This window comes from Leiobunum rupestre, chromosome 6, assembly GCF_980474605.1.
Source record: "Leiobunum rupestre chromosome 6, qqLeiRupe1.1.hap1, whole genome shotgun sequence".
Lineage (NCBI taxonomy): Eukaryota > Metazoa > Arthropoda > Arachnida > Opiliones > Sclerosomatidae > Leiobunum > Leiobunum rupestre.
The window spans coordinates 34,135,624-34,279,802 of NC_143389.1; the positions used below are offsets into that span (position 1 = coordinate 34,135,624).

Consider the following 144,179-nt stretch of genomic DNA (forward strand, 5'->3'; position numbering starts at 1 on the left):
TATTTTATTTATTTATTTATTTATTGAACAACAACTGCGAAGCCAAAGGCTGGCTTATGTGCAGAAAGACAAATAATCAATGTAACCAAATAATATAGATAAAAAAAGAATACAATAAAGAACATATTTTAAAAATCGACGTTTTAAAAGAGGGACAATTTTGAGCGGAATTTGAGATAATTTTTTTCGGTTACAATATCATTGGGGAGCGAATTCCAATCATTAATAACACTGTTTGAGTGACTACCCCGCTCGGACTACCCCCTCGTAACTTACACACTTATGGAATATTATTATAAACTTATGGTTGAGCCATAGACTGTCATAAAAATGAGTCCTCCCAATGTAGCGCCACACACGAAGGAGATAAAATGTTGCAAACATGGAAATAAGTCATTTTGGAACCAGTAGAGGAAGCTGTGAATCGGCCGGAAATTAGACGACCCATTTCGGTTTCCTACCTATTTTCCCGCCAAATTTATCGTAAGGAGCGTTACGTTGAAGGAGCGACTGGTTATCTGTTCTTAATGCAAACTATTATTTGTCTATGGTTGGAATCAGCGCCGATTTTATATTAAGCACGGGCTTACCCATTGAGTACTTCTAGAGCGAAAATTTGTATTTGATGGCTGGGGGGCTCTTTCTTGAAATCACGTACGAACCGAAACATATATCATTAGCCGGTGGCGTCTTGGATGAATAGCAAAGCTACGCTACCTGGATATGACACTCATCGGAAAACGCAGTCGTCAAAACGCGCCAAAAAAATCACGAGTCGCGCTACCAAACGTGAACTTTGCGTTGGTGGTACAAAAATAATAATTATACGTCTATGAAAACATATTTTGATTACGTCATACTCCGTATTCGAGGCAAATGCGCAATACATTTGTACCACCTTTTTTTCTTGCTTAGGAGCCTTTTAACGGGAAAAAGCAAAGACTATATATACGCTTCGCTAAATAGACTGGCGTGTTCAATGGCTAAACTTGCATACGATAGCAGAAGCTGGTCAAAATTTCCCCCGTGCTTCAGCAGTGCTACTAGTGGCGCCTCTAACGGCTGGTCAAAGGCTTCTCCCGTGTTTCGAAAGTGTTAACAGGTTTTTTGTATGGAGACGCCTGTCTAGTAAGCGAAGCGTATATATCTAGTAAGCGAAGCGTATATATAGTATTTGGGCAAAAAGCATAGCGTTGGGGAAGGTACAAGTGACATATCCAGGAAGTGTAGCTTCGTTATTCATCCAAGGTGGCGTCATCTACCGCAAGCTAGCGGTGATAATAATTTAAGCTAGTGGTGCTATCTACCACTAGGGTGAACAGAGTATAAGCAGACGATATTTAAAAATATATATTTTCTTTGAAAGATAGGTGACGCCACCGACTAATGATAGGTGTGAGCGTCGATACATGATTTCAAGAAAGTGTTTCTCGAGACCCCAGCCACAGCAGATAAAAGTTGTGGCTCTATAAGTACTATATGGGCTTACCTCATTTGGCATTTGGTCCTTTTGAACAATCTAAATGCCTATATTTACGCGTGAGGAGAGTTTAAACTCTCCAAGAACTTCATTCGGTATACGAATGACTAGGGTTTTCTTAAATCGCTTTTTCTGATAAGTTTATTTTCCAAGTGAGCGTCGCCCATTTTTTCTAAGGCGGCAGCGGCTCCTAAGCGAATATTGATCCGCACGTGCCACATTTTTGCAAAAAACATTGTTGGTCGACACGAGTCGAAAACCCGAGTTGCTTCGCTACGTTTTGGCACCACAAACACTTTTGTTGACCAAATTTTGAAGAACCGCCGGTTTTCTTGACCGAGGCTTACAGCGCGTAACTTCCACTGGCTGATCTCGGGCGCTCCGAGATCACTCGATTTTGGATTTTAAATTCCATTGGGAAATCGAGAGCAGGTCTCGCCGAGATTCGTGTGTTTCACGGGCGATCTCACGATCTAGCAGGGAGCGCTCGAAGTTGATCTGAAAATTTTGGTAGATCAACAAATTGGCAATTGCGAGCATTTATTATGCGCGAAATGTCGGCTGCTAGAGACAGAAATTCTCAATTTCGGCTAGCTTACATGTTATGGGAGTCATCTTCTGTCAGCTCTCATGAAGAATTGGAAGCTATAGCATTAGAATATTATGCATCGAACATAACTAGACCCAAAATTATTAATTATGTAAATGATGTGGTTATGAATTATGATGATAACGAGGAAGTATAGTTAAGCCTTGTCTTTGTACTTCCGCCGTTTTAACTTCGCAGAAAGGTTGATTAAAATTTCCACGCGTGTTGCCCTGTTCCACTCGAAAATATGTCAGTGGCGCTCCAACAAAATCGGAGGCAGATCAATGACGCCAGTTACCAATTTTAGAGCGCTCTGAGGTCTTAACAGTGGAACGCGCTATTATATAATATATAATTTTCGTACATATGCCTTTAATTACGCAAAACTAAATCATTATATTAATAATAAATAATGTAAATGGACATATTTAGAAGTATTTTTTCTTTCAATTTACAAATAATTTTATGGGAAGTACCATTCGTCGTCTTGTTGCGAATCTCGCTTGCTCACACATTATGCCAACCCTTGGACCCCTTCTTAGTCCAACGCAGTTGGGTTTCGGCACACGCGGTGGGGCAGAAGCCGCAGCTCACGCTGCTCGCCTTTATCTCACCCATCCCCATCAAGATCTCAAGGTCATGCTCAAAATAGATTTCCTTAATGCCTTTAACATGATCCGGCGCGACCGTCTCCTTGAATACGTTTACAAGGAACTTCCTGATCTGTACCTGTTCTTGCGACAATGCTAGAAGGAGCCGTCTCATCTCGTCTATGGGGAATCCCTTATATCCTCTGAGCGCGGCGTTCAACAGGGGGACCCATTAGGCCCAGCTCTCTTCTGTCTCATTGTTCAAAAGGTGGCATCCCGGACGGTTTCAGAGCTCAATATTTGGTATTTGGACGATTCGTCGCTGGGCGACAAGCCTGAGGTTGTCCTTCAAGATCTACTCCTCTTGCAGGAACTCTCCGCAGACATCGGCTTAGAACTCAATCCAGCAAAGTGCGAGCTCCTCATTCTAAATCCGGGAGATTTCGATGACAGCTATTTCAAATCTATGTTCGACGTGGCAGCCCCTGGGATCAAAATTGTTGAAAGATCTAACTACGTCCTTCTGGGCGCACCTCTCTCAGACGAAGCTATATCTGACTGCCTAACTAGTAAAATCAAAGCTCTTAAGATCATGTCAAGTTTCTGCGCATCATGGCTTTTTCCTATTGAAAAATTCCTTGGCTATTCCGAAGCTCTCTTACCTTCTACGTAGCGGCCCGGTATGGCGTGACGAAGAGGGTCTTACCTCATTCGATGATACTCTACGTGGGGCGCTTCAAGATGTAACCAACACGCTAATGGACGAGGGTCCATGGGTACAATCATCACTTCCCGTGGCCAAGGGTGGTCTCGGAATCCGCCATGCCTCCAAACTGGCTCTTCCGGCTTTTCTATCGTCGGTTTCTAGCGTAGCTAGCCTGGTCGGCGATATTCTACCCGTCTCCGAAGATCCGGTATTTCGAGAAGCCTCACATCAATGGGAACTTCGCACGGAGGCGCCCCTACCGTCCCCGGACCATTGGAAACATCAGCACACGTGGGACGCCCCGATCATTGACAAATCTCTATCGCTTTTGTCAGAAGGCGCTTCCACCGATCGTGAAAAAGCCCGGCTTATATCGGTAATTACCAAAGAGTCTGGTGCATGGCTAAACGCCCTTCCATCGCCGTCCTTGGGCACCCATTTAGACGATGACTCTTTTCGTATTGCCATCGGCCTTCGGTTAGGCGCCCGCATCTGTGTTCCGCACTCTTGCAACTGCGGAATCATGGTTGATTCCTGAGTTGCAAGAAAAGCTCCGGCCGGCTCTCCCGACACGGTGCCGTCAACGACATCCTGCGACGCGCCTTAGTATCTGCAGGTGTACCGTCTGTTCTCGAGCCACCTGGGTTGTCCCGCGATTACGGAAAACGCCCAGACGGAATGTCCCTTGTTCCATGGTGTGGGATTTCACCTGCACAGACCCTCTAGCGCCTTCGTATTTGTCCTCATCTTCATCAGCCCCTCTCTGGGCCGCTACCCAGGCTGAAAGGAAGAAGCGCGAAAAGTACTCGGGCCTAGAGAATCGTTTCGTGTTTAAGGCTGTGGCTATTGAGACTCTCGGGTCGTTCGGGCGCGAAGGTTTGTCCTTGGTCCATGCCATAGGCCGAAGGATTCGGGAAGTAACGGGAGAACCGCGTTCGCCAGAATATCTGCTGCAACGCATCGCGATCGCGGTCCAACGAGGGAATGCAGCTTCGGTGCTGAACACTTTTCCGCCAGGTTCTTCCTTAGAGGAATGCCTATTCTTCTTATAAATAGTTGTAAATATTTGTTCATAGTTAATAAAGAGAAGATAATCTCATTAAAATAATTTTATTTCCCGGTTAACTGGTGAAATCTCTACAACATTTCATCATGAAGGGAAGATAGAGGGTGTGAACGGAAACGCAACTCATTTTACCAACTCAGTTTTCATTGGTCAGACGCTTTAGCGCCCGCTGCCATCCGAAGGGGAAAATTCGGAAATTGTCTTCCCCCTTTCGTTCAGCTTAAAGGTTCGCCGAATTAAATTTGTACACAACACGGCGTTAGCGTGTTTAAAGGCTAGCTGCGTTCTCCTTGCGTTGGAATTTACATTCGACGTAGGTTAAGTCTCGCCCGTTTCTCCCGGTGTATCGCGGCAAATATGGCAAAGGGATCTTCGACATTCCGGAAAATAATTTTCTCTATTTAAGCAAAAACTTGAAAAGGAAATTATATAACAAAGTCAGTCAAGTTGTACTCGAGATAGTTTTCGCTAAAAAGGTAAACTGGGATTGGAATTTTAAAGGAAGTTTTAAATTATGTTCCCCTAGAAAAATGGCTCTGGCGTTAATATTTATAACAAACCAAAAGGGAGATAGAAATTTCAATTTCATGATTTCATAATTCTTATAATCGTTGTTATACGAGGCGGTTTTCACAATTAAGCCATAGGCGGTCTTTTAATTGAGGTCAGATGGGATAGATTTCAATTTCTCTGGGGGGAATTTTTCGCTGTTTATACGCATCCAGTTTCTCTAAGCCTCCGTTTGTGCCTAACCGATATTAATGAGGGATTTCGCTCAGCATCTCTGGGCTCTCCCGGAGTAGCTACAAATATATTCTTTTAATTAATGGCGGGAATTAGTGGATTTAAATCCGTAAGGCGTGAGCCCCCCAATGCGCAATTTGAGAGATAATAAACGTTAACAAAGGTGTATGCGGAATAATATCACGAATAACGTAATAGGAGTAAGTTAGACTAGGAAATTATACGTGTATACACTTGGAATGTTTTATACTCCATGGCCACTGTGCCGCGAATGCACCTGGACAAACGGGAGACGTTACGTGAAATTTCAAGCAGTGGCGTAGAGAAATTAGAAAAAACTTTTTTATACGTTTTGACTAGTAAGTCGCGCCGGATGCCACCCATGCTAGCTACGTCACTGATTTCAAATTCATTGGCTAGGGCACGTTAAAATTCTAAGAATTCTTCCCTTGATAGTGAGAATTCTCACTTCTCAAAATTTGGACGGTCCTTCTCGCAGGAAGTGACGTCATCTCTTCTCGCGAGTTCTCTTGAGAAGAGTGAGAATGCGAGAATGCCTCCGAGCATTCTCACTTTTTCAAAAAAAGAGGGATATTATAAATAAAAATGGCAGCTAATATTCTAATCAGTTTAGATAATGAAGAAAATAAACATTATGATATTTTTGTGGACGAAAATGAATTTCAGAGAAAACCGAATGTTATGTTAATTTATAATGAAATATTTCCTTTTAAATTATAAATAAAATGTTTTCTTCCTTCATATATTGTCGTGAAATCGTGTAAAAATAATATTTATTGTCAAAGGCTTAGTTTACAACGTTCGTGGCATTCTCGTAAGCCGCCATCTTTAGAAGAATCTTTTTACATTTGACGCTTTTTAGCGAGTTCTCACGGGGAGAAAAATTCTCACGAAGAACTCTTCTCAAAAGAAGAATTCCTTCTTAGAATTTTGACGCGACCCTGGCCGCCGTCACGAAAAAAAAAACATGGAAGATGATCATTCTGAAAATAAAATTATCATAAAATAATTTAAGAAACCCGATTAATCTACACACTGCAGCTCTTGAGGAATTTATGATGATCTTCACAAAACTGGCCAAGAAACGCGTGAATAGACTATTTCTATGGTAAAAAAAAGACCGTAGAAAATAAGTTAGCTTCTATTTGAGACAAGGCGTAATGTGGAATCAGACGCTGACTTTAGTCTAGTGAGTGAAAGACTGAGTTGTAAACCACGCTCATTTTGATGGGAATCGTCATTTGCACGCCAGTCGTCTTTAGACATTCCTAGTGCATACAGATATAATTTCCCGCTTACAATGAACGTCAATGTCCCGCCTAACTGCAGAAGCATACACCGCATCACGACTCAAAATGTAGCACGTGTAAGGATTATATTTCCTTTTCTATATAAAAAATTCCCCTATATTAATTTTATAAAAACACTATATGACAAAAAATAAATGTATTTCTACTTATTGGGACGATATTTAGCTAAGCTGCTGACGATCCGCCTCATACTAGAAGAATAATCTCCTTCCAGCCTAAGAAAAATCAAACCATCCCGGTATCTCATTGGTTCCCTAAAACTGACCCGATTGAAGGGGACTCTCCCCCCCCTCTCGTGACGGGAAAAATTCGATCGTGATAAATAAATACCTTCTTGATATGAGATATCAAATATTTCGGAAATGTATTTTGAAAATAAAATCGCATGACATTCGCGATTTTTCTCGCAAGAAGAGATTTATTACATACTTCCGCTTTTCATATTATGTTACTTATGGCAATATTAGAAAGATCCATTAACACAGAGCTTATATACCATCTAGACGAAATATTGAGATTAAAACGCAATCCGCTGTCGTTTAATAAACTAACCGTAATGATCTCAAGAAACAATAGATCGTAGTACCTGTATTTAGAAGATTTATACCCCGAACAAAAGATACATCCAAAAATTATACAATCGTATCATAATATTAACAAAATTAAAAAGAAAACAAAAGAAACTACGCGAAAATCACCAAAAAAATAGTTAGGTCTATTTGTGATCTACCGACGCCTGTAGAAGTGTTCCAACCGTTTCGCACCGACGTGGTACGGGAACGCTCCCCTGATTTTTAACAGGGGTCAATACAAACATTTTTTATTGTTGGTGGGGAAGAATGTTTTGAAAATAAAGACTATAAAATTAGAACAACTTTTCTTTTGGTTTTCGTCCCACGTTGATGGTAGCGGTAGGTGCGACTCTGAAAGGAATAAAACTCGCCTTGGCCGCGCGTCAATACAAGAACGGAACTCGACGGTTGCCATTTGTAGACCCATTCTTAGATTAAAGGATGAGTCTTTTTCGGCTTACAACGAACGCGAGAAACTAGGTCCAGCGCGTTGAAACGCCGAAAAATCGAGCGACCCGATTCCGATTATCGATTTAAAAGAGAGCAAGCGCGGAGGGGGAGGGGAGGGGGGGCTAGAAGACACTCGGAACGAGGGGGGAGGGCGAGTCCGAGAGAGAGAGAGAGAGAGATGGGGGTCGGCAAATAGAAACGGGGGGGAGGAGGTTTAATCTTTGGAGAAAGCGCGCTTTCGTCCAGCGCAGCAAAGCCGCCGGTAGTGGAGAGCGCGCGGCGTCATAGCGTTTAGTAGCGGAGCTAAAGTTGGAGAAACTGGGAGGCAATTCGGAAGAGCGAGCGGAGAGAGGCAGAGAACTAGAGCAAAAAATTACGAGAGAGCCCACCGCGTCGTCCCGTCGCGTAAATGAAGCCGCGTAAGAATTGTCAAATTTGGAAGTCCTTCGTGAACTCTCCGATACATCGGCCGCCGTATCGCGCCACATGACGTAGCTATAGCAAAATCCGACTACGGCCATGTCTAAATCCCGAGTCTAAAATCTTCATTATTTCGCTTCTAATTCCTAAAATATTCCCGCGGATACCCGTCGCGTGATCACTTTTTGCCTCCAAGTTAATTTTCAACGTTTAAATATATAGCTAGCGGTCGTCGTTAGTCGAAACTGTAGTAACGCTTGTTTGGTAATATCTGAAATCCCTTTCTGTCGAGAATCGTACGGAAATAATCAACGCTGTATTAAAAGAAAGAAGAAAAAACTGCGGAAGGTAAGTGTGGAACGTTGAAGAGGAAGATAAAGAACAACAGAACGCCGCGAAATGAAGACATTTCCGTGACACTAACCGAGTCTCGTAATAACGGCGCGTTCGAGCGAATTTTCTCCAACGAGAGCCTCGCCTCCCGTTCTCTCGAGTTTTTTTTGGGTCGACGCTTTCGCGAAAAATCGCGCTACGAAAGAAAATATAAAAGTGAGAGGATTTTTGTTAACGTTCTTCCTACCTCGTTTGGAACGGATATAGGAAACGGGTCGCTTACGAGAGTAGTAACTAGTAATAATAAACAAGCACCGCGGAACACGAACTAAGAAAAAAGGATTCTTTATCATCAACCTTTTGAAAAAGTCGACCCGAGAAAAGTGAGTACTTGGCTTCCAAATTATAAAAACCAATATAAGCCTAAATTCAATTGGCGAGTCACGATTGCCCTACTCTTACATTTCCTCGAATAAACGGATTGAAACAGCGTCATCGATCGGGTCGTAATTATGACCAAATGTAAAACACGCGTTTGCCCCGATGAAGAGGCGATTTTATAAGCTTTTGATCATCTCTTCCGAAAACAACGCGAAGTCAATATTTTGGTAAGAAACCTCGCTTACGTTCGAAAGGCAATAGAGGAAGTAGGGGGTGACGATTGGGATTAGAGATAAGTTTTTCGAAATAAATTAGGCGTAAACTGGCTTCTAATAAAACGCAACGGACGGACGCGAATCAATAGGAAACACCGCGAAAGAACTAAAAATAAAAAATCTTTATCTCGAAAGAAAAAATGAATTAACGAAGGAAATTCCAATTGTATAATTTGGGTTTTTATTTCTGAATTTTCGCGTCGAACGAGAGAGAATGACGGGGGCATTTTCTCCCTTTATTCCTCTCGCTCTGAAAAAATATTCGAAAAACCCAGAGATCGGGGGAGGGAGGGAAGCTACATCGAAATAGATCGATCGGACGCCTTACTAGCCGCCCCCCTCCCGCCCAACCAAGGCCCGTCTCTCCCTCTCGACATAGTCGCCAAAGAAGGCCAAGTAGAAAAGGCCGGCCCGCACGCGGCGGAACCCGAAGAGAAGCTTTCGGAGAAGGCGTAGCGAGTCTTTGCACTGCAGGCTGGCCCGGTGGGGGGTGGCGGGCCGAGGGAGCGCGCGCAGAAAGGCTCGAAAAGGAATCGTTTAGCGTAGAACTGGGTTGCGTATAACCGTTAGTGGGCACGCGAAACTCGGGCGTGGACTCGAGCCTCTCGTACCATTTATCCCTGTACATTCTCCTCTCGCTCTTGACTTGTAGCGAGAAGGGAGAATCTCCGGCGTACGCGTACGGTCTAAGAGCGGGCTAAAAAGGGACTTCTCTCCCGCATCTCCCGAAGATAAACTTTTAGGCCCGCGGGGCTAAATAATCATCTCAAAATGTAGCACGTGTAAGGATTATATTTCCTTTTCTATATAAAAAATTCCCCTATATTAATTTTATAAAAACACTATATGACAAAAAATAAATGTATTTCTACTTATTGGGACGATATTTAGCTAAGCTGCTGACGATCCGCCTCATACTAGAAGAATAATCTCCTTCCAGCCTAAGAAAAATCAAACCATCCCGGTATCTCATTGGTTCCCTAAAACTGACCCGATTGAAGGGGACTCTCCCCCCCCTCTCGTGACGGGAAAAATTCGATCGTGATAAATAAATACCTTCTTGATATGAGATATCAAATATTTCGGAAATGTATTTTGAAAATAAAATCGCATGACATTCGCGATTTTTCTCGCAAGAAGAGATTTATTACATACTTCCGCTTTTCATATTATGTTACTTATGGCAATATTAGAAAGATCCATTAACACAGAGCTTATATACCATCTAGACGAAATATTGAGATTAAAACGCAATCCGCTGTCGTTTAATAAACTAACCGTAATGATCTCAAGAAACAATAGATCGTAGTACCTGTATTTAGAAGATTTATACCCCGAACAAAAGATACATCCAAAAATTATACAATCGTATCATAATATTAACAAAATTAAAAAGAAAACAAAAGAAACTACGCGAAAATCACCAAAAAAATAGTTAGGTCTATTTGTGATCTACCGACGCCTGTAGAAGTGTTCCAACCGTTTCGCACCGACGTGGTACGGGAACGCTCCCCTGATTTTTAACAGGGGTCAATACAAACATTTTTTATTGTTGGTGGGGAAGAATGTTTTGAAAATAAAGACTATAAAATTAGAACAACTTTTCTTTTGGTTTTCGTCCCACGTTGATGGTAGCGGTAGGTGCGACTCTGAAAGGAATAAAACTCGCCTTGGCCGCGCGTCAATACAAGAACGGAACTCGACGGTTGCCATTTGTAGACCCATTCTTAGATTAAAGGATGAGTCTTTTTCGGCTTACAACGAACGCGAGAAACTAGGTCCAGCGCGTTGAAACGCCGAAAAATCGAGCGACCCGATTCCGATTATCGATTTAAAAGAGAGCAAGCGCGGAGGGGGAGGGGAGGGGGGGCTAGAAGACACTCGGAACGAGGGGGGAGGGCGAGTCCGAGAGAGAGAGAGAGAGAGATGGGGGTCGGCAAATAGAAACGGGGGGGAGGAGGTTTAATCTTTGGAGAAAGCGCGCTTTCGTCCAGCGCAGCAAAGCCGCCGGTAGTGGAGAGCGCGCGGCGTCATAGCGTTTAGTAGCGGAGCTAAAGTTGGAGAAACTGGGAGGCAATTCGGAAGAGCGAGCGGAGAGAGGCAGAGAACTAGAGCAAAAAATTACGAGAGAGCCCACCGCGTCGTCCCGTCGCGTAAATGAAGCCGCGTAAGAATTGTCAAATTTGGAAGTCCTTCGTGAACTCTCCGATACATCGGCCGCCGTATCGCGCCACATGACGTAGCTATAGCAAAATCCGACTACGGCCATGTCTAAATCCCGAGTCTAAAATCTTCATTATTTCGCTTCTAATTCCTAAAATATTCCCGCGGATACCCGTCGCGTGATCACTTTTTGCCTCCAAGTTAATTTTCAACGTTTAAATATATAGCTAGCGGTCGTCGTTAGTCGAAACTGTAGTAACGCTTGTTTGGTAATATCTGAAATCCCTTTCTGTCGAGAATCGTACGGAAATAATCAACGCTGTATTAAAAGAAAGAAGAAAAAACTGCGGAAGGTAAGTGTGGAACGTTGAAGAGGAAGATAAAGAACAACAGAACGCCGCGAAATGAAGACATTTCCGTGACACTAACCGAGTCTCGTAATAACGGCGCGTTCGAGCGAATTTTCTCCAACGAGAGCCTCGCCTCCCGTTCTCTCGAGTTTTTTTTGGGTCGACGCTTTCGCGAAAAATCGCGCTACGAAAGAAAATATAAAAGTGAGAGGATTTTTGTTAACGTTCTTCCTACCTCGTTTGGAACGGATATAGGAAACGGGTCGCTTACGAGAGTAGTAACTAGTAATAATAAACAAGCACCGCGGAACACGAACTAAGAAAAAAGGATTCTTTATCATCAACCTTTTGAAAAAGTCGACCCGAGAAAAGTGAGTACTTGGCTTCCAAATTATAAAAACCAATATAAGCCTAAATTCAATTGGCGAGTCACGATTGCCCTACTCTTACATTTCCTCGAATAAACGGATTGAAACAGCGTCATCGATCGGGTCGTAATTATGACCAAATGTAAAACACGCGTTTGCCCCGATGAAGAGGCGATTTTATAAGCTTTTGATCATCTCTTCCGAAAACAACGCGAAGTCAATATTTTGGTAAGAAACCTCGCTTACGTTCGAAAGGCAATAGAGGAAGTAGGGGGTGACGATTGGGATTAGAGATAAGTTTTTCGAAATAAATTAGGCGTAAACTGGCTTCTAATAAAACGCAACGGACGGACGCGAATCAATAGGAAACACCGCGAAAGAACTAAAAATAAAAAATCTTTATCTCGAAAGAAAAAATGAATTAACGAAGGAAATTCCAATTGTATAATTTGGGTTTTTATTTCTGAATTTTCGCGTCGAACGAGAGAGAATGACGGGGGCATTTTCTCCCTTTATTCCTCTCGCTCTGAAAAAATATTCGAAAAACCCAGAGATCGGGGGAGGGAGGGAAGCTACATCGAAATAGATCGATCGGACGCCTTACTAGCCGCCCCCCTCCCGCCCAACCAAGGCCCGTCTCTCCCTCTCGACATAGTCGCCAAAGAAGGCCAAGTAGAAAAGGCCGGCCCGCACGCGGCGGAACCCGAAGAGAAGCTTTCGGAGAAGGCGTAGCGAGTCTTTGCACTGCAGGCTGGCCCGGTGGGGGGTGGCGGGCCGAGGGAGCGCGCGCAGAAAGGCTCGAAAAGGAATCGTTTAGCGTAGAACTGGGTTGCGTATAACCGTTAGTGGGCACGCGAAACTCGGGCGTGGACTCGAGCCTCTCGTACCATTTATCCCTGTACATTCTCCTCTCGCTCTTGACTTGTAGCGAGAAGGGAGAATCTCCGGCGTACGCGTACGGTCTAAGAGCGGGCTAAAAAGGGACTTCTCTCCCGCATCTCCCGAAGATAAACTTTTAGGCCCGCGGGGCTAAATAATCATCTTTTAGAGAGACTCTCAATCTAGTCGCCGAGTATTCATTCGTAGAGACTCGCCGCAGAGTCTCTCTCTCTCTTCCGTTTGCCGCGCTTATTAGATTTCCTATCCCCCGCCCCCTTTCCAATTTTTGTCTCTTTTTCAACGTCCATTATCTCAATAAAAGATCGTTTTCACCAGGTTATTAAATTGCGAGCATCTCCTTCTTCGTTTATTCTCTTTTTCATCTCTCTTTACATCTTAAATACAAAATTTATATTTCGCGGGGAGCGGGGGGATTGGTAAGGCTTACCAAACGTGGAGCGGTTCAAATATATCGCGATAGAAATAAGCGGTTCCCCCCGAGGGAAGATTGTTTTCTCAAAATGAGTCGTCGTTCTTGTTATTCACTCTTAATTTAGAATTTTCTAGGTCTATGATGGTTATTAAAATTTCTGTTATTCTGTTTATAACTTACCATAACTAGTGCAAGTTTATAATTATGTTTCACAGAAGCGTATCAGTTTACTATTTTTAAAATTTTTACCCCGAATGTTATTTCTATAGAACGACTGGTAGACTTCAGACTAAGTGGCTCATACCTGATCTTTGTCTCGTAATAAATGGTATATTCTATCGACGCTATTTTTTTCGTGATAGTCTGTTTCACCAATAAATCATAACTTGGCTAAGGACTGACAACTTTTCGCGAGTTGGTAAGAGTCTTTAGAACTGCCAGGTAACGATGTTCGAGAAATTGGAAAACGCTTTCAACAGCAAAACAACGTTTGATTTGGCAAAATATTGATGCATTTTTGAGTAGAAACATAAAATTTACTTTTATAAATATATCAATGGTTTCCAAATTTTGTTATTTTCGAATTTGAGACCTACACGCATTTTAACTCGTATTTATCGCCAACTGGTTTTCACTAGGGTAAAAACGCCACGTGAAAGCGAACCAATTTGTTAAAGGGAATATAGCCATCAGTATTTCTGTCACCCCCAAAAGGTTCCAATATTGGAGGTCATATTGGCTTTAAAGGTAGTGTGAAATTTCTTATTTATGATGGTTCAACGAATTTGACTTTTTCTCCACTAGGTTCAACAGACGCTAGGAGTGATTGATTGCTTGCTACGTGAAAAACCACTACAAACGCGTGTTAGCAGACAATTTTTCGATTTAGTTTATACTCCCTTTAAGGCTAATTTGTAGTCGAGTCGAGCAAAAACGCCAAACAATGTATTAAGCCTCCCTTAAAACCTATGTGCATAGCGAAGTTGAGTAAAGCGCCATGACGTGCTAGTGTAAAGCTTTAGCCCTGGTCTGCACTAGCGCGCGTAACGCCGCGTCACTCACGTGCGCAAAGAATAATACATATTGACGCTATTGTAAAGTATTTTTTACCGAGAGTTTTACGTCGACGCAAAAATTCGCTCTCCGCCGCGGCGTTTTTGCCCAAGTGAAAACCAGCCTTTAGGTCTAAAACAATTTTGTTCTCGCGTCGATGCTCACCGTCTCAGCTATTTTGCCTAGTGAAAACAAGCCCTAAGGATTAACATATATTTTAAAGCAAGTGTCGGCTCGACGTTAAGTGGCTCTTTTTTTTAACCCAAAATGCGGGACATCAAAGTACCCCTCGCGTTAATTATCTCGTTTGTAAATTTGACCATAACTATTTTTTAACAATATATTTTACGTGGGATATATAATTTAGGTTAAAAACCATTAAGTAGAGTATAAGTTGTCTAATTATAATACGCAACAATGGCTTTCTGACGACGTTATTGTTCGCTATTTTGAAGTTTAACTTCCTTTGCCATTAATAGATGGCACCATGTTCTCCGGTAGAGTCGTTTTTGCGAAGAACCAGATAGATTCATTGCCATCTCTAATAAAAAGGGCCTTATCATATTGCGTGTGGCAATGATGGAGCCGACAATTGCTTTAAAAGTCGAATATCAACCGTCGCGTCTTTTTTGTCCGAGTGAAAAGCAGTCTTAAAGCAAGAGGCGGTATAGGCCTAGGTGGCACGTTAGATTTGTTCCTGATCAAGCCATAAAAGCGGATGATTGGGTTCAACGAATCGTCAACCGAACGGACAATATTTGCCATCAGCGGAAGAATGGGGAAGGCGCTCTTTGGGAGTGCCACAATAGCGCAAACAACTCCTTCTCCCCTCCCTTTCGTGAAATAGAGAGAGTACTAAGTCGGAAAATAAGCACGCGATAAAAGTGTGCTACCGTACAGTACTATTCGCTTGTTTGTTTTCGGTTTGTTAGACCTTTTAGATTGTAAGCTGCTGGGTGGGGACTCGGCTCCAAATCCTATTAAATACGCGCGCGTGTGTGGGAAGTGATAGAGACAGAGATGCTTGGAATTACGGGGAATATACGTACATCATCCATTCAATGGAGTTTGTACGAGGGTTTCTAGCTGTCTGTTTCCCCTTCATGCCCGCCGATATAGTGACGGATATTCTTAGTCATTCTGTAAATCTCTCTCCTAATAGACCTTTTTGCTACTTATAAGTAGTAAGATTTTACTAGAATCAGGGAGGCTCGGTAACAAAGGGATCAATTATCTCACTTATCTGGCAGACCTGAAAACCTATTTGCTCGGTTTAATACGTTAGTGCGCAACCTTGCTTATTTATCGGTAGCAATTTTATACGGTGAAATAACGATATCCTATTGATTGGGTAAATATTACATTTCTAATATTTCGACGAATACACGAAGGTCACCTTAGCTATATACCAAAAATCGACCTCATACCTAGTTCACTAGAACATGTCAAGCAAAAAAAGAATATTCACAATGAAGTAGCGCTACATAGTCTTAGTAATCTAGGTTATTAACCTATTTGGTTAGGAAATTATATTAGTATCTATTGCTAATTTATTTTTTATAAGTTATAACCAAAGACTATAGCTTATATGTATAGTCTTAGTTATAACTTTAGCAGAATAGGAAATCTAGGCCAAAAAGGGCCGGATCATTTACAAATAGTTATCTTCACGAAACTCGGGATTTCTATTCGCAAACAAAAGTTTCAGTAGTACCACCAAGCGGAATTTTTCGAAACTAAAATCGCGGGGAAACAAACCGGGGGTGCAATAGAGAAAAACGTCAACAGCTGACACTTCAAGGCCGTTTTTTAGCGTTCGAGAAGGAAATGTTGTTAGACTTAGCAAAATGTAACTTATTATCTTGAATTTTTTAGGTTTTTGGTAGTTCTCAGACAATCGGGAGTGGTTAACAACGGAGATTTTCCCTCGCTACGTGTTAAGCTAAGCTCGGCTCCCAGTTGACTTTAAGCCTCGTCTCGAATAGAAGCTCACTAACCACCTAAACCATATAAATACGTCATTTTACGCGGAACTAGATCAGTTTCGTGGAAAATTCTACAAGATATTCAGTGTGAGAACTAATCCGGCTTTCTTAAATTCATATTCTGTTCAGTCTTCATAGCGACGACAGCCAGCCAATGAATTTCAAAACACGACTGCGTCTTATATTTTAAGCCCTTCCAGTTTCTCGAGCCGCTTAGCCCATTTTCGCAAGGCAAAGGCTCCTTAGACCAAAGATAATTTAAACTCGTACCCTAGATTCAAAATCACTCTCTCGCACGTTGCCGATAGCGTTTACCCACTTCCCGCTTCAACTCAGAAAAAATTCGCTCCATGGTTTGCCCCTTACCGCAACCGATGGAGCCCGATTTTTCTGAGGTCACGTGCCGGAAAAGAGTAAACGCTTCGTAACAAAACCGTCAATGGGAAAGCGCTCAGTATTCGAATCTAGGGTATTAGCCTAGCTGATAATTATTATTATTATCTTTGCTTAGACATACTAACAGAATGTTAAAAACGAAAAATGAGAAATAACTGTAAAACGTATGTTTTTTTTAAATTTCAAATTTCTATGGAACATTCCTTGTGCCCCCCTGCACAAGGAATGTTCCATAGAAATTTACTAGTGCAAAATTGAATGACCTTGGACCATGTCTTCAAGGTTATTCGAAAACTATCTCGAGAACCGTTGGGTTTAAAGAATTAGTTCCAATTAAAAAGTTGTTGCTCGCCATATTATTAGTTCAAATAACTTTGATTTGACCAAATTTGATCAATCAGAAGCCGAGAAATTGAAGGTTAATGAATTCAGTGTTTGATAATAAAATAATCTGATTAGTTTTAATGTGGCTGAATAAATACTGAATAGATTATAACGGTTCAATTATGCCACCGTCGGTTATACGATACATGCTCGAGCTCGTTTAACGATGGAATTCATAGTGTTGTTTAACATTTCAATTGAAATGTCACGGAAGGCATTAATTATTCTATCTGGCAAAACTTCAATTTCTCGGCTTCTGATGGTCAAATTTGGTCAATGTTATTTGAGCTAACAATATGGTGAGCAACAACTTTCTAGTTTGAATCAAATCCGTAACCCCAACGGTTCTCGAGATAGGTTTTGAATGACCTTGAAGACATGGTTCAAGGTTATTCAATTTTACACTAGTAAATGTACCCCTGCTTGAGAAATGCTCCATAGAAATTTGAAATTAAAAAGAAATGTTTTTCAGTTATTTATAATTTTTCGTTTTTTAGTGAAAATGGAAAATAAAGTAGAAAACTGGTTAACCCATAAAATATGTTGGCTCAATTTGATAGGTTTTTAGTTTAATACCAAAATATATTATCACGGCTAGAATGTTCACAGTTGGGGCTTTTTTCCCGATACCAAGAAATGTCCGCATTATTTTCGGTTTAAAATTCAGAACTGTTAGTTTTTAATATGAAAAAGCAAGTTAGCGTGACATGAGTCTAATGGGTGTTAAATATTAAATTTGGGCAAAGGCTTAAAACGGTTTTTTAAATCGTTCAATTTTAATATTGAATTTAGCGAGCCCCCCTTAAACGTAAATAAAAGTTATTTTTTGGTGCCCTTTTCCAATTTGTACCCCTGTATCCCCACCGTTCCTACGCCACTGGACACGTTAAATGCTACGTTGAAACAACGATAATAAAGTGCCATGGATTTGTCACAACCAATTTTTCCTAAAAATAGAGTACAACATAATTTAAAGATAAGTCCATTAGTATTTGGTCTACTTCTAGGGTTTGAAGATTCTAAGATTCATGAGACTCGATAATTCGAAACATATTTTGAGATCTTCCGCAAATAGTCAAAAACTGTTGGGACGTGATATTCTGCGGTGTATCTTTTATGTATAGAACAAAACACCGCTATAAGGAAGATACGCGTATCAAGTATCCCCATCGCGAAACACGTTGAGATCAACATCGAAGGTAATGTTGTAACATGGACATTATTATTGACAACAAAAGTGATTTCGTGTTTAGCTAATAGACGCTTTACCGCGTATAGGAACCTCTATAAACGAAGTAGCAGTTTCGTTAGTATGTGGTGTTTTTAGCCTCGCACTATTTTTTTCTTGCGAAACGTATCAGCCTTAACATTAGCAGGAAAGGGTGAAAGATACTTCTCACCTAAAAATTATAATATATACTTCTAATTATACGCTAACACGATAAAACCTTTGTCTTTAACTATGACTACTTTTATTCTCCCAACTTTTATTTATTTAAAGACAGTTTGTTGTTACTAATTTTGGGAAATGCCAGGTAACGATGCCCGAGAAATGCCCACCTATTAGATGGATCAGTGACGTAGCCAGGATTTTGGTACGTACGTCTATACGTTTCGGGAGAGGGCGTATGGGGCACGGGCCCCATAGATACACCACTGAGAAGGATTAACCAAGGCGGATTTTAAATTGCAAAATGAAAGTAAAGCTTACTTTAGCAAAATAATTAAAACATTGACTCTTATAAACGCTCGCTTCGTTTCTGCAGGGTTTAATTTTTGAATTTGAAACTTGTATTTATCGCTATCAAACTAACCTGGAAGTAACTTTGTCAATGGAAAGTGTAGGCTGAGTTTCCTCTTTCGAAACTCCCCATTTCACAATCGCTCCGCGACAGACTATCATCAATCAAAATCGTCCAGTGTCACACTTTTGTTTATTATGTTACTTATGGTATAATGTCATATAACTGAGAAATATAAATAATTATATCGGCCTTACTGTTAAAATTTAAAATAAAACGTGGGAAATAAATGCTACTTCTAGTAACATGTATAGAGAGAAAAACAAATTAATTTTCCAAGCTGCGAACGTTACAAAAAAATAATACCTGAAGTATACAATATTTATCTTAAGAGATAGGTATTTATCTTAAGAGATAGGTATCCATCTAGACCCTAAAAATGAAACAAGTACATTCGCTGACACAATTCATTATTTCAATAGGAGCGATTTTCTCATCATGAATGCATTACTCCTCCTGTCGATGTAAAATGTAAAAATTCACTGTTTAGGAATACTTGCTTAATATTTTTAGAAATATTACTTATCTCGTAAGAGTACGTAATACCCTTCTGATAATACGAATGTCCTACTTTATAAATGACATATTAATGAAACTAGCCTGAGTTACGCGATTAAATGATAAAGTTTGTGATATGATTTGCAAAGGGTCACCAGGGTCAGTCCGCAGCAGCGACCATCACAGGGTCACGCGCATTCGTTGGCCCAGAATACGAAATAAAGCCGCAGTCCGCGTAAAGTATCTTTTCTCTTTTTCAGCGGGACACGGTCAGAATGGGGGACATAAAAAAGGCGTCAACGAGATAGAATAGCGAAAACGAGACAATATTTTTGCGTTTCCCCGCTCCTAGGTGTCGCCCTTATACCGTCCCCAGGTAGTGTAACGCACTCTGGTGGCCGGTAACGAAAACTCTGGCGCAATAAAAACGTCTCGATGGATAAATTGAAGCGCGTCTCTGCGATAAAAATTCTACTTTTATACCCCCCCCCCCACGCGGTTATTTTTAACCTTTTTTGTCCACATTTCAAATATTTCGATCGAATAGACTTGTTTCACTTTAAAGCCATCCTACTCGTCGTCTTTTTGAGATGTTTGGCCCCTCTTGCCGTTATTGATGGGGCTAGTATTTTTCGTTAACGGTTGACTTGTACCCAGCGATGAAATTCTAAACGAGATTTTAATGCAGAATTATTCAATCGAAAACAAAACTCTTATAGTTTTTTTCCTCGAACTCCAACCTTTTCCGATCGATATTTAAATATACCTACAAACTGTATATTCTTGGAATAATATAAGAATGTAGGTCGGAGAGCTTACCAAAGACACCGTACGCTGCGCGGGTCTGTAGATTATAGACGCGGTTTTCATACTTTCTAGGAGGCTAGATCACCATGTCAAGATCTTTCTATGGACCGGTTAGAGCACCCCTATCTCTGACATACAACGAAGTGCAAGCCGTTCGTCACATGCGTGGTCTAGCTGCTGGAAATTCGTCCAGGGGTGGGGGTTTGCACTTTTGTAAAGGTTCAGAGGCGTCGAGAAGGGGGTGGTCATGTAGTACAGTCAAAACCCCCTTTTCTACGCCAGGCCCGTACACGGGGGGGGGGGGGGGGCGCCAGGGGATGCTCAGCGCCCCCAAATGAGTACTTGAGCATCCCCAATTCAACTGACCCAAAAAAAATCGAGTGCTCAATTACCGAAAGATATGATCTAAAATATTTGTATATTAATCAAAAAGGAAAATTACTTTTACTAGAGATCTAGTATCAGTAAATATTTGAAACCATTTTACTAAAGTTTTTGAAAATTGCTTTCGCGCGTCTCACTGCACCAGAAAAACTTTTCAATTGTAGAAATATTGAACCAGCTTATCAAAAATGTTTTGATGGATATTTTAGGGCTACAACCGGATTAGTATATTTACTAATTTCATAGGTGGGGAGATAAAAATTACTCAAGGTATTGGCACCCCCAAAAAGAATTTGAGCGCCCCCGAGTTTTGGCGGCTGTGTACGGGCCTGGTCTACGCCACTGGCTAGAAAGCGGGTACATATAGGTAAAAATTTCCCAGAGTCTCGTCGCGCCATCTAACGACCGCTAATGGCACGATTATGGTTTTTGTATGTAGTTTGGGATAGCAGCGCAGTTAACTTGTTTTTTGTTCGAGAAACTGACCGACAAGTTGGAGAAAAGAGCAGGGGTGCGCTGACTTGCGCCCAAAATGATCCTGAAGAAGAAACGCCTATTCGGGAAAAGTGACTCTATTAAAACTATTTTATCGGAAAAATTGTTTAGTAAATCCTTAGGTAGTATCATTTAACACTTTTCCATAATTAAGTGGAACTCCACAGCTACATTAGCCGCGGTGTTCCTGTTACTGACATATAGTGACATATTGAGATCAAACTCGACTCATTTTAATGTAATTAGTCAAAATCCTCACTTTTGGTTTTGTAATTTTTAACATTAGTTTTTTCCGTAGGTAAAAATCCTGATATAGTCAATGTAATTTAGGTTTTTAATCTCTGTAATACCAAAACAAAAAAACAATTTAGCTTGCGCAAGGATCCTATGGCTTACGTACGAGTTCATTTTCAATACTGTAACAGTACTCTTGTTTGATCTACTCCAAATTGTATCGCACCATCTAGTATCGATTGTAAGAACGTTTTCTTTTATATTTCGAGAAAACGCTTATAATTAGTTACCGAAAAGATAAATTTATCTTTTAATTTAGTTACGGATTTAACTTTTAATTTAATTCATGCAAATTTTACAAAAGCTTAATTTACCGTTTTGTTTTATTTAATTCATCGCATATTACAAAATAGATACCGAAACAAATTCCCGACAGATGGCGTTATTGTTTCATTTTGCATTTACCGCTTAGTAAATTTTTTTGTGATAAAATTTGAGCTATAATTACTTCCTATCGATTTAACGCCGCACAAGTAAAACAAAGTTAATGTTACATAATACCAAGAATGTTTTTACTTATAAATAACTATGATGGCACTATTTTTAGCAGTGGCGTAGCCAAGGGGCACAGGGGGCACGTGTCCCCCTGAAACTTATGGTCGTACGTACCAATATTTTTTTTACTTACTTTTCAATGGTGTGCCTCCCCCCGAACCAAAATCCTGGTTACGCCACTGATTTTTAGCGTTGCTCTCAATCCGCCTCACGCTCGAAGAGTAAGTTCCTTCCCCTAAAATAAATGAAATCAGCCCGGTATTGGTTCCCTGAAGCTGACGTCCTCCCACGCGATTGAAGCATACGGATTGTCCCGATATAGTCATTCTCCTTATGCATCAGTAAATATGTTCTTGATAATACATTTCAATATAAAAATAAACTTTAGTTTACTAAACGGGGTCTATGCACCTCGTGTAAAAAGATGATTTAGTGGAAGTGATAATTACATACGAACAATAATACATTAATACATAGAAACAATAATACATGAATACATACAAATAATTAATAATAATAATAATTAATAAGCATGTTTTTGTAAAATTTTAATGACACTAGATGGAGTTAGAGCTCCCACCGCTTCGCGCTGAATTGACATATTAGAATGAATTAATTTCAGTCCGACCAGTGGTAAATGGAAACCTGTACTCGTCTAAATCCTCATCTTTTAAATAATTATGTCCATCGTAAAGAGTATTACGTTCTTATTTGGAATTTTTAAACCAAATAATTAAAGAAACTAAAACAATGGGCCTTTCTATAAAATAAGCTACGCTTGCTGGACTTGTTTTTATGTAGCTCATTCGTCACGTAATACGTAGGTTCAGTTTATGCTTAACAAGCCGGCCCAGCCGAAATATTAGTTTCACATCGACGCAAAGTATCAAAGGTTAAATAGTTGAGCTACCCTCGATGTCTTACGACGTGCAATAATAATCCAATATAATTAATTTACAACGTCGAAAAATATTCCTATTATAACATATCGAAAGAAATTATCTAATTCAAACATCCCGCCAATTATAATCCTATTCTAGCATATCGAAAGAAATTGTCTAATTCAAACTTCCCGCCAATTATAATCCTATTCTAGCATATCGAAAGAAATTGTCTAATTCAAACTTCCCGCCAATTATAATCCTATTCTAGCATATCGAAAGAAATTGTCTAATTCAAACTTCCCGCCAATTATAATCCTATTCTAGCATATCGAAAGAAATTGTCTAATTCAAACTTCCCGCCAATTATAATCCTATTCTAGCATATCGAAAGAAATTGTCTAATTCAAACTTCCCGCCAATTATAATCCTATTCTAGCATATCGACAGAAATTGTCTAATTCAAACTTCCCACCAATTATAATCCTATTCTAGCATATCGACAGAAATTGTCTAATTCAAACTTCCCGCCAATTATAATCCTATTCTAGCATATCGACAGAAATTGTCTAATAGCTTTTTCCATTGGGAACCTCCGAGCACTCCCGGAGTGCTCCAAAATCAAAATCGTACTCCATTGGGAAAAAAGGGGCTCCCGGAGTGCTCCCGGAGTGCTCCCGGCTGCCCCAACTCAAGAGTCGGAGGGAAACAAAAGAGTTCTCCGAAAACGTTTCGTATTTCATTGGGAGCTACCAGGGACCCTATTGTGTAAGCACTTCTCGATCGAGATCTCTCTCGATCTCGAATCGCTCTCACGAGATGTCGAAAAACGCTATTCTATAAAATATTTGTCGAAAAATGCTACTCGAATTCGATGGACTTCTCGAAGTCGATCTCGTCGTGTCCGAAGCTTACGAGATCGCTTTCGACAGAGGTTTCAACCAATCATCGAGCTGGTAGTTCTTTTTAACCACCTCCCCCCCCTTCTCCCGTGTTGCCAAAAAGCTACCACTACCCAAACCGTCTTTCTTAGGGAAAAAAGCAATGGCGCTTGCTATAGCTCGGCTTGTATTGTTAAATATAGCCTTAGAAATCGATAATAGGCGTAATTTTCAAAGATAAAGAGTTATAAGAGACCAAAACAATAAATCCTTTGGACTTAGAGCTCGGCGTTTGGATAAGAAATAATAACTTTATTCATTTTTATCCACAAACGAAAATTATCCGAAAAAAACCCGATTATTTTACATGTTAAATTGCTATATAGCCGTGGATAATATCCATGGATAAACAGTTAATCGTAATTTTTATGGTTAATCAAAACTTTAGCGGTTAATTTAGCTGTTTCGCCGAGCTCTATTTGGACTTTAAATATATACTGCAGTATTACAATGAAAATAAATATCCTTTCTCTAAACTATAAAACAAGGGCGTTTGTAATCAGCTGTTTTTGTGATGGTGTATTCTTATTGGTCGGAAAATAGAGGGCCTATGCGCGATTACAACCGGAAATATGTAGAACCCACGTGGTCTACTCGCTTGTCGAGAGTCGAGATGTATCACTTCGAAGTCGATTTCGATGAGGTATAGAATAGCGTTTATCGAGAAAAGACTTCTCGATCGAAGTGATCGCCTTCGAGATCGACTTCGAGTCGACATCGAGAGTGAGATCGAGATAAATTAGAGAATAGCCTCCCTGGTCAGAGCGCGTTAGCGTTAGAATTTTTTGGGAGTTCCTGCAGGAAGTGGGTAAACGCTATTGACTGCGCGCGAGTCAGTTATTTCAAATCTAGGGTACGAGGTTTATATTATCTTTGATGGTAGCCAATACAAAGCTATTAACCCAGTTTTTAGGTTAAAACTGGGTTTTTTAAAAAACATAAACGCTAAAGTCCCGAGCTCAGGGTTGTCTCTTGGAATGTCTAAAACAGATTATGGTGACCCTGTTGATTCTCATAGAAACGACCTTGGTTTACGGCCGAGATTTTAGCTCGCGAAGGTGGCCAGTCAATTATTTTGAAAAAAAAATTTATATTTATAATTTATCGCTAACTGCACTCGGAAAATGCTCTTAAATGTAGGAAACCTAACTCTACCTCAAACTCGCGTTCGGTGTCCAATTTGAGACTAAGCTTTATTGGGGAAAAATATGCGGTACTTCGGCCGATAGGCCTTCAAGGCGAAAAACTTAAAGTTTTTCGCCTTGAAGGCCTATCGGCCGAAGTATCGCATATTTTCCCCCAATAAAGCTTAGTTTTCTCCCCCACTTCTTGGTCTCTTTACTTGTTCGCGTTTTTACTCCTCACAATGAAAACTAGGCTTAAATGACCAGACGCGAAAAATATTTAAAATGTCATTAAAGTTTAGATTGCCGTCGAAATCAAATAATGAACTTAGTTCTCTTTCATTTCGTTCACCCGACTGGTCCGGGATAACCGCAACCCGAACCCAATCCGATACCACTTCAGGTTAAAAATCGTTCACCCGAACCTGACCTGATACCACTTCGAGATGAAATTAGTTCACCCGAACCAGACTCAGCGGCAAGAGTAGTCTCATCAAACAAATTGATAATGAAATGCTAATTTTCAAACTATATATTAATTTGCATTGATAAGTCAGTGTATTATATCATTAAAAAGTTATAAAAAATATACTATGTATCAGAGTCTTAGCCATTAAACCACATTACTGTTATTAGTGGGTATTTTGAGGATAATTTTCAAGTGAATTCTCCCGGTAAACCGTTCTCAAGTGAAAAATGTCTTCTTAGCTTCTTGACGTACTCTAAACGCTTTATCCTTGGTCCATAGGTTACTGTGTAGAGGAATTATCACCACTGGAACAGGCGAATAGTTAGATTAATGGTAAATATGGCAGAACAAGCTAAGAGTGCGTTGCTGTCTTTACGATAACTAGAACGCGCGAGATCATAGAACAGAATAGGTGAAAATTATTCACTTACTTTAAGCTGTCCGGAGCTACACCACTACCAACTTTTAATATTCAGACTCAGAAAAATAACAGTTCGAAATTGGCTGTAAGGTGCTCGGGGGCAAGCCAATAGTGTTCGCTTATTATCTTCCAATCGAAACCATTCGTACTTGAGGCCCAATAGACTTTGTTTCGCGACCAAACGTAGAGGTGGGGTGGCGGAGTCGTTAGCACTTTCACCTCGCAGCAAGAGGAGCCGGTTTCGATCCCAGCTTGTGGTACTGTGTTAAAACTCGGAACAGCTGCGTTGAGTTTGCAAGTTCTCTCCCCACTGGTTTAAGGTATTTCTCCCGAGCTCTTCGGTTTCACCTTCCTTAAAAACTTGCCACCACCCTCTTACGCATTGTAACCCGGCCACCTGAATTAATGGCGTTAAAAGTCGCTCGATGACTTAGGCCTAAGGAGGTGCCTTGGGTATTAGCCTAGCTGATTATTATTATTTTAGTCCCTATTGTAAACACGGGGAAATAGATGTATTGTAAACACGGGGAAATAGATGCGCGTTACGGAGTTTATTTTAAACAAAACATGACGGGCAATATAGTTAAGTTAAGGCGAGAAAATCTGAGAGACCGATTCCACTAAAAATATCGATTAATTTTGGAATATACTACGGTTACCTTAGATATATACTAAAAATCAATCTAATATTCACTGGAAAGTACCCAGCGAATGTAAGATGGCGGATGTAGAATTGCGGGGGAATTTTTCGAAAATCGCGACCTTTAATCGCGTACTATACTCTCAAAATAGTGGCAGTAATGGCGGCGATGGCGGCGGCCACGTTTTGGCGCGAAAGAAAGTCTATCGCGTAGCGTCTAGCCAAAAGCCAAAAACCAGGGTGACCGAGGAGAAAAATCGATGGCTCTAGCGGGCGCGTACAAGCTCCTCTTTTTCTGACAAGTTTTATTTCGCGTTAGTTTTCTTAGTCGGGCCCGAACATTTCGTTTATTTCCTTTTTTCTCTTCCCAGACGAGAAAGAGCGAAAGAAATGATTTCGTTGCGAGAAATATAACAACGTTCCCATCCGCGGTACAAAGACGCTGCAGCCATCACCGCAGTACGATGCCAAATTCAGGATTTTTTTGGGACATAATTTGAAACGAGCGTTTCTCGAAGGAAATAGGTGGATGCTTTTTGCTTGTTCTGGAACTAAAAGTTTTCACTTTTTACCAACCAGATTTATATATTATATCCAAGAATACATTCAGGTAGCTAAGAATATAAGGCAATAGCGTTAGTGTGCTTGGTACCCCTCTCGCCTACCTCCAGGGCTGGATTACCCAATAGGCCGACTAGGCCTGGGCCTAGGGCACCAAACCTACAAGTGGCACCAGGACGTTTCGATTTTTTTCCCGGAGTAATTTGAGTAAATGCGTCCCCATTTTTCGATACCATGTAAAACAATCATTTATTAACGTCACTAAAATATCCGCAAAGTCTACATTGAAATTGTATTTTCCATCCATTTGTCAATTATAAATTGCGGGAGGGCCTAGCTCGCTTCGCTCGCCACTGAAAGGGGCACCAAAATTAGTTTGGGCCCAGGGCCCCGCAAGGTCTTAGTCCGGTCCTGCCCACCTCTATCAATACCTCTATAGATCATAGCGATCGCCTGTGTCACCAATACTAGGAAGCCGAAGAATATTCGCCACGAAATACGCGAAGATAGTTTAGAATCTCAGCAGTACGGTCAGTACTGTATTCTGTATTAACTCCCACACCAGCAGAAAGAAAAAGGCTCTGGTTTCTAGCCTACGAACCGATGAGAAGATCATCTCACAGATGGCGCCAACAGTCGAAAACGTATAAATTTTATTTTATCTGAAAACCGCGAAAAATAAAAATTTTCGGGTTTATTTTTATTCCTAATTTTTCAAAACTTGAAATTTTGTTTATAGTACATAAAGCATATATCTTGAAAAAGTGTTAGAAATTGTTTATTTTTTAAATAAATCGGTATTTATTTCTTTCCAACCGTAAAATTTAAATTGGCGCCATCTTTTATAAATAAAAGCATTAAATTCGAACCTCTAATGGCTTCGCTCTAAATGTTTGTTTCCCTATGTTGAATTTTTCGTGTGTTCTGGAATTTCAGGGTATTAGTGTAAGACTTTTAGCCCTAGGCCCCTATGACGTCATATTACTCCAATTCTGTCCTGGTGAATAGTTGGATTTAGCAAAAAAGGAACACCATTTTTTCATTCAAAATTATGATATAACTGTTTTTACCAGGAAACTAGATATGTATACATTTGGAATGTACAAGTAAGACTATGATGGCCCTGATGATTTTTCATAGAAACGGGCGTGGTTTACAGCCGAGATTTTCGTTCGCGCCGTGCTAAGCTAAACTCGGCGCCTAGTCGACATTAAGCGTTTTCTCGAACAAAAGCTAAATGTTTCTTAATTTAATTTTCTGGTAAGTCTATTTTCCGAGTGAGTGTCCTTAATTTTCTTTCCGCGGCCCGGTTTCTTAGCGACGGGAGCCAGCCAATGAATTTGTAAAAACGCGTGACGTCTGAGATTCGACGTAGCTTAAGCCCCGCCTATTTCTCGATCCGCTTTCGCAGTACGGGGTCAATGGATCCGCAGATATTCCAAGTATATCGGAATATCACTTTAAACCTTTTTTAGACTAGAGCCTTGAATGATCCTTATCTCGCGCGAGAGCCACCAAAGCCCGATATTTTAGCGGATAAAGTTGTATAAGCAGACGACCAAATCCGATTATTCGTCATTACTACTGTTTTTAAGGAGGATTAAAAAGTGTAGCGCTAGAGTAAAAAAAAGTGCACTTTTAGTCAGAGAACTGGCGAATATACCTATTAGGTGTATGCTTTTCGCAATAGTTCTGGGATTTCGGAGTAGGGTAAGAAGAGTAACCCTATGACGTCATATAACTGTGGTGGCGAATAGTTCGAGTCGAGGTCAAAAAAGATTTTCCAAAATGGCGGCCTGTGGCCATTTATATACCAGATAAATTCTGGATAAGCAAATCTATTTTATCAGTTTATTCTCTTTAATCCTGCCCCAATACTTTGACCTTGATAAATAGTTGTAGGATAATTATCAAAACACAGAACAAGCGAATAGTTTAAATTAGCGTAAAAGGTGTACTCCTTTGGTTCCAGAACAAGCGAAAAGTATCCACATACTGTATAAAAATAAGATTAACCATTTTTTTAACCATACGCAGATAATAGCCAGCTGGTAATCCGAATAAAGACATAAACATGAAAATTCAACCGTTTTCTTTAACCGAATTTACAATTTTTTTTATTAGATATATCAGAACATAAAGTAAACGTAACTTTTTTTTTAAAGTAGCTTTATAAGCCTAAAATAGAACAACATTTCCATTTATGTTTTTATTACTTACTAATGAAACAACTTTATATTATTCTACAATCCATATCAGATAACGGATTATTAACGGATTTCAAAATTACAAGCAGACCAGTAATCATATTCTGAAAAGGGTAACAGATTTTATTTGATCAAATAAGAATAAGTGGGGTGAGCCAGATATTCCTTAATACGAGTAGGAATTAAGGTAGGATACGGCAAAACCGAACGTATTTTAGGTTATTCTCTATAACTTTGATGTGTTTTTTTATAAAACTTTACAATATGATTTTAATATTTTATTAATAAAATTTTAATAAAAGATTAAAATATGATCCGTCACGAACGAACCTTTGTATAAATGATTTTTTTTCGGGAGTAAGAAAGAGTCGGGAAAGATAATGCAGAAAATAAGCGCAAATAAAGACGGCTGGCTGAAGGAGAGATAATATTGGACAACGGAATCGAGCTCGCTCTTTATAACTTAATTACTACTTATCCCGGGCGCTCGGAGGCACGACCGACCGATCTTCCACGCAGTTAAGCACGAATGGTTCTAAAATCAAGAGAATGAAGTTTTTGAAAAGAGAGATGAAAGTTTCATTAAACAAAGCCAAGTATTTTAGAGATGTATATTTGGCTGGTTGTTTTTTTTATCTCGAAGGAATATGGTAAAAAAGAAAGACGTAAATATTTCTGTTTAACTAAATGTTCTTACATGGACGCTATCAGAAGTAGATAATAATCAGTTTACAGTGAAGTATTCATCTCCCTATCCTACCAATGTTATTCGCCCGATACACGTATCTTTGTAGGCTCCCCATGATTGCGGAATAAATTAAAGATATGATGGGGCTAAAAACGTCATATACTAACTTTCTAAAACTCTCACATCGGGGAAAATGTGGTTTTTAAGTAAACATCCTTTCTCTGTGTAATTTGTTCCTTTTACTCGTATAGGAGAGTGCGCTTCAATCAAGACGTCAGTTTTAGGGAGCCAATCAGGTGCCGGCTAATTTGATTTTTTTTTAACGGGAAGGATCTTACTCTTCGAACGTGAGAAGCACTGGGATCAACTCTAAAAATAAATTTTTGATTGGAGTTCTTAAATGATATTGGGAATAGAAATCAAATGTAAAATTCGTCCGCTGACACACGCTACATTATTTTTAGCGTAACTAGCGTCAATCATTACTAGCTACTGCTAAACCTAGTGGCAGAAACGTGAATTTAGTTGTTCCACCAGAAATATATGAAGTTCTACTGCCTTTAAGACTCGATACGGTGTTCACATCCGCGATTTGTCGGGAAAATCGGTCCCATTTGAAAGTGCCTCCAGCCCGCGAAGGTAGGTGTTTCGTGATTTTAATGCCTTACACGGATGATTATCTCATAAGAGAGATATCACAAAGGCCCGTGTACCACTTGTTTAGCATCACCCTCTTCCCTTTTGGGGGTCGCGAAGGTCCCGCGAGAGAGAGAGAAAACACTAATGAGAAACGCGACGGTATTAGAGGGGGATAGGAATGGATGTAAACGGCGGTTTTAAAGGATTTTCCAACTCACGCGGATTGAAGGAAACTTCACCGAGCGGAAAATAGTCAAATCGAGGCGATGTCGAGTCCCGCGGGGCCGAAATGAAGCGCCCGAGAAAATCTTATTTGCGAGGAGGAAATCGGAAAATCGTCCGACCGTTAGTTCCCTCCATTTTCGCGGGATGGCGCCTTCCTCGTACGAGCGTACCCAGCGTCAAGGTTACGTAAAGACCTTCCCTTCGCGTTACGTGGAATATTGACGTCGGCTTATACGAAATATGATGGAAATCAAGGCCGAGTACCGCAACGGGCTATTGACAGATTCCCGCGGTAATCACGTAAAACGGGCCGACGACACTCGCCTTCCTGGATCGCTCCGAGTCGATGACGACAGTAGCGGCGCTAAGGTTTTTTCACAGGTGGGCTAATTATTTGGTGGCCCCTAAGAATTTTGTGGCCCTTACAACCATGGAGTGTAGCTACACTCCATTTTACAAATTGAGTGACCCCTTATAAATTTTCCAGGAAGCGAGAAGAGCAAGGTCGTTTTCTTCGTGCGGCTCTCGTCGCGTTTACTGGACCCCTATGACGTTGTATCTGACCTGGAGGGGATACGTGCATGCCCGGGGTATTTCCCTAAATTCCCTTTCTTTTCTTTCTATTGTCCATTCAACTTTCTATCAATTTCCGCTCCCTTCCTCCCGAATCTAAGTGTTTATGGTCTACTATTGAGTAAACAAATTGATTTTTTTCTCAGAAATTTTTTTTCGCAATAAAAACAATTTCTAGAGATAAAGAAAATTCATAAATTGAATTATGTGGCCTCTTAATTATAAATATGTGGCCCTTTTAATAGAAATATGTGGCCCCTCTCAGAAAGGCAGGGGGGCTAAAGCCCACTTCAGCCCACCCTTAGCGCCGCTACTGGATGACGAGTTCATTTTCGCTTTTTAAAATGTCAATTTTGCGGCCGTTCCTGTAATTAAGGAGGGGATATAATCACTCAAATTTAAGCAACGAATCAGATTGAATAATTACCTTTCAATATTTCAAATTACAAAATTACAAAATTAGCTTTATATTTGGGGAAAACGTTCTACAGTGACATTTTAAAACGACCGTGAGGCCTAATGGCCTTGACGAGCCCTACGTATAGGTCTTATCCAGTATAATCTTCTTAATCATAAGTTTCAACTAAGTATGCCGTCAGAATTTGCTTTTAAGTTCATAGCTATCAGCAGAAGTATATAATACAACTTTTGCAAGCTATGCTAATACCCAAGGCACTACCATAGACCCGGGTCATCGAGCGAATTTTAACGTTATTAGCTTGAAACACTTATAGCTTCACTGGCTCCGCGGATTTTCCAAAAGACGTTGCATCGACCTTAAATTTTCAGGAGCTCCAAAATTTTGAAATCCAATTTATTTTAATTACTTCCGCTATTAGTAATAATTTCGTCTGGCTGGCACACTTACGGAACGTAACTATAAACTTATGATTAATAGAATGAGGGTGGTCTTTTACGAAAAAAGGCGCGTGATGATGAAGGAATAGACCCCCCCCCTTTTGGCTAACTTTTCCTTTCAAGAATTGAGACTGCATTAGCGATAAAACTAGCCCACCTAAAAAACCCGAAAAAACTCGTCCTTGGATAATTAGATAAAAAGAAACGTCTATCAAATTCGCCATAAGCGCTATAAAAAGGAATGTGGGAACATGGTGGAAAAAGAAAGCCAGTGAACCCAAATGGCGCTTGTGACGCTGGCTCTAATCAGAATGTAAGGTCTTTCCGTATTCTCGCCCTCCCGCCACCGAGATTATGATCGCGTAAGACCAAGAGCTATCAAAAAGCGCCGGCTGCCTTTTTGGTATTTTGGGGGAGAGGTCAAAAAAGGAAGCTCCGTTGTAAATAACCAAAAAAGAGGAAGAATGCGGTGGTGGTTGGAGGGGAGGGGGCTATACAATGAACGAAACATATCCAAGGTCATTTTGGATGGCTCTGTCGTTAAGTCGCTATAAGGGCCCGTTCGCAAAATGACGTAACGCACTAACAATGTAAGCGTATGGGGGGTACGAAGGTTATTCAATGTTACGAGGGACCGCTGAAATATCTCACGTCACAAAACGTATCATAATTCTAGGCCACAGGGCCGATCTTTAGAGGATGACGATCCGTTCAATTTCCGATACGGGAAACTAAATTATCAATTACTTTTAAAGAACACTAGCAATTTCATTTTAGATTTTCTCACATATAATAGTATAAATAGTTTTCTAGATGTAAAACAATATAATTGGACCTCATTTTGAATGTAATTTAGTAATCTTAAGGTTTATGGTTAAGAAATTTAAGGGTTAAGGTCATGCAATTGTGACTTTTTGTGAAGAGGGGGACTGGGTGAATAGGGCCGAAATTTTGCGTCCGTCGGTTCTTGACACTTATTTCTTAAATGTTTGTTAAAAATGTGGTTCATTTTTCTTCTCTTCTTTGTAGCCCCAGGCTCTAGGCATTGTGGCTAAGTATTCTTCTTTTGCGTTACGTAATTTGTGAACGATCCCGTACGTTTGACGCAACTCGGTAACGTCACTTCGTAGCCGGTGCTAAGTCGACAACCAATTCACGTTCGCGGCTGCAAACTACTCATTTTGCCATCTCTTTTTATTGTTTGTCCGATCTTTTGACCGTCGACTCGCGTCTCGCCGATAATATGGCCACCGGAAGTCGGAAGGGATATGGCGTGCGTCGCTTTCCAAATGAACGAATTGACCCTGAAGAAATGGCTTTATCGTCTGCTGCCACCGTCGCTGTGGTCAGCGCTTATTAACGCCAATGGTCGCGCTGACCCTAATATGTAAAGACGAAGTGTATATTAGCCCTCGTGTGAGCGTGGCAAAAACAAGAATGGGAAAAGTTACGACAGAAGTGGGTTACTGTGTCGATATTCTGGCGTTTTTGTAGGTATTCACTTTGATAGCTACACGTATTTAATCTTAGTTAATTGTTCCGAATTTGTAGCGTTTCATTTGCATTAATTAATTCGTGTTTTAGATTACATGAATTACGGAGATGGTAAATATATTTACGAAATATTGGTCTACGTTTGGCCTACTAACGCCTGTAGAAGTGTTCATCACGCTGCACACCGGTGTATAGGGATCAGTAAACCATTAGGAACCATATTTCCGAGATTTTTCAGATTGTAATTTTTTTTTGGATATTGATCTATTTTTGTCCTACAAACGACTGTTGTGGAGGGAGAAGTCAACTATGTTGAGAAAGACCTGATAACTATTTTGTCTAGATGGCGATAAAATACTAAGCTTTGATCTTAGCCAAAGATGAAGAAGCTTATTATTAAATTTTAATAAAAATCTCATACGAAGTCAACATTTTGTACAAAACAAAATATTTTACTCGTGAATGTCTTATTTAAGTTTTTTTCAAAATGTACGCTGCAGAATCACACCCTCAACTATACAACAAAGACAGGTGTATTGTTTATACGGACTAAACACCGACACATACGCAAACGCCAAAAAGATTCTTCGAGTAGTCCTCGCTGGCGTCGGTCACTCGGCAAATTACCCGAAAACGTTGTTTTTATTCGCGAGAGGCGAAAAAGAAATTTGTAAAAATAGCACGGTAGTGGAGCTATCTGGAAAACTATGGCCGTCAGACGCGCAAGAAACACGTACTATAGCACCGACCCCGCCCAATTCTCATTGGCTAGAAAGCGGAGTTAAAGTGCAACATAAATAATGTCGGGAATGACGTAAATCGGAACTGGATGGTGTGCTTATCGTATAGCAGACCTCGAAAACAATTGATGATAAATACGTCTTTCCTCTCTTTTTCTCTTTCTCGTTGTCTTTCGGAAGAGTCTGAACGGGGGGGGGGGGGGGAAGAAACCGATATCTTGATCCCCCCGTTCCGATCGCCTGAGTAAAAATGCAAGCAGGGTGCCCTAAAATAAATCTTAAGAAGGAACTCTGCGGCGAAGACAAAAAAAACCGTTAAAGCCAGCCAAAAAGACAATCAAAGCTAAGAAAAATACGCTATATTCGAAGTTACGAAGAGCCCAAGAAAAGGAGCGAGCCCGGTAATGGTATTGCTAGTTTTATGGTGTCCAAAATGCTTAGAAGAAATTGGGATTGCGCTCTATAGGAAGATTTCGCGAGTAATTGGGTCAAGATGGCGGCGATGTCTGAAGGGGACGCTAGCATTCCACTAAGGAATTTGTTTCGCGCCAAAATGTGGGCGTCGCCCTTTTTACAACCCATGACCGGAAACACTGCAGTATAAATTGCACAGTAAGAAAAGTACCATTTCATTTGGTATTTTAATGACTCGGCAGCCAGAATGTCGATATTTTTTAATATTAAGATACCTGCATGGGAAAGGGGTCGCGGCACCTAACGACCGCTTGAATAAATATGATTTTTCAGTGGCGTAGCCAGGGGGGCACATGCCCCCCCCCGAAACGTATGGTCGTACGTACAAATATTTTTACTTTTTTACTTTTTTTTCAATGGTGTGCCCCCCCCCGCCGAAATAAAATCCTGGCTACGCCACTGGATTTTTTGTACCGAAGTGCACAGTGTTTTGAATATCTAAATAATGTAACATGTATTTATATATTTTTATGTGATTTTGTGTGTAGAATCTGAAAAATATGCATCATATTTCTTTAAGTAACACCAGGGCCCCCACGATTTATTTATGAAATTTTTAAGAAATTATTCTTGCAATACACGTGTAAGATTATCCTAGACGTTACATTTAAATTTGGAAACTCCCTAATAAATATAATTGCTTAAAATTTAATATAAAGGTCCAAATTTGATCAAAATATGGCATTTTCAAATGGCTTTCCTTTAAAAGAGTGCACGTGTCTGCAAGATATTTTAGAATATTATCGAAGATAATTTACCGTAGAAAAGCATGCAAAAATACCGAGAGATGGATGTCGTTAAGCTTTGTAGATACAGCAACGTTTATAGCATCCAAAACATCATATTTTTATCATAATTTGTGTTGCGTCTTTGATCATCTTGTTTTCTTATATACTACTACAAAACACACCGTAGGATGAAAATATATAATTTTCCACTGTTATTTGTTTTATAGTCAGGATTTGAAAAAAAAACCTATACAAAGATACTAAAACGTAATACCTGTTCATCTTCGGCGGGAATTTCGAATTTGACAGCTTTACGGTTTAATTTTTAAGTGTATTCAGATTCTTCACACAAAATCATATAAAAATTTATAATAACATGTTACATTTCATAGATATTTAATTTTGTCCTCAAAAGGTCAATTTCAAAACACTGTGAAGTGTAGTGTACTACGATCACATCTAAATATTTTATTATATTAGCTTCTTATTATAAATAATTTGGAAAACAAAATTAATACTATAAAATAATTTGTTTTATTTAATTTCTTGTTTGGTTTGTAGTTTTGGGTAACAGCGTAGATGGCACAAAACAGCGGAAGGAAATTCTTCTCCCGTCTGAAACTGACGAACGAGTTGTTCAAAAAATCCAGGAGTGGCCTGACCTCTCAATCAAAATATATTTTCGTAACTGCGGTATAGTTGGGATTCATTTGGGTTTTACGAGCCACGAATATTTTGTTAATAAAAAGGATCTTTAGATATTTCACTACCCGAAATAGTTGATTTTGGGTTAAAAAAGGGGTGTAACGGAAATGAGTCGATGCGGAAAGAAAAATAAATATTTTCCTTTTTAAATATATAAAAAGCTGGTTCCTGATAGAGTTGTAGCTTTGGAAAATAAGACATTAGAGGCATTGCGTGAGCGGAGACAACGTTATGCCAAATTTTTAAGGTTGGGTAGTGATGGACACCTTCGAGGTACAGACCGATACACATTTGTCAAGAAACTGGAAAGGAGATCCTTTCACCGGGTGAACGCCACTAGAGGTCGAGTTTTAAATACAAGATGGCGCCCGTAGTCTGAAACATCTTAATTCAATTATCCAATAACCCCGAATCCAATTTTTTCGTTCCTTTTTGGTCGAATTTTCCTGAAATTTAGTATATAGTTTTTACATAAAATATTGCTTAAAATATTGTAGGTTTTTGTCTTTTGTTTTAATGAATTGAATAATTTTTCCTTTCCCGCCGAAAAAAAAGTTGGCGCCATCTAGTATAAATAAAAGCATTAAAATCAAAACTTTAAAGCCTTCCTTTTAAATGTGTTTCACTATAAGCTCTTTGTGAATCGGTCTGTTTTCACTTCTAGCCAGATCTTCGTTTCTCCATTTAAATAGTATTTGTTTTAAAAAGAATGCCATAGATGGCGTCTTACGCTTCGTTAATCGGTACCTTCAACAACAGGCTAGTGATGACGCCACGAGGTGATGTTCCGAGCGTGTTGTTCCCATTACAAAATGCCAGTTTGGGCTGAAAACGTCTATTGGGCCACGAAACCAGGCATCGAATCATTCGAATGCGATACAGAACCCATCAACCCATTCTACCATTGGAAAAACGTTACCCATACGCTTCAAAACATTGCCGTGCTTGTACCATCAACAGGCGAATAAAACGTTTTAGGGTAAACAGAGTACACCTTTAGTCCGAGAACAGGCGAAAATAAACTGTCTATTGATAAAATAATACTAGATTTCTTTAAAAAACTAAGTTGTCGATAAGTTGCCAAAAAAATGTAGAAGTCAAGGTCGATCGACTAATCCTAGCTATTACAACCATATTCTAGATCTCATCCGATAGTACCACAGATACGCGGATAGCCGATTTGATAAATTAAAAAAAAACATTTATCACGGATAGATATTGATCTGTAAAATGGTAATCTGATCTGCGCGTATGATGACGTCAAAATCCGAATCCAATATCCGAACTGTCTTAAAATAATCTGTTATCGGCGGATCACAAATCACAAATTCTTCGTTATTGAAAATTCATCTGAAAAACGCGTTTTAACTGGTTTTCATCGCTATCAACGTAACCTGGTAGTCTTACTGCCAACAAAGAGAGATAAACTAGGAGCTCGTCTTCAGTTGCTGAATTATAGTGTTTCGTCTACATAAACCCGTTAAATAAAGCTTCATAATCTGTCTGGTCTGCGAATGATCCTCGTTTGGCGAGCCTCCATTCAAATTACCTAAATATTCGGATACGTAGGCTAAATTGTCCATGGCTGTTTTATCGTCCTGCACTGTAAGAATATTATTCACGTATCGCCCTTACTGTAAGAATATTATGCCTATATTTATGTTCAGTCACCGATATTAAACGATATCTGGACAGTATAGGTTCAATGGCACACTAGGATGCAAAGTCCGCAATGCCGAAATGGCCGGAACGCAAAAAATGAATGTTTTCTTTTCTCTCTCCGACATATAAAACTGGGGATTTGCGGGCAGCGAGCCAACAGCGAGCAGCGCGACTCACTCCAGAAGACGCAATTCAACAATCGATCAGCCGCAGCTGAGAGAGAGACCCCGACTGACGTCACGTCAAAGATGGCGGAACAGGAAGACGTAACATGGAAAACCCGTACCCTAAAATACGAGACAGCATTTTCGTCAAACATTTTTGGCCAATACCACAACATCTTGGCCACGCAGAATATTAACTTGTCGACCAATGGCCGGTTTTAATGACAAACGCTTAGCACCAACATTTAAATCGAATTGCTGGTGCGTACTCTTACACCAACCGGTGTATCGCGATAACTGTCGTAGTTTTACACGGAAGGATTTGAAATTATTACCATTTATTTGAACAAGACGTAGCAGAGAAGCTTGAAATTTGGCATCAATCGATGCATTTTCGGTGAAGCTTTGGTGCGCTTTGGTATAAACTTCATTTAATGGCTATTAGCAAAACCGATATAGTATTAATCTTGAAGCCGCCACTGACTTCGCTCGACCTCCTTATAGTTGCATGGCAGATTGAACTACATTCTAGTAATTTTCACAAATAATTCGAATAAACGGTCAGTTTTCATTTAGAAAAAGTGTTAATTATCAGTAGGCATTGGTCTCGAACCAAAATTAGCTGGCGAAGGAGATTCCTAACCGTCGTGAAATGCAAGTTGCATACAATTCACTCGCGGCTTAGTGTGTTGTACGTAATCAGGTCGATCACTGTTTTAGGAATCAACGAAGTTTATAAGATCTTTAACTTGAGAAATAAGGAGTGAACGAAAATGCATCGTCTTTAACGACCTTGATTTTAAAACTTAAATGTTGAATAGGTCTTAAGTCTAAACGTTAAAAGTAGTCCATCGAAACAAGTAGTCCGTTGGGATGCGGAGATATCAACACTAAATACCAACTACATTTTTCCCTGCGGAGAATTTTGCAGCGTATCACTCCGCCCTGGCGGCGATTTATAGAAGGTTCTCCGCCATTAAACTTTATTTTTCCCGCGTTTAAAGTCTCTCAAGGAACTCGCGCTACTGAATCCAGAAACGTGCCCCTGAAAGAGATCTATTTTCCTGCGCTCTCACTCTATGTATTTATAAAGGTTCGCCGAGCTTCCGGAGTGAGAGGGGAACTGCCTAAAAGACAATTAAAAATGGAAGCGCCGGGGAACTACGTTTTGCGACTAATTAGAGAAAGACGAAATTAAGGAACGTGCCGAAGACCAGTTGTGAAAAATGAAGTTTTGACGTATCGTTCGTTTTTGGCGCGGCTACTGGCGGAGAATCAGTAAATCGTTTTAAGTTAAATCATCACGTTCTCGGGCTATTCACGAGCTCGACAAATTAACTAAAATAATAATGAAATATCGTTATATTGTAAATTTAATGGCGTTATAATGTTTTCAAAATCGATTCTAATTATATAGGCACTTCTATATAGAATATTACCAGTCCGTAGCGTTGGTTGTGGCCGCCATTTTGGGGGACGATTTTTTTCTCGCTATGGGAAAAGTATGGTTTGATCAGCAGCCAAATCTCAGTTGTTGTAAAAGCAATGCCTTTCTTTCGACGCAGGGGTTTGTAGTGTAAGATCGGGTTTCACGGAATTGAACTGACACGTTATAATGTACAGAATAATGGCTATAATCATACATTTTTATCACAAAAATAAAGTTTAAAAAAAATTATAATGCTACGAATTAGCTTTATCAGTTTAATTAGAGCCACGTAGAGACAACGTCAGAAGTTCATAAACTGTTGCTTTTTCTTCCGATAAGCGGGCGATAAATCACAAAGCGTTTGCTTAGCAGACGAAACTCCGGTAGCTTCTGGCTTTTACCGCTACGGGGCTCTACGTAAATTTAAAAGGCTAATAACCCGAAGGGGCCCAACATTCGTAAAACATCCTTACACTCCAGAGAAAAATTATTTTAGAAATTGTAAAATCATCTTGAAAATCCGGAAATCTCGAAGAAAATTAGTCCAAAAATCTCTAAATCAGCCTAAAAAACCAGAAATCATCACGAAAATTGCGCTCTCAAATCTCAAAATCAGTTTCTGATTTCTGAAATAACGTTGAGATTCCAAATCAAGTACGTCAGATTACAATACCTAAAAAAATCAGTATAAGCACGATACAGTCATATATTTCAACCCGACTTGACAAAACATTCATATTTCCTCCCGAAGAGGGTTATTACTTATTATAATCTCCTGAAGAGGTTTAAATCGGAACATTACCGTACGTTACTAGGCCTACAGCCCCCCCGAGACGATAAATCCGCCGGGTGACTATTCCTCCGAGCTTTTAACCGGCAGCATTTATACAAAAATAGTTTTAAAAGCCGTAATCGAGCGTTTCGAAAAACTAATTGAAAATTGGGTCGTTCTTTGACATTTGAATCCTTTTTCTCTACTTCGAAATGGTTCAATCCAATAAACTACCAAAGGATATCATTCTTGAAGCGTATAGAGAAAAGAGACCGAGGAAAGGATGGATATAGTGGGAAGTACAGTCTGCGGAGCTCAAGCGAATAATGTCAGACAGCCATCGATATTTAGGGGCTAATGATATTTTTCGGCGGACTTTCTACGATTCAGTGAAAAATTTAAAAGCCGGCTTTGAGAGTCGTTCCGAAGGGGGAGAATATTTCGGTAAATAGAGGAAAGATAGTTTCGGATTTGAGAGAAGGTACGTAGCGTGGGACGAACCTTTACATCCTCTAGAAAGCGGCTCGGAAAAATGTTTATTTTTCGCGAGCTGATACCGCCGTCAAATCCCAATCCGTCAAGGTCAATAAGTTACCGAAAGCACCGCCATTAAAATATATTCCCAAACCGGGGATAAAAAACAAACTGGAGCTATTTATATCCGGGAATCGGAAGGGGCACCGTTGATATCGGAAAAATGTAAATATTTCCGAGAGTAGGCCACCATATACCCGGGAAGATTTTTATAGTCGAAGGCCAATTTGACATATTTTCCCGATGACATATAAATTACGACGTTGGCCTAAATTCGCGGTTTCGCCACCCACCCAGTTCCTGCCTAAAAGACAAGACCTCATCAACATAAAACTTTCAGTTTTCCTCTTTGACGCCACCCACCTCGTTAGCGCGTCTTCTAACGTACACGGTTTTGTTTCTTCGTCGACCAGGCTGCTAATTTTCATTATGTTAAGAGCGTCGAAAACTGGAGAGACAACAGCTTCGCGACGATGACGTACGCGCGTCTGTTTTACGTATCGCCAGTTGCCTTTTGCCAGAGCGCAGGCTACGCTCCAATTCATTTCCCCCAAAAACTACAGCTTTATCTCAATAACCGCCTCGTAGTAGACATATTCCAACGACACCTTTTACATATTCCTGGCTATTTAGCTAGGGATTCATTGCTGGTGAATGCTAAGGAATAGTAATACCAGAGGTTTATAAGATATATCTTACGACCGAAGTATACAGGGTGTTTCAAAAGGTTATGCAATTTTAAGGAGTTGTAGGGGGTGAGTTGAGAAGTATGCCCGGTTCCCCCCCATTTTCCTACGATGAGTGAAAAGAGTGAAAAGAGCGCCAGAGAGCTTCAAAGTGTGTCCTACTAGCCCCTGGAAGTAGGCTGCAACAAGCGCCAAACCAAGCAGCAGAGACTTTAAATACTGTTTAAGTTTACGTTTTTACGCTGGTTACCTCGATTTGTTTACAAAGTCCTTTTTTACCTATCACACGATCCCAAACCCTAATGTTCGCATTTCCCTGCTGCTTGGTTTTGCGCTTCTTGCAACCTACTTCCAGTGGCTGGCCACACTTTGAAGCTCTCTGGCGCTCTTTTAACTCTTCGTAGGAAAATGGGGAAAAAACAGACATACTTCTACACTCACCCCCTAAAACTATTTAAAATGTTTGAAACACCCTGTACATCTAGGTTATTAAAATGAAACACGTACCATCGCAGGCTCGAGGCCAATTTCAATTGATAGGAATTTTCCGAAAAATTGTGTATGCTTACACCACATCGCTGCTATCTTTCCACCTGATTTATTCCGAATAACGATGTAAAGTGTAACAAGTTGGCAAGCCAAAATATACCTCTCCTCGGAAGAATTGTCCCTAGTGGTATTAATTTCTCGAGATGACCCTTAAGATATCTCCGCAATTCAGAGTTATTTACTAAAAACGTAATCCCGGTTCAATCTCACCCGGTATAAAATTTTAATTATAATTAAAATAATTGAGACGAAACAACAGAGTTTAATTTATTCAGAATAATATAAATTAAGTAGTTACAACAGCGAGTTAGACGTACTAAAACAATGTACAATTGAATTTAACCCTATCTACAGAACAAGTTTATCATTTAAATAAATACGAAGCAAATTTTAATTAAAGAAATATCTACAGAGGGTATTTGTATTTTTCTCGCTTACGAAATACTTGCCGCATCTTTAACGCTCATTTCATTTCAACACTCGCCCTTGATGAAGATACCGTAGAAGAGCTATATTCGACATCTGGTAGTGGATGACTCGTAGACTTCCAGTTGACGTTGTGACACACGCCGCATGAAAAAGACCAATACCGTCCAATTTCCAATATCATATAATGACTCGCACACCCAGGAAATCAATGACTGCATTATTAATCGTAGATGTCCAAATATCCACACCAATACAAAATTAATTAACAAGAAGCGAAAAACTTACCATTCACAAAGCACAGAAAGCCCCTTGACAGCTCGTATATCAATAAATGACCGTAGACGGAATAGTTAGGGCTCTTTATAAATAAAACAGACGAACCAAATTGATGAACTGCATTAAACATCTTAATCAGTCGAGAAAACGTTTAAAATAAATTACGAAGTAATGACGACCCAGTTAAAAACCCAGACCACTATGTAAACAACTCGATATTTTCTTCATAAATGAACTATTACCCTTGAAAACTAATACGCTAAACACACACGCAATAGATAAAAAAAAGACTGAAAAAACGAAATAAATTACAAAAACCTAACGGGTTCTACCGTTTAACCATTTTATCTGCTAAAAACAAGATTTGACCTTTAAATTTTCATACGTAAAATATTTAGACTTTAACAAGATCAATAAACAATATATACAGATATTGTATTCATCCGTTTAGTAAAAAAACCCGCCTTATCATAATGGTTCCTTTACTTTAATATTTTCCCGGTGAGCTATCCGCATTGTAACAATGCGACCCGAGTTCAATTCCTGATCACGATCAAATTTTACATTAAAGTACTAAAATATTTAATTAAATATAAAATTTATATAATTTATAAATATTTAATTAAATATAAGATTAATATAATTTACACGCAATGGTTACGCTTTGCTCCGAAAATGCGAACGCGTTCGCAGGACAGACGCACACACACAGACAGACAGATACGGTGATTGTATAACCCCTCCTAGTTTACATAGTACCTCGGAGAGGTAATAAAACGGTATAGGATTAAGTGACCTTAATAACTTTATAACAGCGGAAAGGACTTTTGTCAAGGCTGTAAACAGCGGTTATAAACAAGCATCGGTGGCTCTTTGGTAGGGCACTCACCTGCCATGCAGGAGGGTCCGGGTTCAAAACCCGTCCGATGCGATCGCAATTTGATAATAGGACGTATACCGTGAAAATTTGGTGGCCACCCCACCTTATGGACGTTGAGACGTTTATCGTAACCCTCAGCAATCGGTCCGTTCGAAAAGTCAATACATAGACGTTGGAGAGTAGAACAGAAACGAAACACTAACATCACAAAACCACAACCCGTCACAAATATACATCTACATTACAATCGCAACATCTCGAAAACGACTACTAAGGCACAACCGTCGGGGCCGTGAGCGTTGACGAACAAAACACCAAAAGACCACAAACGCTAATATTATCCGTTAACGCTCACCGTCACGGCAGTTTGGCCACAATTTAAAATCAACAACAAATTCAAAGAAACTGCGTACATACACACACACAGACACGGTGATTGTATAACCCCTCCTTGGTTACATAGTACCCGCGGAGAGGGATATTTACGTATATTAAAAACATATTTTAAGAGTTTAAGAAAGCCACAATATGATGTATTTAGCGTTACACAATACGTGTTTTGAAAGATTAGCGGGAGCTTAGAAAAGCACATGTTTCAGAAAAATATTATAAAAATGGTACAACGCTATTTAATTGAATCGAATCTTTCTCAAATGGTGAAATTTTTGTTCATCATCGTAGACATACTAAAGGTTCACCTAATTGACTGACTTTTTAACGTAACGGAACGCCATTAGATTCCAATTCTTAAATTCATGAAGACTTACCAGATGGCGCCATCAGTTTGAAACGTAGATATTTGAAATTACTAAAAAACAACGACAAATATTAATTTGGCCCGACTTTCATTTTATAGAATTTTTTTTATAGTTTTTACATAAAAAATCACACAAGATAGTGTTAGAAGTAAATAAATCCGAAAATATTTATTCTCATTCAACCGTAAAGTTTAAATTGGTGCCATCTAGTATAAATAAAAGCATTAAAATCGAACCTCTAAGGTCTTCGCTCTCGATGATTTATTTCCTTGTTTTATGTTTTATTTTCGGTTTATTAAGACGTGATTTATTAATTATTAATGATGGCGAACTACCGAATTATTTCGAATTTGAGTGTGTAATATAACTCTACGAGTGCTATAGACGAGAAGTCAACTAAACTATTTTATCTCCATTAAGAAAACGAAGCAACTCGTTTTGCGAACCCGTGTTGGAAAACAATGTTTGACTGCAGTACTATTTAGGTAACTCAGAAAGCAGCCCTAGTACCTTTTAAAAAATATATTTAAGAAAAATACGGCAAACTCAAAACTATTTACATAAAAAGTAAAAAGACGTAAGACGATCTATTTGGTTTTTAAACTAAGGCGGTGATTTGCTTATTTTTTTATTATGGCGCCATCTACGACAGTTTGTTGAAAGCAGATACTATTTAAGTTTTGTAGGACGGGAGAAAACGAAATTACCTACGAAGCATTTCTCATTTCTGATAGTATATGGCGCGTCAGACCGAATTACTAAAGTGGTGTAATCTACTTCTAATTTCACAAATTTGTGAAACACAATATACGTAACGTAGTGACAAATTTCCGAGCATAGGTTCACAATGGTCTTGGGCAATTGTTCCGTCAGGCCGACAAGTGGTTTGCTCACTGACAGAGAGAAAACGGGACTTAAGTCAATATTTCTTACACCGCTAGTACAGACGTAATAGGTTTTGGAGAGGCCCACGTAAAAGCGCACACATCACCCGTTTGCGTTTGTCGAAGGAAAGAATTGAGTAAATAACATCTGCTAATGAAACACTCTCCTCCCATCGTTCAACTATGATAAAAATCTCATTTCCATTAGATGCATTATCCAGTTTTCTACAAAATTTACATTAACGCGAAACTAAATTAAAAGAAAAGTAGTAATAGTACGCATCCTACCACGTATTATACCTGTATTACCATAAGTAAAGTAATAAGAGTACCCTTTTAAGTCACGTATACTCCTCGGTAGAGGCGCTTATCGGTTTGCGGTCACTCCACACGTAACTGTCAGTAATTATGTCGACTAACTGACACACTTTAAGAGGCACAGAATCTTTTGAATTTCACTAGTTTCTCGCGGTAGTCTTCTAAAATATGGCTGGAAATATTCCTGAATATGATTGATCGGATCAGGTATCACGAGATACGGACCTACCTGAAATTGGGTTTGAATTTTCCCAAAGATTCTTTGGCCCTTAGTCATCAAATTTATCTGACTTATACGTTTATATGTAACATAATCACTCATAAGCATGACATAAAGGTATTTTTAAAGAAACCTTGTTCGCGGGATATGACGTCAATTACGTCACTTCCATCTCCGTGAGGCGATCATTAACTATATAGATGGGAAATGGAAGTCTGTTTGATATCACGCAGAATTCATCGAACTTTTCTGGCTTTGAGATGGTGCCGCCTCGCGATGATGGGATTTGGTTTCCATAATAATCTTTTCATTAGCGCAAGGCTTCTAATAATTTTCCATTTAGGGTTCACTGATTGTATGTAAAAGAAGGTTTAGATAAAATTTTGTAGAATCAAACCAAAATTAAGCGGGAAATAAAATTTTTGAAAGGAATTTAATCTGAAGATCTGTAAAATCGATAACGGTGAGGAATCTAAAATCTGTTCACCTTCTGTCTGTTGGTTTACAATGAATACAGACTAGTTTCGGGTTTAAACTATCTGGTTTGCATTTGGATCCATATCAACTGATCTGATAATCTGAACGTAAATGCGGAAAATCTGATATCTGAATTTTCTCGGTTCAGATAACGCCACTGTTATCTGAGAATAGGTTGGAAGCGCTATAGTTTCAATTTTAAAACTTGCATATTTCAGACGATGCTCACGAAACCAATTTTATTTTAATGTTTATTTCACCTAAAAAGTTAACTAAACGGAGTCTAAGGCCACTTTTATAAGCATAAGGATATTAAGAAATGTTTTATTTATGTGGTCAGTGTTGAAACCGGCTATAGTATTAATAGTAGAACATTATAATTGGGATAATAGGACTTGTCATACGTTATTAAGTTACTTACGGTGTTAAGCAACTTCTTTTATATTTAAAAATCTAATAAAATATTAATTTTGCTGTATTATGATGTCATAACGTAGAAATGGAATAAGGGATAAACTAGATGTCACGGAAATTTGGGTACACACAATCCCACTAATCTATTAAATTTGTTTTGAATATTAAATTTAAATTTTAACGAATTTTCAATTTTACCTCGTATATTAACTTAATAAACGTACTATAATAACACAAAAGGAATTTTGTCGAAAATGAGCGTTTTTTTGACGACCCGGAATATAAAAAAAAACATTATTTAAAGAGTAATTTTAACTCAAAGAAAAACCCTTGACCACGCTTTATTAATCACCCTGTTCATTAATTATGATCAATATTTAAATCACCATGTGCATTATACCCTGTATATTAAAAACCTTTTCTCAATCACCATTTCGCTTAACATAACTAACCCACTAAGCATTAACAACCGAAGAATAATTTTCATTCAATTAAAAAACCATGGCCACTGTGCGGTGCCCTAAAAAGAACAGCGAAAGTACCCAACGCCAGGGCTGTGCAGAGATATTTCGGGCCCCGGAGAAAATTATGTCATCTAACTTAAATTTTCTAGGGGAGGGGGTGCCGATGGGCCCCTATTGTACCGGGCCCCGAGGATTTTGCCCCTCCTGTCCCCCCTCTGCACGGCCCTGTACAATGTCCTGTAGAAGACATTGGACAACGTTCGTAGAGGTTCCAAGGTCGAAGATAAAATATTTGGAGACAGATGGCACTTGTATTCTGAATCTGGAATTGCTAGGAAATTAAAATATCACCATAGTGCGTACGCGGGTAGTGGGGCTCCGCGAATTCGTTAGAACTCTCATTTAAAATTAAAATTTCATAATGAAACCGTAAAAGTTGTTCAGAAATGATCAGTACTACAAAAAAAAAATATAATATTCAACAAAGTCGGTCTTAATTTAAAAAAATCTACTTAAATTATAAAATGGGCAAATGACTAACTTGTGGGCCCCTAGTGCCAAAATGAATATTGGGCTATTGAGGATTGAAGATTCGGCCATGGCGGCGGTTACACGGTACGTGATCTTAGTACACACATCCCGCCGGGATTGTGGGTAGTTAGGGATTGTGTAAAAAGCGAAAAAGAAGTATTCAGTGTATGCTTTTGGTTCGCTTATCGATTAGTCGGACAACCCTATTTATCCAATATTGATTGCCGATTCAGTGTTATTATACGGAAAATTTATCTCCAATGTTTTTCCTTCCCGCCTCCACTTAGTCATGGTTCTGATAAATAATAGATTAAAGTAATAGCTGAAAAGTTAAATTAAACTAATTACAATTTTCAACATCGATAAAAAGATCATGTTTGTATGAGTGTTTGTTTGTTTGGATACTCCTTATACGTTCTTATACAGTCGAGGGGCTGATCACTCCGCGTAATCGGTGTACAGAGCCGTACCTTTCACTCTACTAATGGGATTACGCGTAATCTTTGAAGTCCCTGCCTTTGGCAGTGCTAATCTAAGCGTAGTCCGGCGTAATCGATGTACAGACTTTCTAAGAGTGGTTAGCCCCTCGCTTACAGTTTCGGCCCGAGTTCTACAAAATTTGGTTTGTGATTCCGTGGTGCCCTACACCCGGTTATAATAAGGTATTGTTTGGCGCCACCTAGGAGCAACAAACACAACACCCCACACAAGGAGAACGCAACCCGTAAAAATTTGTGGATTTTCTTGTGTACATTTTTTATTGGTTCTCCTTGTGTTTGTTGCTCCTAGGTGCCACAACAACACCCATAGTAGAATTGGAAGTAGTTGATCCCTGAACGTCAAACCCGTCGTAGAATCTAAAAAAGTTGGTACCACAATCCCACCCATACTATAATTGAAAATAGTTGCTCCCTCAACTTCAAACCCGTCCAAGAATCTGAAATAACTTGGTGCGACAACCCCAACCCATACTAGAATTGGAAAAAGTTGATCCCTCAACGACCAACCGGCCGTCGTAGAATCTGAAATAAGTTGGGGCCACAACCCCAACCCATACTAGAATTGGAAATAGTTGATGCCTCAACGTCAAACCCGTCGTAGAATCTGAAATAGTTGATGCCATAACCCTAAACCCATACTAGAATTTGAAAATGTTTATACATCAACGACAAACACATCGTAGTATCTCAAATAGTTGATCTCTACACAGGGTTGCCACACGTCAGGGAAAACAGGGAAATCAGGAATAAGTCAGGAAATTTAAAAATGGGCCGAAAAATCCAGGGAAAGGTCAGAAAATTTTAAAAATTTGTAAAAAGTCAGGGAATTTAGTTTAATTTTGACACCATTTTTTAAGGTAATTTTATTCTAGATCTATGGCAAATTCTGTTATTATTATTTAGATCCTTGAAAGAATTTTTAACGTTGAAATAACTTTTGTACTAAAGTATAAGTATAAACTATCTACTTTTGGCCTTAAAAAGTCGGGGGAGATAACTTAAAATGGTCAAGGAAAACAGGGAATAGTCAGGGAATTTGAATCTGCGAATATTGTGGCAACCCTGCCTACACCTCCAACCCCTCCTAGAATCGCAAATTCTCCAAAGATGAAATACGAATAAATACATTTTGCCCAAACTTCATATTCGTCGAAATTAAAATGTGAGGAGGAGATAACCGGGAGTTTAGCAAAGCTCTCCTCCCGAATGGATCCGCGCTGTTGTTCCGCAATTTATCACAGTCTTCCCATAATGAAAGCGAACCAAGCCACGCTTTCCGAGATTAGAACGCGACATTATTATGATCAATAGTCGGCCAGCGTTGGTGCAAGGGGGGGAGGAGAGCGATAACGGGCCCCGGCGCAGCGACTACTAGGGTAATTGAAGGAAGGCCGCTGCGCGTCAAACGAAATCCTCGTGAACCGAACTTCGGATTAGAGCGAAACCGCAATCCGAGAGGCTGCGGAATTACAGCGCGGATGGAGAGAGAGGCCTTAAACTTCCCACGCGACACCGAAAATAAGGCCCCCGGGAAGCGGGCACCGGGTACAAAAAATATGACGGAGAATATAAAGTATAACCCAAAAAAGTCATCCCTTCCGCAAAACGAGCTATTTCTCATATAAGAACTCTTTTTACGACCGAATTACGGATGGTAGCCTGGTAGGGACAGAAACCAGAAGATAAGCGAACGGGGGAGATGGGGGGGGTGCCGACTAAGGACCCCCCTCCGTTAATCGATTGGCGAAAACTCTGAAATATAAGCCGGTAATATTAGGCGAGGATCCGAAATGAGGCCACGGAACGGCAGGCCGCGTTATACATTCTTTGATTTTGAAGACTCGTCTTCTGGCCAATCAGCCGTTCGCAATTTCCTATACCGTTACGGCTGGCTTTTTTATTCTATTTTTTTTTGCGGTTTTATTTTAATTCTTTTTTACGGTTATGGTAGTTGGGCGTCGTCCCTGAATGGTCGTTAGAACCGATATTTCCGCGCCTGGAAATTATTCCAACAAACAAGCTCCGGTTTAACCTAAATCGTACGGACACGGAGGGGTGGGACAAAAGTTGGAATTATTGTTCCGAAACTACACCAATACCGAATTTTGACAATTCATTTCCGGAAGAAAAAAATGGAGCTCGAAATTTGTCGTAAACTCTGGGTGAAATTATTAACCGAATTTTAAAGGAAAGTGACACGTATATTTGGAACAAAAATAACGAAAATATTCTCTGAAAAATGGCGTCTTATCTGCGATACAGGATTTCATGAATTTTTCATCTGTATTAATAAATATTTACACCCTAAAATAGGATCAATTATCAGACTCGATATTTTACCAATTACCTGACTCGATATTTTACCAATTACCTGACTCGATATTTTACAATTATCAAACTCGATATTTTACAATTATCAAACTCGATATTTTACCAATTACCTGACTCGATATTTTACCAATTACCTGACTCGATATTTTACCAATTACCTGACTCGATATTTTACAATTATAAAAATCGATATTTTACAATTATCAAAATCGATATTTTACCAATTACCTGACTCGATATTTTACAATTATAAAACTCGATATTTTACAATTATCAAACTCGATATTTTACCAATTATCAGACTCGATATTTTACAATTATTAGCCCAAATTTTTACAATTATTAGACTAAAATTTTTACAATTATTAGACTAAAATTTTACAATTATTAGACTAAATTTTTACAATTATTAGACTAAAATTTTACAATTATTAGACTAAATTTTTACAATTATTAGACTAAAATTTTACAATTATTAGACTAAATTTTTACAATTATTAGACTAAAATTTTACAATTATTAGACTAAATTTTTACAATTATTAGACTAAAATTTTACAATTATTAGACTAAATTTTTACAATTATTAGACTAAAATTTTACAATTATTAGACTAAATTTTTACAATTATTAGACCCCACGCGGCCCGGCTCGGTTAAAATTTTAAAAATTTTGAACTCGACCCGAACAGGCCCGATAAAATTAAAACCCGGCCCGACCCGAAAAACGTTTTATGTTTATAGTATACGCTTGCACCTAGGAGCAACAAACACAAGGAGAACGCAGCTAGCCTTTAAACATGCTAACGCAGTGTAGTGTACAAATTTCATTGGACGAGCCTTTACGCTGAACGTTTTACGGGCAGGGGGGAAGACAATTTCTGAATTTTCCCCATCCGACGGCAGCTGGCGATAAAGCGTCTTCGTCTACCCAATGAAAAATGTACGCTTTCAACGAAGTCGAAATTCATAATTTAAAAAATAACAAAATAAAGCCAATTTCGGTATATTTACTAATTTCTGGAGTGGGAGTTAAAAATTAAGATTTTTATTATCAAGACATTGGTACCCCCAAAACATTTGAGCTCCCCCGAGTTTTGGCGGCTGGTTACGGGCCTGATTCGCTTTCTGTATGTAGAGATTTGCTGTTGCCAATAAAATAGAAACTTGAAGGCCCGATCACTAATATATAAGCTCGACCCGACCTGGTCAGTTTTATGTAAAAATCCCGATCCGACCCGCCAAAAACTTCGATATCGATAATCAGAGCGAGCTCTGATCGGATCGGTGGGGTAAGCCCGCTTTTAGCGGGCCCAAGACTCGTGTCTAGCCAAAGTTGAGAATTTTCTATGCATAGATCTGGCAGCGTTTTTCAACAGTGGGGCAAGACGGTCAGAGAGGCAGTGGCGTAGATAAGGCCCCCGCAGACCCCGCAGTGCGGGGGGGCCCCGGAGCTTTAGGGGCCCCCTAATTTCATATCAAAGTATATACTAGATACCGGATAAAATTCCGAATATTGTTTTGCGGGGGGGCCTCGCGGGTCTTAGCTACGCCACTACAGAGAGGGGTTTATTTAAGCGCCTATTATCAAACTCAAATTCATTAAATTAAAGACGCGAAAATTGTACAATTATCAGGCTAGAAAAATTTACAATTATCAGACTCTAAAAATTATTAGGCTCGAAAATTGTACAATTATCGGGCTAGGAAAATGTACAGTTATCAAGCTCGAAAATATTTTAAATTATCCAACTCAAAAATGTTTACAATTATCAGAGCAACCATTTTTATAGCAATTCAAAACTACATCATTAAATTGAGCAAAGCCATATCGTGTTGAAAATGTCAAGCTAATTCCCTGGCCGCACGTGCGATAAAAGAACGCGTATACGGAAACAAATGTACATAGGGCGAATATTCATCAACTGTTCGAGCAGAGTTACTATTAATATTGTCTGACTATCGCCAGCGAGCAAACACACTCAGCGAGACTGGGCTAATCTGGACAAGCACCGTTGTTGCCTTTGATCCGAAACGGGGCGGCACGAACAAAAGAAATTAGCCTTTCTCTGGTCTATAAATAGGATTTACTCTGTCCCGCTTCGCTCAAAATCCTTTCTCCTTCGGCCTCTGCTTCAGCGCCGATAGACACCCTTCGAATCAATAGACGCCGGTGTGTTTCATCCCAGCGCCGCGACTAATCTGGAAGGCAAACCGCGATCGCAGTTTCCTCGCACCCCGTTAAAGGGAACTCGACGGTCCCGACCTAACAGACCATAATGGGTTCCGCATCTCGCCTAGGACAAATCACCTATTAACGGTTGAATTTCAGCTATTAACGACCGATAAATGCACATATTAACGACCGATAAATTCACATATTAACGATCGATACATTAACATATTAACGACAAATATATTTAGCAATTAGCGCCCAATGAATTCAGCTGTTAAGAATCGATATATTGAGCTATTAACGACCAAAACTTAGCTATTAACGACCAATAAATCCAGTTAATAACGACCGACAAATCCAGCTATTAACGACCAATAAATCCAGCTAATAACGACCGACAAATCCAGCTATTAACGACCGATAAATTCAGTCACTAACGACAAATTAATTTAGCAATTAGCACCCAATGATTTCAGCTGTTAAGGTTCGATATATTCAGCTATTAACGACCAAAACTTAGCTATTAACGACCAATAAATCCAGCTATTAACGACCGACAAATTCAGTCACTAACGACCAATTAATTTAGCAATTAGCACCCAATGAATTCAGCTATTAGAGTCGATATATTCAGCTATTAACAACCGAAACTTACCTATTAATGACTCAGCTATTAACGACCAATAAATTTTGTTATTATAATTAGGGAGCGATATATTCAATTATTCACGATTGATAGATTCAGCTATTAGGGAACAATAAAATTAGCAATTAGCGAACGATAAAGTCAGCTATTAGGGACTGATATATTAAATTAACAACGATTGATAAATTCAGCTATTAGAGAACATTAAACTTAGCTATTTGCGACCGATAAAGTCAGCTATTAGGGACTGATATATTAAATTATCAACGATTGATAAATTCAGCTATTAGAGAACATTAAACTTAGCTATTTGCGACCGATAAAGTCAGCTATTAGGGACTGATATATTAAATTATCAACGATTGATAAATTCAGTTATTAGAGAACATTAAACTTAGCTATTTGCGACCGATAAAGTCAGCTATTAGGGACTGATATATTAAATTATCAACGATTGATAAATTCAGCTATTAGGGAACATTAAACTTAGCTATTTGCGACCGATAAAGTCAGCTATTAGGGACCGATATATTCAGCTAATGTGTCATCTGTTGCCAGTTTGTATAAGCTTTAAATAAATATTTAGTTGAAATATTAATTATTTGACGAATAATTACGAATACATAAAAGCACGTTAAAATGTACATTATCGGAAGTATGATAACGCCACGAAAATGTATTCGCTGCCTTAAGGTGACGAACATTTGTAGTGTGCCGCTACGAGTCCCATTGGATGTACGTAGTCTGAGTGCCTCGTACTATCGCCAAAACTAGGCCTTTAATTTTCTACGTGGTAATATATGATCTCGAGCCAAAGCCGTCTGAAGTCCCACGAGAGCTGACACAATTACGAGCTAGCGATTGAGAAAAAGCAGACGCTTTTCAGTTGTCGTCGTTCTTCTCAATACAGAGGAGAGAGAGACAAGTTACTTTGGGCAAAGTATAGTCCGGCGCTTAAGTCGTGAAACCTAACATTTTAAGATAGAAGCGCAGTAATAATACTTAAGTGGTAATTTAATTAATTTAATATTAACTTTATTATAAAATTACGCTTCCAACCTCACTAGATAGAGGTATCTCTCTATAAATATTGTGGTAGTTTTCAGATATCGTAGGGCCGCTCTACCTTTGGCAATGATGTAAACCAAAACCAAATTTATGATATATGTCCCTTTCTCAGAGTATAATTGCGGTGGCATCTACGATGCGTCGGTCTAAAAACAGCGGGCGATGAAATTTTCCGGTTTGACGCCAACGAGAAAACATTTCGGTCGATTGTTAAATAACATTACGACCGCGAAGTAAAGTTTCGTAAAAACGATCGCAGCGAGCGGATCCCGAGACCAGTCGAGTTAAAACGGTTTTCCTTTTTATCTCTCTTTCTCTCTGGTCGACTCCGTTACGCCCTCTAGTTTCAACGGAGGGAAATGGAAGAGGGCTATCTCGCCAACAGGAGTGCTAATTCACTGAAAACCCTTTTTGAAGACAGAGCCTCCGGGGAAAAATACAAATGTTACGGACCAATGCTCTCAGTATCCTCCCCGCGGAAGGCCAGAGAATTTTGAAAGCCGTGTCCGGAAGAGGTCGCTGCTAGTTGAAAGACGGCTGGAAGGGAGGGATTCGCTGGCTCTCTCGACGGAGTCCTACACGACCTATTTTGCTCCGCTAACTACATCAGAAAATTCTTTCCTCGAGTCGCTCGAGCAGAGGATTCCTCTGAAATGAGCCGAGTGTAGAGAGGAGCTCTCTTTCTTCGATCGACACTTGTTTTATAACTGACGTTGCCAAAATGAAGACTAAACTCGGAAAATGTTTAACTAAGAATTCGGATATAATTGATTGGGCATATTTTACCGGAGCAAAATACTAGTTCGATTATTAGGACACCCTTAAACAATTGAACTGCTTTAGCCGTTGTTCTCGAAACGTATCGCCCAATAAATTATATTTCTATATATTATACTTCAACAACTCTGAAATAATTTAATCCTTATTTTAACTGAAATATCGCTCAATAAATTATATTTCTATATATTATACTTCAACAACTCTGAAATAATTTAATCCTTATTTTAACTGAAATGATTATTAAATTATTTAATTCTTATATAAATTATTTAATTTAAACTATTATTAAATTATTTAATTCTTATATAAATTATTTAATTTAAACTATTATTAAATTATTTAATTTAAACTATTATTAAATTATTTAATTTAAACTATTATTAAATTATTTAATTTAAACTATTGTTAAATTATTTAATTTAAACTATTATTAAATTATTTAATTTAAACTATTATTAAATTATTTAATTTAAACTATTATTAAATTATTTAATTTAAACTATTATTAAATTATTTAATTTAAACTATTATTAAATTATTTAATCTTGATATAAATTATTTAATTTAAAGTATTATTAAATGATTTAATCCTGATATAAATTATTTAACGTAAACTATTATTGAATAATTTAATACTGATATAGGTTATTTAATTTAAACTACTATTAAATGATTTAATCCTGATATAAATTATTTAATTTAAACGATTATTAAATTATTTAATCCTGATATAAATGTGATTAATTTTGAATCGTATAATTGGAAAAACTAAATCAAATGAGAAGCTCCGAAATTTTGGATTTAAAAATAAATTTATACTGTGAATTTAAACCATTTATGTGTCATTATTCAATTGCAGGATAATTAGGTTTTAGAAATATTTAAATATCGCAAGTTCCCCATAAAAAAGCTTCTTCAAAAACTGAAGCGCTATAGGGTTTCAAAACTTGCTATACTAAACCGAGCGCCGTGTTGTTTACGAAAAGTTGAAAATGATATTTGTAGCGTAAATAAAACCCTAAAGACGAGCGAGAAACAATTCTCACCATCAAAACAACCTATCGTAAAACCTACCTCGAAGAACTTAAAATATCGAGAATATCCGGCCTCAATTCGAATCCACTAGAAAGGCAAGAAGAAAATATTCGCCCCAAAATGTCATTTGGTTTCTGGCAAGGGAAGACAATAACAGAAAGAGTAGCTTAAAACCATTGTTCCGCTACGCCAGAAAACCCCCGAAAAACCCGTAAAAAGAAATAATGACCATCCAAAAGCCGTTATTCAAACCCTGACAGCTCACATGACAGACTGAATCCAAAGCCCTAAGAATGTATTCGGGTGAACGGAGAATGCGCGGGAAACCCCCTGTTCGCCTCGTGATTCCCGGAAGAAAAACCACGCCCCTCAGCATTTCCTCGAGTAAGGGGGAAAGAAGATTGCGGGATCTCAGTCCGTGTAGGTGGAGAATATCTTCCGGGAATCGTGAAAACCGGGGTTATAGCCGCGGCTTTATGGCTTGCGAGGCAAATATGGAAAGTTCTAAAAACGCAAGGCCATATTGTAACAGTTCATAATATAATCCTTTACTACAAAGACTTGCACATAGTACTTTACTACAAAGACTTGGACATAGTACTTTACTACAAAGACTTGGACATAGGATTAATATTGGATATAATCAAATCTGTAAAGGATAAAATTTTGATCCAAAATAGTTTTAATCTAGAAAGATTTAGCAAATTCAGAATAACGATTTTTTGATCCTTTGCGAGATGTTAACATTTTTATCCATAATATTGTAATTCAATAAAATTTTATGTAGTTTTGTACAAGATTTAATACAATTTTTTTTGCAATAATTATTTTATTTTGTATTTTATCCCCATTTAATCTGTTCAATTGTGATCTTATCTGGATAAAATTTTGATAAAACATACTAGAAACTAATCCAACTAAAAATGTTGCCTTACGTATTCTCCGCTAACCCGAATGAATTCTCGGTGCGACCTGTCTTATAAGCTGCCTTAAAAGAATATCTCGGAACAAGAAGACTCGAAAAAGAAGCGGCCGTGTGCCGATCAGACCACAAAAGCGCGCTAAGCAGAGTAAAGCGAAAAGGGTGTCAATATTATATAAGCCTTTGTCGTTTCTGGTTCATAATAAGCAGCGGACGCGATATGCGTACCTTGACCAACTTGAAGAACGAAATTTCTTTCGGAAGAAATAACTACCCTGCCGAGTGCAGCGTGGGAAAGAAATAATTATCGCGTGCTCGAAGTAATTAGAATGGCGTGAGAAGGAATTGCTGCCCACGGGGGGGGGGGGGCGGTCGAAAAAAGACCCATAACGACGCCAGCCGGACATTCGGAGTAAAAAAGGTCGGGGAAATAAAGCGGTCATTCTCACGGATCGATTCGCGGAAAGAGAGAAGTAAAGAATGGATTATAATAGGCACGTCGAAACATTGAAGATTTACGGTTTCGATTCAATGGCAATCCAATTACTGGCAACTAAATTACTGTTGTTCGGAAGGGGGGGGGGGCAGCGGCGAAATGAGGAATGTCCCTTCTCTTACCAAGAACTTATTTAGGTTTATGAAAATGGGGCAGTCTACTTTCCAGGTCTGCTAGCTTGATCTACTACCCAAGCTTTCTCTTAAACGGAAACCCTCCATTCGGCTCAATTGTATAGTGCCATAGTATAGCTACACAGAAAGCTCGCTTTTATACTTTCAACTAGTATAACTATAGTTGTGGAAAATTCTATTTAAAAATTTGTGCAATTTTTTAACTAAAAACTAAATTTACCGATTTGTTTTATTTAATTACTCATAAATAGGTGGTAGATTTAAATTAGGGTGGCAGTTAAATATTTAAAAGCAAACAAATTCACTAAGTACTCCTAGTTACTTTTTTAAAGGCCATTTCAATTGCGTCCACGAAGACAAGCTAGTTGCTTGTTTCTCTTTGTGGGCAGAATGACAACCAGATTACGGTAATGGCGATAAAAAAGACTAAAAACGGGTTTTTGATGTCAGATTTCAAAATAATTACCTTTAGAAACCAAGCGATTGTTTATAATAGTAAATTTTATATTCCGACTAAATAATTATAGTTTCGACGAAGTAAGCGTTATCTTTATCTTTTTAGAAGCGTTTTAATTTTCCAGTCTTTGGTCTCAAGCAAAAATTAGATGGAGAAGGAGATTCCTTACCTGGAAGATACACACAAGGCCAACTTCGTTTGCGACGAACTTGTTAACTACTTAATCAGGTCGACTATTTTTTAGGTGTCAACGAATTTAATAGGGCCTTTAATCGACTGTAGGGTTTCCAACCAATTGCCGCTTCCATTGGACTACCGAGGCCAAGGATGTTAAATTTTTGGAAGAAATCTATTGCATTAATGACTGCTCTAAATAACTATCTTCAACTTTGCAAAAAACTAACTCGTCTCGAGTCGTCTGATGGGTCTAAATTCTTCAGTCTGTTGTTATATAAATTGGGTTGACTAATGCAATCAAAATAATTCTCCTCACGAATAATTCGTCAGACGTTAGAAAATCACATTTAATCCCGTTAAATAAAATGAAATTCTTGGCGTGGAATGGCGATTGTATATAACATAAACCCTTTTTCGAATTACTTGGAAACAGGAAGTCACCAATTAAATTAATGGTCAAAGGACACACGACCGTCGAAAACCTATCCCGGAGTTTGATAGATAATACCTCTCTGTCTCTTTCTCTCTGTGCAGCTGATCTATATCCCGGCCGGGCCCCCAAAATGGAACGTTAGTAAAGAACGAAAAACCGTTAGGGGCAAAAAAAAGTAATTGAGTACGACTGTACAAATCGCAAACATTATACTAGTACCCCCGGCACGACTTTGTGGGAACTGTCCGGTTGATCCGCCTCCCACCATTTTATAAAGAATAGTTCACCCCCTTCAATTTATTATTACTATCCGAGTACGCGAGAACAATCTTTTGGTTAGCTAAGACTCGGGTTTCTAAAATATGGAACACTAGAAAATTTGGTTTCCTTATAGCAGATGTTCATAATATACATCTTACTGTTTCTTACATGACTTAGTCTAGCGTGCAAATTTGAATTAATTGGAATAAAGACACAACCAGTTTGAATCCATTTCTTTTTTAATCAAATAATTTAGATATAATTTGAATTTCATACCTTGTAATTGGATCAAATACCACACATTTTGGATTGACATTTTCGATCAAAGTTGAATTTGGATCTACCCAGTTTTGGATATAATTTTAAAAACAAATTTGATCCACAATTTTCGTAAGCACACCTAAGCCTTTTTGAGGGAACATTTATTTGATGAGTGAGGGTTCCATCATTTTACGCGTCACCCCCCCATTAATATTTTTTTCCGAAACGTCTTTTGAAAAATCAGCGGGATCCTGCGAAGGATAATGTTTTAAATGAATAACATTAGTAGTATAGGGAGATTTATACTTCTCTCTTAAGAGATACGTTATATACTTCTGGTTTTACTTTTCTAACTCACGGACGATGGAAAGCGTTCTAGGCAATTAATAAGAGTGACGTTAAATTAATTTTGTAGCCCACAGCGTGAAGGTTCCGCCGTTTCCCGTGGCCCCAAAGAGAAAGTGCCGGTATTTTATTATTATTATACGCAAGCACCTTCGCTATATCTCCCCAGAGGGCAACGTGAGCGTGATAGGAAAGCCTATCTAGACGGGGTAAGGTTAATTAAATTTAGAAGAAGACGCGGAACCGGCTTAAATAATAGGACAGGAGCTATTTCTCCAAAAAAATAATCATTATTACTTCCGTGGCATCGCGTTTAACTCGAGATGTTGTACATGTACCTAAGGAATCGGGTTCCTCCGCTACGAGGAGTAACCATAGTAACGGTGCACAGTGGATTTTAAAAAAACGTACCTCTGGAAGAGATAACGTTTATACCGAGTAATGACGAGATTTTATTGGCCATCACAAGTCTATAATACACCTTAAAAAATTGATTTGAAATAATTCAACTGGTCACGTGGTTGTTACTTGTTAGGAATGGATAAACCTAAACTCACGTTTTTAAATAGCCTTAGTCGATAATTCAAAATAACGGTAAAAAAATGCCGCCGATCAGTTTAGTAAAATATTTTCGGTGGCGTAATCGGCGGCCATTTTCGGTATGGAGATACAGGCCGGAAGGCAGGCAAGGCTGCCAGATTTCGATAGACCGAAAACGGCCAACTCTCTCAAATGTTTTCGTTTTCAAAACGAAAATTTTGCGGCGTAGCTATCGACTAAGACTATTCGAAGAGATTTAATAAACGTGCGACGGATATCATCGCGTGTCAAGCGTTTTTCGTTTAAAATTCGTAGCCTTTAAAGGTTTCCACGTTAATCATTTATTTCTTCTTTTATTATGTTCCATAAGTGTGTCAGTTAGTCGGAATATTACTGACAGCTATGTGAGCTTGGGACGTAGAATTGCCGTCATACCCAAAATGATAAGCGCCTCTAGCGATAAAAATACGTGACTCGAAATAAGTTATATCGCGCCGTTCCTATGCCTCGGCAAAGGTACAGAGCTCGTATAGAGTGTTGTCGTCTGATACGATTTTGAAAACTTGTAACGTCACAGCTGTAGTGTCAATAGTGGCCGCCATGACAGTTACCGTTTTTTATCAATAGGCAAATTACAATGGCGACGTCGCAGGGTTTCAGGCGAAATGACTTACAAAGTGCACTAAAAATGAGTCGTCATGACAATAAGTAATAATTTGACACGCGGAAATTACGGAATTGACACACTTACGCAAAGTAATTACAAACTTACGGTAAAGCTGGATAAATGTTTAGCATCACAAGCCAGTTTCACTGGCATCTTAAAAACTAATGCCCAAGGAGTTTTTGCTACTACAGTGGCATAAACAAGGGCAGGGTTTGCGTGTTCAACCTCCCCTTGGGCGTAGCTTTGACTGTACTAAATTTTCACCAACCCTTGGCCCCCACTTTGAACTTTTATCACATGTTTATAATATAATAGCTCCCTATAAATTAGAATCGTACATAGGCTCTGCGTTAACAGCGATTTATCCCAAGACGTCGAAGTTGCGATGTGCCGTCATCTGTAGGCGAAAAATCGAAATATGAGCTTGCCTGTGAAATCCGGTTTCGTTTGAACGACGGGAAGGAAGCTCGTTAAGTCTAACGCGAGTGGTCACGTTAGGCTTAACTACGCTATATACTACGAATATTTAACGACAATACCTGTTCATATTGAAATGAATATTATATTATTCCAAAATGTTGACAAATTAGTTGTTTCGTTTAAATTTCTCCCAAATCGGATTTCGCAAGCCAACAAACCCATCGCCGCCCATGTAAAAATTTAAAACAAAGGTCGTTAGGCTAGCTCCGCTCTACGTGTTAACTTTGCGCGCTTCTGTTCGTCTCGTATCCATGGAGATAGCCGTTTACGCTACCGACGGAAGTTGAAGAAGCTAAAAAGATAGGACAAAAAGTCGCCGCAGGGAGTGTCGTATACCGGTTCTGATTTTTTATTGGATAAATCGCTCTTAACGTTAGACCTATGTCGGATTCTAACTTATAGGGATATAGTATATTATAAACATATGCTTTAAGTCAAGATGAATTTTTGGCACTGCGTATGAAGGGGAACTAAAACTTACCCGACAAATATGAAAATCTTATGGTTCCACGTTCTGACATAGTTTTTTTTCTTTCTTTTATTTTATCATAGAAAGAAGAAGGAAAGCGAATGAGGACATTCTGACAGACCTGAAGAAGACCTTCTCCGGAGTAGCCACACTACAGATCCAAGCGCAATCTCAATGTTACGATTTAATCATTTAAAAAAGTTGTCCTTCTCGTCAGTAAGATGACGGTAAGACCTCTGGTTCTTCCAAACCCCTCATACACCGAAAAATAATCATCGCCGTTGTACCATACGTATAAATATCGTCGAAAGTTTAACCGTCAAAATGGAGAGGAGGAACTTATTAATACTACCGCAGCAGTCACAGCGGCAACGGTTCGCCAAATTGAGCCAAGAATTGGAAGCGGCGGAAGTTAGGGGCGGTCCGCCACCGACCTACGAAGAGACTTTGCGGACGCTGATGCAACGAGACCCCCAAGCCTACTACACCACCAACTCCTTCTCAGTCGCTTCCGCTCCTAGTTGTCACGACGGAGGGAAGAACTACGCCAAAACGACCTCCCCGTACAGCCATCACCACCGCCAACACACGTGCCAGTGTTGGTGTCGACACGCCAGTCGCCGTCGCCACTCGGGACCCCGAGACATCTCCTACTTCCCAATGGACGGCGACAACCTCCTGGAACGCTGGTTCACGCTGGCTTCGAGGCGCTTCGAAAGCCTGAAACGATTCGCCAAAGAGTCCCTCTTCAGGCCACCATCGCGATCCTACTCTAGTTCACCCTCCCCCTCGTCTTGTAACCATCAATTACCGCCGCCGGAATTGCTCCGGAAAAGGCCCCCGCGCAAGAAAAGGTGGCGCAATCCCATCGCCGTTTTCGTCGTCGGCATCCTTTTAGTCCTCTTCTACGCGATTCTGAACTGGTTCAGCCTGCTGGGCGGCTGCCCGCGCTTCCCCCCTTCCGCGGATCCTCCCTCTTCTACTCCTCACCTCCAGGACACCCACTCGCTACGGACGCCACCACTACACCACACCTTAGAAGACTACTTCCGCCTTCAGTCCGCTTCCGGTAATGCTCCCCAAAGATAGCTACCAGCGCATTTCAGTTAGAAACTAAAGTCTGGTTTTAATCAAGGCAAAACTCCTGAGACGGCGAGCGTCGACGCAAACACTGAGAAAATTTAAAGAATCGTATTGTAATACGATTTTAAAGCGTCACCGTGATGTCAGCGGGTGAATGGGGCTGACAAAATAGGGGTCGACACGGGGTCTCTTTTCGCGAGGGAATCAGCCTTATGACGTCAGAGAGAGAGAAAGCATGCCCTAAATCAAGACAATCTGTGTCATAACGCCTCTTCACCTACGAAAAAACACTAGTGTCAACCCCTTTTTGTTAGCCCCATTCTCCCACTGCCAACCAAGTGGTGTTTTCAAATTGTTTCACATCACGACTCCATGACGCAAAAAAGGTTTTGATCGAGCCTAACGGAGATATGTAAGGTCGGCGCTCACCGCGATGGTGTATTGGCCTCAGTATAAATCATCCTTAAACGGAGTATAAAGATGTTCGATGGTGGATAAACGAATTTCGCGATTTTGTGAGGTCTGTTGATTAACATTTAGAGTGAAAGGTGATATCACCTAATGCCAAATTCGAACGCGGGCGGTCCTCCTAGCTTAATGGAAAATGATTCGTTGAAAGAACATTCTCCTAAACGACTCACGGAGTGTGAAATGGAGATTCGAAATTAAATTACTTTCCCCGCAATTATTATCAACCAATTTTGAAAACACGGTATACTCCCTTTAAAGAAATGAATTGAGAAATGTGCTAGTAGTTTTTGGTTTATATGGACCTTATTTTTAATTAAAAGCAAATGGGTGGTGTCAGCCAAAAGCCTCAGACACCCAAAAGAACAAGATTAATGTATATATATAAAATTGTATTTATTTTTCGGTATAGGAGCGGACTTTTCCTCCTTAGACCACTATCTCCAACAGCGGCAAGTTTTCCGGAGGTTATTGGCCACCGTCGAAGTTCCCAAAAACGACACAAACGAGACGGAAAAGACAAGTGGCCAATTCCCAACGGATTTCTTCACGCATGAGCAACTGCGCCATGGCGCCGTCGTTTTCCACGTTCTGGGCATGGTCTACATGTTCGTCGCCTTAGCAATCGTTTGCGACGAATTCTTCGTGCCCTCCTTGGACGTCATCGCCGAAATCACCGGCATCTCCGAGGACGTGGCCGGCGCCACTTTCATGGCCGCCGGAGGGTCAGCACCGGAGTTATTTACATCGGTCATCGGAGTTTTTATATCGAACGACGACGTGGGCATCGGTAAGCAACAGGAAACTTTAAGCAGACGGCACGTGTCATTCGTTTCGAGACTACTCCTTGTCAAAACTACAAATGGAGTAATTACTCGTTGTCCAAACTACTAATGGAATAATTACTCGTTGTCAAAACTACTAATGGAATAAATACTCTTGGTCAAAATTACTAATGGAATAAATACTCGTTGACAAAACTACCAATGAAAAAAATACTCGTTGTTAAAACTACCAATGGAATAAATAGTCGTTGTCAAGACTATCAATAGAATAAATACTCGTTGTTAAGACTACCAATGGAATAGTTAGGTGCCGTCTGCTTAGAGGACATCTATAGTTAGTTGCAGGCTAAGAAAGACAAAATATATAGTACAATCGGCGGAAGGATACCTCAGATCGTTTCCGGTCATTCCACCGCGCGAAATTTGAATTTGGCCATTTTACGGTCAAATTCGAATTTTGCTCTTTTCGTCGTCTTTTAGCCCCATCTAGAGACCAAAATTGGAATCTTTATTTTTAAATTTCATAATTGTGGCGGCGAGCAAATTTAAAAGATAAGGCATTCCTATCATTCTTAAATTTAAAATAGTATGTATAATTATTTAATTTATTTTTACGTCTTACCAGTTAAATCGGCAGTTTCTTTTAAAATAGTTACCACGCTTTCTGGGGGGTAACGTTGTCTTAATGAGCTATAGACGTTTAAAATTATGTTTTCCTCTTTACCTGTTAACAATTAACCTTTATCATGCTATTTATAGTAACCTCTTGGGCTATTTAAAATATTTAGAGCTTCCATTATCGAACCTTCTTTAGCAAAATAATTCGGCTGTATTCAGTAATTAAACTCATGACAACATAAAATTAAAAAATAGATTCCAATTTCGGTTCCTAGATGGCGCGAAAATACGATGAAAGTCACGAAATTTGAAATTGACCGTAAAGTGGCCAAATTCAAATTTCGCGCGGTCGACTGGCCGGAAATGGTCTGAGGTATCCTTGCGCCGACTGTACTAAATATTTTGTCTTTATTAGCCTGCAACTGACTATAGCTCGGTCACGCCACGATCGTTTTTCAGTTTACATCGCCATTGTGTCCAATTCGCCAATTCCTAAACAAACATTTTGAGCGAAGCTATTAAGAGGTTCAATTTTAATGCTTTATTTATACTAGATGGCGAGCATTTAAAAGCGCTGCTTTACAAACAAAAGGTAAACAATAATTCGGAATTAAAAATAAATTAAAAATTAAAAATCTTTGCTGTTTTTGTATGATTTAAATACTTGAGCTACGTTTCAAACTGTTGGCGCCATCTCGTAAGACTTGGGTTATTTAAAAAGTTGATTCTAATGCATTAAAATAGAACCTCTAATGGACTTCCTGTAAAAGTTAATCCTGTAAGCAATTTGTGATTTGGTCTATCGATGTACATATTTCTTGGAAGGAGTTGGCCCAACTCGCTAATTGTTTTTTTTTTGTCCTTAGGGACTATTGTCGGTTCGGCCGTGTTCAACATCCTGTTTGTAATTTCAATGTGCGCCATCTTCAGCAAGACCGTCCTGGAGCTGACTTGGTGGCCACTGTTCCGCGACGTCTCCTTCTACTCCGTCTCGTTGATCACACTGATCCTCTGCTTTTCGGACAGTACCATTTTCTGGTACGAAGCCCTGACGCTCCTGTTCTGCTACGCCGCCTACGTCACCTTTATGAAATTCAACGAAAGAATCGAAAAACTTGTCAAGAAACTCATCAACCGAAACAAAGTCACGCGGGTCGGAAGCACCGACCAACTCATGCCGCACGTGAGTCCTCGATAGAACCGTAGAAAATATAGAAAAGGAATAGCAACTTGGTCGATTTATCAGCACTAGGTAGCTAAGGCTTATTAACTTTCGGTAATGTTAGGACTGCGAAAAATATAAAAATTCCACTCCGTAGGGATTTCTATAAATTTATAAATAGTATTTTCCCACAGTAATAGTTTTAGAAAAATCTCTCAATCAGTGGGAACATGAGCAGGCTTAGTGAGATAAATACTTATCTCGTAAGAGATATCTTGGAGACTATTCTCTAATTTATCTCGATCTCACTCTCGATGTCGACTCGAAGTCGATCTCGAAGGCGATCACTTCGATCGAGAAGTCATTTCTCGATAAACGCTATTCTATACTTCATCGAAATCGACTTCGAAGTGATACATCTCGACTCTCGACAAGCGAGTAGACCACGTGGGTTCTACATATTTCCGGTTGTAATCGCGCATAGGCTCTCTATTTTCCGACCAATAAGAATACACCATCACAAAAACAGCTGATTACAAACGCCCATGTTTTATAGTTTAGAGAAAGGATATTTATTTTCATTGTAATACTGCAGTATATATTTAAAGTCCAAAGGATTTATGGTTTGGTAAAAAGTTTTGGTGTAAAGAATTGGTTGTGTTTTCTTAGGGAAATTTCTTTTATTAGCTTAGAATTATCTTCTATAAAGAATTAAATTAATCGCTGAACTAATTTTTTCAATGTCGGAGAGACAAAGTCGTGTTTCAGTTTCCCAGCAAGAGGCAATAGTGGAATTTTTGTCTCATCATGAACAATTCAAGCCGAGCGATAGCAAGCGCCATTGCTTTTTTTCCCTAAGAAAGTAAGAAAGACGGTTTGGGTAGTGGACTAGTGGTAGCTTTTTGGCAACACGGGAGAAGGGTGGGGGGAGGGAGTTAAAAAGAACTACCAGCTCGATGATTGGTTGAAACCTCTGTCGAAAGCGATCTCGTAAGCTTCGGACACGACGAGATCGACTTCGAGAAGTCCATCGAATTCGAGTAGCATTTTTCGACAAATATTTTATAGAATAGCGTTTTTCGACATCTCGTGAGAACGATTCGAGATCGAGAGAGATCTCGATCGTTAACTGCTTACAGAATAGGGTCCCTTATATGATAAGCCTATCATAAGGTCCCCATAAGCAAAGGTCTAGGCCAAATTTTTGACGATCACATACCCGTTATTAAGAGGTAGGTATTCAAAATCTGCACCTCCTAGTGGCTACGTCCTCAACTATGCAATTTTGACATAAATTTCGCGAAATGCCTTATGAATGCGCGCAAGCCGTGCGCGAACGTTTTAAAACTTAGAACCACGTGTGAGAAATCTCCGCCGCGAGCCCTCAGCACCGTAGCCAAGGCTTATTCACATTTTTATAGCTTTAAAACTTAAAATTATCACTTACCTTTGCAAAATGATTCATCAGAACCTAAAACTGGCTAATAGAAATAAGAGTGGTGTTTCTGAAGGTATTTATTTTTAAAATTTGAGATTTAGAAGCGTTTTGCGTGGCATTTATCAACCCGAGCGTGGCTGCTTTACCATGTAAGAGAATATTTTATATGTAGAAATTTTGAAAAAAAAGATGTCGCTACTGCCCTATCGTCGTATCTTAATTTTCTTCTCTCTAGGACAACGCCGTTATCATGGGCCCCTATGATAGACCTTATGGGGACCTTATGATAGGCTTTTGCTTATATACTTCTTATTTTCTTAATTTTTGTCGCCGAAACTCTCACGAACTCTCAATTAAGGCTAATAACACGATGAAATACGTAGCAAATCTTTAAAATGAGCGACAAAAATTTATATTTCTTAAGTTGAAATTGATTGACATTTATAGGCCATTCCTTTGAGAGTGCTTTCCCCCTCTTGAGTATGAAGAGGCAAGGGTTTGGATGGATTGCGCTTGAACCAGGGAGGCAGGGAAAGAGAGATAATATAATTATCTCACTTCCCCGCCCAACCTTGATGATTAGTTACGTGTAGATAAAAGCTTACTCTTTCATGGGATGACAAACCATCGTATACAGTCAAATATCAACCAAATGATATAGAAAACGCTGAAAAAAGGGCCAAACATACGCCTAATATAGTGTTGATGAGGGTTTGAAAGTTTTAGATGGCAATTTATAGAAGGGTCTATCGAAGACGAATCGGCAATTTTTAAGAGATTTGTTTGGGTATATGCCCGAAATGGGTAATCCAATTTTGTTTTCTTCGCAGTTGGCTCGTCGACGGATGAGCACCCCAATTCTTCATGCCGGTAGTAAGTTTCGGCACGGGCTCCTTCAACTGATGATCCACACCATCGACCCTTTGCACGAAGGGAAGCTGGACGAAAAGGCCTCCCAACTGCACGCGATCGCTTCCCTCAGGGTTTTGCTGGACGCCACCAAAGCCAACGGGACCGTCGTGTCCCACCAGCACGTCCAAAGACACCTCCAGCAACACCTCAACAATGGGATAGAGGTAAATAGCGCATCACGCGTCGCGCTACCAGGATCTTTTATCGAGAGGTCAGCGCGTAAGCTCTGCCGTATGAATACGTATAGAGTGTTGTCGTCTGATACGATTTTGAAAACTTGTAACGTCACAGCTGTAGTGTTAATAGTGGCCGCCATGACAGTTACCGTTTTTTATCAATAGGCAAATTACAATGGTGACGTCGCAGGGTTTCAGACGACAACACTCTATTGAAACCCGTTCGTCCCAATCGTAGTCTGTTTCTGATGGGGGAAAGGGAATATATAGAAAGGAGAACTATCACCGTTTCTCGTCGCACCACCTAACGACCGCGAGTGGGGCTAAGAATTTTAATACATTATATAATTTATGTATAGATAATATTAGAAATAATTAAGAAAACGAAACAATACAAAGTTAAGCCAGCAGGGAAAGTGGTTCCGAGTTTCCACTAGACATAAATTTTCTAGCTCTAGATTAGAAAGATAAAACAATTTATTTTACATTAAAATTATTTTATACAACGTAGTTTGGGGTTACCAGCATAGATGCCGCGAAACAGTATAGTTAGATTTTTCAACGGACCCGAAACTAGCAAACGAATTGTCCAAAAACGGGGAGCGCACCGACCTCCGCGTAAAAGATCCTGTCGTCACTGTCTCCTAATGAAGCCGCTGCTAATTCTGGTTCGCCTTGATCGTTTCCGGGTAGATGACAGACGGGGAGGCCCTGCGTACTACGGACGGCAGGTGCGCCGCTTGCGCCACCTGTCCGGCCTGCAGCGCCCAGTGCAATTGCCCGGGAGGGATCTTACAGACGACGTCCCTGGACCACATGCCGGCGCCCAATACCCTGCTGGTCATGCCAGGCTCGCTACCGGTCAGCGAGAAGCCTTCGCCCATGACGGCCGGCCTGACGGTCAACGCGCCTCCGAGGGAAGCCTCGGGCAACGGTAGCCTGCTCAGAACCCCCGGCTTCTCCTCGCCATTCACCGCTCTCTCCCCCACGGCCGCCGGAGGAGTACTTCCTTCCGCCGGACCGCCCAACGAAGTCGAAATGACCAGAGTGGACACCATGCCCAGTATACGGGTAAGAGATTACACACGACTTATTTCACTAACACATCCAATTGAACCCTTCTTTACTTTCATTCCATAGACACTTTTACTTATTTTTCTTTTTACATTTTAAAGCGAATATAACCTCTAGTTACGTCTAGTATTTCTGTCGACCCCCAAAAGATTCCGATATTGGCCGTTCAGAGAAATCCCTCGAATTGGTTAGAGTCCCTTTAGGGAATATCAACCAATTTTAGGGATTACCGCAGCAACAAATCACTAATAGTGGTGGTTTAACTACTACCCGGGCCCCAAGGTTTGAGCTTTATAAGAACTACCGTGACCTCGCTTTAGCTCCTAAGCTAAAGCTTACTCATCCTGTCGGTTAATCCACCACTGACTGCTCTACTAAGCAGCGCCGAAAGTGTCAAACACCATAGGAGGGAGGGAGGGAGGGAGGGAGTGGCCAATATTAGAACCTCTCGTTGGATGACAAAAATACTAGCATTTATATTCCCTTTCAAATGAATAATAAACAAATACGAGCCCCTTTAACTATAACAGAGGCTTAAAATGAAAAGCCCTTTCTCGTTTATTTTGAAAGCTTCGAGGTCAGTCGTTGAAACGAAATAAGAAAAGAGTCTTTTGCACAAAAAATCAATGAAAGATGAAGAATTATCGATTCGGAAGGATAATGGCTGGCTATAAGTAGCGGGATTTTTCTCCCTGTTTTATCGCTACACCCTCTACAAAATGGTCGTTAAAGAAAGATCGTTACTGTCTTAATCGTTTCAACGAACCCGAAGACTATCAACCCGCTATTTAAAAAATAAAAATGTGATCGTTTCGCGGGGGCTGTAAAACTTCCTCTATCCATCTGGTCAGAGAGCGGGTTTCACGTTGACGTCATTACGCACCTAGGAATTTCAAAAACATGCTCATCAGATAACGCTGTTTTTGAGAGAAACCTTGCCATGGACGACCAACGTCTCCACTCGATAGGGAAGCGTTGCGCAGCTCCTGAAACGACTGAAATATTAAGACGCGATATTACGCTCTTATAAATAACAAAGGTTATTTTTCCACAACGCGAATTTTGTCGCGCAACTCGTCCGCAATCTTTTGTCACGTTGAATTTCTTAACCCGCCGCAACCGATAATATCGCTTACGATAGAAATCATTTTAAGTTTTAAAGCTACCCGCTACATGGAGTGGTTGTATCGAGAAATTAGGCAATGAATTATTTCTCTTGAACAAGCCGATCCAACTACCTTGCTTGGTAAACATATTTAGCGTACTCTAAATCCCGTTCAAGCAGATGAAATTAAAATATAGAGATGGCGCCACGTTTCAAAGACAAAAATAGCTTCATTGACCAATAAAATATTCGAAGCTGTAATGACGAAAGTTTTCCAACCAAGACTCAAGATAAATTGTAAGACAAATGTTGTCCGACGAGTTGCCCAACAAATACGGCGTAGAGTTTGCTTTGAAGTGCCCCGCGGCCTGGGCTTGGTCTTCGGGAGCAACACTCGAAAGTCACAAAACAATCAAAAGTGTGTGTGGCACCCTTTTTTCTTTTTGGCACAAACAAATTAAATAAGAAACATTTTGGGTCAGTTTCGTGCTATAATTATCGGGAGACTAAATTTCTAAACTGAATATTTTCTTTAACACCCTTTTATTAAGTCAACACGCAAAAACTATCATAATTCAAACCTCTTGTATCGTAATTAAATCGAAAAACAAAGCCCCAAACACGAGAGCACACTTCTTACGAGTTACACGTATTTGTTTCATTTCGTCAATATTTCTTATAACAGCAATTACAACGATCATCATTCTTTACAATTTTCACACAAATTATATTGTATTTATATAATCACTTACTGTACGTATCCGTGAATAAAGGATAATTTAAACGTAGCTAGCCCTCAATTTAAAGTATAAGTAACATAATAAACATCAATATGACACTTTTCTTCTCAGTGACGTTAAAAATATACTCGCTTGTTAGCGCATTAAGTTAAAGCTTAGCGAAATATAAATCGCTATCAAATTACTAAACTATCGCTTACATTGGCAAAACAATGATGAATTATTGAATTGGAACGTAAAATTTATTATTAAAAACACTCAGCTCTTCTCTAGAAGTAATTTTTTTGCAGAATTTATGTTTAAAAAATCATTTTGCGTTGAGTTCATAATTTTCCGAGTATTATCGGATTGGCTAAATTTTAATTTGGCTGATCAATAGAAAAAGAATATTACTAAATTTATGGATTATGTTGTTGCTAATCCTTTTACTAATTTATTAGTGGAGAAGAAGGAGGTAGTAAGATAAAAAAAATGCATGGACAAGGTCACTAGTGTCATACATACTTACGGTTATTGCGTTACTTATGTTGAGATTAATATATAAGCCGTATATTATGATCAAGGTACCCCTATTTATTACTTCGTAGAGCTTATATATGTTTTCACAATGTACGATATTTTTCGATTCACGCAATACAGCTTCACTCTCTTCGGCCGAAAGCTACTTTACACTAATTAACAATCGAAGCACTCACGCTATATTCGCGGCAGAAATTATTTTTCTATACGTATTAGTGAGAGTCGTATACACGCGTTACTAATAGCACCTTTGAGGGAATGAACTATAACATTTTAGAAATAGAGCGGTTGGCCAAAAATAGGTCAGACGCCTGTAAAAGTATCCCTCTCCGCCGTACAGCGGTGTTTAAGGTGAAGCGAGCGACCAGAAGCTGCGGTCCGATTTGAACATTTACAGGCTTAAGGAGGTATGGTACAATAAATTGGGTTTTCTAATTCCAGTTCCACGACTTTGATTTACCATATACGCATAGAAAAAAGCTTATGATTTTTAGTAGAATGCTCAAGCATAGTGATTCTACTTTTTAGGAGGCTATACCCGTTGTAGAAACGTCCGTCCCCGCGTCGAGGAACGCCCTCTTTTATTGATAAATGGAACCTCGTGAAAAACGCTACCTCTAAACTTACACCTGTTCTCGCTCACTGGCGAATAAGGGTCAAACCTGTTAATCATGAAATTAACTTCTTTTAATTAATTAAATTAAATTGTATTAAACTAATTTAATTTACTTTTTTAACATAAAAATATTAATTTTTTCTTAACCAGAGGCGTAGCGAGGGGGGGGGGGCAAAGGCCCCGGGCACCGATGGCTAGGGTATTACATGTAAAATGGATTTGTTGGATTAAATGTTAAACTCATTTACATTGAAACTTGAAAAGTACACTTTTTAAATAAAAAAATTAATGTGGTTTTCCAGAGGCAACGGGGAGGGGGGGGGGGCAATTTGAGGGTTTTGCCACGGGCGCCAAATATCCTCGCTACACCACTGTTCTTGACGAATATATATTTTGAACTATGGCTACGATTACGCTATTTAACTAAGCAAAAATTAGTTTTAAATAAGGTAAAACAGTGATATAATATAGGTCTGACTCATGGGCGCCATCCAGCCTCCTAAAAAGTAAAATATCTGCAAAACCGGATGCTTTATCTTGAATTGCGTTACGCCTTGGGCCTTTTTTCTAACAGAAGTAAATAATACGAGAAAAGTATCAATCTTCCTATTCCGCTCATGCTATTCGTTTAAATCATGTATCTTCGCAAGCTTACGCTGGTTTTCTTAAAATACGTTTTGGACTAAAAAATAGTCTGAGTGAAAAGCACCAGATAGCGAGTTTCTAAAATATGACTTATAAATAGGTACACATCCCTACGCAGTGTAATTTTTACATTTCACATAGTTAAGCGAAGTAACTGTGATGCGGTGTATACATCCGCGATTGGGTGGGAAATTCGTGCACAATCGAGTCTGTGAAGGTATATGTTTCATTTAATTGGTTTATACCAGAAGCAACTTACGTAAAGGAGAACTTGGAACCGGCCCAGTTTTCATTTTCTACCAATTGTTTTATTTTTAGATACCGATGCCACCATCTATTGACCGAAATCGAAAGTATTTATAATGGCAATATTAGCAAATACCAATTTTTTCCAATTTCTAACTACTTTTGGAAAATACTGTATCGAGAATGTTTAGTCAAAAATAGGTAAATTTTTTATGCTACTCATTATTAATGATTAAAATGTTAATACTAATACAATACTAATAATCAGCTAGGCTAATACCCTTGGCACCACCTTTAGGCCCAAGTCATCTAGCGACTTATTATGCCTTTAAACAGGTGGCTGGGTTACAACGTGTAGGAGGGTGGTGGCAAGCCCTTCAAGCCACGCGAGCCAACAGCTCCCTACACTAACTATTACCGTTAACCTCTACAAGTTTTTATGGGAAAGGGAAACCGAAGAACTCTAGGGAAAACCTCTTAAACCTGTGGGGAGAGAACTTGCAAACTCAACGCAGAAGGAGTAGTTCCGATTTTTCACCCAGTTCCACAAGCTGGGATCGAACCCGGCTTCTCTTGCTGCGAGGCGAAAGCGCTAACCACTCCGCCACCCCACCCTAATATCTAAGACCCCACCCTAATATCTAAGACCCCACCCTAATATCTAAGACCCCACCCTAATATCTAAGACCCCACCCTAATATCTAAGACCCCACCCTAATATCTAAGACCCCACCCTAATATCTAAGACCCCACCCTAATATCTAAGACCCCACCCTAATATCTAAGACCCCACCCTAATATCTAAGACCCCACCCTAATATCTAAGACCCCACCCTAATATCTAAGACCCCACCCTAATATCTAAGACCCCACCCTAATATCTAAGACCCCACCCTAATATCTAAGACCCCACCCTAATATCTAAGACCCCACCTTACCCTAATATCTAAGACCCCACCCTAATATCTAAGACCCCACCCTAATATCTAAGACCCCACCCTAATATCTAAGACCCCACCCTAATATCTAAGACCCCACCCTAATATCTAAGACCCCACCCCACCCTAATATCTAAGACCCCACCCTACCCTAATATCTAAGACCCCACCCTAATATCTAAGACCCCACCCTAATATCTAAGACCCCACCCTAATATCTAAGACCCCACCCTAATATCTAAGACCCCACCCTAATATCTAAGACCCCACCCTAATATCTAAGACCCCACCCTACCCTAATATCTAAGACCCCACCCTAATATCTAAGACCCCACCCTAATATCTAAGACCCCACCCTAATATCTAAGACACCACCCCACCCTAATATCTAAGACACCACCCCACCCTAATATCTAAGACACCACCCCACCCTAATATCTAAGACCCCACCCTAATATCTAAGACCCCACCCTAATATCTAAGACCCCACCCTAATATCTAGGACCCCACCCTAATATCTAAGACCCCACCCTAATATCTAGGACACCACCCCAATATCTAAGACACCACCCCACCCTAATATCTAAGACACCACCCCACCCTAATATCTAAGACACCACCCCACCCTAATATCTACGACACCACCCCAATATCTAAGACACCACCCCAATATCTAAGACACCACCCCACCCTAATATCTAAGACACCACCCTACCCTAATATCTAAGACACCACCCTAATATCTAAGACACCACCCTACCCTAATATCTAAGACACCACCCTAATATCTAAGACACCACCCTAATATCTAAGACACCACCCTACCCTAATATCTAAGACACCACCCTAATATCTAAGACACCACCCTAATATCTAAGACACCACCCTACCCTAATATCTAAGACACCACCCTAATATCTAAGACACCACCCTAATATCTAAGACACCACCTTAGGCCTATGTCATCAAGCGACTTTTAAAGCCATTAATATATATAAATTTAAATCAAAATAATATAAATGATATGAAATTAATATCTAAGACACCACCCTACCCTAATATCTAAGACACCACCCTAATATCTAAGACACCACCCTACCCTAATATCTAAGACACCACCCTAATATCTAAGACACCACCCTAATATCTAAGACACCACCCTACCCTAATATCTAAGACACCACCCTAATATCTAAGACACCACCCTAATATCTAAGACACCACCTTAGGCCTATGTCATCAAGCGACTTTTAAAGCCATTAATATATATAAATTTAAATCAAAATAATATAAATGATATGAAATTAATATGATATATATTCATATTACAAAATATAAGGTATTTATAAAAATATATTTATAATAATAAATATAATAATACTTATGAAAATATTTCGTATTCCTTTTAAGAGAGGGCGCTCAAGACCTAAAATGAAGATGGGTCGCTGAAATGGGGCGGGTCGGGCGGAATAACAACGTAACACCGGAGCTTTAAGCTGCAGTCCCAAGTTCTTCCTTGCGCAAATTGGTTCTTGGTCTAAATTTCTAAATGGATACTTCTCCGTGGATATATTACAAACTTCCAATTATAGCCCATTAACCAATAAATTTAAAATTTTCAAAATTATTTTTAACTCTTAAAATGTAGTCTTTACGTGAAAATTAGTTTCAAGAGTGGCACTGGAAAGATGAAGGCAATGACTGTAGTACCTTCTCCACCTGAATAAAATATTTTAATATTAATTAGATTACTATTAATAAAACTATACGTCTACGACTTTCACTATACATGTATAATATGGAGTTATTTTTGGGGGGTTACGATAGAATGGCAAATGGGACGGTGGTTATTGTAGGATTAAAAATTAATTGAACTAAAATGCACTGATTTCCACTGTGATGTCCCCCCTCCTCTGATTTATGATCCTTTGGAGATCGACACTGGTATGATGATATCATTGCATGGCACGGGTCCCAAATCACTCTCACCCGCCCGATCGGAGTCGTCTTTATTTGGTATTCGCATAATAGAACTTGATTATATATACATAGTTTTCATTTATCTACCTAGTCAACTTAGTTCAGTGTGAACGGGACAGTTTAAATCCCCTAAGTGTATTAACTTTATTTCGCGACAAAATGCGGGCGCAGCCATTTGGAGCAAATATAGGGAGCCATTTAATTTCTTTAGCCCACTGTATTCGTTATCCCTCTATAGGAAATAATGTTTCTACGCAACTGCGCTGGTGCGAAGGAGTGGCCATTTTTAAAAAAAACAGTAACATTTTTTAAACGTGGTCGATCCTTGTGATCCTTCACGCATGCGCACATCGAGTTACGCATTTTTTAGTCGAGAGGGCGATCGGAAGAAGCGCGTTTTACGTTTTAAGAGAGTCCGTCCCTGTACTCATTAGTCCAAGGCTAAAGTATAGAGTATATTTTAAAAGATAAAAATATTTCGAAGATAATATATCATTATTTCACTGTATACAATGGTTTGTTTAAAACTTTAACCGGCAAATGAGTAAATTTTTGCTTTAATATTTACCTGTTTAAAATCAGGCAAAACCATATCGGCCCTTCGTACTCAAAAGGGTGAAAGCAGTCTAGCAGAAACAGCAGCTGCTGTAGCAGCGTGGCTGTAGCAACTGCGAGAAATGTCCCAAAATGACCACCTACAATTGCTGCTAGGTGATGGAAAAAAGCGGACATAGTCAGAGAAAATGGCGGCAATGGCGGTGGCCACGTTTTGACGAGAAACGAAGTCTATATTATTTCTGTCAGTTATCTTCGATTATTTTCAACGAAAGTCGCGTTCCCACTGAATAAATGTTGACGCTAAGCCTGTTAATGAAAACTAGGTATAAGTTCCATTCACCGAAAGTATTTCTTTGTTGTTTTCCCCGATTATTTGGGGACGATATTAGCTAGCAAATATTATCTCCTTCAAACTAAAATTTAAAACGTAAAATGTTTTGCTAGTTAATTTTTTCAAGTTATGGTAAAATTACGTACGTAACACTTTGTTCCAAAAATGTGAAAAATTTTAAGCCGCGATTACGGATGTAAATATGTATAGATATAAAACACAACGCCATAATTTTGGAAGATCGTAAAAGTTTCTTCAAAGCGACGCGTTAATAGTCACTGATTTCCATAATAACCCCCGCGCGACGAGACATTAACTGAAAACTTTAAACGAGTTTCGGGAATCGTTGAAAGCGTGGAATTTATCATACAACGGGGAAGTAAAGTGTTGCGTTTCGTATACAACCCTAACAACGAGTGGATTCAAACTATGGATATCAGAAGTGATTGGATCTCAAAGTTAATGCCCTCCATTTCATACGATATTTAATAATAATAATAATAATAAAAGTAATGGTACGCTGAAAATATTTGTGAATTACACATTGAAAATCGTTTCAAACTTTCTTATTTGTGGATACTTTTGAAAGACAAAACCTTCTGATATCAATGGGTGTTTAAAGGGACGGAATATTCCACATATTTAAAGGGCCAAACCAGCGTTTGTATTTCGCGAGTTCCGGAAATATGGCTAGAAAAATCCCGGAATACAGAGCGGATCCGCTACCCACGTGGTACAAAATGGGATTAGCTATTCGATTTTTACTCGTATTTAAACGCTGGTGTGGCCCTTTGAGCAAATTCAATTTACCACCCCTTTAAAAAACCGTCCCCAAAAAATATCCAAGATTTGATTTATACGTGAACCCCCGCCGATAGATTGAGTGTTACATATATTATTAATTTTCCAAATGTGGCCCCTCACACCAAAAATATTATTTGAAAACAAACTGAAATGAAATGTAATGTACCGTAAAACCCGAATGTGAGTGAATCAAATGTTTGGGTGAATGCTAAAAATTAGGAAGCGTCATCCCTGAGGGAACGACAATATGGCGACAGCGCGGAAGATCTGAGAAGCAGAGTCAGCGACGCCAGCTCGTCGTCGCCCATCTCAGGCGGCTCCACGGCGGCCCTGCAAGGTGGACACGAGAAATCCGTGGCTTTCAGCAAAAAGGATTCCTTGGTCGTGTATGACCTTAACAGTCAGAACACCTATCGTATGGAGAGGAGAAGTCCCGCCTGGGTAAACTATACGACCGCCCGACCCACAATTACCCCTTACCAATTACCCCTCTATCTCTGGACTCTTCTCTTTAATTACACATCCTCTCCACCTAAAAATATTCAACACTAATACCACCTTCACATTGTAGATATTAGTACAAATCGGTAATACCGGAAGTTATTCCGATTTACATATAGAGCACGACGCTATTTTTCTCTCTCTCTCTCTCTCTCTCTTCTCTCTCCATCCATTGATAATAGACCGATTTACAAATTATCTACAGGGAAACAAACATTTACAGGGAAGCCATTGAAGGCTCGATTTTAATACTTTAATTTATATTAGACGGCGCCAACGTAATATATCTAACCTTCTTAGTCTATTCTGAAATCGCGGAACAGGCAAAAAAGCCACATACGGAAATACCAGTTTGAGAGGGAAATCTTTACGGGTCAAATTTTAACACTTTTATATATCATAGATGGCACCAATTTAAACTATATTTGCGGGTGAGAATAAATACTTACATTTATTAGAAAATAAAACTTCTAAGCGATGTTTTATGTAGAAACCATAAAAAAGATTTCCAATTCTGGAAAAATACCATTAAAAGAAACCAGATTTAAATAATACTTTTTGCGATTTGTTCGTAACTTAAAATTCCTACGTTTGAGAATGCCGGCGCCATCTGGTAAGACTTCGGGTATTTAACAATCGTCCTCTAATGGCGTTATCCATGTGACAGGATCTTCTCCCATGACAAATTTGTATCGGTCTATTTTTTGTTCACTCTTGATTAAAAATCAAACTAGAATGAATAACACTCACCGTAAAGATAAATCCTATTATTGAGCGTATAAAAATAATGGAAATTCCCCTATTAAATCCGAAGGGAGATCTGCTCCCGTCCTCAATCAAGAGTGGAGAAAAATGTACGAATACCACTCGAGGTTTTTAATGTTAATTTAAAAAGAAAGGAGAATGTGTTTTTGGCGAAATAAACCGTTGTTTCTTTCTCAGGTTTTATCGAAGCGTTTTCTCCTGTCTTTAAAATTAAAACGATTATATCAAAGAGTCTACAGATATTCAGAACATTGCCTTTCCTTCATCGTACCCTAGAAGAAACTAACTCGCGTTGTAAATGTAGCCAAGGCTTAATGTTTATTTTGATCGAATTTTTGTGATAGAAATACCATACGTAACCCAATCACCCAAAAGTAGGCTCTTTATAACATCTGCCTAAAAAAATCGATGAAACCTTGTTTCACGCGAGAAGATAGAACGCGAGACAGACGTCGCAGACGTCACGCAATTTACGTCACATCCCTGACGGGTACTTAAAGTCGGCAAGAATTCTGGCAGTTAGTGATTAAAACAAAATCGGATCAATCTGATTTGTGATCCGACGATAACAGATTCGGGTTTTGACGTCATCATACGCGCAGATCAGATTTCCTTTTTTACTTTGAAATTCGGATCAATATCTATCCGTGATAAATGTTTTTTTTTTTAATTTATCAAATCGGCTATCCGAGTATCTATGGCACTATCGGATGAGATCTAGAACATGGTTGTAATAGCTAGGATTAGTCGATCGACCTTTACCTCTACATTTTTCGGCAATTTATCGGCAACCTTTGAAAGAAACCTGGTATTATTTAATCTATACCTTCCGTAGTTCAAAAAAACCTTTTATAAGAAGCAATTAAAAACAGTTGTCTGTTCAGGCTTCTTCTTCCATGCTAGCAATAACTTTTTTTTAAAAAGCAGAGCAAGAAGTAGTAATTCTTTGCAATCTTGCAAGATAACCCACCATTTCTTGCCAAATAGACGAGCCGGAGGTTTTTATTGAAGAAAATAGCCTAAATGGTTGATCCATAATGGAAGTTCATTCCATACTAATGCCGGATCAATGAATTTCACATTTCTGCCACCGGTTTTAAGAAAAGCTAGGGATAAATGGCGCTGCTTACGTTAAAAACAAGTCGTAGTGGGTTAGCGGACGATTTTTAGATTTTGTTTCTACTACCGTTAATAGCATACTTTTAAGTGATGGAAACGAAAATTGAGCTCAAATGAAAGCTAGCTTGTTGAATATATAGTTTAAATAGTTTGAAAGCTAAAAAGTAACTTTTAAAGAAAATGAAACGCTTCTGAATATCGCCGTACACTCTCCGATGATAATCGTACTTTCACGAAAACAAGAAAATGCATTTCATATACGATACTTTTATATAAAGCTCAAAATTATGATGAAAGAAATGTTTTTATTTTATTTTTTTTTGAGAAAAAGTTGAATCATTCATTTTTAATCGTACGAAAGCACGGCACGGCGTGTTTGGTTTTAGTTGTGACGTAATTGGTATATATAGCTAGCCTACTTGTGACGACGTCATTATAATACAGGCATGCGTATTAGTGATATACTGTCATATTTTGATGCGGGGATTTTAAAGAAACCCGATTTTTTTGGAACGATAATTTTTTTGGTGTATATTAATAAATCTTGTGGCTATGAATTCCATTTTTGGCAATTTAGCTGTGTTGTGTATAACGCATGTCGCTACGTGTTTTATGTCATAGCTGTGCTCCATTTTATTAACTTTTTTTAAATTAATCTATATAAAATTTTTAAATTAAATATTGCGGTAAGGCAAAAGAAAAACCTTTTTGATCTCCCCCTTCTTTTTAAAACATTTTTGGGCTGCGTTAAGAAGAATGTTAGTTCCTTTTTATTATTATTATCAATATTCTGTAAAAAAAATGGCCGTAAAAAGAATTTTAGCTTTTAAATTTTTTGCGATATTTAGAAATAAGATTCAGCTTACGTTTTCGCTCCTCATATGGAAAACTAAATACGTGAAAATTTTGTTTTTGGGAGTCGTTAAACCCGTTCATTTTATTATACATTCATTAACGAGGCTTATTACCTACTTAATTTAAATCTACATTTTTGTAGATGTTTTATCAAAAAACACGATTTTTAAATTTTGGAAAAGTTTAATTTTTACGATGTAACTAACGAAAATCTTTTAATTAAAATCGACATTTCATATATTCATAAGTGAACCTAATGCGTCGCCTGAAAGCGAAACTCACGTAAAATTAACTACATAATTACTTAAATTCTAATGCCAGTGGTGAAAACCATAGCCTTTTTTCCCAAATATTCACGAAGTTACCAATATTTTTATAAAGCACATACATTTACAATGAACACATACTTTTTCAAATATTTAAATCCATATTTTTCAAAATGTTCCCTAAAATATTAGGTGATTTTTGCTTATAGGCGACGCTAGTTACGTTAATTTTGCGGTCGAGAAATAAGGAAAATATTGAATTCAGAGTAAAACGCGTGACCATAGCAACGGAGTTTCGACCAAATCTAAACCCCGGCGCTCACTTAACTTGATTGGTTTAAACAATGACGGCTGCTTAAAATAATTTAACAATTTGAAGGTATTTAACTATTTTATAGCACTTTAATAATTTTTTTTTAGAAATTATTCAATTTTAAAGATAAATTGTAAACTTTTGTAGCTTGTTCACCATTCGTAAAGATTAAAAAATCTACAATGAAAGCAATATTTTCCGAAAAAAATTCAGAGTTGATGAAACATTTCCCCAGCACTGTATACATATTTGTTTCTTTAACAAGTCATCCGCACGTACTTGGAACAGGCAGACGGAGGAATCTCCATCCCAGCAATGGCGGCGTTCTTTTACTCAACCCCTCTCTTTGACCACCCCCTCGAAACTTTGTAAATTAAAAAAGACTTAGAAAGTGCGGTTATTATTGAAGGAATTTATGCCGGAAACGAGCCCAACGACGTGTAACGACCGTCGCTTTCATTCTAAAGTAAACCTTAAACGGCAAAAAAATTGCCAGAATCGGAGGATTATTACCAAACTTTCGCAAATCGGCCCCAATTTGCGCGGTCTCGTTGCCAACGACGATAAAATTAGCTATTAATAGATGGCGCTGGCTAATCGCGGGTGGCCAATGACGCGGAATTATACCCCCTTTCGCCACCCGCTTCGTCAAAACGGGAAGTAATTAATAAAAGTTCCCCCTTGGATCGGTACCCGGGAAATTTCCGTTTCGTGTCGATGGTCACGTTACATTTGGCTCGCCAAAACGAAAGCAGTTTGAATCGAGGGGATCGTAAGAAATGGAGGCGGTTTGGGAAGACAGCGCCGACCCTTTTTGGAATAACGATAGCTTTACCGTATTTAGAAGATTTTTCATTGACTTACCTTTTATTTCAATCTCAATATTTGACTTCCTTCTCATCCTTGTCACCCTCCGGGTCGCCACTGGTACGGCGCAGTCCGAGACATCTCTCTCTCGAAGCCACACTGGCGAGACTGCCATCGAGGTGCAGCTTCACCCTCCCAACGGCAAGGACAACCCCTCTTCCCCCGGCGGCTTGGAACCGCCGCCCAACGACGGGGGCAACAACTCTTCGGGGACCACCCTGCAAGATGCCAGCGAAACTGCCGCGGTGAGTCCACAAACGGTTCAAAATTACGTTTCATAGGGTGGGTTAGTTCCCCTTCTTCAGCCTAGACTCATGGTGGTAGTATACTCTAGGGCCTAGAGTATACTACCACCATGAATGCATTCGTTTCTATCAGGAACGTCGAACCCTTTTCAGCATCTGGGGCCAGGATGGGTGCTAAATTCCGCGTCTTACGTAGTCACTTAAGACAACCATGAGACAGGCGTTGACTTGGTCCACAAAACGTCACCAGCCAAGGAAATTACTGCAGGGCCTATTTTAGTGGGCAGTTTTGCCGTATTTACGTAGTTCTAAAATTGAGTACTACCAGGAAACTATATACGCATACACTTGGTATGTCTAGGCATTTTCATCCAGAGGAAATGGTCTAAGAAAGGCTATCGTAGCCCTGATGATTCTCAAATCAACGGGCGCATAGTTTACGCTAAGAGGATTCAAGTGTACCTGGAGAAGAAATTTGTATTCCCCCGACCAATGCCTCGCGGCTCGGCTACAGCTGTTGCCTGGTGTGTCAAATACTTGGACATAACGTTTTTAGCGCCACCTACAAAGCTTCAAAGTAACCTAGGAGTTACCAAAACATTCGTCTGCTAGACAGTATTTATTACTTTAACGATTTTTAGCTTAGGCCATGTCGAAGAAATTAGCCCGAAAACTATATAATTTCAAAGAAAGTTGCAATGAATGTTAAGTTTTAAATTTAATTATGGGGAAATATTGTTGCTTTGACAACTGTCGTAGCGATTCTAGGTGCCATAAAAATATAATTTTTTATCCAGTTCCTAAACCAAACACGTGGTCATAGTTCACATTTTCCCCACTAGATGGCTCCGTTGAAGTTTTATGTCCAAGGGTTTGAGGCTTTGAGCAGCCTCTCCCGTGGCCCCCCGAATTCTTCTCCAGGTACACTTGAATCCTCCTAGGTTTACGATCGAGATCCATAGCCTATTCAACATTAAGCCTTGTTTCACTTACTTCCTTTGTTCTTTATTTAAGCATCTAAATCATAGAGATAGAAAATAAGTAGATGCCCAGCCAGGGGAAAAAAGAGCTTCTTTCTGTTATGGAAATTTCACCCCCCCCCCCCCCCCCCCGTGGCATGCGGCGTTATAGGGAAGAAGTACGTAGCGCCACCACACCACAGTTCTGGAGGAACTAGAAATACGCGTGAGAAACTAACTACAGCTTTTGAAAGCCAAACTTTTTAGGCTCTACGGTAGTTTCTTCAACTTGTAATATGCTTTATTATCACAAGTAAAGTAAACAAATTTGAAGTTTGAAATATGACTTTTTTTTACATACAATTTTTAATTAATTATAATAATTTAATGATAGTAATCATGAAAATTTAAATAAATCTGAAAATAGTCGAAGCTTGTGAAGTTCCAAATTGGATTTTCCCTTGAGATTCAACAAAACCGGAGAAAATTATACAATTTTAAGGGTTTAATAATATTTGTGATATCGGTATATACAAAAACAACTTTATAGCGGACTTACAGCTAACATAATGATTTGGTAAGTTCGGAGACACTCGAGATTAATAATATACATCTAGCACCTACTGTTGCACGGAAACATTAAAACTCCCAAAAACGTCTTCGGATGTCCAATATGAAACGTTCTATGGTCTCGACACTATCGAGTTAGAAGCGTCATCCTCAGATAAAGAATATACAGAAGAAAATAGTTGCCCTAATAATTAATATTCCGTGATTAATGCTATTTAAAATTTGTAGTCAGTATGGATGGATTTTGAATCTACTGAAATGGACGAGATTGAAGATGATTCATCTTTAAAAAACTCTTCATGAAATGAGCAAACGAAAGCTTTTATTGAATTTAGACGAAAGATTTGGTCCAACTTCAATAGAACTTTTTAAATTTTAACACCAAACTGGATTGAAGAATAAAAAACAGCAATACCCTCGGTTACTAAGAAGCTTTGCCATGACAGTTCATTTTTATTCTCCGAAAGCATACGATGTCTTGAGAAAACACCTTTGTTTACCACATCCCAACCCTCTACGAGAATGGATAAACAAAATCGTTCCAAGTTTTAACTACATTAAAAATGAGAGTGACAAATCAGATCATCAACTTTCAATAGCATTATCTATTGGTGAAAAATCAATCAAGAAACATACTGAATGGACAGGAAATGAATCTTCCGGCTATCAACGGCCATTGGAAAGTCCCCATAGGATATTTGTAAATATAAGATTAAGAAAAATCAGCAGATACACAACGATAGTCAAAAGAAGCAGTTCGAAGAAAACTTACCACAATAATCCTTTTCCAAGGACAATTTAGTAGGCAATGCCAATCTATCAGAAATATATTATTACGATTGATAGTAAATTTACGTTTTACATTCTGGTTGCCGTAAAGGGAGTTTAGTTTCTTAGATGGCCGTTTGTGGCGCCACGTATTTTCTTCCCTATAACGCATAGCTCGCGAAGGGAGATAGCAACCCGGAACAAACCCTCAGAGTTCATTGGGCCTCTACTTATTTTCTATTTCTATGATCTAAAATACGTGATTTTACGAGGAACTAGATCGATAGATTTTTTTATAAAGTAACGTGGCCTTTTTGTTTAGATGTGGCTCTTACGTCACAGTCTCTTACTTTTACAAGTCTACGAACGCGCGCTACAGTCGCGAGAAATGAATTGCTTTTTCTATCGCGCTTGCCAATCGCTCGTGCTAAGAATATACTAATAATGCTGGGTTTTGTGATGTAAGAGCAACATTTTAACAACCACTTTTTATTTTATAAAATCAACTATTTCCAGAAGAACATGGCCAACTCTCGAAGATCTCTAGTGTGAGAGCTAATCGGGATTTCTTATTTTAATAGGTGTTTCTATAAAATAAAATATTAAAAAATTAAAAAATAGAATATGTTGCCCTTACGTTACAGTCTCTTACTTTTACAAGTCGCGAGCAATATAGGTTTTTCTAGCGCGCGACACAGTCGCGAGCAATACTAGGTTTTTCTAGCGCGCGATACAGTCGCGAGCAATATAGGTTTTTCTAGCGCGCGATACACTCGCGAGCAATATAGGTTTTTCTAGCGCGATACAGTCGCGAGCAATACTATGTTTTTCTAGCGCGCGATACAGTCACGAGCAATATAGGTTTTTCTAGCGCGCGATACACTCGCGAGCAATATAGGTTTTTCTAGCGCGATACAGTCGCGAGCAATACTATGCTTTTCTAGCGCGCGATACAGTCGCGAGCAATATAGGTTTTTCTAGCGCGCGACACAGTCGCGAGCAATACTAGGTTTTTCTAGCGCGCGATACAGTCGCGAGCAATACTAGGTTTTTCTAGCGCGCGATACAGTCGCGAGCAATACTAGGTTTTTCTAGTGCGCGATACAGACGCGAGCAATATAGGTTTTTCTAGTGCGATACAGTCGCGAGCAATACTAAGTTTTTCTAGCGCACGATACAGTCACGAGCAATACTAGGTTTTTCAAGCGCGCGATACAGTCGCGAGTAATATAGGTTTTTCTAGCGCGCGATACAGTCGCGAGCAATATAGGTTTTTCTGGCGCGCGATGCAGTCGCGAGCAATACTAGGTTTTTCTAGCGTGCGATACAGTCGCGAGCAATATAGGTTTTTCTAGCGCGCGATACAGTCGCGAGCAATATAGGTTTATATACTATATTATAAGCATTGTCTTGTGACGTTTCTTAGCGACGGCAGCCAGCCAATCAATTTGGGAACACGCGTGACATTAAGCCCCGCCTGTTTCGAAACGCGGTGCTAACGGATCCGCAGACATTCCAAGTGTATATTTATAGTCAGTGATTTCAGTCTCACGTGACACGACGTCATCCATCCTTTTTCGCATAAAGAAAAAAACCCGCCCAATATCTCGACCATAGCCCAAGCTACATAGTAAAATTACTCTACTCTGCAAAAAAAACGCGAAAAGGTAGGTTTGTAAAAAAGGGGTCTTAATTGAAGACCAAATTGTAAATGGCTCAATATCTGTTTTACGTATTACTATACTAACAATGTAAGTATAGTCCTAAAAAAATCACACCTTTACCACCTGAGTTATATTCTCTACAGGGTATTTTAATTTCATCGGCCCAGGCATTTTGCTCAAAAACGATATTACCTAGAAATGTTAAATTTTCAGGATGTACACTGTCGAAGAAAGTCGTTTTTATTTTTAAATTTCAGCAAAATCGTGACTTTTTCACAGTTTTGGAATTTCTATTTTTTTAACGCTAGGTGGTACACGAAAACGGTCAATGAAGTAAATGAACAAGAGGTGGAGCATACTCGAAAACCTTAAATGAAATTTGTTTGGTCGGAATAGGTCAATTGGTTACTGAGATATTGGGTCATGAAAAATAGCAAGTTGGTAGTAGGTGGCCTTGGCCTTTTCACAACTAATTAAAAAAGAAACCTATGTAAATTGTAATGTTTGTATCAGTGGCGGCCTAAGGGGGGGCGGGGGGGGGCAGTCCGCCCCGGGTACCAGGGCAGCAGGGGGTGCCATCAGAGAAGCTCGAGGGGGGGGGTGCAAATCAGAACGTTTGAACTTGAAGAAGACGGACAGGTGAAAACTTCTGCACGGTCCTGGGGGGTGTCACAAAACACTGCCGCCGCCCCGGGGACACAGCCTTCTTAAGCCGCCACTGGTTTGTATGACTGCTAAACTCCGAAAGTGTTACAATTTTTAATTAATATATGTACCCAGTCTTATACTCAATGAAGCTCAATAATTCCATCATCCGCTGCTATACACGTTCGTGCGCGATACAGCATATTTTGAAATGAACCACGGACCATAGCTGGAGATATGAGTCGAAACGCTGCAATAATTCTCTGACGTAGATCTGCCGTTTTATAGACTTCCTCCTTCACAAATCCCCGCAGAAAAAAAGTCAAGCGGTGTCAAATCTGGGAACCTAGGAGGCCATTGCACTGGACCGTTCCTTCCAATCCAACGCCTAGGGAACTGTGTTAATGAATTGTACCACACTTGGTGAGGAGGCGCACCGTCATGCTGCTTTGACAACTGTCGTAGCGATTCTAGGTGCCATAAAAATATAATTTTTTATCCAGTTCCTAAACCAAACACGTGGTCATAGTTCACATTTTCCCCACTAGATGGCTCCGTTGAAGTTTTATGTCCAAGGGTTTGAGGCTTTGAGCAGCCTCTCCCGTGGCCCCCCGAATTCTTCTCCAGGTACACTTGAATCCTCCTAGGTTTACGATCGAGATCCATAGCCTATTCAACATTAAGCCTTGTTTCACTTACTTCCTTTGTTCTTTATTTAAGCATCTAAATCATAGAGATAGAAAATAAGTAGATGCCCAGCCAGGGGAAAAAAGAGCTTCTTTCTGTTATGGAAATTTCACCCCCCCCCCCCCCGTGGCATGCGGCGTTATAGGGAAGAAGTACAGGTGAAAACTTCTGCACGGTCCTGGGGGGTGTCACAAAACACTGCCGCCGCCCCGGGGACACAGCCTTCTTAAGCCGCCACTGGTTTGTATGACTGCTAAACTCCGAAAGTGTTACAATTTTTAATTAATATATGTACCCAGTCTTATACTCAATGAAGCTCAATAATTCCATCATCCGCTGCTATACACGTTCGTGCGCGATACAGCATATTTTGAAATGAACCACGGACCATAGCTGGAGATATGAGTCGAAACGCTGCAATAATTCTCTGACGTAGATCTGCCGTTTTATAGACTTCCTCCTTCACAAATCCCCGCAGAAAAAAAGTCAAGCGGTGTCAAATCTGGGAACCTAGGAGGCCATTGCACTGGACCGTTCCTTCCAATCCAACGCCTAGGGAACTGTGTTAATGAATTGTACCACACTTGGTGAGGAGGCGCACCGTCATGCTGCAACCAAAAGTGCGGGATTTCGATCAAAGGTACATGTTCCAACGCTTCATTCTGTAGGAAGGCCAAGTAGTCCTCCGCATTAAGCTCATTCGGTAGAAAAAATTGTCCAATAACGCGATCTCCTAGTAAACCAGCCCAGATGTTGAAGCGAAATTGGACATGAATGTGTTGAGAAAATCCCTAGTGCGGATTTGCAACACTCCAGATGTGGTTGTTCTGTCTGTTAAACGTGCCGTCTCTCGAGAATGAGTATTCATCGGACACGATGAACAAACGGAGGAAATTTTCAGTTGCATCGGCCATGGTACTGAACCAGTTGCATAAATCCAATCTAAATCACCTATCACCATCGTGAAGTGTTTATTGGGGCGTAGCCCGGTATAGATGAAAGCTATGGTCATTCTTATATATGCTCGAGGATAGGCGACAAAGTAGGCGATGACTGTGATTAATGTTATGATGTCCCCGTCCACGGAATATGGGATTCGCGTTACCATCATCTTCAAAGTCACGAACAGCACGGATAATAATGTGGTGATCTGGTCGACTGTCAGGATAGAACATTTGAAATAACTGACTTACTAGACATGCGTTTTGATGACCATCTTGGACCGCTGTTCACGGCTATAACGAGGCAAACTTCACACCAGAAGTACGTTGAGATAATAATTTTAATATCGGTGATTCGGCACTTTAAATACTTAAAAGGAAACCTAAATTTAAACGAAGTGCAAATGCAAAAAAAGCTTTGGGACTTTCAGTGGTCAAAAATTAGACATTTTTGTAGACACTTTCGGAAATTAATTACCAATAATAAAATTAGTTTAAAAAACCGTTCATTTTTAGCAGTCATACAAACAATACAATTTACATAGGTTTCTTTTTAAATTAGTTGTGAAAAGGCTCAGGCCAACTTGTTATTTTTCATGACCTAATATCTCAGTGAAAAATTGACCTATTCCGACCAAATCAATTTCATTGAATGTTTTAGAGTATGCTCTACAACTTGTTTATTGACAGTTTTCGTGTACCACCTAGCGTTAAAAAATAAAAATCCAAAACTGTGAAAATGTCACGATTTCGCTGAAATTTAAAAATAACAACGACCTTCCCCGATAGTGTACATCCTGAAAATTTCACATTTTTAGGTAATATATTTTTTTGAGCAGAATCTCTGGGGCGATCAAATAAAAAAAAACCCGGTATATATTTATGCAAGCGTTGTTGAAATACAGTGCATACTAGAGATATTACTCAAAATGACCCAAAATCAAATACTTTGGCCATCTCAATAACATGTAGTTAAATCTCCAATAGAATAACAATAACTAGGATTTTTAGAAATATATGTATCCAGTAACTAAGAGTATAGTACAAAAGTACGTGTTTTTCAATTTTAATATTGTATGGCAATTCCGAACAATTCAGATGCTTTTATTACCATTCAACTCGTTAAAAGGTTCCACGCGCGTCTTGATATTTTAGCGTAAACTGGCTCTAACCATTTCCCGCCAGCACGCTAAAATAAAAAAATGTGCGAGTCATTTAGCCTAAAATATTAAGAAGAGCGTGGAACTTTTTAACAAAGCTGAACGAGACACGAAGAATTTACGCTAGCGCCTATTCAGGATCTACCGTTAACCTCGCGTGCTAGTTAAAAGGCTGCAAAATCATTTGAAAAATTCAGCACGAATTTCAGTTATCTCCTCCGTTTCCCTACCTTTTCGTCACAAATCCGGTCAATCATTATTTAGCATTTTTGCAGCGAACGCGCAATCTCAGAAGTCAAGATCTCCTCTTGATTTCCGGTTTTGACTTTTGAATCACTTTGATCAGTTTACCAGCGAGGTAACGTTCTGACCCATTGATAAAATAACTTCGTATATAGATAGGAAACTTCAATGAGGCAAACTGACTTTCAGCAGATTCCCCTGACATCTAGTGACTGCGCCAGTTGTCTGTGTTCTCAAGAGCGTAGAAAGTATGTAGGAATTAAAGTCGGAGTTTTTGCTAATAAACTTATTTATAAAGGTAAATGCCTTCAAATATACATGAAATAGCGTGTAAAACAAACTAGAAATCTTTACTGAATGCTATTTCTTTGCGCTTATTTTAAATTTGCTTTCAGTACATGAAAAAATTACTTTAAATACACATAGCTCACTTAAGCCTTTGAAATTGGCATTGCGACATACATTCAGCCAATTTTAGTATCATTTAACTATTTTTTTAACATACCTTAACTTTTAATTAATAACAAAAGCTAAATAATTATAATTCATCATACTTTTTTTTATCCTAAGCTCGTATAAGTCATAATTTATGGAAGCCAGGGATTTTGGATTAAAAATTTAAATTTATATTATTAATCCAAGCTGAAGCATTAAAGCAATGTTTATAGCCAAGGCTTACGCTGAGCTAAGAGCAGTACGGACTTCGAGTAGCGCGAACTTCACCAAATAATATTACTCGGGTGCCGCCACCAGATGTCGGACAAAATTCTGGAGTCACCTCTACAACATAGTTTCCTATCTATATACGAAGTTATTTTATCTATTGTTCTGACCAACCAAAACCCACGGATTGGCGTCCCTGCGAGTTAATTAGTGCGTACAAGTTATAATTGGTTTTAAATTTATCTCGCTAGGGGCGCTTATCTTTTAAGGTACGACGTCATTTATAAGTCACACTTAGATCTCAGTAATTATTTCGATTAACTGATACGCTTATAAAACATATTATAAGCAACGATTTCATTGAATGTGTCTATGTAGGAAGCTGCGGAGAAAGAAGCCGAAGAACCGCTGGACATTCGGTGGCCGGACACATTCAAGATGCGGGTCAATTACATCCTCCTCGCCCCAATTATCTTCCCTCTTTGGTTGACTCTACCCGACGTCAGAAGACCCGTAAGTTCTTTCATACTACAACCATCTTTTTATAGAAAAAACTCTATACGGAATTATCTCTGCCGTACAACGAATAGGCCTTTCTATAAAATAAGCTACGCTTGCTGAACTTGTTTTTATGTAGTTCATTACGTAGAAGCTAAGTTCAGTTTATGCTTAAAAACAGAGTGCCTCGTCGAATTTACCCTTATGTCCAGGGCTTTTCATTGTAAAAAGTCATCGATACGTCACCCGTGACGGTGCAGCAACATCAAAACAAGAAGGACAATGTTACTTTATAGAAAGGTCTATTGTAGTCTGCTCCTGGTGGCCGTGGAAAAGGGAGTATATAGTGGGGAAAGATCGCAACGTCTTGTCGCGCCATCTGTGCAGTACGATGTGCCATCTATTGAATCTCAAAATATTTATTTATGTGTAATGACTATTTAAATATTAGAAAATCGTTACAAATAATTAAAAAGATAAAATAATTTTATTGGTACCATCAAATAGCTTGCTTTTCTTAATTTCTAATACGAAATGTAGGAAACCAATATAAATGATTTGAAATAGCGCGGTAAGAGTTTTTGTCCACCCTGAAACTGAGAAACCAGTTGCACCGAGAGTGCGCTAACCTCTCAATATTCGAAACCTGCTTTCGTTTTTGCCCTACAATGATTTAATTATACGAGATAATTAAAATTTAGAGCAAATGGTATTAGTTACACCATTAATTTAAATTAATAATAATCAGTTAGGCTAATACCCTTGGTACCACCTTAGGCCCAAGTCATCTAGCGACATATAATGGCATTTATTCAGGTGGCCGGGCTTTACCCATGAATATTCAACTCTACCATTATCTTTGAGTCAATCTTGAAAAACGGTTTTCGCGCCCTCACCCGCGACCAATGAAGTGACTGGTTCCGATGTATAGTATCCCTGGATTGGAGAATTAGGTTCCGTCAGGTTTTCGTAGTCCCTTAACAACCAATCATAGAGTAGGTGGTTTCTTTTCACTTGCTCCGGGATTTCGGAGTAGGGTGACAAGAGTAAGGCTATGACTTCATTTTACTACGATTCTGTGACGAATAGTTTGAGTCGGAGTAAAAACGTTTTTCCAAAATGGCTGCCTGTGGACTTTTTAGCGGATAAATTCGGGCTAGCAGACGACAAAATCCGATTTACTCCTTTACACCTCCTTTTCAGAAGGAGTAAAAAGAGTAGCCCTAATACTCCGGAACAAGCGAATAGTTTATGAGGCGGAGTAATTCTCATCACCGGAACAGGAGAATAAAACGTTTTAGGGTAAAAAGAGTACACTTTTAGTCCGAGATTCGGTGAAAAGAAACCACAGGAGTTTTACGTTTTGAATTCTCCCTCGCGAGAGGGAACCTCTGGTTTTTCAGTTGAATACTCATGGGTGAAATAAATTCGTGGCTATACTTTATTTCTAGACACGGTGATAACTAAATTAGTTTTTAATAAAATTAAATGGCCTCTTTACGGAGAAAAGGTTTTAAACGACAAAATAGACGTTAAACTACTACGAAAGTGAAATATCCCCAAAAGTACATACGAATCCATTTGAGGCCGTTTTCAATGGCGCATAATTATCATTTTAAGCCACGGAAGCAAACAATACACCACGGATTCACGGTTCGAAATTTACCGCCCGTATTACTCCGAGTAACGATATAAAATTTCTTATTTATAAAGGTTCCCTATGCAATAGTTTCAGTAAGTCACTAAAATGACGTATTTCGGTCCGAACCTATGGCGGCTATAAATGTTAACACCGACGCGTTTGACGTCAAGTCATCAAAAAAACCTTCTCGCCGAGATGGTTTTTTTGATGAGCATCGGATGCCTATCATGACTTCAAATCGGAAACGTGAAAAATCGTACAGTAACAAAATGTTGGCATCGATTACTCAGCGATGTTTTTGATGAGCGTTACTGAACGTACCCAAAGGTTAAGAATAAGCCAGAGATGACGTAATCAGTGAGCTATCCAGGAGGCGGGCGATATTGAAACTGTCTTTATTGGCAACGATCGGCAGAGACAATTAGGGTCAGACGCGCTATATCGAGCCATCGTCATTCTTAATATGATATTTTTCTTTCCTTGCAGGAACGCAAGAGATTCTTCGCCTTGACGTTTCTGGGCAGTATCCTCTGGATCGCCATCTTCTCCTATCTGATGGTTTGGTGGGCCACCGTCGTTGGAAACACTGTCGGCATTCCCAACGAAGTTAGCGCCCGCTACACCCCACATATCTCACATTGTTACTCTTTCATATTATTTTATGTTCTATATTCTATACGTGATATATATAATATTCTTTATATGCCTAATACCTAAAATATGTATTAAATATATAATATAATAAGTTAAATAATACTATAAGTATGACGCAATAGTTCATTTTCTAATCGAACTTTTAGTCAACTTTTGAACTGAGTAGTATATTATCGTCCTTGGAAGTATTATATTTCGCCTATTTTGGGCATATTTAGACATTAGGGGCTCTGTGCTGCGCTAAGCCTTGATGGCGCAATAGCTCTGGAAATAGGTTCGGTGATACTTTGGTAATTGTCATACTTAAATGTTATTATGTTACATATGATATAACAGGACAGTATGCGTAGTGTATAAGAGAAAGATTCAAAGATACATATTTCGCTAGACGCGAAAGAATGTTATTTTCTAACAATAGCTTTTCGAAATAACGATATGAAAAGACATAATTCCGAAGCGTGCGAGCGAAAGAAAGTAATGTTTGTCTGATTGCAGGTGATGGGCTTGACGTTCCTGGCAGCGGGGACCAGCATCCCCGATCTAATAACGAGCGTCTTGGTGGCCCGGAAAGGGTTCGGAGACATGGCCGTGTCCAGCTCCGTCGGCAGCAATATTTTCGACGTCACAGTCGGGTAAGTGGCCGTATTACGATACGAAGGCACGCTTACGCCACTTGAGGCTAAACTTTGCGTCTTTGCCAACAGTTTTTCACCCCAGTTTTTGTGTAGGTCATTTGTCACGAAATACGTAAAAGCTCATTTCAGTTTAAGCTTAAAAACAGGGTGCCTCGTCGAATTTACCCTTATGTCTAGGGCTTTTCGTAGATACGTCACCCGTTATGCAGCAACGTCAGACCAGAAGGTCGATGTTACTTTATACAAGGGCTATTGTGACGCAAATTTTGAATATTTTTTTATAAAATAAAAGTAACCGCATTCATTTATCTTACGGCATTCTCATAAAATGTTTTCTTCTGCCTGTCACCCTTTAAATTTACTTTCCTTCCAAACAAATACCCTGGTGGTAGGCCAACGTGTTCTGCTGTTGGCCTACCACCAGGATATTTTTTGGAAGGAAAGTAAATTTAAAGGGTGACAGGCAGAAGAAAACCTAAGCCTTTAAGAATTGACAAAATGTATCTATAAGGACTGATTTTCGAGTTGATTCCCACTTAATCTGTTGATTTTGAGATTTAATACTGACTAATTCTGGTGTTTTCTATTAATTTTGAAGTGTTGATACTAATTTCGCAAATATTTAGCACTTTTGCAGTGGATTTCAAGATTTCTAAAAAGAAATTCAACAGAATGTACGCAATTTTAACGAATGTCCGACCAATCGTGGCCAAAATTGTTAGTTCTCCCAGCTGGCTTTCTCTTTCTACCGCCCTGTAGCCTACTACGAGTCTACGATAGAAGAGCTTGACATTTTAGACCTCGACGTAGTCCCAGGGTCAAATGAAATTATTATTATTGTTGTTTTGAGAATGTCAAATGAAGCGATCGACCTACTTTGGCAGCGTCCATTTAGGCAAACCGTCGCTATAACAGCCGAGCGTTTTGGCCAAACCCAGGGTAGGCGTGTGATCATAAAAGAGATAAATTCTTGGCATCGCGCGTTTTATCCACCCAGGAAGCGCAAAAGTATATAAATTCCTTTTAGTGGAATTTCGCCAAGTTGGGCCAAATGGCGACGAGCGAGCGAATATGAGAAGACATTTCGCCGCTCTTTCTCTCCACGCGATGGGGAAGACGTCAACTCATTAGGAACGGATAAAAGAAAAAAAGGGGCTGGATAAATAGAATGTATTGAAAAGGAGGAATGCGCCCGGCTTTTAATTTTCGCCAGACTTTATAACGACTTCGTAGCGCTGCCGATGACAACTATTAGAAAGGCGGCAGCTCCCATCTCGCGTAGAACTCTCACTCTGAACAATTAAGAGGCTAGTTTTGGGCCGCTGATACCGGTGGCGTCCAGTCTGGGAATTCTGAACTAGGTCATCGCGGTTCTCGAAAGGGGAATCCGTTTATGATGGGGAGAGCGAATAGGAATTTTAAGCAACTTTTATAATTTGGCGTAGAGGATATCTTATGAAATGTTCCATATACGAAGCTGTATTGAATTATAACGTTTAAAGCGGGAAAGAACCCGGCGAAAAGTATCGCGAGATAATTCTAAATTTCTCACGAGGTCAAGAAATACGATACAAATTTGTCAAGGAAGACGATCCTTTCACGGGGTAACGTTTAAACAGCCCACGTCTTACCAGATGGCGCCAATAGTCCGAAACGTAGAAGTTAAAAAGAATCTAAAAACCACGAACAATATTAATTTTTTCGTGTTTGTTTTTACGTTGAAGCGCATTAAAATATCATTTAAAATAATGTTAGAAGTTGTTTTTTTTTAAATAGTGGCGCCATCTACTGCAAATAAAAACATTAAAATCGAATCGCTAATGGTTTCGCTCTAAATGGTGAATCAATCTGTTCAGGAATTAAAAGTGTCTTTATTTCTACTTTATTATGTCACACGCTTATGTGAAACGTAACTATGAACTAATAGTGCAGGCGTTGTTGTCAAAAAAAAGGGTTCCGCTTTGATGCTCTGTAAAAAGCGATTTAACTCTAGATTATAATATAATATTACAAGCATTTAATTTTTAAAAATATATATAATTGTTACCACCGGCCATGAATGAGATTTAAGAAACAGGGGGATGAGGGTTACGACCCGCCCCTCCTAAACGACACCACTGAGCGAATTCCAAAAATTAACATAAATGCGCCACACTATTAGTAAACAAATGCCATTTAGAGCAAATTTTTTAGGTAATTAGTTGCTTTAAAATAAATTAAAAACCATTTTCCGAAAAGTGAAATTTCATCCCCCATTTTCACCCCTTAAACGGACCTGCCAAAGTGGTAACATTGGTTTTATTTTTTGTTAATGACCATTATATTATAATCTAGAGTTAAATCGCTTTTTACAGAGCATCAAAGCGGAATTACAATTTCGCCTGTATTATAACGGTAAGTGCGGGTAAAAATTTAACACTTGGAAAATGGGGAAGTGTCACACTTACGTCCAAATTATTATTAATTTAGGGTAAAAGAAAAACGCCATCGATTTGCTCTCAGTCAATTTAAAATTTAAAAGAGTGTTTTAATATTTCAATTTTTGTTTACGTCCGCAGTTTACCTCTTCCTTGGTTTATCTCAACGATGATATTCGGACCCGTGTCGGTGAGCTCATCCGGCATGATGTGCTCCATCTTCATCCTCTTCATGATGCTCATGTTTGTCATCATCTCGATCGCCGTCTTCCGATGGCGCATGAACGTGGGACTGGCCGTCGTCATGTTCCTCCTGTACTTCGTATTCATCGCGGTGTCGCTACTGCTCGAGTACCAAGTCATCGACTGCAATAAAATAGTCAACACCATCAAAGGAAACGTATAAAATAGAGACGGACACGGGAGCCGCGAGACGCAACAATCTCGATCATTAAATAGCCTCGGCTTTGCAAAACAAGGAGTAAAACGCCCATTCTAACGCGAGATTAATTGCAAACGGACAAAAAATATATTCGTTAAGAAAAAAAAGAAAAACTGTAGGATAAACACATTTATAGGCCTAGGTTTAGGAAATTTATTTATTTATCAGAATAATTTCACGAACGAATAATTTGGGGGTCGTTTCAATTTCCTCGTCAAATGGCGTTCGGTTAATTAATATTTATTAATTAAATACCGAACGATAGAATAGGGTTACCCCAATTGTTTACGTTACTTCGTTTCGATCGGATCTTGAAAGTGCGCGGAAATATTTTGCCTAATATTATGAAAACGAAATGGCAATAAACTCGAAAACTAAAATGAGAAATATTTTACGTTCTTCCAGCGATGGAACCCGGCAAAAAATGCGCGAACAAAGAAAAAAACAACAAACATTTGTGGCAATAATACGTACACGAAAGTGTATTTATTCGAAAATAAATATAACAGAACGGTGACCAAAAACCGGGAAAATTCGTGAATGACATTTTATTTTGCGCTTTCGGTAAGAAAAAAAAATGAAGTTAAAAACTCTTAATTTCAAATAAATCAATGAAAAATATAGCAAGTACAAATTATAAGTTCTACTAAAAAATGAAAAAAAGCTCGAGGTGATTATTGGGAAACCAATGTGTTTTGCGGGAATAATTTCAATATTCCCTATAACTAGGAAGAAATGAAAAATACGTTATTAACGAAAAAAATATAACTCTCTCTTTTGTAGTTTCATCTTCGACCTAAATTCAATATTTGATCGCGCGTATGTTTTTAAACAGAGGTATCGCCTAAATTTTATTTAGCTTAACCGATTAGATAACGAAGAAATTGCTGATGAATATAAATGCCAAAAATAAAAATGATTAATTAACAATAATAATTAGATAATTATTAACAACAATAATTAGTTAATTATTAACAATAATAATTAGTTAATTATTAACAACAATAATTATTTAATTATTAAAAATATGAATTAGTTAATTTTTAAAAAATATGAATTAGTTAATTATTAAAAATGTGAATTAATTAATTATTAAAAATATGAATTAGTTCATTTTAAAAAAAAATGAATTTGATAATTTTTAAAAATGTGAAATAGTTAATTATTAAAAATATGAATTAGTTAATTATTAAAAATATGAATTAGTTAATTATTAAAAATATGAATTAGTTAATTATTAAAAATATGAATTAGTTAATTATTAAATATTTGAATTAGTTAATTATTAAAAATGTGAATTAGTTAATTATTAAATATTTGAATAAGTTAATTATTAAAAATGTGAATTAGTTAATAATAAAAAATATGAATTAGTTAATAATCAAAAATAATGAATTAATTATTAAAAACTATTTAATACAAATAGTGATTATTTTTTCTTAATAAATTAATATTATTAATTATTAATCAAATATTATTTATTTATTAACTAATAAAAATATTTAGTTCATATTCCTTCTATTATTATATGAAGGGGCTGCGAAATTAAGCAGCCAAGCACACCTAAACACACAAAAATTCCGAAAAAACGCGCAAAAGTTTCTACTCTACAATTTAAACCCTTATATTAATTTAAAGGTGCTATATTTTATCCTCATTTGGATTTATCAATATATTTTATACTAAAAAAATTTACCAGATAAAAAACAACAATTGAGGGTATGCAAGCGCGCTTGCCAACATATCCAATCACAGAAATACGGCTACCTATAATTGCCCTTTTGAAAATATCACGAGATTTGTTCCATAAAAACGTTACAATTTTAATTTTCGCGTTAAAAACCGTGAAATATTTATTATTTACGGATACTTCTAAATATTTAAAACGTTTAGAGCGATTCGAAATTCTAGTAACGGGAGAGTTAAAAAGCGTTCACCTTAAGCAATTTATAAACCTCGAATTTTGTGGTTTAAAGAACATTACGATATAGCCTTTAAAATTAGCGTGCGTAGAAATTAAACAGGCTATATTTCAATCCCGTTTTAGGAGTGTGTTAATTGTTGATATATATAGTCAAAAAAACGAATTGAGCTTTTTCTGTATAAAAAGGGAATGAAAACATATTTTGAAGATATGAGTGCCTAAATTAAATTGTTAACAACTGAGGGATAACGGGAAGCTAGGAGAATGTATAAATTACAACCAACCATTATTACGTGTTTAGATCTTATACTAAGGTTATTAAGGTGTGGCTCATTTACGTACAAATTAAAAAAAAATAATTTACGTATGAAAGATAAAAAATAATTTAGCGGGTATAAAGATTGATTTATGAATATGTTGAATTTGGAATAATGGATGAGGTAATCGTGATATGAGATAGTCGAGTGTGAAAAATTTCGAAATATTCGAAAAAAAATTCTTTTACGAATATTTTCGGTTTGCGTCCGGCGAAAAACAAGAATTGCATTTCTACGGACACAAATCCGATAAATATATATTTGAATATTGAATAATGCCTTAGCAAACGATCTATATAATTTATATATAGGAAACAATATATATCAGAATATATTTGAATAACCAGAAAACAAATTCGTTATCAGACTTACGGTAAAGAACCACTATGGTCTTTCATACGTGTTACTGTATTTCGAAATGGTTGAATTTTATCGCCATAAAAATATCCCGTCTGTATAATTTCTAGAGGCGGATAGTTGGCTAGGAATAGCGCCAAAAATACTTTTTAAAGTGTCGAAGGAAAAAATACCACTTAAAAAAAAAATTGAAAAAACAATATATATAAAAAAAAAACGTTTACTTAACTTATTCAGTGTGTCGTAAAAATTTAGTCAAGTTGTAATTTTTGAAATAGTTCATAAAAAAATTATATTTAAAAATGAAACAAAAATATATCCTAAAAATACAGCGTCTTGGAAACAAGGGTTCAGAGGAGATAACATTCTCAAAACACAACGAAATTATTTTTCATTATTTTGACTTAACGTACCTTAAATAAAACCCAAAATTTTAATTTTCCTAGATGTTCAATATTTTTGGGATATAGTTGTAAAAAAAATCATAAAAGGGTAGATTTTTTACTATGATAATTTTTTTTTAATTTATTTATTTTTTCGTCGCATCAAACGAAACATTATTTTGAATTTAAAATTTCGTTTAACATATATCTATAACTCGATAAAATTAAATTTCAAATTAATTTCCTAAGCGGTTTTAGTCTGGGGGTGGAAAAGGGGAAATAAATCTTCTTTGAGATGAACGTTTACACCCTTAAAAAAAAGAGTAGATTTCATTTTGTGGTTTTTTTTCTATATCTACCTTTAAAACCTACATAAATCTTAAACTATCTCTTTAACTCTAAAGCAAAAAATATATTAACGAAAATAAAAACGACGTGACATCCAAGAAAAAAATATGCAATAAATAAAAAAACACAAACTAAAAAAATGAACCCCTTTCTTCGAGTTATTTGTTTAAAACAATTTTTGAGTGTTAAAAAAACGTGTGTTTGTCAAAATATCAGCCTTTTTGCTATAATAATATAAATAGAGAAGAGTTATATACACATCAGTCATATTTACAACGCAATACCAAAACAATTGTAGATTACTAAAATATATATAATATATATATATATAATACCTATTACAGGTAGTTATGAGTTGTGGAAAATTATTTTCTGTATCGGTACGTAAGATTCTTTGAAGAAAAAAACAAGTAAATAATATTAATAGAGACGCTGTTTGGCGTATTTATGACTTTTGCCTTTTCTGTACAGTCGCGAATTTAAGAGAATTATAAACTAACGGTTAGAGGATAACGATTTAATTGTATCTATATATATAAATATATATAAATATATATATATAGAAAAGTTTATGCGTTGAAAAAAATGTGTAAATCCGGATTTGTTAAACATTAAAATTTTGAATTTTGAAAAACAAGATTTGTATTTTATTACTGTTAGCTATTTAAATACACTTTATTAATGATGTTAAAGGGCCACATCTTGAGCTCCAGAAATAGGGTTACAAAAATTCCAGAAGATGATTGGGTGAAATTGCTATAACGAGGCATGTTATAATTCCATGGCCGCCGTTCCCTCTCTGGTTATTCCTGGGAGGACGTATATACGTCCTCCCAGGTTATTCCTTGCCCGAGGTACGGAAGGGGAGGGGCTACTAGATTTCCAGCCATATTTTTTCAAATTCAGATGAGGCCCTTTAAAAGTGCGAGCCTGCAACGAAAACACCTTTCCGTCGTCCAGGCCCCACGGGCCCCACCTATAGTTGACTTGATCGCGTAATTCTCAGCTTCCGGTTCATTACCCGATAAAGTATAATAGCAAACGTATTATATCGTTTGACCTAACCTATATGTGAATCCTATTTCGTGTCAATTGCGTAAATAAAACTGAAGTAACTGCTAATCTTTAATAATGTTGTCCGCCAAAATGTCGAAAATATCGAAAATGAAAGACGTTGGAACTTGGAAGCCACACGACGTGAGAGAGCGCGCCAAAATCTATAATGTAACAAATATTTAGCAATTTAAATTTGTTACGTGTCAAAGCTATTTTTACGGTACTGTAAGTTTGAAATACCATCATTGCAACATTTCAATGTGGCACACGAGGCGCGTTATATATGCGTATATCATGTTTCGAGTAGCATTTAAGAATCGGAGAACCAATCGAATTCTACACAACAATGATCTAAATCACAAAATGTTTATCTCTAGCGGTTTCCGTGTTATTGGCCAAAACCAAAAATGCGAAAAACGGCGGCTATAGTTCGTTGTGCTGAACGTATTCCCTTAGAGATTAGCTTGTAACAAATTAGTTTCGGGTTTGCCGCCTTTTTGAGCTAATTTCACTGGCGAACCTATTACTACTCTCACGAGAGTGAGCAGTAACGGCGTGAAACTAGAGTTTACTAAATTCTAATAGTACTGTTAAGTCCGTGGTGAAACAAACTTATCAAAGTCTAATTCGAGAACGACACACAGACAAAAAACATTCGGAAAAATATATACAGAAAGGTTTATGAGTTGAAAAAATTGCAAATCCGGATTTTTTAAACATTAAAATTTTTAATATTGAAAAACAAGCTTAGTGCTTTATTACAATTAGCTATTAAAATACATTTTACATTAACAACGCCGATGTACGGTATAAATTGTAAAAACGAATAATATATATTCAAAGCAAAATAATGCCATTAATTTGGTTTAATATTTTTTGGAGGAAATATTAAAATTATAATTTATATTTGTCTTAAGAAAATACAAAATTTATTGTTAGGTTCTTTCACGATATGATTTAAATCATTAAGTTCTATCAGGATCTTTTTAGAGATAGTTCATCACACAGGCCCTGGCCTACCTCCACACAAGCACATTCGGTTCCTGGTGGGGGAAAGAGAGAGCAGACGTGAGGAAAACTATAACAGCGTCTCATCGCACCACCTACCGCTAAATATATGATTTTAGCGACGGTAGACCAAATAAAGGCTTCACACTACTATTCGCCATATATTTAATCATGTTTTAATTATATAACTTAGCTTTAAATACTAATTAGAAATAATTAAGAAGCACGCCCGTAGCCAGAGGGGGGCTAATGCCCGTACTCAGGGCCGTCTTTAGCTTTCAGGCGCCCCTGGGCTAATTATATTAGGCGCCCAATGGTAAAGAGGGGCCTGCCCGTACTGGAATTTATTTATTATTAATATTTCATGCGCCTGAAGTGTCTCAACTTTTAATGCTTAAATGTATTTCAATTTACGATTATTTTTCATTTCTTTATTTTGAAAAGCGCCGATCCCTGAAGAATATTACTTTGAAATGTTTGTTTGCATCGTGAGTCCTCTAAGACTTTTTATTATTCGATTTATATTTATTGAACCATCTAAATTTCTTAAATCTGACAAAAGCAATTCTTACTACGTTAGTGTGGGATATTTAATGGATAGCAATTCACGGATAATTTAGAGCAGTTCATATGACATTTCAGGAGGTCCTGCAAAGTGTTCCAAACAAAGGATGGAAATGAAGTGTTTTTCCCGAAGCTAGGTCCACATGAAGGGAAGAACCCGCGTGGAGGCCGAGTTTAAGACGTGCATAGCATCTGAGATAGCACTTTATTAGCTTCGTGAATAAAAGAGTTTATAGTCAATGCAAGACAAGTTGACGTTTTAAATAACGCTCATGATGCTCGCAAAACAAACGGCTTTCCTTTAGATAATTTTAAACTGGTGCTTTTCGGCTTCCGTATGCATGTGGAGACCAGACGGCGAAGCAATTTTCCAAGAAAGGTCTCAAGCCTTCATGGAGATGCGGCCGAAGAAAGGAAAGTGCTCTATGGTCCAGGCAAACCTTTTTGGTGACGTCAGGAATTCATACCACGAACTTGGGGTACGTCAAGTTATTAAGATTTCTTGCCAGAAACAGTAGCGGCGCTAAGGATGGGCTGAAGTGGGCTTTAGCCCCCCTGCATTTCTGAAAGGGGCCACATATTTATATTAAAAGGGCCACATATTTATATTAAAAGGGCCACATATTTATATTAAAAGGGCCACATATTTATATTTAAGAGGCCACATATTTGAAATTTCTTCATGTTTTTATTGCCAAGTTTTTCGGGGGGAAAAATCTTTAAAAATCAATTCGTTAACTCAAAAAGATAGTAGACCATAAACAGATAGATTCGGGAGGCGAAGGGAGCGGAAATGGAGAGAAAGTTTAATGAACAATTGAAAGAAAAGAAAGGGGCTTGAGGGAATTTCGGGAAATACCCCAGCGGGCATGCACGTCAATGCTCGGAATCCGACGCTCGGATACAAGCTCAGAAGGGGGTCCAGTAAACGCGACGATAGCCACAACAATAAAACGACCTTGCTCTTCTCGCTTCCTGCAAAATTCTGCGGTTTTTCGATTTCACCACTTTTGCGAAATATGGTCAATGCCAGGCTCGACCGCTAAGCTGCTTTTTTTTAAACATTTCTTTCCATTTCGTCTTGAGCTCCAGAACGAGTCAGGTCTATTTTGAAAGTCTTCCTCGAATTTTAAGTCTTTAGTCTTTCTGTTCTATTATTTTGGCAAGAGCGGACTTCTACCTCCTCGAGGTTTAAAGAAGCCCTAATGCGCTTGTTTAAAATATAAACACTTAGCTAAATGACTAGTTGATAGTTTAATTTTATTTCAAATTATTTCAACAGCCTTTTAAAGGCTAATTAACTATTAATAATTAATTTTTATAAAACAGCCTTTTTCAAGGCTAGCTAACTATTAGTAGATATATATTTTGAAAGTCTTTCTCGAATTATAAGTAGTTTACTCTTTTCTGTTGAAATATTTTAGCAAGAGCGGACTTCTACCTCCTCGAGGTTTAAAGAAGCCCTAATGCGCTTGTTTAAAATATAAACACTTAGCTAAATGACTAGTTGATAGTTTGATTTTATTTCAAATTATTTCAACAGCCTTTTAAAGGCTAATTAACTATTATTAGTTAATTTTTCCAAAAAGTATTTTTCAGGGCTAGCTAACTATTAGTAGATATATATTTTCCAAACCGCCTTTGTCAAGGCAAATTACTATTATTAGTTATTTTTCTAATATCTTAGAAACTTAGTCTTATTATTTACTAAGATAAATATTCCTCGAGAATTAGAAGGATTTTAGAGATACATTTTAGATAATTATATCCGGTAAATTTAACTATTTAAGTATTGACAAATTAAAAAAAAATGTAGAAATGAGTGGGAGAAAATTTCCGTCCGGAAGCCAAAGTCGCAAAAAGCGAAAAGCCAGTCAAGAATTTTTAAATTCTCAAAAAGGGGCTCTAAATAAGTACTTCAAAACATCAATTCCAGTCTTAGAACAAACTCAATTAAATGCAATTGCGAACAAACTTGACTTACCAACCACTACTGAATCTTTAAAAATTCAACTTTCCCACAACGAAAACAAATCGCTAGAATCCGAACCAAAACAAAATAGTACTGACAATAAAATAAGCTTATTGAAGGACGCTATAGGGGTTCATGTTGAAAGTAATCTTTCAACTAATAAATCGAACGATGTTATAAATAAACATTCTATGTTGCAAACGAGTCAAAATGTTTTCGATAAAGTTGTAGAAGGCATTGAAGAATCAGTTATTGATAATATCTTAATAGGAGCTCCTAGTGAAAGTGAATCAAACAATTCAAATGACATTGCACTTTCATTTGTCGCTTCCAGGAATTCCCGAGAACTCCATGAGAATAGCCGTATCGTGCACCATTTAACTCCTGCTCTTTCTGATTTAAATGCAGCTCAAATTATTCCTGACATTAGTATCGACATGGATTCTCCACTCGCTCAACCAAGGCTCTTATCATTTCCCCAAACGATTATTAGGGGTCAAAAACGAAGTTTCAATAGTATTTATTATGTAAAATATCCCTTTTTGGAATATTCTGTAGAAAATGACATGGTATACTGTTTTTGCTGCCGTCATTTTCCAAGCAGTGGTAAAAAACATATTTCACAACTGGTTTTAAAAATTGGAAAAATATGAATGAGAAATTTCACGAACATTTTACTTCCGAGAAATCGACCCACCAATTAGCGGAAACGAAGTACATACATTTTTTACAGTCTAAGAAACGAGGAGCTATAACTTCACAGATAAATAAGCAACACCATTTAGATACTATTCGAAACAGAGAAGTTTTATCCGCCCATGTGCAAATTGTTTTAACATGCGCTCAACAGGATATCGCGTTAAGAGGGCATCGAGAGAACGACGATCAGCAAAATCGTGGAAATTTCATTGAAATCCTAGAATTGTTAAAGCGCATTTCACCTGACTTAAAGAAAAAAGTAGATAGCATGCCCAATGTAGCAAAATATACCCACGGATCAATACAAAACGAGCTTATTAACACTAGTGGTGCACTTGTTCAAAGAATGATTATTCAGGATATTAATGATTCTTGTGGTTTTTACGCAATAATTGCTGACGAAACTAGGGACAAAGGCGGTGTAGGACAACTAAGTGTTTGTGTTCGATTTACCACCACTAAGGGAGAGGTTCTTGAAAGGTTTTTGTCTTTTGTTGATTTACATAAATTTGACGCTGAATCTTTATCTTCCGCGATTATTAATATTCTTTTATCAAATGGGTTAAAAATATCAAACTGTGTAGCGCAAACATATGACGGAGCGAGTGTAATGAGTGGAAGTAAGTCGGGAGTGAACATTAGGATTAAGGATGCTGTGGGTGGGATGTGTCCATATGTGCACTGTTACGCCCATCGCCTAAATTTAGTTTTGGTGGATACCTGTAAGAATGTACCAATAATTCGTGAAACACTTGGTTTATTACAGGCAATTTATACATTTCAAAGTAATTCGTCACTTCGAAGTGAGTATTTTCAAGAGGCCCAAAAAGAGCTTGAATACGATGTAATATTAAAATTACCCCAGAGTTGTGACAGTCCAGTAAAAAAAAATGTATACATTTTTTTAGAACTAGATATAATGCTGTAGTTTTAGCTTTAGAAAACTTAATTGAAAGTGGCAAATCTGAGGAAGCAGCCGATTGTAGAGGGTACCATTCCCAGCTTCAAAATTTCAGCATTTTATTATTAGATGAGATTTAGGCGTAACAAATGTGTTGTCTGAATATTTGAAAAATCCAAAAGTAGTTATAACTCAAGCCGTAGCAATTTGCGGTGCCACAATAAAAAAGTTAGAAACAGACCGAAATTCTGAAAGATTCGAAACAATTAGCTCTCTCAGCCTCAATTCCCGTACCAGAAAAGAATAGTTCCGTCAAAGTACCCATGAAAAGAAAAATTATTCAAAACAAAAGGTTAAAAGGTACCATAATAACGGGTACTATAGGAAGTCGGGAAACGGAGTTCAAAACTATTGGCGACCAACTTAAAGCAACTTATTTTGAAATTTTAGATAGATTCGTATTAGAAATGAAAAAAAGATTGTTAGAAAATTGTTCTATTTATGAAGAACTTTGCGCATCAGACCCAAATTCGAGCGAGTTTTTGAACGTTGAAAAAATTACTGCGTTTTGTCAAAACTACAAAAGATTTAATTTTGAAATGGAGTCTCTGAAAAATTAGGTCAACGTTGCTAAAATGTTATTTAGTACCAAAAGCGGTGAAAACATAAACACAGAAAGTTTGCAAACGCAGCTTGAAACCAATGAATATCTTAAACCTCAAAATTTGCAAAATGTTTCCGATTGCTATAAATATTTATTGACATACGAGCAGGCATTCCCAGATCTCGTAAAATATTTCCAAATTGTATTATGCATACCTGTTGCTAATACTATTTCAGAGCGTAGTTTTAGTACACTTAATAGACTCGAATCATTTTTAAGAACAACAATGTCTGAAAATCGATTAACAAATTTAGCCTTGCTCTCTATAAATAGAGATTTATCTAATAGGTTAAAGGGAATATAACCTCAGGTATTTGGTGTGGAACACCAACGTTTGCGGCTCTGGCCGCTCTTGCCTTTGGCTTTAGAAATCTTTGGCGCCACTGTGCAGGCTAATTTGAAAAATTGAAGGGGTCTTCCGTAAAGATTGCTTTGCAGGTTATATTCCCTTTAAGAGACAACCCTTTGTTGGTTGTTGACGAGTTTAGTAAAAAAAGAGAAGAGTGCAATTTATACTTTGAGTTAAATTTTCAAATTTTTAAATATGTAGAAGCTATAAGAGACATATTGGAGGGCAAGCCACAGCTGCCACCAAATTATATGGGGTAACTAAAATGGTAAGGGCCACAAAATATTTAGCCCACCCGTGAAAAAACCTTAGCGCCGCTACTGGCCAGAAATGCAAGATTTCTTGCGATCTTGCTAACTTGACGATTTTCAAAACCGGAAACAAGAACTTTTGATCTCACAAATCTTGCGAGATTCCCAAGATCGCTTTCGAGGTAGTTTTTAAGAAGATTCAAGATGGCGTCGAATGCCAATGAATTATTTGGCGTAGCTCTAAAAGATGATATTACGGGAATAAATTATAATTTTCAGGTTTCCGCCGAAGAATTCCAACGACTTGTAAATGGTAAATATATTGGTAATTGTTTTTGTCGTTTTTTTTAAATTAAAGCAACGTTTCGAACTGTTATTTCCAAAAAGGCTTAAAGTTGTATTACTTATTTTACAAATCCAGCTTATCGAAGAAAATTGATAGACAACTTGACACTTTTTTTTTAAATTCTTTTAACTAAGAAATTGTCTCGCAAGAACAAAATCTTACGGTAAGATTTAGATCTCGATAACTTGACGCGCCCTTGGAATGGTTATCCGGCCGTATTCCCTATGGTAAGATCTCGGGGACCGTTTTCAGAGACGTGCATGAGAAAAAAGAATCGCCCCCTCGCACGCGTCTCCCCTCTTTAGGAGTTTTTACCCCGCGCAACCTCCCGTTTTTACAACTGTAGTTTTTTGTTGTTTGACTCCCCGGCCATTTCGAAATTTAGGGTTTGAAACCCCACCATTGATAGCGACGGGTCAGCTCGCTCTCCCGACCTCTCCATGTGGAAGGATTGAGTCCGGCATTGTTAGCGCTGTCAAATTGGCAGCAGTTACAATGCCCTTGAGAACCGCGAAGTCCGAATGACGAGGTGACCGTCGCTATCAATAGAGCGAAAGCGAAGGGAAAAGCAAAAAGATGTTTGAACCCTTTTTCGACACAGGGGGATGAAATTATCTGAAACTAGGATTTAATACCATTGAAAATTGTATGAGAAAACACGTATGCTCTGACGTCAAAATGATGAAAAAAAAACGGTCCCTAGATAGAGACGGAAATCGGGCGAGATAACCATTCCAAGTTCGATGTATGAATTCCTGGTGACGTCAACACCATATTTATGTCTAAGTGAGAATAAATCCGAGGTATTCGAACTTGGTGGCGTGTTTTATGTCCCCCTTCTATCGTCAACGTATGAAAAGAGGGTTGGACCAGGGCGATAAAAACTGAGGGCCTGGCATTTCCCAGCAGGAGCCATTGGAAAAGTTTATACCCAGTCCAATGGAAGGGTTTCGTGGTCACTGGGAAATTAAATTGCCTGAGACCGATTAACGTCGTTTGCGTAAATAAAAAGCCAAGAGACTGTACCCAGAGCTAACGTCGTTATCTTAAGACTGCAAAGAGCAAAACCCAGAAGAAACAAGATTGAAGATACTATACAGATTCAGCTCTGGGCCAAACCACGTGAAATTCTCGCACTTAAAGATAGGAGGCTTCCCACAATAGACCACTCCGAAGCTACGTAGTTTAGTAAGAAAACGCCTGAAATAAAGAAAAATAACGTTCAATTCAGACTCAGCACTCTTAAATTCAACACTCGAGATAAGTTGTGTCGCCGTGCTCTAGCCACACCGAAACCCATACTGAGACTGGGTAATAGCATTTTGAGTTTTAAGATGACTGGTGAGAGTGGAAGCCACAAAATTCTCGGACTTTTTAGAGATTTTTCGATACTCATCAACATTTGAGAAGTTCAGCGGTGGAGAGAAAGAATGAAATCAGATCCGCGACAGAAGCATCTTTGGATTTAGTACAGCGTTTCAGAATAGCCTGATTGGTCAACATCTTTGTGCAACTGGATACATTTTAAGTCATCATTCTGTTATTTCACGTGAGTACACACCGAAGGAATAAGGGGACGAGATTTGGGATCCTGTATTCGCCTCTGAAAGATTTATCCAAGTTACAAAGATAACCGTTTAGACTGGAAATATCATTTGAAAAAACTAAATTGCTTAATTTCTTATTGCTACACATTGCATAAACGAATGCAATAGTGCATTGAATCTATAGTTATCTTTAGCCGACCCGCGAGCATATACCTGTTTGTTCCTGGCTAATCGTGAACCGGTACTCTGGAAAGTTCCGCCGGCACCCCCCCCCCCCCTTTAATATCGAAAAAGGAGAAGCTACGCCTACACTCCCTGGACTCAAGCATGCCAGCACCTAATTTATAACCAATACACCAATGTGCAAATATAATAAAACCGGCCTGCTACACGCCACAAATATTTGTTTCAAGACCATGTGCGAGGGTTTTTACTATTGCCCCCCCCCCCCTATTATTATTATTATTGATGAAGGGGTGAAGGGCTTTGGAAATGCCCGTTCGCGCACGTCGACCAGAGGTCCATTGTGCAAAACCCGAACCTTAAGACTTAAAAAGTCCAATATCCGACACAAAACGGAGAATCCTCTTGGCCGACATATTATAGAAATCAGAAGTTTCCAGTTGATGCATACCAAGATGCTCGAATCTTTGGGCCGCGTAGTAATCGCACCTACAAAGCACATGAGAGGCGGTTTCCTCCTCAGCCTGACATGCCCTACAGATTGGATCATCACTGATTCCAATCAGGTGAAGATGTCTGTTAAGGAGACAGTGACCTGTTAGTAGGCCAATGACCAACCTGATATTAGATTTGGAAAGCGAGAGCAGCTCCTTAGCTCTCTGCCTAGAGGGGCCCGAGATAAACTCTTTAGCCTGCCTTTGGCCATCCATCTCAAGCCAAAGCTTGAGTTGACGGTCAGTCATAAAGTTAGAGATAAGGCCGCGAACTATGCTAGAGGTGATAGGAACGGCAGGTTCAGGACCAAAGAACCCAGCCTCTGCCCCCTTCTTGGCTAAGACATCGGCCCTCTCATTACCATAGTACCCCCGATGGCCAGGAACCCAATAGAGCTGAACTTTATTATTGGTGCCTAGCTCCGAGAGGAGGTTCAAACAGCTGTAAACCAGTTTTGAAGAGACCTGAAACTGGTTGAGAGCCTTGAGGGCTGCTTGACTATCCGAATAAATTTGGATAACCTTGCCATGAAGCTTCTTCTTAAGACAAAAATCAACACAGAAGCAGATAGCGGCAATTTCCGCCAGGAAAACACTAGCATAGACACCAAGGCTTTCAAAGACGCCGAGATTGCTAGTAAGACAATACATCCCCGAACCTGAGCCAGAGCGGGTCTTAGACCCATCGGTAAACCAGACGATTTCTCCTCTGGCCCCGAGGGTACTATGATTGGCCCACTCTGTACGGCTTGGAAAATAAGTATTGAAGGACTTACTAAAATGCAGCTTCGTAGTCATCAAATCAGAACCCATGAGATATACAGGTAACTGACATGAAATTTCCCGAAAGATCTTGGTGTGGCTATTATCCCAAGCATTCGCCTTCCACCAACCATTCTGGTTGAGCCTATAGGCTCCCATAGCAGCAGCTTCCTCTATAAAAAGATGAAGAGGAAGAATGTTCAGGAGAATTTCTAGAGAAGCACTTGGGGCTGTTCTCATAGCTCCTGTGATGCTGACACAAGCCAGCCTTTGTAGGGTGCGCAGATCGCTCTGCACAGTCTTAATTCGGACTCTTGGCCACCAGACCACTGCAGCATAAGAGAGCAGTGGTCTGATGATCATGGTGTACAGCCAGAAGGCCACTTTAGGGCTAAGCCCCCATGACCTGCTAACTGCACTCCTAGTCCTCCAAAGTAACATCTTGGCCTTCTTAACTACACAGTCAAGGTGAGGCTTCCACGTTAGTTTGTTGTCAAGAATAACACCAAGGTACTTCACCTCCGTGCTTTCCCTCAAAATAGTCCCAAATAAGGAGATATCATTAAAAGAGTTTTGCAGCCTTTTACGAGTAAAAGGAACAAGTACCGTTTTACTAGGATTAACCGTAAGACCAACTTCCCTGCACCATTTTTCCACTGATGCAAGAGCCCTTCTCACTAAATCGCTAGTAGTGTTGGGGAATTTTCCCGTAAAGATGATGGCGATATCGTCGGCATAGCCGAAGCAGCGGCACCCATCCCTGTCTAGCCTCACCAAAATCTCATCCACAACCAGGCACCACAGCAGAGGTGATAGAACACCACCTTGCGGGCAACCACGGCTGGTGGAGATCATAAGGGATTCACCGAGCAGGGAGAATACCACCACACGATTCGTCAGCATAGCTTTGAGCCAGAGACACAGAGTGTCATTAATGCCAAAGCGCTTAGCAGCCTTCATGATGACTGCGCTGGACACCTTATCAAAGGCGCCCTCAATATCAAGGAACACAGCTAATGCTATTTCCTTAAAGTTAATAGCCCTTTCAATGCAATTGGTTATGCCTTGAAGGGCAGTCTCAGTAGATTTGCCTTTTTGGTAGGCATACTGAGCCGTCGAGAGAGGTGTATGAGAAATAACCTCTCCCCTAATATAGTTGTCTACCAATTTCTCCAAAATATTTAGAAAAAAAGAAGTCAAACTGATTGGTCTAAAAGCCTTAGCCTCGAGATAGTTAGATTTCCCTGGCTTCGGAATAAAGATCACCCTAGAAAGCTTCCAGGTGCTAGGAATATATCCAAGGGCAATACAAGCCCTATAGATTCTACTCAGCATTGGGCCGACAATGTCAATGCCCTCCTGCAACAGAATGGGAAGTATCCCATCCGGCCCTGGAGACTTATAGGGCTTAAAAGACTTTATAGCCCAAATAAGTCGCGAGTGCGTGACAATTTTGTTCGCCACCGCCCAGTCCTCCCTTTTGGTACGTGCAATTCTAATAGGAAGGGCCCCCCCTAAGAAACGGCTTGCCCGGGCTACCTAGAAGACCTGGCTACGGTCCTGTAAAGAAGAAAAATAATTATATTGGTACTACAAAATAATTGGTTTAATTATTTTAATATAATTTCTTATATGTAGTTTGCACAAAATACCGATAGTGTGCTGAACTATCAATAAAAAGATCAGGCTTTGTTTTGTAGGGAATAAAACAGATGACGCCGCAAGAAATTAATACAGTCTTGATGGTCAGGGCTCTAGTGGACTCATAGGTCTACTACTCCTGTTCATCCGCTTTTTTCCTTCAAGTTCCTATATAATCCGATTTTAAGAAACTAAAATTGTAATTATAATTAAAATAAATTATTCATAACATTTTGTAGGGATAACACGAGGTAGTTTAGATAGATATTCTGGTTACATTTATCAAAGCCAAAAGAAATCAAAGTGATATAGAGTTGACGTAAGCAAACCAAAAATTTTAAACCACCACTGGGAATTTTTTTAAATTATGACGTCATAAGATGAACTGCAGTGTGGCAGCAAGTCCAAATTGACGTTTTTAAACATTCAAACTGCTGTTAATCGTGTAGGGGGAGCTTGTAGCAGTGCAGATTGTACAGAATAGGGCTGTGCGAGTCCTCTTTTTTGGATTTCGAGTCGAGTCCGAGTCCCAAAAAATTGGACTCACCAATTTGGGAGTCCCACTTTCGAGTACTCATTCGAGTCTTCGAGTCCCTAAGAATTAGCCACGAGCAATATTAGAGTCTTAAATTTCCGAACGAGTCCAGTATGAGCATTAAATTTATTCCGAATCCAATTCGAGTCTTAAATTTATTCGCGAGTCCAATTCGAGTCATAAATTAATTCAGAGTCCCCAATTTGCAGTTGAGCCCTATCTAAGCCTTATATTGCTAACAAGTCAGAATCATCCTAAAAGTTAAATCAGTAATTAATATTAAAATACTTAATTTACTTATCTACAATTTTTATAATAAGAAGTAATTTTACTAATTTAAGTAATTAAAATTTTCTTCAAAAATGTTTTAATATCTGGAATCTGGATTTTTTTGGTTACTAAAACTTACTACAAGAACTATTCACCATGTGAGTCATGTGACCTCTGACTAATCAAACTGCGTTAACGCTACCGCAGCGCCAATACGGGACTTTTACAAAAAAAAATAAACAAATAAAAATGACGGACTCGTCTTAAAAAAATTGGACTTGCGAGTAATTTTTAGGACTCGGTGAACGGCTCGCAAGTCCATTCGAGTAATAAAAATTAAAATATTCGAGTCCGAGTCCGAGTACTCGACTCGGACTTGAGACCGAGTACTGGCAGTTTTTGAGTACTCGCACAGCCCTAGAATAAAGCTAACTTTATACTCCTACAAGTTACCCTACAAGTCTCCCAGCGATGGCTTAACCTCTAGTGAGAAACTCATGATGCATCCCTTTTTTCTCTTCAAGAACTCCATTACTCCTTTATTACTCCAAACTATTACGTCCCTTTATTTTTGTTTGCTATATCACTATTGTCAACTGTCGTGAAAATTGTTAAGCGTATTGTAATAAATGACAGAAGTATCTTATACACGACCATTTAAAATACCAATTATAATGGTAAATATGAGAACCAGCAACTCCGTGAATTCAAGTTCTTTAAACCAACCACAACAAAAACAATAAAAATTGGTTTCCCAAAGATATCACATGTTCAAGGACACAGTTGGAGATAGAAAACAGAAGAGGAGAAATGAGAGGCAGAAATAGAGATTGCCCTAGAAAAAGATGTAATCTACAGAAATTCAGCCTTTAAATGCTCTAAATATGAAAAACTTTCATAAAAATAAACAAACACTTACAACATACATCAATGTCCTGATCAACTTCGTTGTCTTTCCTGTGTAATGATTGAGGCAGCTATTTGATTTTAAGCACGATATTTCAAGAGTTTTCCAAAGAAACTTTCTTTTTTAGCAGTTCAGAATGGTGAAAAAGCTTAAGAACACAAATTTTTGTTTTAACAAATAAAACAATTTGAAGATCAACAAGTTGGTCAGAGGGCTGGGGAACCGCTAGTCTAAAAATCAACAAGTACGTCATGGGTGGAAAGTGTCAACTTCACTATTTAATTATTATACCTTAGCAGCTTCTCTCCGGCAAAACTCCACTTTGGCAATCTCAGTGGTGACCCAATGAGGAATGTCAGGGATGGCTCTGGAGAGAGCCAGTTTTGATATTAACAAGGCATGTTCCAAGACCACCATCCAAAGAATTGTTTCTGTGACTGTCCAATCGGGAAAAGCTTTTTCAAGATGTCCAGACAGTCCAATCAGTGCGCAATTGACCATAACAGCGATAACGCCCATGGTTTCCATGGCACTTTGCCACGCTCCGATATTTCTGGCCTGCTGGGCAAAGGGTCTCTGTGAAATGATACACAGCTTAAAAGCGTCGCTGCGTATCTCAATAATGTTGTTCAACAGGGCGAAGAAGGCAGCTAGTGGAAAAGCCGGTGAAAAGAGAACTACGTAACCAAACTGAATCAAGATCTCCAAATAATCTTCAAAAGTTCCATCATATTTGAAAAGTGTGGCTTCAACCTCAGCCTTAATGAGAGTGAAATTATATTCTACGTTTATATTCGCTATTATACTAACTGATCGAATTATACTTGGGAAAATTTATCGCTAGTTTTGGACCCTGATTCACTTGTTTCTTTTTCAGAATTTTCATTTTGAGTACTTTGTTCTGGTATGCTGGCATCTTCTTTATCATCAGATGATTGATCAGTGAAAAATGGCCAGGATAATGAAGCAGAGAGGAATGAAAGTTTCAATGTTTCATAACAGAAGGGCAAAATGGACTCTTTTACGTTTCCCAAGACTTGTCGCGTTATAAGTAACGTGGCCAATTGCTAAGGGATACAATTATTTCATAATATAATTGAAAATAAAAATATACCTAAAGCCAATATAATAATTACTTCTCTTAAGCGGTCCATATCTCGCAAGTAAAAAGCAATGTAAAATAGAGAGAGAAACGAATTGACAAATTGAAACTGAAAAATTTAAAAATAAGACATTAAATTAACTGTCATATAAAAAAAATCTTTTCAATCCAAACTACGTACAGAAGCAATTTTTACGATCAAATGATTCTCATATTCTTCCTCCAAACGATAGTTTTCTGCAAATTAATTATTTTAAGCCCAACTAATTCACCCCAAAATCTTGAAAAGAAAACAAAAACAAAAATTCAAAAAAACCAAATAAAATAACATAAAAGCGCAATCAGAAATGAAATTCTGTCAAAAGAACAGATATTTTACCCATATCATTAAGCCAATAAGCTAACTTTCCATAAGCTACGTCGAAAACACTTATAACTATAGCCATTAAAATTTTCGGACAGATTTTAAAAAATGAGAAATTGTAGCTTTCGCAGCTGTCCAGCCAAACATCCCAACATTCCTGCGTAAAAAGTAAATTTACTAAAGAATCAGTTTTAAATTTAAATTTAACTATGTACCTGTAATTCAAGAAGAGCGAACATTGTCAGCACAACCACAATGAGAGAAATGAAAACACAGGGTAAACTGACAAAGTAACGGAATAAGTTCCGTTTATATCGACAATATGACGGTTCCATAAGTCCAGTAGCGGGGCTTTTTTCTGGAGGTCCACAAAAGAGTGGACGTGGTGTGGTTAAAAGTTCATTTTCTACATCTAAGGTACCCCATTTATAAGCTAGCTCCGCACACTTCCGTTTCCAAGACTCCAAATAAACAGTAGCCCACAATATGTTGAAAAAGGCAAAGGCAATAAATGTTGTGTCCTCAAAAAGACTAAATCCCTGCAAAAAATTCTTAGCTTAATTTTATTTTCTGGCTCTAAAATTAGGCCCCCTTACTTTTTCATTGTGGCTAGATGAATAAAAGCCTGGTACATAGAGAGATAAAAGTCCAAAAATTGAAGGAAATATCAAGGCTATTGTGTAGTGACCCAACCAAGCAAAATAAACTGCAACTTTAACTCCAAAATAGCGGCATATATCCTCTGTATTCAAATGATACTTATTATCTTAATTTAATAATAATTTAAGTTAGGTATATACTATCAAGTCTAACCAAGGGGTTGTGGCTTAAAAAAGGCCTGCACCCATGATTGTCGTAACTGAGACAAATTTTCTAAATCATGTAGAGGAAAGAACTGAGTTATCAAACCAGTTGATAAACATTTGGGAACTAAATAAATAATGCAATAAATAAAGTTTAAAAAATTGTTTGAAAAATGCTTAAACTGAAAAATAATTACTTATAGGCTGTTCTTCAAAGAAATCAATTTCAAGCTGTCTCGAATCTCCCTTTATAGCCTTCAGTTTATACGCAAAATAACAAATAATGCTTTGACGCTCAGATGATGTAAAAAAAGTTTCAAAATCTTCAGAGCGGCAATAGAGATCAAGTTCATCCTTGATAAACTCTTTAAGCCCGCCTCCAAATTCTTTTTTTAACGGTTTCTTAATTCTTAATTCTTCCGCACCTTCTAGCAAACTAAAATGCCAAATTATAAATGTAATTATTACAAAATCTATATCTATTTCCACTCATGTAGAAACCTACTCATCAATACGAGCCCAAATGTATAAACACCAACATTTGCAATATTTCTGATATTTTGGTTTCAAAATAAGCTGTGGTATTCTGCTCTTTAACTCTTGTTGAAACCAATTAATAGTGGCTTCTGGAGTTTTACATTTGAATGCCAAAACAGCATCACACTTTTCATCAGGTTGTAAAGTTCCTGACCAAATTTGGTTGGATACAGATAACCAATTTGAAGCAACAACACAATTTTTCACCAAATGCCCTGCAAATGAAGACATTTATGCTTATTGATAAGCAATTAAAATGGTAAGCTGTGTGTACCTGCCGCTGATAGACGTGACATTCGATGTGGCCATGCTTTTGAACTTAAAGCTTTAAAGATCTTATTAGGCCTTGATTTGTCACTTTCGATTTCATGGTTAATTTCCTTTTCGGTTCTTTCGCTCATAATTTAGATGTTTTAAAACTTAGAAAATATTACATTTTCACTGTTGATTTCGTTCTAAAGATAATACTCCTTTACTTTTTAATTTAATCTAAATACATAAACCAAGTAACAAAGCTTTTAATTTCGTGTTACACCCATAGAAATAGAAATTAGATTTCTATTTCTATGGTTACACCGTAGCACGGCCCCCTGCACGCGCTTGCTCCGCGTGCGCTCTGCTCGCGACGATTGGTGCGAGAGGGAGCGCACGCGGAACGAGCGCATGGAGCCTAGACGTGGGCAAAACTCCGAGTGAGATTCCGAGAGTGATCTAACCCGCCACTCTTTTCACTTTACTCTTTCGAAAAACACTCCACTTTTATGAGTGGATTTTCCACTTTTCCGTCACTCGCGAGAGCGATCTCGTTGGAAGAGTGAATATATTCAAGGTCAAAGCGTTCACTCTTTTCTTTTTCTTCGCCCGCAAAGGACGGCGGGAAATTTGAAATTTAAAGCGGGAAATTCGAATTTCGTATTGAAATTTTATTATTTCCTGTTATGTCCCCACATTTTTAAAATAGAAATGAATTATTCAAAACCGTATTATGCACGTAATGCAAATAACAGTTAATTACAGCGGAAATTATTATTGTATAAAATTTTAACTAAAGCGAAGGGATCAGCTTAGAGTCTAAGGTTTCAGCTATATTCATTCATAACACGAGTTATAATCATTTTTATTAATTGCAGACGTTTCGCGAAGTTATACTTTATTAATCCATCATTTCATTCTTATTTACGCCCAATGGATTGATAAATGCTTTGAAACGTCTCCACTTTAAAATTTTATTATACCATGAAATGTCCTCCATTTTTTTTAATAATTTTATTACACCATGGTAATATATGATTAATATTTTGAGGCTACGGTAGTGGTTCATATTCCTATCAGTTCTTAATTTAAAAACTTATAAATTATATAACGTTATAAAAGTATTTATAATAAAATACTAAATAACCAAAATAATAATAAATAATAATAAGAATGGGATCAGTATTATGACGTTATCTCTGGACATACGTAGAACGTCTACGAAGGAAAACCGGACAATTTCCATTTCGCATATAATATTATTTATTGAACCAGTAATTATGCTCAATTTCTAATCAAATGACATGATGAAAACACGTAGTTATGTTTATAACATTCGCCCCTCACCAAAACGTACGACCCCTCCCTTTCGGCCGTCGTTCTCGTATTCCCGGCGGGCGGCCGCCGGTCGGTCTGGTAATATGGGGTTCAGCTTAATCCTATTGTGATTTAAGATATAAAAATGTATGTAAGGTTGAGGAAAGGAGCCACGATAATTAACTCTACTGGTGCTCTTTTAGACCCCAACCTCTTTATTTCACACATTCTTTATAGTAGACCTAAAATTCTAAGCCGAAACCGTTTAACAATGTAAAATATTACAATTAAATATTATTAGGCTCGCGATCTTCTTTGACCCGAACAGCCATTTTCTTCTCTTGTTGGAATAGTTCTATTAAATGGATCCATCACTTACAACAGGGGGAGGCATCGGGGCAACGTAAAATCCAGACTTGCAGTGTGCTTCACAACCAGTTTTTTTGTGATCCCTATGCCTTCCCCTGTTGTATTTAATAAACTTAGATCATCATCTTAATTTGTAGTAGATTTATTTTATTATACATATTACTTCACGCTCGTCACTATAATTGACAGTTCGCCGAGCCCCCCCTCAAGCTTAATCCCTTCTTTATTTCCAAACCGTCACCGGTCCGGTGCCTAAAAATAAAATGCCATACCAAGGGTACCAACAGACCAAGGTCAAGGTCCGAAGGTCGTCTTGACCCCCTCTTTTATTTAATTGTATTCATTCGGGCGGCCGCCGCGGCCGCTATACTATTGAACCTTGTTTACATTGGTACTAAAAATAATAATTACAATTCCGAAGCATTTAACGTATTTTATTTAAAAAAAAGTATTCACACTAAGAAAAAAAAAACAAATTTTGCATACGTTTCCGTCGAAAAATCGTGGAAGCCATGATGTTCTAATATACCATAGGGTACTTACCGTACTTATACCTCCTTAAGTTTGAATTCTTGGAGACCTGGTTTTCAACCTTAATATAAATATAAAAAATAAAATTGTACTAGCGCTAGGTAAATATCAACCAGTAGGAAGTTCAGAGTTCACCATGGACTCTAGATCAGGACTGCCACCCTATTATACAAACCATCGAGCCACTTTTGTGAGAGAATGTAAGGTCAAAAAACAATTAACCACCCACCACACTTTTTTGATAATGAGAGAGGCGTCTCCTCTATTCCTCCGGGGTCACCCATGACCCCTTTGGCATATGAGGTAAACACAAAACTCGCTAAAACGTTCTCCAGAATTTCCATGGAGTACCAACAATACATTGAAGAGTGAACCTTTTTTACCAAAATGGAGTGGCCCTTAAAAGGGCCGTTTTTTTATATTTTTCCAAAACCTAAAAGTTATCTTTTATTATTATAATGATAACTTTCCCAAATAATATTTGGCATAACTTACGAAAATTTAGTCAGCCTGTAAAGCTCTGTACTCTCTGTACATTAACAATCCAGCAACTCGAGCCAGGGTGATCCGGCTCCGCCGGTACCGAAGAATCGCTCGGCTACAGAAAACATCCGCTCTACGTCCCCCGTGCACGCTGGTATCGAGAGCACCCTCGCAGCTAATGCACTTAGGAAAGGAAATTTCCCGGAATACTGCCTCCAGAAATCCAACGGCGCAGTTCCATCATTTTGCTCTGAGAAATATATTTCTATTTCCCTATCCAGAGATTGGAGTCCCTCTTCTCCAGAATCATCGTCGTCGCTTCCGTCGTCGTCACTGCTGCCCCCAAAAAGTAATTCCGCGGGATCTATTTTTTTTGTTTTAACCTTCGGTGGCTGCGTCCCGTCGGCCTTAACTACAACTGCGAGATACGCCTTTAGCGTCTTCCTCGCCTGCTCTTTGGTCACGCAGTGAAAGTTCGGTAAAGCTAAGTAGCAATAATAATATAATTGTTATGTAAAAAGATGAAAGTTACTTCCAATTACCTAATTTTTTATATAGACCTACCAGAGAATTTCTCGAACACATATGTTTTTTGGCGCGGATCCAAAAGGGCCGCAACCACGTAATCCTCGTCGAGAATTTCGTCAGCAAATCTCGTTGCAAGTCGAGAAAGCAGCTCGTCCCTAAAATCCTTGAAATATGGAGCTTTCGCATTCATCAGCTCTTTATTGGTCTTCATAAGCTGACCAATGACTAAGTTGGCCACTGGCCCTCCCCTCTGAAATATGTCTGTCGCCACCTTAAATGGCTTTAGCAGCCGCAAAAGCTCATGAAAAACATGAACATCATTGTCTCTGGGCAGAGGCAACTCCATCGCAACTTTGTCTAAATGCGCGGATAAAATAGTAGTGCCCAACGCCACAAGCATCCCGGGCTAAAAGAAATAGTTTAATAAAAATGATATTGAGCAATTTTAAAAGTCTGATTAATACCTTAGCTAGACGCTCGATGGCCATATAAATGGAATTCCATCGAACCCCTCCAATGGTTTTAACGTCGCATCCCTCGGGAGAGTTTTGACGGAACGTCTCGGTCCATTTTGGAGATCTTTGTAAAAAATTTAGCCACGAATTTACACGGGCAATGGCTTTTTTGGCACGGGGACACGCGTCAATGGCACCATTCACTACAAGTTGCAAGGAATGGGCCACACATCGTTTCCTGTTCCAGTTTGCTGGGATATCCATTTCTACTTCATAATCTCCGAAGAGGTTGAAAGAATCTTCTACATCTTCCGATTCCGAAGACTCCGGCGAAGGTTCTCTTTCTTCTTTATCTTCCCCCAAAATTTGATTCATCGTGTTCCAGCCTGAAAAATATTATAATATATTATTAGACCAAATTTACTTAGCCTGCACCACAGATAATTAAACAAACCGTCGTCCAGCAAGTAGCTCTCATCGGAATCGGATTCCGAATCCTCTAAGTGGCCGGACGAAAACGACGACGAGCACAAGTTGAGGTCTAGGTTTGACAACTCAACCTCCGCGCTGGCGTTATCATTTTTCTCCGCAACGAATCCTGTCTGCGGAACTATCCCTGCTAAATTCAGGGCTTTTGTGATATTTGAGGCGTTATCGGCACAAATGCACGAAATCTAGAAAAACCAAAATTTACAGAAATGTTAAATTTATTTTTTAACCAAAATAAACAAGTATATCTCTTACGTGGGATGGCTCAATATCAAGACTGGCCAAGATTTCCTTTAGCTTTGCCAAAATGGCTTCGCCAGTATGGCTGCCCGGGAAGTGGGCAAACGCCACCAAAATGTTTTTAAATTCCATGTTCCTATCGATAAATTGGGCTCTCACCCCAATTACCGACTGCCGTCGGCGGCTGCTCCAGATATCCATTGTAAGGTGCAGGTTTTTTTCCGGAATGGAATTCAGAATTTTCTTTAATTTAATTTTGAGAAAAAAATTAATTAGTTGATCCGGAAGCTAATCGTCCATTGAAGACTTACTTTAATTTTGGGCTTTAATTCGTTTTCAACAATGAAATCCAAGTCGCGGACAACTTGGCGGCGTGAATGCACAGTCAGTGCAGGGTTAGCGACAAAGATTGCTTGACGAAATCCTTCGCTCTCCACTGCACTGAACTGTATACCACTAACCGCCACCATGTTAACCAGGGCACGGCGGAATTGTATTTGTTGGGGGTGGTTAGCCGCCAGCTTTTTTACCACCTTCATCTTATCCGTCGGAGGCTGTGGATAAATATTGATGGTGGATGGTGGCACGATCGGCGAAAGATTAATCTTGTGCAGTGACTATATCAATTTTCAGATTGCATAATTAAAATCAAAACATGAAATTAAATAAAAGAGAAAACGATACTAACTTTAAGATGACGTCGCCAATTAGAGTCACTTCCATTGGAAAGCATGAACGTTTTGCTGCAATAATGGCAGACACCGTACACAGTTTTGGAGGGGGTCCCATTATCTAGGGGCTTACTCCCTAAATAGTCGAAGTGATTGGAAATTCCGTAGGTTCCGAAATTACCAAACTCATTGAGAAATATGTCGTCTTTAACTAAATTGGTGAGTTTTGAAGGTACCACGTCCTCCGTCGGTGAGAATGCAATGAATTTCTTCACAGGCGCCGTATGTCCCGAAGTGACCTTTCTCTTCGACGTTATAGGCGTTGATTCACAGGAGAAGCCCGGAACTGCTAAAACTCCACCTAAAATGGGCGAATTGGTGTCTCCTGACCTATTACCCCGAATAATTGGAGGAGTGTCAGTATAGAGACAAAGACAATAAAAAATAAATAAATATTAAATTTGAAACATTACATTTTGGATGTCCAAAGATGAAGAAGAACGAAATATCGAACTAAAACTTGGTAAGCAGTTTTATAGCCTTTCAAATGAACGGTTGACAAGAAACTGTGATATACTGAAATTCGATTACTCTACTTATACTCTTTTAGGACGCTAGAATAAAAGGTAAAAGGTGTCGTACAATTCAAGCACCCCCCCCCCCCCTGACCATGGGTTATTTTCCTTCCCTGATCTTTGTAGTTGAAATGAAGAGCAAAACCGAATCGTCGCCAATATGTCGCGGGGGTTGAAGTTCCGACGCTGGGGTCAGTCTTGCCAAAATCCATTTCGCCAATTAAACACTTCGGGGAAAACCACTCAACTCTTCTAAAACCTTTCAACTGTCGCCTCAAAATCGTCCAAGAGCCCAAAGAGGCGCCAGCTTGTCTGGAATGTATTGGCTGATAGCGGCGGAAAGAAGGACCGTAGGGGATAAACCAAATAGTAGCATATGAATAGCAAATGCGTTAAGAATAAAATTAAAACTAGAATTACTTTTATGAATACCGGAATCGCGATTTTATATTTACTGTTTTTGATTTAATTTGACATTGATTTTACCCAACTTAATCGACTTATCTAATTTAGTCCAATAACCCAAATATAATTGCAGTTACTCAACTTAAGATATTATTTCTGTGTTTTAATCGGAATTGTCTCAATTTATTAGTATTTAACCATATCGTCTTGAATTTACATCAATTAATCGAGTTTTCCAATTTCAATCCAATAATTCAATTATATTAATTATAAACCCATTTTAATAATAGAGATATAAATTATTTTTAGATAAAACAATTTTATCCGTTGTTCAATTATAATTAATTAATTTAGTAACGAACCGTCTGTTTACCGAAATACAGTTATAAGTCTACATGTGTAAAGAAAAGCTACTTTAAATGAAATCCCGATCCTTTTTTTTTGCTCCTGTTCCAGTAAGAGCTAGGGCTGGGTAGCCTTAACAGCTCTGTAGTGTTCACAAGTAAATAAATTAATTGATCACATTGTCAATCAGAGTGGGGAATCATTGGGACAGATTAAGAATGTTATACAATTAGAAAGTAGTTAAATTTAGTATTAGTGAGGTCCTATAATTCCTATAAAATCCCTAAAAAATCCTATAAAATCCTATAATTTAGATATTTTGCCCATTTCAAATCCTGCCACTCTGTTAAATTGCTAGATTTAGCGATAGGATAAATTCCTATACAAAGTCACACTAGTCTATACTTTTGTTATTGTTAACATGGTTAGCTACTCGTATATTTTTGTGATGAAATAGTTAAATAGTTTCTATTTTTCAAGTTAAAATCAAAGATTTATTTCACTAAATATAATTTTCTTTTTTAAAAGCATAAAGTTAGTAAATGAAATAGCATATTTAGTCCTATAAAATCCTATAATTTGAATGGATTCCAGATCTGACTAGAGAATTCCAAAAGTGGACGTACGTAACATTCGAAGAGTCGGGTTAAGGACGATTTTACTTTAAATATAAATATTAACTAGCAAATTCAAGTTTTTAAATGGTAGGGTAAGCTTCCCTGCATTTCTTGGGTGCCTATTATTGACATCATTTGCGGGTAGATGTTTATTTATAACGTCAACAATGAGTAAGATTTCGGCGAATTGATTAACATATAAGTGTGTTAGAGTTCATCATTAAATATTTGTTTTAAGAGCAATAACATATATATTTTAGAATTCCGGATATAAAAATCTATCTATTGATGTACCCTAAATCACAAAATCAAAATGTGCCCAAGCTGGCGGTATCTCTTTAATGAAATCTAAATTCATCATTAGAAATATCAACCGGAAGTATCGGAATCTAAAGCTAAGACTAGAAGATCAAACAATTATCTCAATCGAAATTAAATTTTCGGCAAATAATTTATATATCGTTTCTCTTTCAATATTTTAAATATCAAACTTTTTCAAAGCCACCGAAAGATCAAACCTAAAAAGTGAAAAATAAATAATGTTTTTACCATTTTACTATAAAATTCGATATAAATAATCATTCGGCTAATATTAACTTTGAACCCCTAAATAAGAGTTCAAATTTGATCAAAAACCCTCGTTCCTTGATAACCCAGTGAATTATCCAAATGTTAATTAAAATAAAATTAATATCTTTTATGGTGGTTTATATGTGCTCTTTTTGTCTCAACATTTGGGACAAGAAAACTACTATTGAAATACTTTGATTGTATGCCTATTCGCATAACGCGGTTGACAGGACGGTCGGCGCCAGAGTTGACAGGTTCCGTTTGAAGGCTGTGATGATTTATACCAAGAAAACGGTGCCTAAATAAGCGAGTGCGGGAAGGGCCTAAAATATCCAGCAGGTACCCGGAAAATCCCCAGCCCTCAAAAATCGCGTACAGTTTTGTCAAGATGCACAAAGAAGCGTCTTCGTGTCTGGACTGCACCTAGGAGCTATAAAGCAGGGGTAAAAAGATGGGTCAGTTTGAAAGGGGGGATGACAACTAGTTACAGCAACGCCCGAAACGGACACAACGGGATAAGGAATATTCATTTATCATTTCGGCTTTGACATGGACACATCATCTCTAGACCTTTTTACGGATCCTGAGGACACTCAGCTTCTGTTTGAGATGGATCAGTGGAAGGCCAGGCTCGCTGCCAGTAAACTTTCGGGTAATATTCAGCTTTCTTTATCATAATCTAATTTTAAATTGAAAATTGCATTGAAACATAAAATATATTTTCCGTTTATAATATAGTGAGTTCAGATTCGGAAGCTGAATCGAAAGAGGAAGCTAGGCGCAAAGAGCGACAGATAATAAAGCTCGAAGCAGAAAACCGTGCTTTAAAACGTAAAATTTTAATACTGTTTTCACCTATAGGTTATAATAATAATAAAATTCTTTTTATTGGAAACACCTTTTAAGTTTAACTTGTTTACAAAAGGGTCCGGGTCCAGTTAGTTAAATTAAGTTACATTACATAAATAATAAATTATAAGTTTACAATTTTAAGCCCTGCATATATAAATATATTTGACTTTTAAAAATACTAAAAGATTAAATTGATTTTAAATCAGTGCGTCCCTTAATTTGAGTTCGGTACCATTTGCCAACACATGGTTATCTAAATGTTAAATTCGTAATTTGCAGAACAACTCGTTCAAAAGGACGAAATTCTTGCTGAGAAAGACCAGCGCTATTTTAAAGTGGATGACCAGTTCTTGGACGCCAAGCTCCTTAACGTTAAATTGGAGTTCAAGATAAAAAAACTAAAAAATCAACTGGACACGGCGAACCAAGCGCTTTACGCTTTATCGTTACAGCTCCCAGCACGGAAGCGAGGTAAAACACGCAAAACAAAATTAATAATATTTCACATATTTTAATCTACGATACTTACTCGTTATAGAATCCAGCGCTGAGTGTTCCTGCTCCTCCAAGCGACCCAAGCTTGAAGACTCTGAAGATGCCATTTAAATTTTGACGATAAAAAAAACGGCCCTTTTAAGGACCACCCCCCTTTTGAAAAAGGTCACCTTGAAATGTATTGTTTATTGTGGTGTCAGCCATTGGGTTATACCAGGTAGAGGTTTATTTGAGTTCCAGGTATAGAAAATTCATATCCAATAAATAATTATGAGTGGGATTGGTGGATAAAGTTTATTTTATTGGGAGCGTTTCCTTACAGGGTGCCATGCCAGTCTATAGGGTGCGAGAGTTTCTGCACCTCCTGCTTGCGTCTTCACGTCACCGCTTAAAACTCCTTCGCTTACCAAAATTAGCATTAAGCACCCGATATGAACCGAAACGTCTAGTCTTCCAATTTTTTCTGGCGAATGTTTCCTTGAAATGCCTTCATGCGTAACTTCTACTTCTCTAGAAGTTAAGAAATGTGATAGCTAAGCAGCTGTCAACAATCGTATCCCAAAGTGTTTATTTCATCTTTATATTGGTAAGTGTTATTGCCTAGAATCCGTAGTTCAAATATTTGTCGTTTCGTTAATATGCAAATAAAAAATAAAATTATTTTAATGCTTTTGAAATTGCAATTATTTTTCTTATACCTTATAAACTTTAACATATGAAAAGCATTTAGATTCTTGCGCTTCTACTACATACAATATGTAATGGTTGCTGTCAAAAACGTCACCGGTAGCGTTTATACGCGTGACGCCTTTGGTCATTCTTCTACTAGACGGTCTTCTTACGCACAATAGAACATATTCGCCCGCTGGCCGACCGCCCGCCTTCTCCCTCGCATTGACGAGAACGATGACCAAAAGGGGCTGTTCGTTATTGGGAGGGGAGAATTTCATAAACATAGCCACGTGTTTTCATTGAGTAACTTTTTCAATTTGCAAAATAAATGGTATATACAAAATAGAACTTACCCGGTTTCCTACGTCGACAAGGGATGTTTACTGTGTTCAATTACACTCATTCATCCTTCAGCCCCCCCCCTTTAAACTTTTACAAAGACTAAACCCACCTTTCAAATACGAATTACTAGGTATTTCAAACCACTGATCACATTTGTTTTTGCAATGTAAACTGAACCGTCTTGCTTAGCATCCTAATTGCTAAAAGATAATAACGGATTTTCACACAAAAACAGTGTGTGAACGCTGATTGACCGCCTATATATACTGAATGAAGGAGTGATATAACAATAAAACATTTTGCGTTTGCAGTCTTACCAGTCCTACCAGGAACGTATATGTGTATACACATGAAAGCCACACCAGTTGGCCCTCATGATTCTCATAGAGACTGGCGCGCCACCCTCTAATGAAGTAAAAATGAATTACTTTTAGTGGATTTTTAATGAAATTTCGTTTCTTTAACGAAAGACGCAATTTGTACTAGACGTCATTTTCCGCCGAAACCGCATCACGACTCAAAATTTTATACGTGTATTTCTTCATCTAGGTACTTAATTATAAGTCATAATATATGTTATTGATGTAATCCTTTTAGAAACTTGTAATATTTATTTTGAAAAATTAACTGAAGCCTTCGAAGATGCGTGTTTTAAACAATAATATAAGAGATGTGTTGTATACTTTTGATTAGATAGGCTAGTTTTGTGCGTGTCCGACTTTTTTAGCTTAATATCATACAAATAACTTGATTTATACAAATAACTGTAATTGAAACTGATAACAAAAGCAACACCTTCCCCTTTAAAGTCTATTTTCTATACCAAATTCGAATTTCCCGCCTTGAAATTTGAATTTCGCGCTAATAAAAAGAGTGAAAATGGTGACCTTGACTAGCTTCACTCTTTCGCCGAGAGTCCACTCTCGGAGTGACGAAAAAGTGAAAAATCCACTCTTTGCAATAACCGCTCAACTGCGAGAGTGAGAACGGAGAAGAGTGATGATTTTTATGTTTTACACTTTCACTCTTGAGCGAGAGTAGAATGATTTGATTTTGTCACTTTCACTCTTGAGCGAGAGTGGAAGGCTAAAATTCACTCGATATTTTGCCCACGTCTGCGATGATGGAGGCGGCCATGGGCTGCGTCAAAATTCTGAGAAGGAATTCTTCTCTTGAGAAGAGTTCTTCGTGAGAATTTTTTTCCCCGTGAGAACTCGCTAAAATGCGTCAAATGTAAAATGATTCTTCTAAAGATGGCGGCTTACAAAGTTACGATAATCTCACGAACGTAATAAACTAAGCCTTTGACAATTAATATTATTTTTACAGAATTTCACGACAATATATGAAGGAAGGAAAGATTTTATTTATAATTTAAAAGGAAAGGTTCATAGGAAATTTAACTAAAGAAAAGAAAGGGAATTTAGGGAAATACCCCGGGCACGCACGTGTCCCTTCCAGGTCGGATACAAGGTCATAGGGGTCCAGTAAACGTGACGAGAGCCGCACCAAAAAAACGACCTTGCTCTTCTCGCTTCCTGGAAAATTTATAAGGGGTCACTAATTTTGTAAAATGGAGTGTAGCTACACTCCATGGTTGTAAGGGCCACAAAATTCTTAGGGGCCACAAAATAATTAGCCCACCTGTGAAAAAACCTTAGCGCCGCTACTGTCTGCACATCGGGCTGCGTACGTCAAATCGTACGATCCTAATTTGAATCACAACTATTCGTACAAAAGTTCTGAACTATCCAGAACTTTTGCGTGACGTCACAGCTCAGTCCTAGGCCGTTCTCTTAACGGTTCAGAACTCTCGAATAGTTTTCAGCTCCTGTCAATCGCCTGAATTTAACGTGTATATATTTTTCCACCAGGGTTTCACTACGACCAAAATTTAACGTTAGTCAAATAAGAAAAATCCACAAAAAAACAATTATTTTTAAATAAATTTCAAAAAAATTGAATTAAACCGTATGTAGGTTAATATTTAACTAAAAGTATAATATTTTTTTAATGATTCTAATTTTTTAACGGTGTTTATAAATTATAAAAGAGTTAAACAGAAACCAAGAACATCCTCTAGATGCTGCCAGCTAGGAGCAACAAACACAAGGAGATCGCAGCTAGCCTTTAAACACGCTAACGAAGGGTTGTGTACGAATTTCATTGGACGAGCGTCACGAGCCTTTACGCTGAACGTTTTACGGGCGGGGGGAAGACCATTTCCGAATTTTCCCCTTCCGACGGCAGTAGGCGCTAAAGCGTCTAGCCAATGAAAAACGCACACAAGAAAATCCACGACTTTTGACGGGTTGCGTTCTCCTTGTGTGGGGTGTTGTGTTTGTTGCTCCTAGCTGCCAGCAACATAGTATTATTGTTTAATACTTGAAACACATGTAAATAAATAAAACCAAAAGTGAAAAGAAGATTCACTGTAACTTCAGGGTAAATATATTATTTTAACATTTTTAATTAAATAATATGAAGTTAAAATATATTATAAGCGCAATAAATTATAATTTTAGGTTTCAACAAGTTTTAAGCTTTCGTCTTTTTAAACCTATAATATTATTGTATATTTAGTAAGGGCCGGTTCGTAATTTTATCTGACTGAAAAAAATTTCCATAATAAAGGTACAAACCTGAACAGAAATCATCCTCCTTGAAATGCAGGCTGCTGACCATCTATCTTTTACCTATTTAGTTCCAAAGATGTACCTAAGCATCTTTTATCTTCAATTATATCAGTTTTAAGATTCTTACTCTTAAAACTAATTAGATTTACAGAAAATACTACATAAGAACGGTTATAAACTCGTGAATTTTCTATATATATATATATATATATATATATATATATATATATATATATATATATATATATATATATATATATATATATATATATATATATATATAAGAGATAAGTGAGTGTGTCTACCGATAGGGGCCCCTGCGGGCGGGGGAAACGGGGGTGAAACGGCCCCCTGTGGGGGTAAGCATTCCCCCCCATTTTGCGTACATTTTCGGCAGGTCAAAAGGTTAGCTGATTTACGAGGTCAATAGGTTAGATGATTTACGATGTTATACCACCTCATAAAACCTAGTTGGTAACCCCCCATTGTAGGTTAGATGATCTCCCTATTCGGCAGGCGGTGTGGACTGACACGATGTTATGCAAACAGCTATAATCCGTTAAATAGGTCCGTCATAGTGAATGTCTGGCCCCTGTCTTTCAAGTTGGTAATAAATAGTTCAAAGGGTTTCCGCCGACAAACACTTTCAAACACTTTCGGGAAATATCGATCCCGGTGTTTCTATAATGAATTCCGCTACCCGTGAATAAAGTATGATAGGCTTGAATATATTGGCCCGCGTCGTAGTTTGGCGTAATAGGTTCCACACCATCAGAATCCACATAAAGAGCTAAACTCGATAAATCTTGATGTTCGAAAGCGTACGGGTTTTTTGCCAATGTTCCATTGTAGGTTTCGTGATCCACCAGCGCGACAATCAAGCGAACCGGGAGGGTACTCAAATATACGTTGGGAATAACGGTGTTTCGGATATTCGAGTTGATGGTGAATATTTTAGTTTCGGTGCGTGTAAAAGCGTACTTTGCTGCTGCTCGTGACAAGGCGTTTTCGTGAGCGATAAGTATTTTGGGTGCAATTTGGACTCGACGTACCAACAAGCTCGCGTCCGTAATGATAATTTTATAGTCAACCCCGGGCTTCGGCGTACCCATTAACGTAAAACTCGCTTTACTTCGCGATAGTTTAATACGTAAATCTACTCCATTAATTAAATATTTTTCGACATTGAGCGCGTCAAGAAACAGCGGACCAATTAAATCTATTTCTTTCAACTGATCCGTGAATCCTCTCCGTTGCTTAAAACCCTCGTTGGCCGTGACCGAATTCATTTCGCCGGGCGTATCTTTGTACCACAGCGCGCCTGTTAAATGGGACGCTTTGGCACCCTTGTCAAAATTTAACAACGTTTCAATGTACGACCGATAAGCGTACGAACAAGCTGACGGAGACAGTAAGGTTCCGTTAAGGTAAACTTACGCGTGATTAAATAGCGTGTGCAAAAAATTATTACACCCCCCAACAACGTCAGACGCGGATAAACCTTTACCAGCGTCATCAGCTACGATTTTAGCTTTAACAAGTAGGTACGTAAGCGGTAAATCAATGTACTCGTGCCCGCTTCCAGGAATATTAAACTCTACGGTATCACCCCTCAGCGACGAGATGGGTTTGAAGGTGGTCCATTTTCCTCCCTCAATTGACGTTTGGATAGGCGCGGTTTGAAAAATATCAAGTTCACTTTTCAACGCTTCGCAATGACCCATGATTTTAGGAGAAAATATCAACGACCTTTCTAGCTCGTTTCCTGCCTACTAATGATTTTTTTCCACCGCGTTTTGGTCTTTTCTTAATTGTTTTCTTTTTAGTTTTGCGTTTACGTTTCCCAGTCCCGTATTGTTGTTTGAGATCCTCGTACTTTTCGGTGAGCCGCCGTTTGGTGGCTTCTCGGATAGTTGAACCCGTCGACACACAGCCAAAACTTGTTTTCCCGTGGAGAGGGCTTGCCCCCCCAAAAATTTCGCCCCCCGTAAAAGAAAAGGTTTCGCTAGCTTGTACAAGCCGGAGAAGAAACTTCCAAACCCGCTACCGAATTGCCCGTGCCCCCGCTGATACGGCGATCCTACGTATACTTGGGGGATAGCGCCACCCGCCTGAGTGGCGTAATATTGGGCGTAGGGGCACTCTGCGCAGCGTCTTTTTTCAAGAACGTGTCTTAAGGGCATCTTGGACGCAAATTAAGTTTTACTGTTAGATTGCCAAACTCAAAAGGAGCCGGTTTCCCATAAACATCGCGTAGATCTATTTGGATAGTATCAAAGTATTTCTTCTCAATGGGCACGTAATGCGGCGAAATGTACGTTTTCTCGATATGAGTACCAAATCGGGCTGATTCGTCAACCGCTATTATTCTTAAAAATTTGACGAGCGACGAACCTACAACTTGATCAGCGACGATATCGGAATAAACGAAAATTTGGGGCGGAATGTGGAAATTTAAGCGAGCCGGTGTCTCGCTTCTACCCGCGATAGTTTTAGTTCTTTCAAATCCTAGCGTGTTGCTCAATCCGTCACTCATAAATACGCCATAGGGGGTAATATTTTTTCCAACCAGCGCCACGTGTCCGTTCAGTGGATCGTGGGTAAGACACACATTAGCGGCGGTGCATAGCGCGGTGTCGTTTACTACTTTAAGTAAATGGTCTATACTCAAGTAATGGCCCGGAGGGATTTCTCGCATCGTCCCGACCATTTTAGGGTCAGCCTGTCCCCCATGTTGGGCGGGATTAACGCGGAAATACACGTAATTGTCATAGGGCAACACGTTGTAAAACGAAAAGGGATACAATATTTCCACCAACGCCACTTCCCACCCCCCCTTTAATTCGATAGGGTCGGGTAATTTTATCGTGAAACAGGCTACCGTATTATTCGGAAATATTTCGAGATTTGAATTACTGGGTATCGTTAGGTAAAAGGCTTCGGACATCTTTAGCAGAAACCCAAGAATTGAATGTAGCCGGATACCCTAACCAGGAAACGAAATATTCGACTTTACCCTTTGAGCGTCGCTTCTTTAATACTTTGTCAATTGTATATTCTTCAGGTTTTATAACTCGTTGAATTTCTTTGAAATAAAAATACCCCGTGATGGGTTCGTCAGCCAAATCAACGAGCTTAAATTGAAGAGGTCTTTTAGTATTCTTGAAAACAACTTTAAATATTTCGGCGCTCCAATTTTGATCGCTGTATCCTTTTAAAAACGGTCTGGCAGTTCGGGTAATCCTTACGTAATCGCCGACTTTGATACGGCATTTTCGGGGCTTGAGGGCGGCTGGCTGAGACTGCCCTGGTTTGTAAATATTTCTATAAACTTGAAGAATATTTTTGTCGTTTACATCGAAGGGAGCCATTTTAATTGCCGTATGATAACTGGCGTTATACGAATGAATTAAATTGGGCAGCTCGTCGAGATAGCGTCGCGTGTTTTTATGAGTAAAAAAACGATACATGCGCTGTTTCAGGGTCCTATTAAAACGCTCTACCATCGCTGCTTTAACATCGCTATTTTCGGAATGGTAATGTCTAACGCCCTCCTCTTTTAGGAGTTTTAAAACAGTCGAATTAACGTACTCCAACCCACGGTCGAACTGTATAGCGCGGGGCTTGCCCCGCTCTTTAAAAATTATTTTCAGGGCGCGGGCAACCTCCACGCCGGTCTTACGTTTTAGGGGGACGGCAAATGCCACTCTCGAAAAGCAATCTATACAGGTAAGAATAAATGTGTATCCGGAATTGTCGCTCGCTAAAGAGCGCATATCCGCCAAATCAGTCTGATAGAGGTCTAGTCTGTTTCCTACACGAATCTTTCGTCTTTGGAATTTTCGAATGACTGGTCTATGTAACGTATAGGCGTCGTGAGTTTGCACGAAAGAATTAGGCCCGACCGCTGACGCAGTGTTGTTCCGGCGCGATTTAGGAATGTACTTTCCACCTAGGTCAAAATGTACTTTTGGAGGATAAAATGTACTTTTCGATTATAAGATGTGTGGCGCGCGCCATCTATAAGTTTTATTACCAAAAAGCGCGGGAAATTTGAAAACGTTATTACTAAAAAGACACTTCATTTCCGGCATTTTTGTCTGCAAAAGGGGTTGAACCCCCCCCCCCCCCTATTGAAACTGACGTATCAAAAGTACGAAATTTTAACTGCCTTTAAAACGCAGCTGCCTTTGAAAACCAGTATTCCAGTAAGTCGGACTCGGAGCTATGAGCGGAATGTCGCCATCTATACAGGTGGGGCGAGGGGGGTGGGGGGTTTACAATGGGAATTCGGAGATAAGCAGAAACTTTGTGATGGTGCAATTTTAAACAATCCCCCAAATTAAGAAATGTACTAAATATATGTCAAAGGTATTAAAATATATTTTTGTTTCACATATTTTCACAATGTACTAACTACGTATCTAAAATTTTACTTTTGTATCATAAATTTACAAAATGTACTAAATACGTATTAAAAATTTCAAAATGTATTTTTGTACTTCAAAATCAAAAAGGTATTAAAAAAGTACAAATGTACCGCCTGGAACAACACTGCGCTGACGACAAAGTTTTCTTTCGTTTGGAGGATGCGAGCGAAAGATGGGGGCCCGGGGGGCGGAAGCTGTTACGAACGAAGAAGAAGTAGACGGTAATGGGGTGGTGGTGGTGGGAGGGGTTGAGGGGTGATTTTTCGTAGTTTACCCACCAGGTTATTAAATTTTAACCAACTCTGGGGTCTCGGCGCGTAGGGACTTATTAGATAATATACTAAATCAACAATATCAGAATCAGTTTGTATTTCACCGTCTAATAAAATCTGCCCCTGGCTGTCCCACCTCAGTCGACCGCTGTCCGAAATCAAATGATTAAATCATGGAAGAAGTATAGAAGGAACGGCGGTCAGAATAGGAAAGCCTGTACCGAAAATGTTGTTGTCTTCCCCCATTTCAACCCCCTTTGGTTAGGGCACTCAGTCCTTAATGCGCATTCTTCGACGTGCACCACGTCACGAAGCGGAGTCTAGTCAGCGACACTTTTTTGGGGAATCTTGCTGGGCGCGTTCATGTTGAGTTTACCCCCCTTAACCCCCATTCTCCATATCCTGGGAGCCTAGACCCCCCACCGGTGGTTCCAGGTAGTGGCCGACTAGCGGGCGGCCAAAAAGAGGGGTCGAAAAGACCGCGAAAAAGAGTGTCTTCCGTGTGTTTGTGTTGATCTTCACAAGGCGCAAAGGCCTAATTGATTTACATTTTTTTTAAATAGTTTTAAGTTTAGCTTATAAATAATTATCTACAATGGTAAACTACACAAAATGTTGTTACACGGGTTTTAAAAATAGCAGTAAGATTTACAAAGAACCTTATATGAAGAACGTTTCATTTTTAACATTCCCTAACCCAATATAAGAACCATTATAATTAAAAGTTAAATCAGCAATTTAATTTACCCCAAACTACCTAAGCCTTACACATGAAAAAAATATCCGTTAAAATTTTAAAAACTGTACGCAGTAGATGACCAAACAAATAAGTTGTAACTTACTAAAGAGCATTGAATACGGACATTCAGACCAATAACATAAGGTAGGATGGGCGTGAGGGTTGCGCAAACGAAACTTGATGCCCGGTAAAAGTATGGGGGGAATGAACAAATAGGGGAATTTCTAAAGCTTTTTGCGACAGGTTTTTTAACATGAGGCCGCCGTTCCTTCTCTACTTCTTCCATGATTAAATATAGCTCGGGCGCTCGCTCTGTATCCTAGCGGGAACAGATTGACTAATGTTTCGAAACTGGGCGTATCGTTATTTTCAATCGGTTTATTTCGAGCGTGCTTTTTCAGTAGCATCTCTTCGTATATCTTCCACTTGGTTCGGTCATCGATCGCTTCGCTTTTTAAAATATCCGCCATTTCCGTGTCAATATCCGGTTTGAGTTGCTGATGGGGAGCCGTAATTCATAGTTTGCACCGAAGGGAGGGGCCTATGGTCTCCAAGGAAACTGGGAGGGCGATCAAAAATTCAAACCATTTCGCGCGTAGCTACTAAATAGGTAGCCATTTTGTTGGTAATCTCGTCAAAGCTACAAAACGTATTAGATTTATGCTTTAAAATTTTAAATGGGCCCTAAACAAAGCCAGATAAGATTCTAAGGCCGGGTTATTTAAATAAAATATCAAATTACGACAGAAATATCTACGAAAAGAAGTTAACAAAGCTTATCAAAGTTAGGCCTTTGCCGTCATCCTTTTTACAATTACCTTCACTATCGAATAAAATAAACAATTTTCGCTCTCCCTTGGTAATTGAACTACTCGAACAATTTTTAACCAGGCAGATAACCATTTTTAACGTGAAAATAATTCCTTAATCATTTGAAAATAATTAAAATCCGCAAACAGACGATTGAAACTGTTAACCCTCCCGTTTTACTAAGAAATCTACACCTTCAAAATGGCGGCAAAGAATCGTTCATTCTTGCTCAAATTAAATATTTATTCTTGGTTCTTATATCTATACTTGGAACTGCGTCATTGATGACGTAGGGATGCAAACTATGTATCGGCGCTAAAGTAATCTTTTTCGAGTATCTTAACATTTTTTATTTTCACCCTGTTAGGGCTCCCACGAGCGACGAAACAATAGGCAGAAGAAACGAAAAAAATCCTGCACCATTACTTAGATCTTAGCAAAAGAATCTAGGAAAGGTTTTAAAAAAATTTAGCTGGTTTCGTAACCTATAGTAGGGTTTTAAAAATTTGCTGTACACTTATAACTGACTTAAGAGCCCCCAAACCTTAAATCCTGGCGACGCTACTGTATACATAAATTTCCAACTTATCTTCTATAAGTCTAACCAGAAGTACGCTTCTGAAGCTTTGAGCCGTGTAAGTCGTCATATTTCCACGCAAAAGCCCTTTAACGCATAAAAATCTAACCGAAAATTTAGTTTTGTTCAGGTTTTGTTTATATATGCCGATAAACGGCGAGACAAAGGGCTCCTAGGCCTAATTTAGTAAAGTAATAACAGGGCAATATGTGGCAATTGCTCGTTTTAAGAAAAATAGCTCTTTTAAACAATGTTTTCATCCACGATTTCCCGCTAAACCGTTTTGGCGCTAAAATCCGAGAAAACTAACGCCTCGCCAAAGTCGATTAGACGCGTACTTCCCCCTATTTTCTTCTGGTCTAACGAATAGCTAAAACCTCAATGAGACCTTATCAAACAGTAGACGACAATGTGATACTGAAACATCAGCTGATCATTACCAAAAAAAAAACGCTGCAAGCGTAGGAATAAAAATCCACAGAGAACGGTGATCCTATTGTGGCCAATAGCAATGTACACATAAATTAAATCATAAGTATATAAGTCTTAAGTATGTCTATTTCGAAAATATTTTACCGAGGGCTCTCAGTAAACGTTTTTCATGTGAAGACTAAGAATTGTTATACTCTTAACAATATTATACACTTTTGTTATATGTACATAAAAAAAGATATATAAAGATAGATTTGTGGCTAGACACCATATCTTTGAGTTAAATGAACTACTACTTGCAAGTATCACATTTATAATAAATAAATTATAAACCTATGGTACGATGCACATTTTGTTCGGACACTGACTGACGAAGTACTGTGGAGACACTCTGTCCCTTCGTGGATTTTTATTACATTAATTAATGTTATATTTAAATTCCAACTAAAAGTTATACATTTCGTATTGTTTTACAGAAAAATTTATGAATTATTGTTACAAATTTAAAAAAAAAAGTCACTCAAGAGATTCGAACTCAAACATTCAGACATTTTCACTGCGCTTACGCGCTTTAAACCATTGAGCCACGCTCTCTTATAAATTTACTCATTTTATATTTTGTAGTGTATTAAACATTTGGCCAAGGCTTAGGCGAAACTCGAGCGTGTGCATATTCGGTCCGCCATTTTATTTCTAGTAATGGTTGATTGATGGCATAATCCTATAGACTAAAGCATTTACGTTAATTAATTTGAATCGTAGTATTATCGCCCTCTGTTGGATTTTTGTACAATAATAATCTTTAAGTTACATTTATAAGAATAAATTTAATTTCTATTGCAAATAATAAAAAATGTCCTTAGACAATTCTATAATCAAGGTCCCTTTAAAACATTTAACCGTATCAGGGTAACCGTTTATACGTTACACGTGCGCACAAATTAGTTAGTTTTCCCATAGCGTGAAGCCCATGTTAAATCTCCATTGCATTTTTCTGAAAAATCGGGTTAACTTTCCCATAGCGTGACGATTTTGGAAAGCATTGATTTTCGGCCGAAAACCGACACTACCTATATACAGGGTCTTTTTTTTTGCTCGGAAAAGTGTTTTTTTTCAAAAACTATTTATAGTACCGATTTCAAATTTGGAAGGTCAATTCTCTATACCGGGGGACATCAGTTTGAGAAATTTGAGCGTTTTCGGTAATGTTTTTCACCAATTTTGAAAAATTATTTTTCGACCACTAGGTGCGAGATAAAAAATTTCTATTATAAAGTTGTAGGCCGTCATCGAAAACCCTTAAAAATTGTTCACTCGACGAAAAACAATTTATTTATCAGTGAAAATTCGAGCTTGAAAAATTTACAAGTTGGTGAAGCCAAATTACGATTGTTTGAAACGATAATTGAAACCGAATTACCTAATCCAGTTGAAACTTTGGTTAAAAAAACGACCGGATTTAAAAAACCCGAGGCTATAGGTCAATCCTAAACATGCATTGGGTATTTAAAGGAAAACTTTGGGAGATTATTATCAGTGTTTGATAATATTTCGAACAATGCCTCGTTATTCAGTAGCTGAGCGTACCGAGATAGTTGCCATTTACTATGGAGAAGCAGCGCAAAACCTTAGAAGAGTGACTGAAATCTTCGCAGAAAGACATCCAAATGGAGCACCATCTGTAAATACAGTAAGACGAGCAATTCACGATTTCAATCAATTTGGTAACTTGCAACCTAGGTTTCGCGGATTGCGTCAACCGGATTTAGACTTCGAGAACAATGTACTCGCGTACTTTGTGGCATATCCTCGTCACAGTTGCGCTAACGCCGCTGCTGATTTGGGTTGTTCTGCAAATCGTGTGTGGAAAATTCTTCGTAAGAATCGCTATCACCCATACAGAGCTACGCTCCACCAAGGACTAATTGACGGAGACCATCAAAGACGTTATGAATTTAGCAACTGGTTACTAAATGCTGTCCAAGAAGATAGACAATTTTTGCGCCATGTTTTGTTCTCCGACGAAGCGTCATTTTCTAGAGATGGGCCCTTTAATCATCAAAACAGCCATCTTTGGTCTGACATCAACCCACATTGGGGTTTTGAATATCATCACCAGGTTCAATTTGAACGGGTCAATGTTTGGGTTGGACTTGTTGGAAACCGTTTGATTGGTCCCTTTTTCCTGCTGACGAACCTCAACGGCCAAAGGTATTTACATTTTCTACAGAACGAACTGAGTGACGCAATCGACGACCTTCCATTGGCTGAAAGACGTCAGTTGTGGTTTCAGCAAGATGGCGCCCCTCCGCATTTTCCCCGGCAAGTAACTGAGCACCTCAACAACGAGTTTCCTGAAAGGTGGATAGGGAGAAATGGTCCAGTGCATTGGCCAGCAAGGTCACCTGACCTAACACCGCTGGATTATTTTCTCTGGGGATTCGTTAAAGCAAAGGTATACGCCACGCCCATTGAAACTAGGGAGGAACTCATTAGACGAATAATCAGTGCTTGCCGAGACGTCACACCAGAAATGGTAGAGAAAGCGTTTGAGAACTTAATTGTCCGCGCACAAACCTGTGTTGCAGCCAATGGTGATATTATTGAAAATGTTTTGTAAAAATTTATGTGAATAAAATATCTGCATTTAAAAACCAAACATGTACATTTTTTCAAGTGTGAAAACTCTACTACGTTTGTATTAGACTTGTTCCCTTTTCAATTATCGTTTCAAACAATCGTAATTTGGCTTCACCAACTTGTAAATTTTTCAAGCTCTAATTTTCACTGATAAATAAGTTGTTTTTCGTCGAGTGAACAATTTTTAAGGGTTTTCGATGACGGCCTACAACTTTATAATAGAAATTTTTTATCTCGCACCTAGTGGTCGAAAAATAATTTTTCAAAATTGGTGAAAAACATTACCGAAAACGCTCAAATTTCTCAAACTGATGTCCCCCGGTATAGAGAATTGACCTTCCAAATTTGAAATCGGTACTATAAATAGTTTTTGAAAAAAAAACACTTTTCCGAGCAAAAAAAAAGACCCTGTATACACACACCGACGAACGTCGGTGGTGTGTAATTAATAAAGATTTGTTATCATTAAAGATTTATAAAGTTTAAGAGAGACATTATTTACGCATCAAAACGCTCTAAACACCTCTACAGCCTTCAAAACTATGTATTCTAATATGGCGCCTTCGCGTAAAAAACGCGTCTCTTTTTCTTCATTTAATATTTATTAGGTAATATTTTTTTAAACTAAGAATTATACATAAATATATTGCGAAAAGATAGTTTAACTTACTATACCTTGTTTTTTCTAAAAAAAAAAGTGGAAAACCGAAGAAAAAACATTTTTCCGTGATTTCGCTTGTATTCCCTGCCTTTGGCGATAGTAGGTTTTTGGTCGTATGTAGCGCCCCTATCGGGATTATCCATACACGCAAATTAACATTAGATGCGAGGTGATTGACGGGGCCGCTAAAGCGCGGTACGCGCCATCGAAGTTGGCCGTGGTACTGTCGACCGTCGACGATTTCGCCATTGCTGCCAGTGACTGACTGACTGTTCGAGAGTGTGTTGTCAAGTAAAAATAAAAAATTCCTCCCGGCGCATAAGTAAATTCCTCCTATTTCGGTTGAAAAACTCTCCTATAACGTAAATTCACCCTATAATAGAGAGATTAAGCCCTACACATTAAGAAAAAACGCCTGGGCTTTTCTATACTCGGTGAGTGTCATGGCCCCGTGGGCTCTCTTTTAGGTGGTTTTTTTTTTCGCTTGTCCGAGGACAAAAAGTGTAAACTTTTTACCATACAAGTTGGCAAGCCAAAATATACCTTTCCTCGGAAGAATTGTCCCTAGTTGTATTAATTTATCGGGATGACCCTTAATGATATATCTCCGCAATTCAGAGTTATTTACTGAAAACGTAATCCCGGTTCAATCCCACCCGGTATAAAATTTTAATAATAATAAAAATAATTGAGACGAAACAACCGAAATTAATTTATTCAGAATATTATAAACTAAGTAGTTACAACAGTTAGTTTGACGTACTAAAACAATGTACAATTGAGTTTAACCCTCTTAACAGTACAAGTTTATCAATTAATACGAAGCCAACTTCAATGAAAGAAATATCTACAGAGGGTACTTGTTATTAGTATTCTCACAAAATACGCGTTACGCCGACTGTCCATTTTAATTTGCGTGTATGGATAATCCCGATAGAAGCGCTACATATTATATTATCATATAATCAAGTCATATATATAAAACCAACTACTCTTCACGTTCTAAAATAACAAACGAACACCTAATCTTCACGGCCCTACATAACGACAACCATCTACTCTTCATGACGTGCATATACTAATACCCTTCGAGACCTTCACCAACTTCTCTTCACTTCTTCACCATCTTCCGGATATCCTCTTCTCATCAAAAGCAAAGAAAAAAAAACTATCTTCACTTACCTTCCAGTTCGTCACAAACCACCTAACAAAAAAAAATTATGTATTATCTCTTGTTTCATTCTTAATAAACTACACTGGCGACTTCCGGCGGCGTCCCGCTTGTGCTTTGCCTTTCCTGTCCTTTCGTGGGGTTGGGTTGGGGTCTGGCTCGACGGGGTGCTCCTTCTACGCTGTCGTTGCTGGTCCGTTCCCTTGGCTGTGTTTTCGCTTTATCTTTACTTTCAAAATTTTCATCGGCAAATCTTTCATTCTTTTAACACCCCCGGTATGTATTAAATTACGGTACGAGGGTATACAAATAAAGATAACGAATGTCCATTTGGCTGACTGCACATTTGTCCGACTGAGAAGTCGGCCAAATGGGCAGTCGGCCAAATGGACAGTGCATTTTACCGACTGCTCATTTTTCCGACTACTCATTTGACCAACTGCTCATTTGGCCGACTGCTCATTTGGCCGACTCCTCATTTGGCTGACTACTCGTTTGGCCGACTGCTCGTTTGGCCGTCTGCTCGTTTGGCCAACTGCTCGTTTGGCCGACTGCTCGTTTGGCCGACTGCTCGTTTGGCCGAATACTCATTTCGCCGACTACTCATTTGGCCGACTGCTCATTTGGCATTTGGACGATACTAGCTGCGTTTGGCTAGGTACTGTCCTCTAGGTCGCGTTTTAGAAGGCCCAGCTTGGTTATAAAGAACGGGGTTGAGGGGGCGCCGGGCTGGGCCACCAGCGCTCGAGCGAAGTGAGTTCGCGGCGCCGTCAGGCACCAATACTTAGAATACATTGCCCGTTCTATAAGTCAACCGAACACTAAAAACATAGAGAAGGACAGGCAATAAGAGTCGGTCAAATGAGCAGTCGTTCAAAAGAGCAGTTGTTCAAATGAGCATGTGGTCAGAAATTTATATACCGGTGCTCCAAGCGAATCAAAAAGCCTACTACACCGGTGGTCTCATCAGAATGCCCTACGCCAGCGTCCACAAGCCCGGACAGGTGACAAAGCCAGCATGGGTAGGAGAACCCCACTACTGATGGTCTCCCCCTCGACGCAAGCCACTCATCCCGACGAAAGGCGCAGCAATGGTTCGACCAGCCCCCACTTCGCACCCAGCTGTGGGATAGAGAGCGGATGCTATAGCAACGCCAGCCGGCACCCCGTTAGCCTGAGCCGAAGCCCAGTATCCAGCCGCTACCTGACCTAAGTCGGAGGTGGAGATAGGACTACTTGATCAGAGCTAACATATCCCAGTACGCCACCGCCCTTATGGGTTACAAGAGCCAGACCCCGACTCCCCGGTAAAGCCACCAGTTATTGCACACCCTGACCCATAAATGAGCAGTCGGTCAAATGAGCAGTTCGTCAAATGAGTAGTCGGACAAATCAGCAGTCGGTCAAATGGACTGCTCATTTGGCCGACCAGAATTTCGGCTAAAAGAGTAGTAGGCCAAATGAGTAGTCGGCCATATGGTCTGCTCATTTGGCCGACCGAAAAGTCGACCAAATGGGCATTCGGACATATGAGCAGTCGGCCAAATGAAAAGTCGGTCAAATGAGGAGTTGGCCAAATGCACCCCACCCCACCTCAGTACCTCTATAAATATATTGGATACCGCAAAACTGGTGGCGATAACAAAATGGTAACACAAAATGTTTTGACTCTACTAAAGTCGAGGGGCCTGTCACTTAAGTAAAAAATGTACACCAGATTTTTGATTACCACAGATTTCCTTTGATTTCAAAAGATTTCATTGATTCTCGAAGATTTTTCCGATTACAAAAAAAATCTGTGATTAAAAACATTTTCACAAAGATTTTCGTATTATTTTTGGTTTTACCTTGATTTCTTTGATTTTTTGTGATTACCAAAGATTTCCCG

The 144,179-nt window shown here is 38.7% G+C and overlaps 2 protein-coding genes and 1 long non-coding RNA gene across 5 annotated transcripts; 2 read left to right on the forward strand and 1 right to left on the reverse strand.

Annotated features, from left to right (window-relative positions):
• Nucleotides 1-10,953: 10,953 nt before the first annotated feature.
• Nckx30C (solute carrier family 24 member Nckx30C) lies at nucleotides 10,954-98,331 on the forward strand. Of its 3 annotated transcripts, XM_090179976.1 has the most exons (12): nucleotides 10,954-11,821; nucleotides 61,798-62,783; nucleotides 63,678-64,055; nucleotides 65,535-65,851; nucleotides 68,099-68,344; nucleotides 69,050-69,427; nucleotides 78,132-78,353; nucleotides 82,670-82,843; nucleotides 91,522-91,656; nucleotides 93,770-93,889; nucleotides 94,433-94,569; nucleotides 97,131-98,331. In XM_090179976.1, the coding sequence occupies exons 2-12, from the start codon at nucleotides 62,039-62,041 to the stop codon at nucleotides 97,393-97,395; spliced, it is 3,117 nt and encodes a 1,038-aa protein (XP_090036102.1). In that variant the 5' UTR covers nucleotides 10,954-11,821; nucleotides 61,798-62,038; the 3' UTR covers nucleotides 97,396-98,331. The 3 variants fall into 3 exon arrangements, with proteins under 3 accessions (XP_090036102.1, XP_090036103.1, XP_090036105.1); XM_090179977.1 differs by lacking the exon at nucleotides 78,132-78,353; XM_090179979.1 differs by lacking the exons at nucleotides 78,132-78,353; nucleotides 82,670-82,843.
• Nucleotides 98,332-114,113: 15,782 nt separating this feature from the next.
• wwk (anoctamin 8 white walker) lies at nucleotides 114,114-118,314 on the reverse strand. Its single transcript, XM_090179980.1, has 13 exons — nucleotides 117,990-118,314; nucleotides 117,684-117,930; nucleotides 117,376-117,614; nucleotides 117,189-117,305; nucleotides 116,972-117,117; nucleotides 116,591-116,914; nucleotides 116,391-116,532; nucleotides 116,193-116,248; nucleotides 116,046-116,120; nucleotides 115,734-115,976; nucleotides 115,201-115,668; nucleotides 114,922-115,057; nucleotides 114,114-114,837 (listed from the first exon to the last, which is right to left on the reverse strand). Exons 1-12 carry the CDS (start codon nucleotides 118,114-118,116, stop codon nucleotides 115,004-115,006), a joined length of 2,238 nt encoding a protein of 745 aa, XP_090036106.1. The 5' UTR covers nucleotides 118,117-118,314; the 3' UTR covers nucleotides 114,114-114,837; nucleotides 114,922-115,003.
• A 5,242-nt stretch (nucleotides 118,315-123,556) lies between these two features.
• Nucleotides 123,557-123,860, forward strand: LOC149940683 (uncharacterized). The gene is made up of 3 exons (XR_016481390.1): nucleotides 123,557-123,573; nucleotides 123,661-123,676; nucleotides 123,752-123,860. It is a non-coding gene; the product is annotated as an uncharacterized LOC149940683 (long non-coding RNA).
• The last annotated feature ends 20,319 nt before the right edge of the window (nucleotides 123,861-144,179 follow it).

Coding starts and splice junctions, on each gene's coding strand:
- Nckx30C (XM_090179976.1), top strand. CDS start 62,039: ATGGAGAGGAGGAACTTATTAATACTACCGCAGCAGTCACAGCGGCAA. Junction 82,844..91,521: donor ATGCCAGCGAAACTGCCGCG/GTGAGTCCACAA, acceptor GTGTCTATGTAG/GAAGCTGCGGAGAAAGAAGC. Junction 93,890..94,432: donor CTGTCGGCATTCCCAACGAA/GTTAGCGCCCGC, acceptor GTCTGATTGCAG/GTGATGGGCTTGACGTTCCT.
- wwk (XM_090179980.1), bottom strand. CDS start 118,116: ATGAGCGAAAGAACCGAAAAGGAAATTAACCATGAAATCGAAAGTGAC. Junction 116,533..116,590: donor TCGCTCTTCTTGAATTACAG/GTACATAGTTAA, acceptor CTTTTTACGCAG/GAATGTTGGGATGTTTGGCT. Junction 115,669..115,733: donor CTAGCGATAAATTTTCCCAA/GTATAATTCGAT, acceptor ACTCTCATTAAG/GCTGAGGTTGAAGCCACACT.